This window comes from Haemaphysalis longicornis, unplaced genomic scaffold (assembly GCF_048455015.1).
Source record: "Haemaphysalis longicornis isolate Haplotype H1 unplaced genomic scaffold, Haemaphysalis longicornis Haplotype H1 scaffold_5, whole genome shotgun sequence".
NCBI lineage: Eukaryota > Metazoa > Arthropoda > Arachnida > Ixodida > Ixodidae > Haemaphysalis > Haemaphysalis longicornis.
This window is the reverse complement of record NW_027526385.1, coordinates 49,662,995-49,807,173: the sequence shown is the minus strand read 5'-3', so window position 1 is coordinate 49,807,173 and position 144,179 is coordinate 49,662,995. Positions and strand designations below refer to the sequence as shown.

The 144,179-nt window shown below is 47.7% G+C and overlaps 2 protein-coding genes across 2 annotated transcripts; both read right to left on the bottom strand.

Annotated features, from left to right (window-relative positions):
• Positions 1–43,484: 43,484 nt before the first annotated feature.
• On the bottom strand, positions 43,485–116,716 carry LOC144139219 (uncharacterized). Its single transcript, XM_077671639.1, has 9 exons — positions 116,625–116,716; positions 110,728–111,009; positions 100,663–100,891; positions 92,934–93,087; positions 76,603–76,706; positions 69,278–69,416; positions 58,224–58,397; positions 49,398–49,517; positions 43,485–43,736 (listed from the first exon to the last, which is right to left on the bottom strand). Exons 1-9 carry the CDS (start codon positions 116,659–116,661, stop codon positions 43,527–43,529), a joined length of 1,449 nt encoding a protein of 482 aa, XP_077527765.1. The 5' UTR covers positions 116,662–116,716; the 3' UTR covers positions 43,485–43,526.
• Positions 85,527–92,882, bottom strand: LOC144138206 (uncharacterized). The gene has a single exon (XM_077670388.1). It carries the CDS (start codon positions 91,688–91,690, stop codon positions 87,299–87,301), a length of 4,392 nt encoding a protein of 1,463 aa, XP_077526514.1. The 5' UTR covers positions 91,691–92,882; the 3' UTR covers positions 85,527–87,298.
• Positions 116,717–144,179: the final 27,463 nt, after the last annotated feature.

Genomic DNA, 144,179 nt, shown 5'->3' with positions numbered 1-144,179 from the left:
CTTTGTATAGAACTATAGGTGTTGAGGCAAACTTCAATGATACGAAAAGGCGTTCAAGACTATTGAAGGACACTCAAATCTACTCCAAGGTACCTTGCTGTAGAGTTTCTGCCCGGTGCGAGAAACCTGATGTAACCATTGTGCTACATGTTATATGATTTTAAGCATGAGCCCTTGCTCACCTCCGAGCCAGGAAACCCAGTTGAGTAACTATTTATCTGTCGCTCAAACACTAAAAATCGCCCCATCTACACCACGAGGATATGCGTGGATACTGCAAATCGCATATTTCAGGGAAGCTGTATGGTGCCGTTGTTCGTGTCAGTTAATGTCATAACCGCATTTAAATGGTGTGTGCGCCTACAGTGAAATGAACCATGCAGCTCCTGTCTAACCATTGCGTTTAGAATTGAAAGAGAAACTTAAACGGGCTTAACAAAAGTGTAAATGATCCTCCACAACAGCCCAGAATCAAAATTAAAGGCGTGTCTCCAATTTCTTTATAAGATATAGGAGTCAGTTGGGGTTGCTGGGTTGTAGCACTCGGAAAACACCAGCAATGAAGCAATTCTAAGGCCCCGGACTTGCCAACTTATGATTGAACGAGCATTCCAACAGTGAAGAGTAGCGAAATACAGTCTGTAGACACAGAACGCAGGCTACACCACAAAGAATCTCTAATGCATTGTCAGGAACCGTGTTGTTTGGGATACCAGAAAACTATTTTTTGTCCGCAAGGCTGATTTCGTTTAAGCAACCATGGGCTATTTCATCAATATTATTAAAAATACTCTGGTTTCTCCTTTGAAAAATGAAAGCTTTTTATACGGTGAAATGCGATGCAATTAGGTGCAATGTCCTCAATTTCAACATAGGGTTGTTTTTTTGTTTTGCAGACGACGCGGAAGACCTGCCCAACGCTGACGAGATGCGAAGAGACGGTGCGTGCTACACAATCAAGTGTTTCAACCTTTTTTTGTTGGTTTGTTGTACTTTGTACGAGCCGTCACGCGGTGTACTCTGTTTGAAACAGCGTTACTGAGTTTGAAGTTTTAATTTCACACTAAACACGCAGTTCCTCTAGTAGATCCGCTTTTCTGCCCTTTCGGTAAACATTCAAACATTCAAACTTTGTATCTTCTTGTATCTGAGTGGCACCTATTGTTTGATCTTTCTGGTAAGAAGAATATCTTAACTAGAAGAACGCAGCAACTATGATAGTATGGACGCACATAAAACAGCCTACAAAGGGCTTGGCGTAACAGCCATTTATAAATGTATGGGCACGCCTTTAAGACGATGCAAATGCCAAAGGCACCCTTTCGGTTTCACTTGCGCAAAATGGTCAGTGTACTTCAAATTAGTATCGAGAACAACACCCAGGAATGAACATTGATTAACCATAGGTATCGAAAAATTGTTCGTCAAGATGACTGGATTGCAGGTGAGTGCCTTTTGGTGTGAATGGAAAACCATAGATGTTTTCTTAGTTGCATTATTGTATAGACAGTTATTACGACACCAAAGCAAAATATTGTTGAAATCATTGCTGAGGTTAGACGTAACGGAGGTAACTGATGTACTAGATGATTATGGTAATGTCATCTGCATAAAGAAATGGTTCACAGCTGTAAAGCAGGTAGGAAGATCATTGATGTAGATTAAAAATAAAATTGGCCCGAGGAGTTATCCTTGTGGGACGCCTTTATTTGTAGTTATGAAACTCGCTGTTACGTTAGATATAAATACGGCCTGCTTCGTATTTGACAAATAACTACTAATAAAAGTTAGAGCTGGACCAACTACACCTATGGCTTTGAGTTTAGCTAACAAGATACTGTGAATAAAAGAATCAAACGCTTTGCTAAGGACTACAAATAACGCACCAGCATAGCATCCCGAGACTATTGCAGTTTTAATTTTATCTGTGAAAGAAAGCACGGCGCAGTCAGTCGAAAAACCAGCCCGAAAGCCATATTGATGAGGTGAGGGGATGTTAAATTTGGATAGATATTTCATCAACGATTTACAAAACACTTTTAAACAACTTTGCTGAAGAATGACAAGATGGAGATCGGACGGTAATTGCCAGCACATTCTCTGTTTCCTTTTTTAAAGGCTGGAATTACGTTTGCTTTTTTATGCTGTTGGGAAAATACTCCAGTTGAAAACATCAAGTTGATTACATGGCTCGAGGGGGTTCCTATGGCATACGGCATTAATTTAACACTACTGGGATAAATATAAATAACTGACAGATATGGTTTTCTTTTAATTAAAAATACACAAGGCGCGATTCATACCGTAGGAAATAAAAAACGCGTTCGGAACGACATTTTAACTACAAAATACAAAAATTAAAACCATTCCACTCAACGTGAGAGCTCACGCAGTGCATAGCAGTGATTCGCCAGAATGGGCTGTAGCACCGTTATCCGCTCACTGCTACCACCCTTTACAATTCAAACTTCCCTCATTAGCAGTGTTCGCATGCACCCTGCCTGAAACAGCGTCAGCCAGAGTTACTCTTTTTGTGCTTGCTTTTCCTCCCACACGTGCCCACTTTTTTTTCGCTTACTATGAAAAAAAACCAATCCAACCAGCGTTCCGAACTCGATGAACGTGGATGTTGGCTTTGCGGGTTAATTACCTATAGTTTGCGTCAAATGTACCTGCAGTTCTTTTTTTTGCGGCAAACAATGCGGAGATGTTTTACAAGCGCCAGCGTTTCCCGAGTTTTGTGCGATTATGACTATTGAAACCGCTCTGTTTTAGAAGCCATTGCGGTACGCCCTTCGACGGAACGCCGGGCTCTATCCGTTGTCTCGCTGCGCCGCCTGATTCCGGCAGTCGCTTGACATCGAGCGTTACAGCGAGATACGACAACAAGGCGAGCCCCTAAAGTGCGCTGCACTTAAAAGGGCCCGTGGCTCGAGCGTCATGCGTTACATTCGCCAAATGTCCCAAAAAAAAGAGCGCCAGCTGTGCGAAAGCTGGGAAATTGAACTGAACTCAGCCAAGTTATATTGCGGTAATTACGGGAGGACGAAGGCAAGATATAAACAGCGTGAGAGGTGGGTGGGGGAGAGAGGAGAGGCAGTAGCGTGGCAGGGGTGGCCTAAGTCTATTGTCTTTCGACGACATTTGCAGCGACGCGAGCATAGACGCGTGAATTTTTTCCCTCTGCTTCAGAGTTCGGCACATTCCAAACCGAAGAAACGCGGTCCCCACCAACGGCTCGCAAACCACGGAAACGCACCATTGTCACTGGACGCTCGCCAAAAATATGGCGAGACAAGCCCCAGGTCATCCCGACAGCCTTTACAAGTCCTGCGGAGGCAGCGCCAACAGAACCGTTCGGAAACTCGCCTACGACTTCCCGTCAAAGTGCGTACAGTGAAATGCAGAAAAAGACACTTTCTGACATCTCACAGACAATGCTCGTTTCCTGCTTTACGTGTGCTATACTCTCCCGCAAACTGGAGTTAAAAGGATGAGACCGTAATTTGGTGCGTAATGATTCTATGAATTCGTCAAAATCACCACACCAACTTGCCCCTGAATCCGTATTCTGCTAACAGGTTTTGTCTCTCTGGCAGGACAAATAGAAAATCGGAGACACAGCAGAAGTCATTGCAAGCCTTGCAGTTCAGGCGACTTTGTAACTTGCGAAGCCCTCAGACTTCACAGATTTCTTAAAGCAGTCCTGACATTTATTCGGTATAAACACATTGTTTATTTCTTGCTGTTATCGAAAGAGGCATCATGCAAACGAGTCGAATTATGGGAAGGAAACATGACACACCTGTTCGAAGAGGGAAAGGACTGGTGACACTAATCTGTTGTTTGAACATCTGCCATTGTTACGCCGAAGGAGTTTGTATACGCGCATCAGGTCACTTGTGCGCTTGGTGCATTGGTAGGGGCCATTTCATATCGTAAAGCGAATATTATGCTTACTAATGTAGAAGTTCAGAAACGCAAACCTGAATATAGGTACGCACGACTGCCTGGGTCAACCTTCTACCTGAAATTTCAGTCTACGGGCAAGGTGCTTCCGCAATCGGTCGTCAAAGTAATTATGCCAATGTTTATGACCTTCAGGATGGTGATGGGAGAACGTACGTGCTCTGTTAAAAAAAAACATTTTAAATAGACACTGGCGCGACCTTACACTTGACGACGCTTTGGGGGAAATATATGTTCTTTAGGGTTGCCACCCCCTTACATCTCAATACCGTGTATATGCTGTGTTTAAAACCGGAATCTGCCCAATGCAGTACTACATAGAGGTGATAATGAAGATTATGACAATGATGCCGTGACCGCGATATGACCTGCATGATGGTGGTCACTGTGGTGACATGATTGGAACGTTTGCACATGCAAACATATATGTTATAAGTTTGATGTCTGGGCTAGTTGGTTCAACATGGTAAATTTACAGCGCTATCAGGACACACACAAGGGCAAGTAAGGGACATACGCAGCGCCTGCTTCCAAATGATACTTTATTGATACGAGAAACATTTATACATGCAAGATATAGTGACACTACGGCATAAAAGCAGATAAACAAGATAAACAAGATATTAAATGCACTGCACTTTAATCTGCCCGCCGTTGCCGTCCAGTGCCAACACATGCTTCGTGTAAGTAAGCCATTTCATTTGCAGTTAGTGAGATTGAAGGAACACCGATGGAGTCGTTCCCCAACCATACAATCTTTTCTGCTTGGATTATCTCCCTTGTGGTGTGATTGCCACTTCTGCTCAACACCGTACACTCTTCAAACTTCGGTACGCTCTTGTGATTCCGACAATGCGCTGCCAAGTGCCCTGTCAGCCCTCCTTTCTCATTGAAATCGTGTTTCCGCAAGCGGTCATTTAGGCACCGGCCGCTCTTGCCTACGTGGCACTATCCACATGAAAGAGAAACACGGTACACGATACCTTCAACACAAGGTAAGCAGCCGACAGACAAACAAAAAACGACAGTGGTGCCGTACATTCATGGGGTTTCCCATGGCCTAAACGGATAGGGAAGCGGGTTGACGCCCGCGTGGCACTGTCCGCGCCGCATAAATTCTTAGGCTTGTGCCGAGTAAATAGTTAAGCCACCAAGCAAACTCGAGGATGTCAGACTAAGCACCAGAATCGTTATGTGAAGTGTATAGAAAGTTTCGTGTACCGTGTTCCTCTTCCATGTGGAAAGTGCTAAGTAGGCCAGAGCGGCTGATGCCTAAATGACCGCTTGCGGGAACACGATTGCATTGTGAAAGCGGGGCTGACAGGGCACTTGTCAGCGCATTGTCGGAATCACAAAAGCGTACCTAAGTTTGAAAAGTGTACGGTGTTGAGCAGAAGTGGCAATCAAACCCCGAGGGAGATAATCGAAGCAGAAGAGATTGTATGGTTTGCCGACGACTGCATCTGTGTTCCTTCAATCTCACTAACTGAAAGGAAATGGCTCACTTACACGAAGCACGGGTTGCCACTGGACGGCAACGGCGAGCAGATAAAGTGCAGTGCATTTATTATCTTGTTTATCTGTGTTTATGCTGTAGTGTCACTATATCTTGCATGTTTAAATGTTTCCCGTGTCAATAAAGGATCGGTTGGAAGTCAGCGCTGCGTATGACCCTTGCTTGTCCTTGTGCGTGTCTTTAATGCGCTGTAAATTTAACATTTAAACATGTATGTGCTTGGAGTGCGACATATAGACCGTGTTAGGGAGAACTGCATGGCAAGCGATGTGAAGGAGTTTTTGGTGCACCCTCTTTTAGGCACTACATCGCTCCCTCCGGGCGATGAAGCAGTGAGTAGGCGAACTGCAACCAGAAGCAAGGTGGTGACGTCCACAAGGTCGCGAAGGAGCACGACTGACGGCGTCAAGAGCATGGAATCAGGCGCTGTACACAGAAACGCCGTCGGCGCTCCAGGCAAACGGCCCCCTGGTCTCCTGGCCTTGCCATTTGATAACAAGGTGTATGGTCCAGGTGCGTGCATCAATGTGCATGCTGGTCGGCAGGGTTACACAAGAAATGCACCAAATCAAATGTCTGGGCAGGTGCGATGCACGGCACTCGCTTTATTAACTGATGTCTCTTCCTTGTGTCAGTGGCTTTGGTTTTGTTGCTTCTGACGAGCCACAGCACACCTACATGCAAACGGCCGTTCCTCATTCTTGCACAAAGGCGGATTGGTAAGCGTAGAAAGATATCGAGCACTTTCCCTACAGAGTAATCTCAAGTTTTTATTTGTTACCACTTTAACGCCCCAACGATCTTCAGCGACCCATATATATCGCCGTGAGTCGCATTACCTCTTGTATGCTACCTGCTACCAATGAAGAGCTCTTGGAGCAGCTGTTCCTCGATAGGCTGCAGCCGTTCCAAGATGTCAATATTAAACTCCTAAAACTCTCACAGGTCACAAAGGCACCCCCCCCCCTCTGTCCTTGAAGTGGGGAGTATGGATCATCGCTTTATTTCTGCGTATTCAGGCCGTATAAGCATACTTACTCTGATTCGTCAACACTTTTCAAGTAGGTAATGCCAATAAACCATGCGCATTGGAAACAACTCTGAGCAGAAATCTACAAATTCGTGCCGTTATCGCCGAAATTGCGTCTAACTGTTCCAGGGCAGACGCTCTCAGCGGGGTTAGCATAATACCTGCGATTCTCCTGGGCTTTTATTTTTCTGGTGCAGGCTTTCGAAATCTCCTGTGTCTGGTTGAAGGTGGCAGTGTTCCAGAGGGTTCGCCGTTGTACGAGTGCTCCCACCTGATCCTCGGCGACCACGTGCTAGATCTCCGTCAGAGAGTCATTCGGCCAGTGGTTACAGGTGCGTTGCCACTGGTACAGCTCCGTGGTGGTTCTTGGCCTATCTCTACCTGACGCTCAGTGCAAACCCTTTTGCAGTTTCTCTTACGTACCACTGAAACGTTACGAGCGTGTGCATTACACGTGTTTCCGAATTCAAATATTGCCTTGTAATTTATTGTAATGTTCCACTCCAACCTAATTTTCTCACGGGAATAAACGTGGTGTCAGAAATGCGCCACACCAAGAAATTTACCCAAGCGAGTGCTACCGTGCTCTATCATTTTGATGCTTGTCAAGACATCGAAAGTCCTCGCTTATGGAATTCAATGAAACCTGTGAATGCAAGTTATACTCCATGAACAGGCCCAGTGTTTTTGCGCCTCGACCACCAAAATGGTGCGATTATTTATGAACGAATTCGAAGCAGTCCAGATATTATTTGCAGATATATTTGCAGTGAAATATTTACTTGTGGGTCATTCCATGGCAAACGTCCCAGCCGTAAAATCAACCATCACGGATTAGCTCAGTAAAAATTGTGGGTCATCCTCGCATGGCCCGCAATGCTCCCTGAAAGTGTTTTTGTGCAAAAAATGTTTGTTCGTCTCGGAGGAAATTGACCTGCCGACTCTACATGAACTCCTAGCCCCCAATGAACCCTACCTGGTCCACGCCCGCTTTATGGGACAGACGAGGTCGGTTCTACTAACATTTGACGGCTATCGTGTCCCATACTACGTCAAACTCGGATGTGAGCTCGTCAGGTGCCATCCTTATCGCCGGATGACGCAAGTCTGTACCAACTGTGGAGACACTGGACACCGAAGAGATGTGTGCCCCTCACCCCCTCAGACCATCTGTGGACAATGTGCAACTGTGGACCCCTCTGCTACTCACCATTGTGTACCGAAATGCAAACTATGCAACGGTCCCCATCCAACTGCTAACAAGGACTGTCCACAACGTTCACGCCCCCCCATCAGACCCCCGACTAGCACTTCTGATCAGACTTACGCAAAAAACTCGCCCACTTCGACTCTGCCACTGGACAAGGACAACTTCCCGGCTCTACCCAAGACCAACCAGCCAGCGCCCCGCCACCAGGTGAGCTGGTCAGCTGTTCTTGCCTCCTCTTCCACTGCTCCACCCTTTCCCCCCCATGACAACCCCTCCCCTCCCACCAACCACCAATCACAGCCGACGACATCACGTTGTGGACAACTCAAGGGTCAGTCGGAGCCCAACAAGACACCCTACAGCAAGCCATAAACACCATCAATACGTATCTCATACCACGAGGGCTTCGCTGTCAAGCCGAGAAGTCTGCAGTGCTGATGCTTCGCTCGCGCACACGAGGTAGACCTCCTGAACCCCCAATGAATCCTAATCTAAAAATCCAAAACACTTCTATCCCCCAAGTGCCTACTCTACGTATTCTCGGCGTTCCTTTCCATCACGATGGCTCTGGTGCCGCCCTTATCCCTCAACTGAACAAAACATGCGCCCAGCTTACCCATCTGATAAAACGTGTAAGCCACCAACATGCAGGGCTAAGGGAGAATGAATCCTGCAAGCTCATACAAGCTTTGCTGCTTAGCCGCATCACCTATGGGACGCCGTATGTTGCACTCAAACCCGCCGAATTGAGAAAACTTGATATATTAGTACGAAAAGCCTACAAAACGGCCCTTCATCTGCCCACCTTTACGCCCACACAAAAACTCCTCGAATTGGGTTCTCACAATACTATTTCGGAGCTTCTTGAAGCACAACGCACGACCCAAATCCATCGCCTTCAACTTACTTCAACAGGACGACACCTGCTCGGTCTTCTGGGACATGACACCCCAAGAGCTCAGGATACGCCCAATCCGATCCCAATTTCTTTGCGTCAACGTATTCATATCGCTCCTATCCCGAGGCACATGCACCCAAGTCATAACAGGGGTAGAAGAATAGCTCGTGTCCGAATGCTACAAAGAAGACTGGACAAGGATCCACACGTCCGATATACAGATATTGCGTCTACTCACCACGACCGGCGTACCACAATTGTGGCTCTCGACTCTACGGGTACCACCATGACTGCTGCCACCTATCGTGGAATCTCCTCCACTACCGCTGAATCGATCGCAATAGCTCACGCCGCTACCACGCACCGCAGTGAACACCCCCTCACGATTGTTACGGACTCTCTACAGGCATGCCTACGCTACCGTCGTGGACAAGCTCCTGTAGCAGCTATTCTGCTTCTGCAAAAGCTTCCCCCTCAACTATTCATCACAATAATATGGACCCCTGCTCACACCGGCCTGCTGGGGAATGAAGCAGCCCATGCTGCAGCCCGCGAGATCCACAACCGGGTATCCTCAGCATCCGAATCGGCAGCCACGGAAGACATCACCACCGAACCTCTGACCACCACTGAAGCAATTCTCACCCACTACAGGCACCTCCGCTACAAATATCCTCCGCCGCACCCCTCTCTCACGCACGCCCAAGCATACACCTGGCGACGCCTACAAACAGATACCTATTACAACTGTACACGACTTCACAACATTGCTCCTACGCTCTACCCGAAAACCTGTCAACCATGTAATACCCCACTAGACACTTTCCATCTTGTCATTGAATGCCCGCACTCTCCACCCCTCCCTCCCCGCCTGACCCCCACCCCTTCCCGTGAGCAGTGGGAGAGGTTGCTGACCAGCTCCGACCGTGAAGATCAAGCTATGCTGGTCGACCGGGCGGTGACGGCGGCGTCCTCTCGCGGCCTCCTGGACATAGGAGGCTGACCACACCCCCTTCCCCCAACCCTTTGCTTTATAATAAACGTTTGTTCATCATCATCTTTTTCTAGCCGCCCTTTTACCTACAGGGTTTAAGGCAAACTTAGGTCTGTGAAAAAAATTCATGAAAAAGGAACTTCTCTTACAATGGCCACCATTTTTTGTGAACGTCATGTCGAGATCCTGGGCTGCTTTTTGCCGCATTTTTAAAATATTTTTGCTTTTCGTTGCTCGGATTACGCCATTCAGAAAATACACGATGTCGAACGTTTTCAAATATTTTTAGCAAATACGAGCACATTATCTCACCCAACGAAGCACTTGTTCCTGTATCTCAGCATTGTGTAAAATTGGTAAAAACTATATTTGCAGTGAAAAAAGGTGAAATGTGCGATAAAACGTTTGTCAAACTTGGAAAAATCTCCTTGCTGGGCCATATTCACCTTAAAATTGCGCATTGTTGTGCTCGTAGTAGAAATATCAAATACAAGCCATTCACTAGTACAAATGATCGCAGTTTATTTCAGAAAGTTTAATCAGAACAGTGTTTGTTTGAGCAGAGAAAAAAAATTTTCAATTTGTACAGCGACACTACTTCACCCCGTTGTTCCACAGAGCGTCTTCTCTGCACGGCATGCGCCTGCCTGCATGAAAGACACGCGAGATAGCAGGTTCGCGCTACAAGAATACTTTTCCCCGCAATGGTATTTCGTAGCGTATACAGGAAAGAGGAATATTTCGCGTGTTAGTGTGGAAAGTACAACGTGGAGCTAGCGGTGGTGCGCCCATTCCACGAGTACATGTAACTCAACGGCTGGACATCAGATGTGCATTTAAAGAAGCAGGGTATGTTATACATGGTATCTTTTAAGTATGCCGAAAATTGCGGAATAAACAGCGGCGGAGTAATCGAGCTAAACGGATTTATTTGTGTGCGTTAGAGGGAATTGCATAACCCGATGCTTTAAATGCACATCTGATGTCTAGCCGTTTAGTTACATTTACTCGTGGAATGGGCGCACCACCGCTAGCTCCACGTTGTACTTTCCACACTGACACGCGAATTATTCCTCTTTCGTGTACTGACGCTACGAAATACCATTGCGGGGAAAAGTATTCTTGTAGCGCGAACCCGCTATCTCGCGTGTCTTTCATGCAGGCAGGCTCATACCGTGCAGAGAAGACGCTCTGTGGAACAACGGGGTCAAGTAGTGTCGCTGTACAAATTGAATTTTTTTTTCTCTGCTCAAACAAACACCGTTCAGATTAAACTTTCTGAAATAAACTGCGATCATTTGTACTAGTGAATGGCTTGTATTTGATATTTTTACTACGAGTACAACAATGCGCAATTTCAAGGTGAATATGGCCCAGCAAGGAGATTTTTCCGTTTGGCAAACGTTTTATCGCACATTTCACCTTTTTTCACTGTAAATATAGTTTTTACCAATTTTACACAATGCTGAGATACAGGAACAAGTGCTTCGTTGGCTGAGAGAATGTGCTCGTATTTGCTAAAAATGTTTGAAAACGTTCGACATTGTGTATTTTCTGAATGGCGTAATCCCAGCAACGAAAAGCAAAAATATTTTAAAAATGCGGCAAAAAGCAGCTCAAGATCTCGACATGACGTTCACAAAAAATGATGGCCATTGTAAGAGAAGTTCCTTTTTCATGAAATTTTTTCACACACCTAAGTTTGCCTTAAACCCTGGAGGTAAAAGGGCCGCTAGAAAAAGAACAAAATTTTTTTACACAAAAACACTTTCAGGGAGCATTGCGGGCCATGCGAGGATGACGCACAATTTTTACTTAGCTAATCTGTGATGGTTGATTTTATGGCTGGACGTTTGGCATGGAATGACCCTTGTTTTTAAATTTACGTATGCACGTTTCTTTCACCCCAAGTTTGGATAGCGGTCTAAATCAGTGAGATTTTATTTACATACACAAATGTAAGCATAAAATTGCCGCTCAACATGTTTAAATGTACGTAACTGGTGAACTCAACCATGTTCAGTTTATTCTGAGCCGAAATGCCCCTTGATCTTCATATTCTTCTGAAAACTATTAGCTATCGATCGACACGTCTTGTGAGTTTTACTACACAAACTATTTTCGTGGATTTTTGGCTTGCCTCCGATGCGGGGCAGCTTGGAACTGCTTTAATTTATTTTTGACCCCAATAATATCCACCTACATGTGCATTCCCACAAGCATAGCACAAGACCAGTACTAAATTGAGGGGTTGAGTTCCAGATGAAGTAGCTTTTATTTTCATAGACTAGAGCCTAGGCTGTCCCACAACGGGTCATACCTGTTGACAGATCCTCTCATATTTCTTGATGTTCCTTTCCTGCATTTTAGCGGTGTCGGTGTTGCGGGAAAAGGTTTTTTATTCCATCGTCACGCTGACCCTTATTGAGATAGGTTAATTGAAATCTTGAATTAGAGTGGGCTTCTTACCCATTGAAAAGTTGCCACAGAATCCATTTCCCTTCAAATCTTCAAAAAAACAACGTTACGTTTTCCGCCAGGGGTCCCTTCCATGGTCACTTTGAGAACCACATCTTGATTGCAGCGGCTAACCTCTTAGCCTTCCTCTGGCCTCTTTATGCTACTGACAGCTCTACGTGGCACCTTACGAGCAGTACTTCTACAGGACTAACAGCTTCCTTGCATTCTACTAAGACATTCGCAGCGTACATTTTAAAGGAGAGCATTGTACGGCTAAGCGAAAGAAAAATCCAGCAGTCCTGTAAACGCAGAAAACTCTATCGGCCAAAACCAATGCGCACGCGCAAAAAAACAGTTTGGTGAGGAGCTGGAGGTAAGGGGATGAAGATTGGCTGGGTAGCTTCTCTCTCACATCTACCCCCAATAGGAAGTGGGAACCACGCACCGGGGGCAGCGGAAAGCGTCTACCTCACAGCAGAGTGCGCACACTCAGATACTACTTGCCGCAGAGCTCCAGCAAACACGGCGGGCAAGGCCGGCGGAGGTGGTTCGCGTGGAGTAGTGCCAACGTGGCACTGGCGAACACCGGTGGCACGTTGGAGCTTCGCTGCTTAACTACCCGTACGGAATGCATTGGCGCATTTTGTACTAACTGTTGCCGCTATTGCATTCATTTCCCTGAATTACACCAGCTGCGGCAGTCCGCGAGCCCTGGGCCATAACCACGGCCGCCGTCGCCGAGCAGGTGCGCGCTCTGCGCTCAATTGCGGCGCCTGGAATCCGTCTCCTACTGGGCCTCCGGTCTCAGGACGTGGAGAATTCCTACCTGCGGCTCTGGGCAAACCGTTCGGCCATGGCCGCGTCCGCCAACCTCGCCTATGAGTGGGTGCGCCGCACAGGGTTCGACGGCATCGCGCTCACCAGCTTGGTCGTGGGACGACACACCGTCGACATCTACGCCGAGTTCCTTAAGGTGGGATTTTATAGGGACGTTTTCGGGATTTATTTGTTGTACGCCAGCACCTCGTCAGAGGGTAATGTAATGTTAAAAGAACATGGCGCAGTGGAGTGCTCCGGAATTTCACTGCTTGCTGTAGGAGTGCAACAGAAATCTTATCTGGAGCTCCCATTGTGTTTTCAGTTCTATGGAGGGCGATCTAGATGGAAGCAAAAGTGGGTTCTCCACAGAAACTGTTCAAGTGCGGTAGTCCCTTCTACACATGAGTGCACTGGAGCCATTGCTTCTCCATAATGTACGCGGAGAATATATTGGGGATATTCCCCAGTTTTTTGGTGTCACATCCCTGCCTTTTTTTCTTCAAGCCTACTTCACTCAGGGCAAGCTTTGATTTATAGAACCCAATACTGCCGTGACAGGGTGCTATGAAAACAGCTGTATATGGAGAGAAAACTTTCAGAGCTTCTGCGACTGGTGGCTAGGCTCATACATGTCCACATTGCTAGCGCCAAGGAAATATAGAGCATTTAGAAGGCAAACACAAGCACACATCTTATCGCAGCATAAATAAAAACACGCATCAGGTTCCGCCTTACACAAAACAAACAAAACTGCCGCATTCAAGTTGAGCTAATTTGTTAGGGGAAACCCATACTTCGGTATTAATCATCTACCATCATGCGCTTAGCGTTATGTTGGCCATGGTAGACATGTTATTGGTGAGGTCACACTGGAGTGGCGAAATTGCCGGCAGCTTCAAGCAAGGCTGAATCCTCCTCCACAACACTTACTAATTCTACTACTTGACCGCGTGAGATTGCTCTACTATAACTCCTGCGTTGCCTAGTTGGCTAGTAGCGTTGACTGACAACTGCTTGGGCGCGCTCATCCCATTGTGCCATCGTGACTCATGGTTGCTTTGGGGCAGCCAATGCTGAGTGTGGGGTGGAGTCGGCGCTAGTTGGTTGATTCCAATTCATTTTGACAGAATTGTTCTTCCTAAAAGAATTTGCTCCCCCTGAACTGCCTCCTCCCACCACATCTCCCCGTCATCCACCATCTTCACAACCGTGTCCGAACTCCTCACTGCCCTTCCTTCTTCCACCCACTCACCCTCCCTGATGCCTCACTTACCCTGATGCCTCACACACAGGCTGCTCGGCGGGAAAGCTTTATTAAGGCCGAAGGCATGTTGCTTTAAATTCCCTTAGAATGCTAATCGATTCAAAAAGATGCCCAAAATCGGTTTGATAATTTTGCCCCCTAGCTAACATCATCCATTTCTTCTGCTGTGAACCCCCATATCACTATGGGCTGAACAAAAACTTTGTTGACAGTTGTGACACCAATGATAATTTTATAAGTACAATAATCCCTCGTTAACTCGAAGTAGCAAAAACCGGGAAAAATTTCGAGATAAGCGGTATTTCGAGTGAAGCAAAACGCCCAAAATGTTTTCCCAGGTCACTGTAAAAAAAGCCAGTGCTGCCAGAAAAAGCTCCACTGCACGAGAGAGCTACCGTAGTAAAGGCACAAGAATTCGCAGGGAAAAAATTTTTTTGATTAACGCGACTTTTCTCTCCAACGTCACAGATTTGCACTGCTTTGGGCGGGAAATCCTGTTCGATATTCGGAAGCGTCCGTTGCACAGACCCCTCACTACTCAGCAAAACTGAACTCAAGATGCGCCGCGCATAGATCGCGGGGAAAACAAAGAATACCAGCTCGCACATGCAAGGGCTAGGTTGCATACTGACGGGCGCACGCTGCACACGCCGCCCCACCGCGCATAAGTCGCGCGCAGGTGCGCACACGTGATCACTCCCACAGTTGCTTGACAAGGCGGATAGGAAACGGCTGCGTCCGCGGGAATTTCAAATTCACCCTTCACGACCACGTTTGGCATTATAGTAAGAGCTAAGCGTTCGCAAGGAGCCCTCATTTCCTGCTGGGAGTGGACTTTGCCTTCTGCCCTCCCGGTCATGATTTCGAGATATCCGTTGTCCCCTCCGAAAAACGTTTTGATATAACAGGGAGCAAATACATAGCACCTATGGGAGGGTAATGCACGGCAAAAAAAGTTTCGAGTTAACCAAAATTTCGAGATATGCGAGTTCGAGTTAACGAGGGTTTACAGTATACTTTTTAGGCCCCGAATATCCTTATCAGCAGCTTCCCCCTCTGATTCATTTCAGCGGCTGCGAGCGCTCTTCCGCGAAGACTACCTGATCGTGTTCGGCTTCTTCCACCGGGAGGACCACGAGCACGAGGCCGCCTACACGGAGAACGTCCTCCAATCCATTATCAGGTGCACTGTGGTACATGAGACGGATTCACTGTAGTCACTACAAACCGTACTCCCCTAAGTGTTACCTCTATTCGTGCTGCGTGCCTTAAGAAAAGAAGTGTTGATTTGTATGTCTCTAGGCCTATGACCACAAAACGTATAGCGGAAAGCGATAGAAAGGGGAGAAAGTGTACGTAGCGAGAGAAATGAGCGGGATGACAGAGGGGGAAACGACAAGGAACAATGTGGCAGTTGCAAACTGTTTACAGCTTATTTAAAGCTTTACTAGAAACAAGTTCTCTACTGCGACACCACACTTCCATCTCATTCATAGGCTTTAATGAGTGAACGACTTTATTTGGAAATGGTCCCGAGGCCCTGGGGGCTTATTGGGAGATGAGGGAAGGGTCAGCGAAAGCCTCAATGAAAGTCTCATGTACTCTGTTACACCCAACGTGTTGTCCATTTGCAGGCCCTACTAGGGCTGTCAGACCGCTCTACACTGCTTTGTAAAGACCACTGGCAAGTGAATAAATTCCTACGCGTTCCCGAAGCGTAGCATCGGAGCGCAGGTGCTCCAGGTGCTCCATATTCGTAAGTGGTGATGGGCAATAGGCTACCAACTGTTCTCGGCCACTTTCGAATATCGGACATGACCATAATAAGTGAAACAAGTTCGGGAGGGTATTAGCGGCACTGCAGATATTGCATGTAGGCGCTGATGAAGGGGACGTGGTGCCGTGGTACAATTTTGAGAACAATGTCCGGAGTGTAGGCGGTGTCCGCGCATGCCTTGTTAACAAAGATTTCGCCCTGCGAGAGAGGGATATCGAAGCAAGGGGAAAGCGGGGAGAGAGGGTAACTTCTTGGAGCCGCCGTTGACTTTGCTACCGCAGTTGTCGTCTTTTTCGATACCAGGCTAAATGTGTAGGTGAGGTTTCGTCAGCTGGCGCGGTAGCCAAAGAAGGTGTCGAAAAAAGGCCCTCCCTACCAGCGTTGTGGGATTTCTGGTTTCCAGAAGCTCCAGCTGTGTGACAAGATATCCAAGCCAGACGAATATGAATGCCTTGTCCGCGCAAGACTTGAACTGTGCTTATAATGTGGGTGGTGGTTACTTTATGGGTATGAGCCTGGTTGAGTTCCTGGAGGGGAATGAGCTGAATCCTTAATGATGCGGTAATGGTAATATTCGGGTTGCTGGTAGGTCTGAATTTCTTGAAGTGCTCCAAGAATGGCAGCTGTCATTCATAGCTGTCATGTTTTTTCTTTATGCGCGAATTACATAACCAGCGTCTTTTCTGCTAGACCGTTTACGCACCTCTTCGACTGGCCCACCCGGAAGCTACCCAGTCATCAGTGTTCTGCGCAGTTGGTGTGCGCCTTTTCTGTTCACAAGCCCTCACGTTCAGGTGTTATGCGGCACGAAGTAGTCTACAACTTTGAAGTTTGTGATATTGGCACATTGCTCCTCAACGCTGTCGATACCTGGCCAACGCCCCAGTGCAGCACAACTTTTTGGCTACAACAACAACAACGCCGACGACGCAGATAACGAAGCTTTTTTTGCAGAAATGGGGCACTTGATTGAGTGATAAATTCACTGTGGATTTCAATGTCCCGTAGCTACAACTGTGCTATGAGGCATGCCGGAGGGAAAGGCTCCGGGTTTATTGTGACTATCTGGGGGTATTTAACGTTCGCCGAAATATTAGATAGCTTTAGCAGTCCGTCTGTTCCGTTGTTTACGTAGTTACCGTGTTGACCAGGACACGTTTTGGCCCTTGTGCATTCGTCGCGGTGGGAGGATTAGTTCCGCGGGCCGGCCTTCACTATGTCCGCGCGTTCGCAACGTTTGGGGCACATCCTCACCCTTCCTCCTCGCCCTTCCGCGTGCGCAGGCGCAGTCTGGTCCCGGTCAACACGGTAACTACGTTCGCGACAGAATAGACGGACTGCTACAACTCTCCATTAACACATGAACGTTCTCGCGTTTATCATTCACCAGGGAAGTATCGAACCCGCGTCCCTGGGCTAAGCATCACAGAGCCTTATCCACTGACCAAGAGCAACTTGTAAATGAGACAGTGAGGGCTTTCGCCTTAAAAGATAATTTTATGCTTTACAGGCCAAGCACAACGCTCGGGAACGCCGCCTTTTCGTTTTACTCCAGTTCTAAGGTTGTGTTAAAACTTTTTTATTACCGCCACAAAGTTAAAGTTTTATTTTAGTCTCACTTGAGTAGAAATCGTGCAGGGGCAGCTTGTACAAAAGAATACGACGTGCTCCTAAAACCTCTCCTCGGGTTAAAGAAGACGTAAGTACAAGTTGTACGCCATTCAAAGGCGAGAGTTGTCGAATGGTGGACGACATCGAGGACACACAATAAATTTTTTGTAGTGGATGCAGGCGCGACAGGACGGAGTGAGAAAGAGACTGAGGAAGAGATAGTGGAAAGAGACACTTTATTGCTTAGACAGCCCTTGTCCCGGCTGTCATGCAGCCGTCTCTTCACTGGGGGGTGGCCGTCTCCAGTTCTCTCGGAGCTCGTTTATAACCAGAAGGCATTGGGCAGCGAGTTTTCGCGTCGACATGCCATATAAGTTCTAGGTTTACTTTCTTTGTCGGGCAGATGAATGTACGGACGAGATGCGCCTTGACTTGACGGTGAGCGTACGCCGAAGAACATCCATTTGGGTATTGACTTTACAAGGAGCACTTTGACAGCGCGGTTTGCGATAAAAGCAAGCAACGGGGACAATATTTGTCTTTACGAGAATAATGCAGCGGTGCTCACCAGAATGGCAGAGTTCTGGGTGTGATGAACGAGTATGGCAATCGGATGTGAACAGGGGGTCAATTCCTGCGGCCGCTCTGCACTGTACAGACCGCACAAACCACCCTTCGAAGAAAAAGAGAGGGTACCACACACATATCTGTTTTAAAGGAAGTATTTTAACTGTGCTGCAGATTTGTTTACCGCTTTTATGTACTCGAGCAGTTCGACCTGAAATATGTTGAAGAGTTTCGTAGAGGAAAAATACCACATCACAATTTGCTTTGCATGCATAAAATCGGCGATCCCTAAGAAATACAAAAAATATGTGCCCTATTCTGTGACACAAGCGCTGTCGATTTTGGATGCGCTGCGTTGTCAATAAAATCTCAATTCACCCGGCGTCAATTTTTACTATCGCCACCTCCTTGAGGCAACCTGTCCTCTTATTTAGCTGTGAAGTACTTGAACATGAGACCAATTTGCCGATTTTTATCTATTGGGCGGTATATATACCTTCAATACACTTACGCAGGCTCTGCACCTTCACGATCTTCGAGGCGCACGACGTGCGTCCACGTCCATGCCGTTCATTTGTCGTGAACGCGCTACACGGCTACCGGAACGCCATCTCCAACGAGACTATCGTGAGCGGCAACCAATTTCCCCTATTGTAGGAACCAATGAACTTTAACCAAGCATAGAAGTTTAAACGTACAGAACTGTATAAAACGGACGGAAGGAACGTCTAATGCGCTAGAAGCAAAGACAAGAATCTGTGCGGAAAACGACGCGTTTGTTCTCTCCCGGAACCGGTCTGGAAGTGTTCAGGACTGGTTTTGTAGACAGTAAGAATGCATGCGGAAGCGTGTCGTTCTCCGCACAGGTGTTTAGCCCTTCAATAGATTCAAAGTACAGTACATATTTTGAATGGCGCAGCCACATTCTGACAAGCAGGCACAGTAGATGCGGAGTGCGGATAGGATTTTAAAGTTTTTTTTACTGCTAACTTATTGCCAAAAAACTGTTGAAAGGAGTTTACTTTGAACACTGAAGCACTAAGCCGCATTTAACATTCCCCCAAAGTGTCCACGCTTCACGGAAAAGCTAGCATGCCTATGAAGAAACGTCTGGTATCTACGCACAAAAGCTAATATGAATTGGAACAATAACAAAGGAATCAATGTGTACCGTAAGCCGCACAGAACTAGGACATTCCGTTAGAAAAAAAAACGCACTCTCTTTTCGCAGTCTTGGCTTCCTCACATTTAGAAAATCTTGTGAGTCCGTGTGATGAAATTTATCACTCCACGGGCAATTTTCCCCGCCGTAAAGTGTACGCACAGGTGGCATGAATCATAAAAAGTCAACCCTACGTTTCACAGATACTGCACTGCTAATCACATTGGTGCCATCGTGGAAGTTTGGGAAATATATCATTAAAAAACATCGTTGTGGCCGGTGCTAACGAGTGTAATAGAAAGTTACACGAGGTGAACTGCACAACGCAGCCACCAATACGATGGAAAATATGAACCCGTCCAAAATTTCACTAGGGCACTGGTTTTCATAGCCTTATACTACGTCAGTCAATTCCAAGTACACATAAGCTAGTACGCATTATCGACATAACCTCCTGACATATTAATCATAGTATTCGCGGCTAACAGTTCGTGGCATACTCCGTTGTGATTGGTTCGACGACATCATCAGTTTAACACTGCCGAAAATGGCAGAACATCCAGCGCCCTTTCAACAGAGGCATATCTACCCAGGCTTCTTCCCTGGCCAAGATTTGGCGCCTCGCTTATCCCAGAGACCAGACATGCATTTCTCTGAGCCTGGGAGTGATGCGGTTCCTGCTCTACGATAGGCCTGGGCGCTTGGGGCAGGTCTGCCACAACTACTTCACGGAGGCCTATTCATTGGTGCGTTGTTTTTGAGCTCTGCAATGCAATAATGGTTATCTCAAGATCTGTGGCTGTTTCGAGATAAGTTACCTTTGCAAAATATAAGTGTTGTGTTATGGTATCAATCATATTTGCGACATTTTGGTGAAAACGCGAAGCGCTTGTCTAGATATATTTAGCACCTAACGTCATCATTAACGGGATTTACCCTGGCCATCTACTCTCTGGCGCCACCACTTCCATCCCACAATAAACGCGCTCACCATCGTTCCGTGGTTATGTAGGACTCATACCACGGGTTGAAATCCATCTAGCCCGGCGGCGCACAATCATTCCGTACAAAGAAATTTTGAAGTACTTTTAAAAATTTATTTTTTTGCATTGCACACTTTAGTATGGTCAGTGCTCATCTTCCAGCACTGTCGTGAGTGGACGTCGGTTCGGTTCGAGCGAAGCGCTCTGGCAAATACGGCGCTTGTCCACCGACGCACCATGGCCGCTGCGGAAATCATGGACAGCTTCGACAACGAGGCCACGATCGCGGCCAAGGTATGGGTTACTCTTTTAATTGCTGAGACTAAGAGGTGAGGCAACATCGTAGAATGTGCGGAATTCCTGCTGCGTGTACTGATATCATCATCATCAACATCACGTTTATTTCATATTTTTTGCATGACAAGGCAAATCGGCGGAAAGCAAGGCAAAAGGTGTTGGGACCCCCAAGAGAGGCCAACCGTGCCATGATACAACGTACACGTCTTTACAAAATTAGAGTTAAAAATACAAAGTGTCAAGACCTTTCCAGAATTAACACCATTGAGCGATTAATAACATCTGTATAGTATTCCAGCAAGTGTGATCCTTACACAAGCCGACATCTAAGTTGGAGAATCATAGCACAAGCCGAGGAGAAAATACACAACGCAGAGAAAGTGCAAGGGTGGCAAAAAAGCAGGAACTGCTCTAAAATAATGAATGTGAAACAATCGTTTCTACATAAAAAGTTAGATGGTTTCCTAAATGTTAAGATGTCCCTCGGAGCCGACAAAATACCAATTGATTTAATTCGGTATTTCGGCAAACGAGCCAAGATTAAGGTTGACTCGTTTGAAGAAAATTTGAAAGCGTTTCATGCGTGAACTTGTGTTTCGTATTCCTACCCTGTAATTGCCCGAAAGGGCCCACATTATCGAATTTAAATCAACCCTGGAAGCAAAACTAAAAGTATTAGGTCAAATGCATCCTTGATAAACACAAAAGAAGTGGTAGAAATAAGAGGTAGTGCGAAATTGTAATCCTAAAGGTTTGTCTTCGCAAGCCAGCATTTCTAAATACACGTTTCTATAGTTTATGCCACAAGCTACGTGCAGCACTGTGGAGGCTACGTTGTTGTCATCAGTCCCCCCACTCAGTGCGCCTAAGTTGCCGCGAAGGAAGCGACAAAAGGCGCTGGGGCCCTGCGGTTCCAGCTTCCGAGAGGGGAAAGGGAAATGTCCTTTCAGGGTCCCCTTCATGGAAAGTTAGGCGCCCTCAGTGGCGGACTGTTTGCAACAATGCGGCCGCTACAGCGCTGCACCCCTAGCTTGTGGTATGAGCTATAGATGCTACTTCAATGGTGTTGCAGGTCTCAGCTTTGCTTCACCCCTCGGGAGTTGCATGCGTGGCCGTGTACAACGTCGAGATGGACGATGCTGAAGGCGTCTGCGAGTCCCAGACGCCCTACTCTAGGCTTAGCGCCGTGGCGACCGCCATGCGTGGCATCACGATCACTAGACAGCCCCGCGCCACCAAGGACACTAGCGCCCCCTCGCCGTCCACTACGGTGTCACCAACGCGCCTTAGTGTGCGCATGCGTGGTAAAGCGCGTGTGCGGAGGCAGAGCCATTGAGCACAAGCTGGAACGCTGTGCCGCCGGGCTCATGCAGACGAACTTTCAATCACTTACATTCCTTTTTTTATTGGTTTGTATGGTTTTGCGACAGTTACATTTGATGTCGCCTACTTTTTCGTGTGGACATCATCGTCTATGCTTGTCTTCTGCAATAGGTTGTAAAGTGTTGCAGCGGTACATCTCGAACGCCCTGTAATTGTTGGCACTATATATTATTATCTTATGTCAATGCCGACATGAAAGCCTGGGCCTCCGAGTCGATTTACTGATGAAAAAATATGAACTATTCATTTTGGTGCCCTTTATGTGGAACGCTTGTTTCCGCTGTTACTCGTATGTATGCGACCTCAACTGAAACTTGTGATGGTACGGAACTGCCCCAACAGATAGCCTGCAAGCAGTGCGAAATGTGAGTGTGTGTTGGTGTGGCGTTAAACCAAACGTTATGCTTTAGTCTAGCGCCGTTGAATGGTACGCGGAGATTGACGTACTATGAGTTTAACGTTGCTTTGCACGTCGCAAAAGCAGCGTTAATCGAGCATAACTTTAAGGGTAACAAGGGTGATTTTTGAAATATCCCATGGTAAGAACAAAAAAAAACATTCGCAGAGAAACGCAAGATGCTGATAATGAGAAGATACGTTCGACAATTGAAGATTTGTGCTTGTGCATTGATTACATTACACAGAGTCGCGGTTTTTGATGCAATTCTACCTAATTTGGCACTCGGCATCTATTCACTTACTGTAGTCATTCTTTGATATACGTGCTTGTTCAACCCTATTCTAGTGCGTGAGCAGTCGACGGGGCATTTCGGAAAAAATGGCGTCGTCGTTCCGTCCACACAAGGTGAAGAAACAACTGAGAACGATAGCCTGCGGAGCGAGGATTTCCCTCTAACAAATTCCTCGCAGGCTGCGGTGGCGTAGCGCTGAGACCACTGTCCCTGCATGTCGCGATATTGCGTTCCCATATCCCAAACGCCTTGTCGAGAGTGTCGCCCGACGGCGCTACAGCTCCATTCTGCCGCCACGGTTTAAGAACAGGCTTAACAGTACACAGCGTCAGCCTCTGCTGTTGGGGCGTTCTTTCCGATTTGCTTTTACCAAGAGCAGGGCTTCGACTGGGGCTCTACCATCCTTTATTGTTTCACATCTTTAATTTCAATTGTAATTTTAGCAGCGACGCTGTTTTAGCTGGTGGTCAGGTCTGCGAACGTGCGCAAGGAAACCTCTCCGAGCGGTGATGTCATTGCGCGCGCCAGCACCGTTTTGCCGTAGCTTAGCCTCGCCGCACTCGTGCGGGACTGGTGTCGTCACCTGTGGGAGGCGCTGTACAACGGGTGCATTCCCGGCTTTGTAAACCATCGCCTCCTGTATTGAGGCGACGGTAAAACCGTCATGGGGAGACCCGATACAACTTCAGCAGACGCTTTCCCCGCTGCGCTTTCCGTTACTCTTGGAGCTCCACTGCAAAGCCGGTGGCCCCGCATATACATTGTACATATTGAGAGTCGATAAAAAGCGCGACGATGATGATTATGTAGAGAGGATGATGATGCCGAGGCCATGGGAGCTAGCACTTATGATAGTGTGCTGATTATTAGTAAGTGTCCGTAGCGAACTGAAGAGCACAGGGAGCGTGGTAAAAGTGTCTCACAATACTTTAATGACCGAGTGTTCGTTGCTTTTGGGGAGTAGCGACGACAGCAGGCCGAAAACTTCACCGAGTCTTAACTACGCTGAACCGAGTCTTAACCACGAGTCTTAACCACGCTGAAAACTTGGCCTGATCTCCTAACCATAACCACGCATAAACTTACCCGAGGCAAGTGGTGCCGCAAGTTTCTCTGTTTGCCCAGACTCGCGCCACTAGTGCGGTGCAACCCTAATGTTTTCTGGTTTAGGTTAGTTCTTGGAGTTTTGAAAAGTTGCTTTCTGTGCATCAGGTTATCTTAGGTTACCTTACGTCAGGGAGGGTAGAGTAGTGCCAGATGCAGAATTATTTTTTCAAGGACCGGTCGACGCTGCTTTAGTTCAGTGCGTATCGTCTGATGGCACTCCACGCACAGAATTTCCCTAATACACAGGCCAGGCACTGCCTGTGCGCACCGACTACCACCCACTGGTTCGCTTGAAACTCTACTTCTGTTCTTTTGAGTAACGGCAGAGAGAGCACCGCTGTTAGCCTCTGTAGCCTAGGAGTAGAATATAGTGGTTTGCAAAGTGAACAGCCTCAGGAAGCTTGAGCGTCAGAAAGGGTTATAATTTCTCGAAGTCGGCGATTTTTAAAGACGATAGTCTTCCTTTGGCTACTTAAACGCAGAAATTTAGGTCTGTCTGTCTGTCTGTCTGTCTGTCTGTCTGTCTGTCTGTCTGTCTGTCTGTCTGTCTGTCTGTCTGTCTGTCTGTCTGTCTGTCTGTCTGTCTGTCTGTGACTCGAATCAGACACTCAGCCAAAGTGAAATGAAATGTGCGCAATACTATTATATACCCACACTCAAATCTAAACGTCTAACTCCGGCATCAGTGTTCATACTTGTCAACATTGCTCAACAAGAACATTACACAAATATACGGCGGAAAATCAATAGATGAGTGATATTTGTAGTGTTTCTTTATTAAAAATTCACAGACGCTTGGTTTTTGCGAAAGCAAATAAAATACTACATAAACGGCAGAAAACTGTCGCCTGCTGTTACCAGCGCTACCTCCTTGCGGCATTTAAGAAATCGAACGGCAATTGCAACGAAAGCCTCCACTAGATGTGATCTCCGTTCCGCTTGGAACGCTCGTGCAGTAGGGCATTGTGGTTCTATAAATGTTGTAGTAGGGTGCCCCAATTCACGCGCGTCTCTGCCGTACGGCAGCGCTGGCATCGAGGCACCCGACTTGTAGCAGTAAAACGCGGTAAATTCAAATTCACTTGAGCAAAGCTCTAGCCTGTTATCTTTGGAGGACGGAGACGGGAGAGGACAGCATGAGAGATGGGCGGGAAAGAGAAGGGAGGCCTTTACTTTGCAAGGGCGCCAGTGGACTATCGTCTTTCATCGACACTTGCAAAGAAAGGAGCAGATATGCGGCCATTTTTTACTAGAATTTGTCTCCTTGCCTTAGTTTCACGCATTGTTTTAGTAAATAATCTTGGTCTTGTCTAGTACAGTGCTTTACGGGCTGGACGAGGCATAATAACTCGTTTCGTTAACGTTCTGCACGGCCCCGGAACGTATACCTGGTTTGTGTGCTGTCTCGGATGAAAGATCGATTTAAAACCTCGCCATCCTTCAAACAAAATTGCAGCACATTTAAGGGAGGGGTGAAGACCGGCCGTAAATGCTTTGCCCCCCCCCCCCCAAAAAAAAAAGGACTGCGAGTCTTTGTACGGCATACTCATGACTGCCCCTACACAAAACAGAAAGCGGCGTCTGCAGAAAAAAAAAAAAACGTGCGAGTGCGCAACAGAACTTGGGTTGTTATCTGTAAAAAATCGCACCTTCGCAAGGCATTTCAAAAAAACTTGATGTTTCCGCCAAATGTCTTTATTGCCTCTCAAAGAATTGTTGGGTGTCAGGTTCGTTTTATATAAGTCTGATCATTACTATGGGGTTTGACGCGCCGCAGCTACACCTGTTTTATGAGGCGCGCAGTATATAATGGTGAGCTAAAGAATAATTTTGTCCATCTGGGGATCTTTAACATTCGCCGAAATCTTGAAACACGGGAGCGTTGTCATTTCGTCTCCATCTGAAAAGCAGCCACCACTGACGGGGTCGAACCCGCGCCCTTCGGCTCAGCAGCACAACGCCTGAAGTAGTGCAGCCTACCGAAAATGAATTTAGGCAACGGCCTTGTCAAAGCAGCATTACGGAGAACATTCGACTGCGAACAGTAGCTTTGGCCAAGCACCCCGAAAAGAACATAAAGGAAGGAACTCGAACAAAAACCATAGTCAAGGGCACACGAGCGCCAACAGTCATCTTACGCGCGGTTGCTGTCGTGAAACGTCGGTAAAAAAAGGAACTCGAACGAAAACCATAGTCAAGGGTACGCGAGCGCCAACAGTCATCTTACGCATGGTTGCTGTCGTAAAACGTCGGTAATGGTAGCGGCTGGACCTGCTGGGTGTTACTCCTCGGGCTGACGACTGCCCGGCTGATGATCGCTCCGGTGACAACCACGCGCAGCCGTACCCCTTGTCGCGTTTAATGCCCCTTCTACAATCAGACTGTTTCTGATGACCGCTGATAAATGATGGTGGTTGGCAAAACACGGCCAGGGTTTTTTTTGTCAGTGCAGTTCACGTGTGCAGTTGTGCTTTTAGTGCACTGACAACGGCGTGTACGCTGTACTGCTGTGAAGGACAGCGGAACGACGGAGACGGTGGAGGACAGCCGAAACTGAGTATTTGCCTGCACGATTATTTATCAATGTGTCGGATTTACAGCCGAGATGACGAACACGCGTTGAGAGCTGGTACAGTGTGGCAGCTGTCCGCGGCAAGCAGATGCATAGGAGTTTCAGCGGGATGGCGGCGAAGCAGACGAAGGGGCAGGTACAGTCATGGACAATTCAAATGCGAACTGCGGAACGCACGGCCGAAGATACTGGTTCCGCCACCCTGCAGCGGCCGTGGAAAACACACGGACATGCGCAGTTGAGATGTCGGGAGCTGGGGTTCGTGCCCCACTGCGATATGTTGCCCTCTCCTTGCTCGCATGCTTGCCTTGTCGCCATGCCGCAAGAGCGCTGAATTAGGATAGGGGCCCCAATGCTGTGGGTTCACCAAGTGGCTTGGTCGGCTTGGGGCGCCGCACTGCGCATGCGCATAATCCAAGTTGCCCTTGGGGTTTGGGTTTGCGTATAGCGCGCACACTATTTTGTCTAAATAGCAGGCGCCCCTAACGTCGCCCCAAGAGGAGTTTTCGTTCTTTGCGTCGTCCTCGCAGCCAACGAGACGGCGCGTGACCATGGCTGAAGCTAAACCTGCGGCTCGTTCCTGCAACTGCGATGATTGCTGAGCTAAATTTGTAGACTCCGTGCGTCGTTCGCGAAAAAGAGAAATAAACGTTTAATGCAAACAAGCACATTTGGTGCTAGATCGCAGGGGCACCAGCCCTGTGGGGGGCGTCCTTAGTCCAGGATGCCCTGGTCCTGGCTGGCTGCCCGGGCTATAGCGAGGACTTCTTGTTGCACCGCAAGGTCCGAGCTGGTCAGCCGGTCCACCCACTGCTCAAGAAATGAATAAACCACAAAATTGTGAAGCATTTTTTGCCACGGAAACGGTCCGCACACACGCCGGCGGCGCCTGCTCCCACGGCTCACGAAGCGGCTTGAACCGGCGCGGGCCACGGTAGGAACAGCTTGACGCCGCTCTTCCGAATCCCTCCGACAGCCGAAAATAAGTTCCACATGCGATAAAGGAGATGTTAGTGTGGTGAAGAATTGTGCCTGGGATTGTTATCAGCGCTGATTTTAAAAGTGGCGATTAGAATACTGCCGCGATGTTAAGCCTACGCTGAACTACCGGGGAGGTTCGAAGGACCGTCTGGGAAGCGTGAGGAGCGGACGAAGAATGGCGGTACCTGCGTGGAACAATTAAAACAGGTTACGGCAGATGTCTTCATCACCGATCGCTCAAATGGCAATTATAGCGAAAATAAAGTGCCACATCCGAAAAAGGCCATCAGAATGTGGTGAAAAGTTGTGTTAGGGATTGTCATTCGCAGTTTCACAGATAGCGGCGATCAAATATCTGCCATGATACTGAGCCTAAAGTTCCCATTACCCAAGCAGACCCGAGCAACATAAGCTGGTTGTGAGGTGTTGGGAACGCCCCTCATTTTAAAATTCGCCATGTGCGAGCGCGTTGCGTTTGGGTTCTCTTGCCTTTCTGGGGGCCCCCAAAACGTGTTCCCCTAATAGAGAGTTTTAGCATGCAGCTATCGGAGGCTCACGTTGTGACAGCAGGTTACCGAGACCAGACTGCGCATGCATGTGCGTGGGGGCGGGGACGTCGCCTCTTAACGGAACGAACGCGGGGTCATGGTGAGGGCCGGGCCGCGGAACCAATCCACCTAACTGGAACGAATCCGCAAGTTCCCAGTCGAGTCCCGGTACCCGCCGGCGTAGTGTTAGCGGCCGCTACCCGCTTTGCTAAAACTCCCTTCAGTGCCGGCAAGAAAAAAAGGTACGGGCAGGGGCATACGAAATTATAACATGTATACATATGTAGAGTTGTCATCATTATCATCGTCATCACCAGCCTATCTACGCCCACTGCAGGGCAAAGGCCTCTCCCATTATTCTCCAATTACCTCGGTCCTGTGCCAACTGTGACCAATTTATCCCCGCAAACTTCTTAATCTCATCTGCCCATCTAACTTTCTGCCGCCCCCTGCAACGCTTGCCTTCTCTAGGGATCCAGTCTGTTACCCTTAATGACCAGCGGTTATCTTGCCTTCGCATTACGTGCCCTGCCCACGTCCATTTCTTCTTCTTAATTTCTACTAATATGACTTTAACACCAGTTTGCTCCCTGACCCACTCCGCTCTCTTCTTGTCCCTTAATGTTACACCTATCATTTTCCGCTCCATTGCCCGCTGAGTCGTTCTCAATTTAAGTTGAACCCTCTTAGTGAGCCTCCAAGTTTCTGCCCCGTAGGTGAGTACCGGAAAGATGCAGCTGTCATACACTTTCTTCTTCAGCGACAATGGTAGGCTGCCATTCATTATCTCAGAATGCCTGCCATATGAACCCCATCCCATTCTGATCCTTCTAATTATCTCTGCCTCATGGTTGGGATCTGGGGTCACAACTTGGCCTAAGTAGATATATTCGCTTACCACTTCCACTGCCTCGCCACCTATCTCAAACTGCTGTACTGTCCCGATGTTATTGATCATTACTTTAGTTTTCTGCATATTAATTTTCAGGCCCACGGTTCTATTCTGTTCGCCCAGTGCGGAAAGCATGATTTGCAATTCGTCCCCCGAGTTACTTAGCAAGGCAACGTCATCAGCAAATCTGAGGTTACTGAGGTATTCTCCATTAACCCTTACTCCCACCTGTTCCCAATCAAACCTTCTGAATACTTCTTGTAAGCATGCTGTGAATAACATTGGAGAGATTGTGTCTCCTTGTCTGACACCCTTCCTTATAGGTATTTTACTGCTCTCCCTATGGAGGATGATGGTAGCTGTAGACCCATTGTAGATATCCTCTAGTATTCTTGCATAATGCTCATCTACCCCCTGGTTCCGTAATGCCTGAATGACTGCTAGGGTTTCGACCGAGTCAAATGCTTTCTCACAATCTATGAAGGCTACATATAGGGGTTCAATATACTCAGCGCACTTCTCTATCACCTGATTGATCGTGTGAATATGGTCCATTGTTGAATAACCTTTACGGAACCCTGCTTGTTCTTTAGGTTGACTGAAATCTAAGATTACAGAGATTGGGTTAGCGATTACCTTGGTAAATACCTTGTAGACGACTGACAGTAAGCTGATCGGCCTGTAATTTTTCAAGTCCTTCATGTCGCCTTTCTTATGGATTAGGATGATGTTCGCGTTCTTCCAAGATTCCGGTACCATTGCATTCATTAGGCATTGCGTATACAGGTTTGCCAGTTTTTCAAGTACAATTTCTCCGCCATCCTTCAAGAGGTCTGCTGTTATCTGATCCTCACCAGGTGCTTTTCCCCCTTTCATTTTTTTTAAAGCCTTCCTTACTTCTTCGGTCGTTACTGGTGGGACGTCTATCTCCTCTGAACTACTGTCTCGTTCGGCAGTATCCTGTATGTCCCGGCTACTGTACAGATCCCTATAGAACTCCTCGGCCACTGTGACTATTTTATCCCTATTTGTGATGACATTGCCTTGCTTATCCTTAAGTGCATACATCTGATTTTTCCCCACGCCAAGACGTCCCTTCACTGCTTTCAGGCTACCTCCGTTCTTTACAGCGTATTCGATCCTCTCCATATTATACTTCCGTATGTCAGCTGTGTTACGCTTATTGATTAACTTCGAGAGCTCGGCTAGTTCTATTCTGTCAGCTGCGGTGGAGATTCTCATGGTTTGCCGTCTGTATAGTTGTAGTTTAACATGAAGATATGTACCAGATGTGTTCAGGCTTGACGGAAGGAAATGATCGCTTTCGACTGGTGAGAGGCCTGTTCTAAGGATACTGCCCATACATGGAAATCTATTCAGCTGCTTACGATACTTTCCTCTTAGTAATCATATTGTCAATTCCTCGGATAAAACGGTCAACCTCACTTTTGCTCGGATTGCATAACAATTTGAGGTTCACTCAGCGTGTGTGAGGAAGAGATTCAATTGAATAGGTTGTAATAAATTTTGAATGTACAACTACTTGAAACTCTTGCCAGTCGAGTTTGTCTTGCTTGAAAGGCAACTGTCCCATTATAAAATTTCAGTTTACCTCAAGACTGTTCAGAACAAAGCCAAGAGGGCCTTGTCTGGTATTTAGCTTGCTGCAGAGATGGAGATGAACAATTTACAGCAGGCTTGTAGCTCATAGTGTCTCTGTTCTCCTAAATATGCTGCCCTTTATTTTCAGATTAGGGAGAGTAAGTAAAAGTTTAGCCCATTTAGAAGACGGTGCTGTCAGTAAAAGCGACTCCAATTTTATTACGAAGTTTCAAAACCTGAGCTAGGCCATGGGAAGAACAAAGTCACCAGCGACGCCCCTACAGCTGCTTTCTGGCCATCGATACTTGTAGTGTCACGTGCGCCATTGCAGATATTAGTTGATTCAAACTGCTTTCTCCGGAATCAAGCAGGATTTTTTTAATGCGATAGATTGCCCTACGGCATAACAGGGAGGTTTATAGGTACAACATCGCACCAGTTGCACGCAGAAAGCCAAGAAGAGACCGGTACTGGGGTCCACATATCCAGTGCTTAAGATCGGGGGATCTCTCAGGATGGAGCCCTGTGCCTCGGAGGTGTTGTATTCTGGCGTTTCTAAGACCTGAACAAGTCAACAACAGGTGTTCAACGTCAGCTTCTGGCGCAGGAGTCCCACAGAAGGGGCAGGTGTCCGCAAACGGGGCGTGGTATCGGTCAGGCCAAGCGTGAGTATCTGCTGGGGATAACGCCACCCCAACTCGAAGCCTCTGCAGCAAGCGGGATTGCGAGTTTGCTAATAAATGGACACATGATAACGATGATTGATTGCTGCCAAGGCCACATTTATTTACCAATTGTGTTTTTGTTCTTTCATAGTTGTCTCATTGCTGATGTTGTCATTTATTTTCCTCAGTATGTAGCAAGCTGTTCACATTTCACAGTACAATTGGTTGCATTGTTATTGTTCCAATTCAAGTTAATTAAATATTTACTTTACATTCAACACCTCTTTAAATGACCAGCTCTAAGAGCAAACATGAAAACAAAAAGAAGGCCGAGATGCGGATGTAGCTCAAAAATAAGTTAATTTGCACTGCAGAGATATCACCGTGTTACTGTTAGAATAATTTTGAGAAAGGCTATTTCAGCCACAGAAATCACACAAAAAGTTTTTTACATAAACAATAGGAATAGCGCTTGCTGCAACAGTGCACAGCTGCAGCCACAACTGTGTATACTGCACAACTAAAACAGGAAACGGCAGTAAAAAGACCGATTACTTCCAACAATACTCAGTTTGGCTTCTTTTCGAAGTTCACCTCCCTTATAAATCTAACAAACCAAGAATAATTGTCACACAGGCCGGTAAAAAGGAAGAAGTGAAAGGGTGAGGATGGCCTTCACACTGGCTCCACTTTGCAGTGCCTTGACAAGGCTGCTACACACTGCTCCTAAAGTGTTTTGATCCTATTCGTGAACACCTGTGTATTATTTTGTAGCGAGAGCTACAATGGCCATGTCCTCGCCGCTTCGCTGTGGCCGGTGGCCGCACCGTGAGCCTAGCAGTTGCCTAGCAACTGCCACAGCTGGTAGCGCCGCTTGCCGCGCCATCTTGCATGACATCAGAGGAGGATCGGGGGAATCCGCGTTGCAACAACACAGGAGGAGCCGGCGTTGCATCGTATTATATAAGGCGCGGCTCGGTGGGTTTCGTCGTCAGATATGGAAAGTGAGTCGGAGAGACTGAAAGAATCCAAGCTTCGTCGTCGGAACAAAACCGAGGGGAGGCAGCGAGCCGAGGAGACGGAGGAAGAACGAGCCCCACTCCTCGAGAAGCGTCGTAACCGTACAGAGAACCAAGCTAAACAATAACATTAACTGTACTTCTCGCTACGTACACCCAGCCATAACTGGGTTAAGCCACAGCCATTTTTTCCGCAACCACCCCAGACCTTTTCAGTGAGCTGAGCCCACGGAGCAAGAATAAGATAGGAGGTGAAACGAGGCTTCGTGGCACGGCCAGATGTCCCAAGCGCTCGTGGCTAAGCTAGCAGCATCTGCCGCGGGGGTAGCAACTATGTGACCACCGCGATCGTCATGTCACTGCGCAGCCCCGCAATGAATTGTGGCCGCTGTCATTCTGTCCATCAGGTGCTGCTAACCCCTTCTTCACTGTCCCAGGAACGAAGCTTTTCAGCTAGCCTTGGTTTTCACGGTGACATTAACTGGTTCCTTGCCCGCGCTAGCCGCAATGGGTTGTTTTGCCTCCTATATATTTTTGGTTCATAGCTCAACCTAACCATACTAATCAACTTCGGTGCGGCTGTTGATGTTCTGGCCCACCACCAGCGACGTTCAATGTGTCAAAACCTCCTGCAACGGTTCAGCGCATTGGGGAGTCTCATCTTGGACACGCTGCCTCTGCCAGCCCCCGACGGAAAAATATAGGGCTGTCTGCTTCTCTCCTTCGTCGTAGGCGTAATACTATCTGGAAAACACCATCCGAAACCGCTAAATCACGGAGGACAACCGTCAGGTCGCCTCAGTCCATGAGACGTCTCTGGTGAAAACTCGCATGAGCATAGCGGGCACGCCATCACTGAGCGCGTGAATCCTGGCAGCACGTGTACGACGCATTCCTCCACTACGTTCACCGACGTGACTATGCTTTCACAAAAGCACCGAGCAGAGCGTCACTCCAGGACGCCTTCAAGGCCACAAACAGCCCCAGCTCCGGAAACGGAAAATTTGTGCAGCTTGCGCTAGCGGTGCAGGGCTGGAAATACAGCAGAATTGGTGGCCCCTCTCCCTTCATGGAAGATTCAGCTGATTGCACCTCATACAGGTTTCCCAACTTGTCGCTGAAAATTTCTCCATGACTGTCAGGCCCGAATCGCTTTGTCCGCATGCTTTCACATCTCTCCCAAAGTGTACCGCGTTAGCATGCTCTAGAAGCGCGTCAACGGCTTCCTGAACTTGGCGTCTGTTGCGCGAGCTGTTCCGTGGTCCCCACTGCAGACGCGAATGCACGCGTACTGGCGAAGACAATAGAACGTGTGAGATCACGCCTTGAACGGTGGTCACAGTGTTGTTGAATGTCGAGCTGGACGACGCCCGGCGCTTCTCACGAGGCGGACGCTCGCGTGCACTGGGTATAATTTCTTGGTATTTTCGCGAGCTCACCACGTGGCGCAAAACCACGCGTAAGTCTCGACATTCGCGAGCGCTACTGTCGAGGCGCACACGCACTTGCGCTCAGTATTTCTTGTTGGAATTTTTTTTTGCAATCGCCACCGCACCAAGCTCAAGCTTAAACAGCTCTGCCGTTAAAATTTTGTGCCGTTCAATTCTTCGATGAAGAATGGCTGGCGGAGCTGGGCGCTCTCAAGGCATGAAGGAAACAAGAGACGTTTTTTTGTAGCTATTTACGTTAATGAAAATTTGAATAACTGGAATTTTATTTTAGTCGGTAAAAAAATGGCAGTCCGTTTCTCTCCCGCATTGTACACATCTTGCTGTTTGTGTAACATTTCAACTGAAACGGCACGTCCACGGAGGGCATCAGTTAGGTCGCATTGGGGAGTAAGACGTCAACGTTGCAATCTCCCTCCAGCGCAACGGGCATGTCATCATTGAGGGCATGGAGCCTGGCTACGCGTGCACGTCTCCCTTTGCGCAATTTTAGATGAAGGCATCTCTTACACTCGGCCTGTCCTTCCATCCGGCGTGCATGCGTCCGCAACCCTCCTCCTTTACCCTCGCCTGCCAGCTGCGTTAGCGCGTTCTCCTCGCCATGCCAGCTGTGCGTCAGCGCGCCGTTAGCGCGCGTATGCTACACCCTCTCTCATTCTCCTCGCCATGCCAGAAGTGCGTTAGCGCGCATGCGTGTCTCTCTCTCATCACTCTCTCTCGCGGAGCGGCTATACAACCGCGGTATCTCCGGCACGCTCCTCTGTCGCTCCGTCAGTCGCTCTCGCTGCTACTGCCCCGACTGCTGCTCCACCTGCTGCTCCGATGAGTTGAAATGGACACTAACATGCCTGCTACCGCGTTGGCTGACGCAACCGTAACCAGCTCCAGCGAATTGAACCCCGTGAGATGCCTTGCATCACCCCAGGGTTCCCCTCGCGGGAAGATGGAGAGAATTTTTTTTAATGCGAAAGGCTCACGGGAATGGAAATTCGGTAATCTGTCTTTAAAACCTGACCACATCCGCCATTTTCACTGACTAAATTGGTACCTGTGGATCGTTCGTAAGTCTAGGGGTTCTAGCCGAATGGCAGTCGGTGGATCGCTCATCAGCTTGAGAAGGCAGCTGTAAACGCCACTGGCGAATCTCCTTCAGCGGGCATAGGACCAGTCGAAGGCCATTGAAAAACGTGTGCTTAAAGGCTACAAAACTGTTTTATTGTGACTTCACGGAACCAGTACGATTCGGACGCGACGCAGCAGAAGAGATTCTCCCGAGAAAACCGTAATCGTTTCGAGTTCAAATTACGTAAGCAAACTTCGGTGCACCTCGAAACTTGTGCTGTTGTAATGGACCAACACTTCTCTGTGGGTCTGTAACCAATCGGAGTACCATTAGGAAATCCATACTGATAAGCTATGCGTCTGCATTCTGAATGTTTTATGGAAAAACGATGACACACACTGATGCAGCCGCTTAATATCGCCAGGGCAAGCCCCAGTCTTCCCCGTTTCAAAGTCCACAAGTACATTTATGTGTTCCTCAAACCAGCGTTCCTTTCGTGCGGCCTAGGTGTAAAGTTGTCACGGTCTAGGTGGCCTAAGTGTGGAGCAGTCCCTGTGACCGCAATAGATCGATTGATTACCTCTTCCTGATGTGGTTTTCCAATTTAATTGGGGGATGGAGGGATTTATGGGTGATTCCTGGTGCATAAAACTGGTTTAGTATGCCCTACGGGGTACGTGATGCTTTCGCTAACAGATATTCTTGCGAAAATGGCGTAATTGCCTTTCTCTGAAAGGTTTAAAATGGTCTAATTGTCCACAGGAGTACGAGGAATGGGCCAAACTGTATCGCAAACTATTGTACTAGTGGAGACAGTGGCTTCGGAAATTCAACTTCATTGTGGAAGGCATAGTGAACGGCAACGTCGACCGAACTTATTTCCAAGGGTGCTAATCCAGACGGCCTGAGGTTGAGGGGAACTCGGGAAACACAAGCTCTAGCGACGCCAACGTAAGATAATGATAACACTTTGAGGCGGAGTTCAAGCGCTTCAAAAATATAATTCGTGCTATGCGCTGATTATGCGGTGAAGTAAACTCTCCAGGGCAACGCGTTCCACAGAAGCTCGACTATGGCGTGGCGCATTTTTTACTGCGTTTTTTTCGCTCCACTGCTGCACTGGTGGATACTGGGGGCAAGCAAATCCGACTACATTACTTCATCGCGCTTTCATTTTGTTATTCTGCATTTCACTACAAAGTCCATTTATTCTATTTCATTTTGGGAGTGCTGATGAGCTTTTTGTTTGAAATTTGCCATCCTAAGAAGCATTTTCTGGCCAGATCTCCTGTCGACGTCAGAGAATGCAATCACGTGACTAAGGCCGACTAGCAAAAAAGAAAGTGGGTGGTGGAAACGTGTTATATTCAAAGTAATTGCTTCTCGGTGTTATCGAAACCCTCCGTCCGCTTTCAGATACAAAATTTCCTAGGGGCACTTAAGTCTGCTTACAAGGTTTGAAGGAGAAAGCTTGGAAATACTTATTAATTGATACATTGTACTTGCGATACATAGTAATAACTGATAATTGTACTTATGATAATTCTGATATATTGCTCTTGCGTATTTTGCCTCGCTTTTATTTCGTTGCCTTTCGGCATAAATTTTGGCAATAATTCGACCGGGTTCTTTTCTGCAATACCGTCTTTGAGTTTTCTGCTCTTTCATTTCGTACTGATCTCGTCAGTAGAAGACTGGCACACACCAGAGCTTCCCCATAATCGGGGTTCTGCGCGGCTCGTGGGAACCTGTCTTTCTCATGTGCCATCACGTTCACGTGTCACGCGGGACGCATTATTCTGCAACTTTTAATTTTCGAATTCACAGTCCTGTGGATTTTGAGAAAACGTGCCCATTCGCTCCTCAAAGCTCTCAATTGCGGCCAAGTCACACTATCGGGCATGTGCTACGAAGAAAGGAACAGCAACAACCACAGCTTTTCGAATGTTCCTTTACTTCACTTCGCTCTTCGCAGCTGTTGTTCGACGAAGCTGTCTACAGTCGTAGTGTTTTTATGGACTCTGTACCTTCACCCTGATTCTGGCGTAACGCTGTATGTTTCGGTCTCAACTCTTCCCTTCACAAGCATTGCGTGCTGCGCTTCGTGCCAGACGACAAAGACGCTGGACAAAACCCGTTGAAATGCGTTACGATCGCCTCTAAAAATAGACACACGTTGTTGATTCGATACTATCCAACGATTAAAGTCTTCGCAAGAATGGTGAGGCACGCAACGCCTCAAGAAAAACTGTCTTCCGCGCTCATGATAGATAGCGCAAGGTCATGCAACGCCACATTGGAAAGTTTTGCTAGCAAACGATACCTGAAGTACGGCGACTCGATGTTAACCTTCTTTCCATCGAGCGGTCGCGATTCAAGCGTACACTCCAGCTGCTGACGGATAAACGCATCATGAAACCTATGGAAGCCATGTCCTACGAACCACTTAAAAAAGGCGAAAAACATGTATGCAGTAATCCTATTGCGCACACACCGGCTGACTGTCGACTGGGGATGGTCGCTTGTGCGGTCGCTACCAACGCTCCCATGGAAGGTGTCCGTCGCGTAAAACCGCAGCGCACACAACACTTGCTCTTCGGCTGCCATGGAGCGAAAGCCACTACAAAGTCTTCGCAAAGAGGGTCGGCCCCAGATGGCTGCACAGCCAATGCAAAGTACTTTCGGGAGACGAAACAGGGCTTGAAACTCGTTCTCCGCTAAAGAAAAAACTTTCGCGGGATAGATATATGCCTGCACGGTGACCGTGAACAATTAACCGCGCCGCAGCAGCTGCCACCACGAACGTAACGTGTTCAACTCGGCCGTGCAATATCTTTCCCGAGTTTCCTCCGAGTTCTCGTGTCAATCACATACCCCATTCCATTCGTGGGCGCGGTGCAGCGACCGAAGCCCCACCCAACCACGGCTGCCATGGCGTCCACTTCGCTGGTGGGTAGCGCCACAACGACGAAGTTACTTGCATTTGGTATTCTGGTAACAAAGCTCAGCAGCAAACAATGAACCAACGAAGTCCCCAGGCCACTTGTTATGTTCGGGCTCCTCATTTAATTAAGGAAAGCCGCCGGTGGCTCATGTTCGGCGTCGCGTACGCTGGTTGCGGCTATTCCGTGTCCCTTTCATGTAGCCGCACGGACGCCAAGTTCGGAGCCGCGGAGAGCGTGTTTTGTGCCCGTCCTTTTGTGTGTCAAAGGATGGGGGCGATTAGCCTGAGTACCTCTGTCGCGTCGAAGGTGGCAGGGTCATTCGGCGTAACAAGCTGACGAGAGGCCAGATGATCGTATCTCTTAGTGTTGAAAGCGTGCGCGGTGTAAGTTTGGAAAATCTTCGACTCCGGCGGCGGGCGCTCTTCGTCGACGGGTCGTTCGCCTCGACGATGGTCGCCTCGGCTGGCAGCGTCTCTCCCCGTGGTCTGTTCAGGTGGCCGGCGGCGCCCCTTCGTCTGGGAGGGAATTAGCAACGCGGAGGGAGGTCAGCCGCGCGAGGACCGCTCCGGGCCCTCGGCTTGGCTGTTGTTTGTGCAGATGCCGCCCGCTGAACGTAATGGATGGTTCACTTTAGGCCGCAGATGGCCTGTATTTTCTGGCCGGGTGCAACAGCGTGCGTAGGAAACGCACTATGAGTGTGTAAGAGAGAGTGTTAGGTCACGTGACCGCAGGTGGGGACATGTGTGTGATTGGCTGGTTCCTGTGGCCAATCAATGGTTTCTGTTAATTGTTTGAAAGGTTTTTTCTCTCTTTCTTGTACGCCCCCTTCTTGGAGGCGGGGTTTTTCGTATCAAAACCGGAGTGTTGGGTTTTGTCGAGGGTCGGTCGAGAGGGGATCTAGTTCAGGATAGATCTCGGCCGAACAGGCTGCTGCTGTCAGAGTGACAATGTAGCCGTCACTCTGACGTGATGTAAACGTGGAGTCATGTAAATAATGTAAATAAACCTAATATCCAGCAAGGAAGGCAGTCCTCATCCCTTACCCGCTCCAAGCATCGGTCGTCGGTCATCGGAGCGAGTCGAGATCGTCCTCTCGGCTCGCACATCAAAAGAACATCACTATTTCGCCTCCATCAGTTCGCCAAGAAGATGGAGAGGCGAAATTTAACTGGCGCAGTCGACAGGATGACAACGACCATGGGCTGGAGCTGGTGGGGCATTGCGGAGAGACACCTTCAACGCAAGGTTCGGCTCCGACCAACGACGAGCCAGACTCCAAGCATCGACGGGGCGACACCTCAGCGGGAGGCCTCGTGAGTTCCGGCTCAGTGCGGCAGCAGTCGCGATTGAACGGCAACGGGGCGACACCTCAGTGGGAGGCCTCGTGGGCTCCGGCCCAGGGCGGCGTAAGCCGCGGTTCAACGGGGCGACACCTCAGCGGGAGGCCTCGTGGGCTTCGGCCCAGGGCGGCGTAAGCCGCGGTTCAACGGGGCGACACCTCAGCGGGAGGCCTCGTGGGCTCTGGCCCAGGGCGGCGTAAGCCGCGGTTCAACGGGGCGACACCTCAGCGGGAGGCCTCGGGGGCTTCGGCCCAGGGCGCCGTAAGCCGCGGTTCAACGGGGCGACACCTCAGCGGGAGGCCTCGTGGGCTCTGGCCCAGGGAGCACGGCCCCATCCCAGCGGCGAGAGCGGCGCATCGGGTCCACGAGCTGCTGCACCAGCGACACTGCGACCCGGCCGAACCCGGAGCGGGCACAGGTGGGCCCTGACTTGCTTTCTCCGGGTTTACCATGGCCACTATGCTAACGGGATGTCGCGGCACCGACCGAAAGGTTAGTGCCATTGTGCTCGAGATTGAGGAGTTGAGAGCGGAGTTAGCTCTCAAAAATGCCCAGCACGCTTTGGAAAAAGCAAGGCTAGCGGGTAGCAGGGGCGCGGGTAGCCCGTCCGTATGGACGGCTGAGGAGCTCAGTGCTCAATTAGCCCAAGGGCGAGCGGAGATCGCTTATGAAAAAGCGAAGCTTCGCAAGATTGGTGGCCTCGAAGAGGACGCCAATGTTTTTACAGTGTTTGTTCCCTCGTGGGCGCTTCGAGCGCCACGGGATGAGGAGAGTGGGAATGTAGTGGAGGTGGCCGAAGCCACCCCAGTTGTTGAGCGACACCGTAGCGTTCCCACTGCTACCGATGAGATCGTGGAATCTCGCGAGGCAGAGGTCTTAGCTGCCGAACTTCTTTCTGTGGAGGCGGACAATGAGCAGCCGTCTCTCGCCGAGGCAGCACAAGGGGCATGCAAGGGCAGCGGAACAGCGCGCCTAATTGTTGAGCTTCCGTGCGCGAAGCATGAGTGTGCAGGCGGCCCGCGGCGTCTTGCGCGTAGCTCGATTCCGACGGGCCCAAGAACGCGGAACGCGGGGGCAGGGGTGGCGGCGCAGGTGCGACATCGGCGTACGCGCTACCGCCGAGTAGGGTGTTCCTTCTCTCCCGGGAGCAGAGGACACCGCGAGGCAAACCAGGGTTCGTGTAGAATCAGCTGGTGGCGCACAAAACGGAATCAGCTTCCGTGCGACGGTCGGTGTGTGCCACCGTGGAAAGAGGTGTGCGCGCTGAATAGTATGCAGTGCGAGACCGGGACGGTTCAGCGTTGTTGGCCGCACACTTAGTTGTTTGCGTTTTGCGTTTTTTTTTCTGTTGTTTTTTAGGTTTAGGGTTCGCCCAGACGAGCGTTATTGTTAGTTTTACCTGTATTGTAGTTCTTCCCCTTGTTGTTAGTTTTTTTTGTTTGTGCATGTGTTGGTTGCGTTCAGCTGTCGTAAGGTGTGTGATTAGCGAGTAGCGCAGCTTGGCGGTTTTAACTCTGTCTTCTTGGGAAGTAGAGCCGCGGTTACAGCAGTGTGGGGAGTTTACCTTTGGGGTACAATGGCGAGTGCCTTCCTTTATTTGCGCTCGTTGGCATATGGTCATGGTGGGCCATGGAATGTGCAGGTAGGGCCCACTTGTGGCGCTTGTGTGCGAACTAGTGTTTGAAGTACTGAAAAATGAACTTTCAGTACATCGAATGTGGACAGCAAGTGAACCGCAACAGGGACGAACAATCTGTGTCGCATCCCAAAAGAACCGGCGTCCGCGAGTGCGTGAACAGAACTTTCTTTTAACGTTTTGTTATCGCTACAGGAGTAGCCTCGTTTGGTACGTTTGGGTTTGTTCGGGTGTTTTTTTTTTCTTTCCTTAGAGTGAAAGAATGTTCCTGCATGCGCTTAACGTTTAAGAATGGATGGTGTCATTCATTCAGTTGTCAAGTTCGAACATTTATACCCTTCGGGGGGTTTGTTGCCTTTAATGGTAGAGGGTGCCGCGAGTTTGTTCTAACGGGCCTTGTAGCTGAGCGCTTTCGTTTATTGTTTGATGTTGCGCAAGCCATGGCTAGGCCAAGGCACTGAGTATGCCGTGTTGTATCCGTTTTTGGTGCAGTTGGCCGGCGCTTTGTGCTGGTTGGGTTGGTGCGTACCGGGTTAATTTTGTATTGTTGTACTGTATTGTAATTTGTATTGTACTCGCGTAACGGCTTGAGTGTTTTTTTTAGTTCTGGCTCTGCAGTAAGACATAACGTGCAGTGAGAGTTAATGTTGTACGTACAGCTAGTGTACGGACAACATTCTTAGTGCGGAGGTGTTATGTTCGGGCTCCTCATTTAATTAAGGAAAGCCGCCGGTGGCTCATGTTCGGCGTCGCGTACGCTGGTTGCGGCTATTCCGTGTCCCTTTCATGTAGCCGCACGGACGCCAAGTTCGGAGCCGCGGAGAGCGTGTTTTGTGCCCGTCCTTTTGTGTGTCAAAGGATGGGGGCGATTAGCCTGAGTACCTCTGTCGCGTCGAAGGTGGCAGGGTCATTCGGCGTAACAAGCTGACGAGAGGCCAGATGATCGTATCTCTTAGTGTTGAAAGCGTGCGCGGTGTAAGTTTGGAAAATCTTCGACTCCGGCGGCGGGCGCTCTTCGTCGACGGGTCGTTCGCCTCGACGATGGTCGCCTCGGCTGGCAGCGTCTCTCCCCGTGGTCTGTTCAGGTGGCCGGCGGCGCCCCTTCGTCTGGGAGGGAATTAGCAACGCGGAGGGAGGTCAGCCGCGCGAGGACCGCTCCGGGCCCTCGGCTTGGCTGTTGTTTGTGCAGATGCCGCCCGCTGAACGTAATGGATGGTTCACTTTAGGCCGCAGATGGCCTGTATTTTCTGGCCGGGTGCAACAGCGTGCGTAGGAAACGCACTATGAGTGTGTAAGAGAGAGTGTTAGGTCACGTGACCGCAGGTGGGGACATGTGTGTGATTGGCTGGTTCCTGTGGCCAATCAATGGTTTCTGTTAATTGTTTGAAAGGTTTTTTCTCTCTTTCTTGTACGCCCCCTTCTTGGAGGCGGGGTTTTTCGTATCAAAACCGGAGTGTTGGGTTTTGTCGAGGGTCGGTCGAGAGGGGATCTAGTTCAGGATAGATCTCGGCCGAACAGGCTGCTGCTGTCAGAGTGACAATGTAGCCGTCACTCTGACGTGATGTAAACGTGGAGTCATGTAAATAATGTAAATAAACCTAATATCCAGCAAGGAAGGCAGTCCTCATCCCTTACCCGCTCCAAGCATCGGTCGTCGGTCATCGGAGCGAGTCGAGATCGTCCTCTCGGCTCGCACATCAAAAGAACATCACTATTTCGCCTCCATCAGTTCGCCAAGAAGATGGAGAGGCGAAATTTAACTCCACTATCTGTCAAATCTGCCACAGTCGCAAAAGGGTTCCGTCCGATCGAAGAGTTCATTCTATTCTGAATGATAGCAGCCTTATTTATACACTGCAAAAACAATCGACGGCCGATGAGACACCTTCAACGTCTATGAAGCACTCGTAAAATGTTGGAACACGCTCATGACGCGCTAAATTTGGGCAATGTCTGATACTACGCCCGCCGTCCGCGCGTAAACAAAGCCGGTCACATTTGACAGTCGGGGTAAAAGCGCGTTCCTTTCGCTGCAGTTAACTGTTTCGCTCACTTGGACTGGGCTTGCGCTGAGCTGCTCTGAAGCCACCCCCAAACCACGTAGCAAACACATTTCAGTGGAAGAACAGAACACTGAGGAAATCAAAGCCGCTCCGCGCCGCTTTTAGAGGGTGGAGCTTTAAGAGAAGTCTGGGGCCAGGCCGGAGTTTTAAAATGAATAGCTCGGTTATCTACTTTACACAACGGAGTGCATATTGCAACTCGATTCTAGATGGCGCTGCACGCGGATGTTCGCAGGGATCGGGAAACTATACACCATATTGTCAGGAACTGCACAGAGATACGACCGCCGCGGGGTGAGGGGGAAACGACGCTTTGCATGGCTTTGGGATTTGGGGCGAGGGTGAACCTCAACTTCAAGGCCATAGAGGTGACGAAGAGGCGACTGGAGTGGTGGTGGAGGAAAAGTAGGGAAGGGATGAGTACGCAGGCGGAGTAATCATACGGATGAGAATTTAGAACAGCGAGGGGAGTAAAAAAACGGGGGTGGGGGCAATGAGTTTTAAAAGAGGGAAGAGAGGGAGATGGGAGGGAGGAAGCAAATATATTAGGTCAGCTGGGAGTAGGGCGAGTAAGCGTAATAAAACTGGTAAGTCGGTTGCTGACAACCGACGCCCCGATTCAAAGGGAAAGCCACTAATCATCATCATCATCAGCACAAGCCGTGCTTTTTCAACGTGAGCAGCCTCAACTGGGCGAGCTTATAAGGTCAGTCGTGATCCGCGCGATTGCGCCGGTGTCTGTTGAGGTTTACCTGAGGTTGTACTATCTCTACTTTGTTAACTCGAGCAGCTGGAAACTCGGGAGCGAGCTATCTCGGGCCTTCTTGAATAGCGTTCCAAGTGCCTAGCTTTAATTCTACCAGCAAAGAACACTGCTGAGTAAAAAAACACATTGGTGAAAGGATATGTATACCAAACAGGAGACGTAGGTGGCGTTTTTCTAGCCGCAAGTTCTTTTTAATAAAGAAGGGCTTTCCGTCACTAGCACCCTACCGCCATTAGCGGTGGCGTCATTAGGGGAAAAGTTGGAGGCATCCGCTTCGCATGTCTTCGCTTGTGAACGTCTTGAAGTAGTCGACAATGCGTCGCAGCGCTCTCAGGCGACTGAATCCTTCGTTGTACACGTTTTGCAGCACGCAGTTGCCGTAAGAGTCGTCGTACTCCAAGTCGTACGCAGCTATGCCGAACCTGAGTTCAGCGTTTTCAGCCTTAACGGAGCACAGCTGCGCAGATTTCGAACACAATGCATTAAGGAGAATATTTTATGCAATGTTTCAAACATGCAGAATTAACAATAATGCTGTTTATTCATCGAGATTATCGGTTGGAGAATTCCACTTCAGCGCGTATTCAGCAGGACAAAAATTTAGATCACTCTGCCTATGTCGGCGTGGAGTTTCGTATTACAGTTTTTTTGTAATCTAAAAACTACAACAACTATGAGTAAATCTCAAAATTATTCACTGTGACACAAAGGGCACTGGTTACTCTATAGCACGACAATTCATGCGATCTGTTGTATAATGCTTGGTATTTACACCTCTAAACTACATGCAATAGGTTTTTAAAACACGCGAGTCTTTTCTAAACGTAGCCGACACCCAAACTTTAAATAAGGCAGCTCCCTCCTCTCCGCCTCCACCAATATCACCGCAGAACACTTTGTTAGGGCAAAAATTGCAGATTCTAAATCGAATAATTGTACTGTTTAACGCGCAGACGCACCACAGGCGTTCAGGCGCGCCGTAGTGGAGGACTCCGGAATAATTTTGACCAACCGGTGGTCTTTAACGTGCGCCGAAATGTTGTACACACGGGTGTTTTACTTTTCGCCATCATCAGGAAAGCGGCCGCTGCGGCAGGGAATCGAGCCCGCGTCCTCGTGCTCAGGAGTGCAACGCCTTTACCACTGAGCCACCACGGCGGGTTGGAGTGTCAATTGAGCTTAGGGTGAAGCAATAGGAGAAGGGTACTTTTACGGAAAGAACAGGGACGGATATACCGCAGCTGGAGCCTTTTAATATTGCAAATTTTACTGAAATGTGCTTTAAAAGTCTCGGAGTAAAGATTTGCGACATTATCAAACACCGTGTAACAAACCCATACGGTACTTCTTGTTTCGGTGTCTACCTCAGTCTAAGGTTTATCTGTAAGTCGATATGATTTTTTGGAATAACGAGAGCTGCTATAGCTGTTTTTTCTGGCTTGCAGACATCTGTAGGTGAATTTAGTCGACGCTGAGACTTTTGCCTTCAAGCGTCGCTGTTTGTTGTAAGACAGCGCAATTGCAGATTTACTATTTTTGCCTCTGATGCCAAATTCAAGAGGTTCTCAAGCAGTTACACGGATGATAAAGCGCTAAGACCACAATAGTGTCGCTGCTGCGACCGGGGTGACGCAGTTTTAGTTCTTGGGCAAACATTCCCATAGCCTGCCCACATGATGATGATGATGATGATTGATGATTTCTATTGGTTTCCCCTTTGTATCGGGGTGATGACATGTCATCTTACCAAAAAGGACTAATATACATATGTTTTACACTTTTGGTTTAATACTAGCGCTGCTTAGGGCAGGCACAAAAAGCTTATTAGGCACAAAAAATTTTTTTTTTCCTGTTACAGGTGGTAACTGTCCTAGGCAATATTCCCCTCTCTGCTTTTCGTCCACCAGCATTCTAATCTTCTTTTCGCCCCCTCGACAGCCTTCAAGGTAACTTCCTCTGTGATACCCTTAAATCCTAGGGCTTCTGAAAGCCCAATATTCCCTTCATGTAGATTTGGATGGATACCCTCACATTCTAACACGATGTGCCGCATAGTTTCTGTTTCTTTTCCGCAGACCACGCATACCCCATCATTTTGTGAATACTTCCCCACAAAACTCTTAGTTCGCAGGCAACCTGCTCTAGCCTCAAAAAGCAAAGCACTGCCCTGAGAATTATCGTAGAAATTTTCCTTTCTGATGTTCATCTTCTCAGCCCTGTACATCTCTAACGACGTTTTAGCTTCCATTTTTTCCCTCCATTTATTCGTTTCAATCTGCCTTGCCTCTTTTTTGGTTACCTTGGCTGTTTTGGATTCCCCACTGTTCTTTCCGTATTTCATCGTTAGCCTTCTAGTCTTTCTTAACCACTGCGTGTCCACGCTTTTCAAGTATAGGTACCTAAAAACCTTAGTTGCCCACCTTCGTTGATCCATTGCCCTCAACCTCATCTCAAAGCATATTGTACTCTGAGCTTCTCTAACTTCAAACGACGCCCAGCCCATATCTCCCTGAACTGCTTCGTTAGTTGTTTTTCCACGCGCGCCTAAGGCCAAACGTCCTACCGTTCTCTGGTTTACTTCAAGGCCTGATAGAACGTCTGATTTTAAGCAGAGTACAGCATTCGCAAACGTGAGACCCGGAACCATTACTCCTTTCCACATTCCTCTTACTACTTCATATTTGTTATACCCCCACAGAGCTCTATGCTTCATTATAGCTGCGTTTCGCTTTCCCTTAACCTTAAGTTGCTCCTCGTGAGTACTTAAGTAGTTATCCCCTTCGTTTATCCACACTCCCAAATATTTATATTCCTTCACTCTAGGTAAAGTTGACGGCAGGTAAAGTTGACTTTTCCACAAAGCATTTTAATATACTCGGCATACAGCGTCCCCACCCGGCAGCTCTTATCAAAACGTCCTTGATAGTTTTTAGTTGGATTAGTTAGCGACGAAACTCTTCCTTCCTCGGTACCTGACTGTGGTGACGTGCGAATCAGGACACAGACGACGATTATGAAAATTGAGGTAAAGAAGAAGCAATAAGGAACCTAAGCACTTTACAATAGCTCCATTGTAAGCTTAGCGCACCTTCCTTCGCGCGCGTGTTGACGTCTTATCAAAATGAATCGTTGAATCCACCGCGCACCCATGGCGTCACTTGTCACCGTGAGTGGACGATCCCGGGAGGGAATCAGTGTGTATTTAATGGGCTATGTTGACGCCTTAGACCAATGGGAACTAAGCAGTCGACAGGTAGCTTGTAACGACGGCTGTCATCGTCACAGGCTAATCTCTTTGAGTGGGAATATTAGATTTGGGGAGGGGCTACGTCAAGTGGCACTTGGTAATAGGACTGTAATACGAATAATAGGACTGGGTATATGTTGTAATACAAGTGGGTAATAAAAGTGTAACAAGTATGTAATAGCTGTGATGGGAGTGTGTGTATATCTATATTACACGTGGTTATCTGAGCTTAGCTACGCGCTGTGCAACTTAAACCGCACTCATATGTCGATTTTGAGGTACCAGTTGCGGACGTTTTTTTAAAGTGAGAGGCCACAACACCAGGTCCACTTTTTGCAACCAGGCGCTATAGATCGGGGGAAAGGTTGGAATACGACTGGCATTTCCAATATGCTGGCTTCGATTCCGTACTGGTTCACAAGTTCCCTAAACACCAAATGTAATTTTATGCTCTGTCCACAGCCGGCTGTTTTGTGCGCGTGTCGGACAGCTACGATTGCGCCCAATGAAACAATGTTTTTTTTTGCATTAAAACTCTTATTGCAGAATTCAGTGTAGGTACCAAAATATTCACGGCTTAATTTTCGGTACATCCCGCCTTGCCTTTACGGCCTACTCTTCTAAGTCTGTATATGCACTGCTCGGGGTCCATACGTATTTCCACTGGTTTGGGTCCAATCTCGGGTTAAAAAGCTACAGCCCGGTGTCCGAGATGCCCGCCCTGCATCCAATTTAGTAAATCTGTCACACGTATTGTGCAGCACTGCCTACGGTATTTCTCCAGAAGGCATAGATTATTCCCTCGTCATCAAGGAAGCGCATCTAGGCACCCTACAATGACGAGTTTCATCTTGCACCATGATGAATCTGCGGGTTACGCGCTGTCACAGCTCTTACAGCGCCCAAATTTCGGCATTACAGTAGGGGAAGGGGGAAAGACATAAAACTTGATTCAGGGTATGAATACCGATAACAAACGAGTAAGCATGCTCAGCTTGTGACAGAAGAGATGAGAGTTTGGTCATTGCGAGAAAATTCAGTCAAGCACATTATTGCAGGTGGGCCGTAGCCTGGTAGGACGACATGCAAATTGAAATAGCGAATCGGCAGTAATAATTTCACAAAAAGCAGCCTACAGAAGCGACGAAGTGTTAGATTTAGGCTCAAGATTGAACCATTTAGTTTTTGGCAAACTATAATCTCCCGCCAAAATAACACGCGTTGCATCAAGGGCTAGTAAAATATTGCTAAGCTGAAACAATGACTCGGAGCCTTTCTGTGTAGGTGGCCTGAAAAAGGACCCGATAGCCAATCCGGGACCATTAGCTAGGATAATCTTGCACCAGACCATTTCGCCTAATGGGGTATCTAGTTTTATTCGCACGCTAATGATAGCACTGTGGACAAGGACGAAAACGCCCCCACAATGCACATTGCGATTTTTCCTATATGACATATAGCTCGACGAAAACATTTTTTTACTTACGGTGTCATCAACCATAATTCAGGGCCCACAACGACATGTGGCTTTACCAGTTCAACAATCGCACCGAACTCCTCCTTTTTTGTTCTCAAGCCCACGGCAATTTACAACAATAATTTTAAGTTCAGTTATAGGGTCTAACTTTTGGCCCGATAGGGCATGAATTGGTGGCTATCGGCCATTGCACATCACGCTGTCACTAGCCACGTCATACCGAGAAACTTTACCTAAATAATACCGAAAACTTTATTCCTTCTCCGAAACCCAATGGTCCAACGAAGCGAAAGAGCTGAAAGGCGAATCCGTTTTCGTTTGTCCAGGGCTCGTATTAGCCGCTCGTGTGAATTTCCCCGCAATGTATATTGTCGCGTCGCCAAGGACGGCGCACGCTTTCGTCAAGGAAGAAACGTTTATTGGACCGAAATTGGGCTCCAAAAAAATACTAAGGAAACGCAAGCGACGTAGCAGCAGTGAACGAGCTGACGTGCGCCGACTGGCGTCGGCGAATCGAATGCCCCGGCGTCTCCACTGAGATAATTTATCTTTCGGCGCGATTGTTTCTCGAACCGTCGAATTACGATGAGAACGCTGCGGATCAAGGAAGATTACTCTAGTCTAGTGACGTCAGTGTAAAACACTTCCTGTCAACAAAGATAGCCAATGCGGCATTAAAAGAAAGGATGCAACACGCGGTTCACTTGGGGCACAGATAACTCAGGCGGGGGCAGCCGTACGCCAGAGCGAAACACATAAGTAAACAAACCCTATGCACGGTTCGCCGAAATATTGAATGCGCCAGCAGAGAAGGCAGTGACAGGTACCCGCAGAATTTAAACGCTTTTGCCTTGTATATCAATTACATTCATGCTGAAGTGGTTGAAGAAAGAGTTACTGAGTTAATATTAAGAAAATTAACGGATGTCCGTGCCCACGGTACTCTTAATGGCTCCTGGCACTGCGGAAACGCTATTTGGAAACTCAGTGATCAGTGGTGAAAAAGCTGCCGCTGCTTCTTTGCGTGCATTTCAGTTTCAACAAGGGACAACTCTATAGCTGCGGACAAATGCTTGGGACGTGCGAGCGGTTGACATACCCGCCACGACGGCTCAATGGCTAAGGCGTGCGCTGCTGATCCCAAAGACGCGGGTTTGATCCCGGCCACGGTGGCTGCTTTTCCGATAGAGGTGAAAAGCGAAAACGACCATGTGTCGAGATTGCGGCGCTCAATGTGAATCCCCAGATGGCCAACTTTATTCCGGAGTCCTCCACTACAACGCGCCTAATCGCCCAGGAAGAGGTTAGGCCCCGCATTCAAAAGCAAACGTCGACAACCAGTCACGTCTGATTCTGGAAGCTCTATACATTTGGCACGTGGTCTAAGCACTTACCTTTCTGCCGAAGGAAACTTCGTTGTCGTACGAAAAGATTCTGCTCCCGGTGACCACGTACATGGCATCATATTTGTAGTCATATTGTAAATTGGATGAGAAGACGTCGTGGGTACAGACCTACAGCAACGAAGCATGAAAACAAAAATGGCTGACAATTGCAGGACTACCTTATGCAAAATTTGAGCGCAACGCGAACTGCAGTACTCCGGGGGGCGGCTCATAGCTGCTACTGCTCAGGAAGTGATCCAGTCCTCAGTGAATCCAAGACAGCGCGCACTCTGGCGTTGTGTCGAAGCCCGTCGCCCCCGGGGAGCATATCTCGCGAGGCCGCGGCATACTGGCCTCCTCCTTATATTTCGTCATACTTTCATCCTCCGCTGTTCTGCTCCCTATATCTTCAGTGGTCTCTCGCTCCCTCGGTTACAACGTGGCCGACGCCAAGGAACGATGCGAAACCACCGGAGAGGAAGCTTAAGATCTGCGCTTTAAAACATGACAAACACAGGTGGCTGAAACCATATCCCCCCACACTAAAATGACCCATGTTGGTGAATCATACATCTCGTTTGTTTTGTCCCATCCAAAATAGTCCTTGTTTGTTTTTAAAGACGATAGTTTTTCTAGGGCTACTTGTAGGCGGAAATTTTGGCCTGTCTGTTTTTCTGACGTCGGCCCCTCGATTCAGACGCCCCGAGAAGCGTAATGCAGATATTGAAGGTAATGTTTATATACCCGCAGTCATTTTAAACGCCTAGGTCCAGTTACCATGTTCATACTTGGCAGTGTTCTTACTTTTCAATATTCTTCAGCCAAAATAAACATTGGGGATATTAGCGCCAAAAAATCAATACATTGATGATATTTGCAGCAGTTTTTTATGAAAATTGACATGAAGGGTCTGTTGTTACGAGGGCAAATTAAATTCTAGCCACTGCTGAAATACAGAACATGGGGCATTCCGATGGATAGATAGACACCCGGCAGTCGTTTCTTGTGAAATACTAGCCTCTGCAGAAATACAGAACGTGGGGCATTCCGGTGGACGGACACCCGGCAGTCGTTTCCTGCCGAGCGGGCGGGCACTTGAGAGTACGAGGATATGGTGGCGCCGTCTGACAGTTGCCCTGGGTGCTCAGCTACGTGGGGTTCCTTATGCCAATGTCAGGTGGCGTGACCAGTCACACCAAGACTATCTTAAGCAGTAACCACATGGAGAGATTTTTGCGAGCCACGGGTCAAGCGAAGCGATGGGATCGGAAATCGCTCGTCTCAATCGCTTGACGAGGCATCCGCATCAGCGCGATCGCGTGAGCGACGTCGAAACGTTTTCCGCACGGTCCGCACAGCTCCCCAATAGGATTATTTAATTTTGCTCATCAACAAGCTCGAGACCTCACTCACCGAGCCGCTGAGACCGGGGCTGTTTCCGCACCTCTCCTAACCTACCAAGAAATAACCCAATACTACCGAACCACAAGACAGACCTTCCCCAGTCCTCACACATCTTTGAACAAAAGCCTCGTTCTCTCCCTAAACCGGTAGTGGCGCCCCTTAAAGCTCTCCTATTGGCTAGTCGCTGAAGCCTTTTCCGGGAGGTGAGCGACTTTATCTGCCGACCCAGAACCGAGCGATTCAGTGAGCGGTTTGGTCCGCGGCAAGAAGTAGTTCGTCGCTACTTCTCGCCGCTCCATATGGTTAGCGATTTAGAATGTTTGGCTGCACGGTTCGTATCTGCAATTAGGTGTCGAGAAACTCTCGGCCACGTCTTTCTAGGCGGTCTAAAGAACGTCGAAGTACCCAAGTACGCCGCGTACTCCAGTTAATCAGATCTATGCTCTGAACAGTTGGCAATGCGTCGGATGACGAGGAATGTGATGGTGACACTACCGGTGCAACTGGTGCCAGTGCGACTGTGCCCCATCATCGTGCCTTATACGCCTCGAGCGCGGCCTGTAGGGGCGCCACTGAAATCCCCCTAGCGGCCCGTTTCGAAAGCAGCCGTGGGAGTCCGCGCCCCGCTCCCCAATGCCGCCGCTGCTTTTGCGGCCCGTTCGCGACTGAGATTTACCGTTTGCGGGCGTTTGAAATCCATGTTTATGTGGAACAGTCACTCTGTTCGCAAATGGGGTGTGTTTACGAGAGTGTAAATGTTTCTGACCCTTTCTTAGTGTGGTATATTCGGTCTGTATATGCGCCGGGTGTGTGTCACAGGCCAGCGTGGCGGAACTGGCGTATGATGGAGCCGATTGTAGTGTAGTTACACTGACCTGAATTTACTAGCCGTGTCTCCGTAACCACCGGTTCCTCAGATGTTCATGCTATGGCTATAGATTACTTTATAAATCGGTTTTGTGCGCTTACATGATCAGCGAAGCATTCATACCTGACAGCACGCCAGTTACGTTTGCTAATATTATATATACCTCAGATATTGATCACCACCATTTACAAGCCAGTCTGTGTTAATTTCGGAAATACTCAACAAAGGTACCATGGGCAATTCATAATGATACTCGGGTACAGCACACGACCGAGTCGTCTTGTCGGGAGGTGAGCGCACGCAAACATTCATCTGCTACATATATCCTCTGCGAGCAGCGCGGAGACGGGCTTGCAATATAATCCGCGTCCGCGACTATAAATGCTTCTTCGAAATATCTTCATATGGCACAGGGAGCCTGCAGAATAAAGCAGAAACTGAAATTAGAGGGCCTTATCACATACCACACTTTTCCAACGACACCTTTCATCGCTTGTTGAAAAATGCGTCCGCCATACGATCAGCTATTCGTTGAAGTAGAAAAAATTGGGCCCATCTCCCCGCGAGGGGGACTCGAGTAAATGCGTCTCATAGGGGGTGGGTGTATTGCGTTAACGTTTAGTGTTTGGGGAGTTGGTGGTAGTGAATGCGTTGTATCAGCAGCTTCTTGGCGTAGTTTGAATGGGTCAAGGATATAAGGCGCGTTCGTAGCCTCCCATTCTGTGTCGGCTTTGTGGTGCAGTGGGTAGAGCACCATGTACATTGCGTTCCGCCCACAGGGTCGAGGGATCGAAACCAGGCGCTGGCCGGATAGTATTTTTTCTATATAGTGTAGGGGGAGGGGTGCGGACAACGACGGTGCGGACTACGACTGCGGACGTCAACGCGGGTGACATCGTGAGTTACTGAAATGCTCTGCATTTAAAACAAAAGGAAAGTGAACGCGAGATTTGTATGTGGAATTACTAAAACGTTCATTGCTTGATTCCGCTCCGCATTTGTGCACGGCGTCGCGAAATAGCAGTGCATTTCGCGTATAGGTGGTCTAGTGAACCCTACCTGGCTTAAGTTTCGACGAACGTCTTTAGTATGTCAGAAGCTGCACTGTTTTTTTTTTTCATTTCCGTTATAGCTATTATGTATCTTAATTCCGCACTTGCACAGGATTTATTTTTCCGTGGTTTTATTAACTTGCCTTGGTTCTTGCTATATGGTGTATGTGTGGGCACATATTTAACGACGCACAGGCGTAGAATATACGTAACATTTTCGCATGGTTTATATTCTTATAAAAGGCATAAGTTATTCTCAGGGATTAATGGGTAATCACATCCCCGAAACATATTTTTCTGTAACGTGTGTATTCGAAACGGAGCCGCATTAGTTGTCCACGCTGCAAAATGAAGCCAACCTGTCATTGTGCCAGTATAAGGTCTAAACGAGGCGACAGTAGAATTCATTTGTGCCTGAAGTTTTGGAGGAGACATGGGTGATATGTTCCTGCCGTCGCCGACGCCCGAAAAGCGGCGACGAAGTGCGCAGAACCGCGTCACCGGGTAACTATTGCAGGCGATCGCGTACTCTACGAAGACGCCGCTGCTTTATAAGTGACCTAAACGTACTCTTTGCCTATAGACGTCACCATAACAAGTTTTTTCAGGGCGAGGAAAGGCGAAAAGAAGCGAAACAGAACCAAAACACTGCACGAGCCCCTTTCAGCCACGCAGCGCGAATCCCGTCAACGCCGCGGAGAAGCGGCGGCAGGCGGCGCAGCGATCGCGAAGCCTCGAGCTCTGCCTGTAGGGGCGAGTCTGAAATCCCCCTGGCGGCCTGTTACGAAAGTAGTTGCGGGATGTTCCGTCCCGCTCACCACTGTCGCCGCTGCTTTTCCGACGCCTTCACGACCAAGATTTACCGTTTGTAAGCGTTGGAAATACATATTGCTGAGGACCACTTCCTCCGTTCGCAACTGTGATGTGTTTACGAGAATGTAAATGTTTCTGACGCAATCTTAGTGTGGTACATTCGGTCCGTATAAGCGCCAGGTGTGTGTTACAGCCCGGCGTCGCGGAACCGGCATATGCTCAGAGCTGATTCTAATTCACGGCCCTGAAATTTACTAGCAGTATCTCCGTAAGCAGCGTTTCTTCAGATGGTCATGCTATGGTTATCTGCTGCAATGTAAACCGGTTTTGTGAGCTTGCATATGTAGCGAAATACCCATACCTGGCCACGCCAGTTGCGCTTCATACCTCGGATATTGATCACTACCATATGGACAAGCCAATATGGCATAAATTTCACGAATGCTTTACGAAAAAAGAAGGATGCTTAATGCAATATTCTACGCGGGAATTAGCACACCACAAAAAAATTAATGCTGGGTCGTCTTGTCGCAAAGTTAGCGCTTGCAATCGATCATCTGCTAGATGTATCTCTCCCGAGCAGCACGGAGCTAGGCGTTTAGAGTAATCCGCATTCGCGATTAAATGCTTCTTCGAAGCTTCGTCGTATGACGCAGGCAGCCTGCAGAATCTAGCCTAAAGTGAAATCACAGGGCCTTATGAGATACCTAACTCCTCTAACGAGACTGTTTATCGCTTGTGAAATTGTTTACTGTACTCTTCAATAAATGCGTCCGCGGAGTGATCAGCTGGTCGTTGAAGTCGAAAACCAGAACTACAGTGAAGGTGCAGCTTGTGTGTGTGATTTTGTGTGTAAGTGAAGCGTTCCCCCTCTCCTGCACCGCCTCCCCTATCCCCCTGTCTTGCGATAAATAAGTTCATTTCGGGTCTAGTTGCCTTATTAGCACTAGCTTGCTTAAGTTTCGACAAACGTTGTTAGGATTTCCGAAGCTGCACTGGGTTTTAATTCCCATACGAGCTGTTCTGTTCCTTCCGATCTTGACAGACCGTTTATTTTTTCGTGGTTTTATTACCTTTCCTTGGTCGTTGCCATAAGGACTGAGTGGGCACATATTTAACGAACCACAGTCTTGGAATATACTTTACATTTTAGCGTGGCTTACATTTCCATGAAAGGCACAAGTTCTTGTCAGGGAATGGGTAATCATATCCCCGAAGCCTATTTTCCTTCGACGTATATATTCCAAACAAAGAGGCAGTCGTTGTTTGCGCTGCCAACCGAAACCAACCTCTCACAGGGCCAGTATCAGGTCTAAACGAGGCGACATAGAATTCCCTTCTACCAGACGTATTCGGAGGTGACAGTGTTGAATGCTGCTGCCGTCGCCGACGCCCGTAAGAGGGGTCTAGAAGCACGCACAACCGCGTCCCCAAATAGCTCTTGTTGGCTTTCGGGCACTCTACCAAGACGCAGCTGTTTTTTTTTTTGAAGTTCCCTAAACGTACCATTTGCTTACAGACATCATTTTTTTAGGGCGCCGAAAGGCAAAAAAGCAAAAGAGAACCAAAACACTGCATGAGCCCCAATGAGCCATGCAGCGCTGCTCCCGTAAAGGCCGCGGAGAAGTGGCGGCAGGGGGCGCCGCGATCGCGAAGCTCGAGGCCCCCTCGTGACCGGAGACGGCAGAACGTCTACTTCGGCGCATAATTAGTTATGCGCGCCACCATAGACCCTTCCAGGCAATAAATACATTGCACAATTTTGCACTTGTTTTATCACTTCACTCTTGGTCAGTGAAATGGTCCCTTTCAGCCGTGATTTTTTTTATTTCAAGCAAAACAATGTTTTTTGTGTGGTTTCTTAAATTTCAGGTCCCATAAGCCCCCAAACAAAAACAAAAAAAATAGAACTACAACTGCAAGTATTAAAAGATTTGTTAATGAAGTAATTAGGAAATCTAGAAATTAAACATTTTATCTCAAGCAGAGACATCAGTTTTGCTTATTTTCCTGAACTACATGACTACATGAACCTACATGAACCTACTTCGCAATGCGCGTATTTCTAGATTTACAAGCTTGGAAATAAAACTGAGAAACCATTTTTTTTCAGCCTCGTTGTCGCAATTTCGCCTTCACCGAAGCTGCCTCTTTTTTGTGCGTGTAGCTTAATAAAAATTAGACAACACTGATATCTATCGCAACAGGCATCAATGATGAGCAATTCACTCGAAAACTAGGAGTTTTGGTTTCGTTCTCGATGTGCTAGAGAAACTTTTATGTGATGGCATCAGCTGACCCCACCAGGGCCGAAAGGGTTAAGGGAGGATGATTGCGATCATTGCGTGCCGTACTGGGATTCCTATCAGTCAACGTCATTGCGGTGGCACTGAGGCGTCGTGCTCTCGTCTCGCTGGAACCGAGGAGAGTGAACAAAGGAAGACCGCATGGAGGGCCCAAGTGTACGGGAAGAAAGTCACCTTCCGGGAACAGGTTTAAGGAATCCTATAGATACGAAATAAAAACAGTGCGAACTATAAACACGAAAAACGAAAACATTTCTACGAAATTACGAAAAGATCTATTTCGCTGTTTGCATCAACATCACCACGGTACTTTACCAGAAATCCAATCAAGAGCAGCAGCTGTTTCTTTTCGGTTTTTTTCTCCCTCTACAATTGAGCCCCCTTACAGCGACAGCCAAATGTCCGAAATAATTTATCGCATGCGGAATCAATCTACACTTTGACGGAACTTTCGAAAGCCGTAACAACCATATTACGAAATTTCGAATGACATTTACACTGTGTAGTACTCCCGTGGGTTTTCATGTGCGATGGTCATAGCTTTAGGTGGCCTGTTCCACCAGCTCTGTGACTTCAAATTTCGCAGTTCTTCTATAGCAAGTGTGTACGGCAATAAAAGCTCGCAAGAGGCATGAAGTGCACGTGACTGTGGGACCGAACGTGCTCCAGCGCTCCGGTGCTTGCCGCCTCAGGGCTTCGCTTGCACAGGGGGAGGCACTGGCACCGAACGTGTTCAGGCGCAAGCCGTTTTAAGTGCAGAGCCCCTAAGGGGCTCGCCTTGTCGTCGTAGCTCGCTTGCTGGACCCAAGTAGAGCCACACGGCGTCCCGTCGTAGTGGCTGTAGTCGCGGCGTCCCACAGAGGCTTCGAAAGCCACGTGGTTTATGTAGTCATAAGCGTTCGAAACCGCGGCGTTTGTCATACATATGCCCGTTGTTTTGTGCAAAGAAAACTGCAGGTGCATTTGAGGCAAAGAATGCGTAATTAACCGCCAGCGCCCGCGTTCATTTAGTTAGGAACGCTCGCAGCGTTGGTTTTTACAATAGTAAGCGAAAAAAAGTGGCGGTGCAACGCCGGAACGTGCTGGAGGAACAGCGAGCACAATAAGAACACAACTCCCGCTGGCGCAGTTTCAGGCAGGTGAGCACTGCGAAGGCGGGAAATTTGAATCGCATTAGGTAGTAGCAGTGAGTTGAAAACGGCGCTACAGCCCATTATGGCGAATCCGTGCTCTGCACTTCCGACAGATTTCAAGTTCAGTGGAACAGGTTTAATTTTTAGTAAAGCCTGGTCACGGGGGGATGAGCGGAATTATGCAGAGTGAGCCCAAATGAGCTGGACGCTCATTCAAGTGCCCGCCCACTAATTTGAATTCGACCTCATTAGAACTAATTGATGGCCCCCTTCAAATTAAAATTAACGCGCTTTCACTACGTAAGCAGGAGCCATGACGGCAGATTGCATGTGCTGTAAAATGAACGCTGTAATGTGGGCCAAAGCGGGGTAACTACAGACGAGAATATGCAAGAAACCTGCGTCACAATTTTAGATGTAGCCGAATTTTCGGTTTCCTAAAACAAAACAAAATCGCCATACGCAATCACGCTACGCAGAACTGCACCACGAACTGACAATTTTTAAGGGTTTATATTAGAACAGCTAATTTTTCGTTTCTGTTAATCATTTTCTTAAAGCCATATGTCCCGATGGGAAATCTGTCTAACCCAAATCAACCCCATATGTCCATTGCACAGTGAGACATACTTAGCTTATTTTGTATACGAATTTTAAATCAAAGCTTTACTGCTTTCGTCCAGCGGTTTCGCGGAGGATGAGCGAGCTAACCTTTTGACCGAAGACGCACCGCCGGCGACATATTCCTCGAAGCACGTCGCGTGGTTCGCCGGTCCCGCTGTCGGCGATGCGTTAAAACCCCGTTTTCAGTCGTTCTGTTCACGAAGCGGCGGCGGTCGCGACGGGAGAGATCGCTCAGCTGATTGGCAGCTTACCAAACCCGCAGCCTCCCGCGCATGCGCCGCTATGCCGACTCGGGCTATGTGACTCGTGTTGCGCGGCGTTCGCCGTGAAAGAGGAACGTCGTGTTCGCCGAGAATGAAAGCGAGGCCGGGCCTCCTCCAGTGAGCGTTGCACGGGACCCAACGACTTTGACCCGGGGTCAGCAATAGAGCTACATCGAAGGTCAACCAAGCGGAACACAAAGACTCAATCGGACTAAGCCAAGTCTTTGCTTTGCATATCCAAGGTAAGCTGAGCTAAACGGCAACCATTTTTCGCTTACAGCAATGGCAAGAAAAAACCCCGGCTGCAGATGTCAGAGTAGGGAAGTTTCATTGTCACGGAAATTTCAGTGACCCAAAAGGCGTTGTGCTTACCTCTCTGTAGCTGCCGAATCTACCCGAGTGATCATTGTAGAGGCAGGGATCTCCAAGTTTCGGTGTGCCCGCTTCCGCTGCTGTCGCCCAGCGCCCTTTCATCGTCACCGAGATCATCCAGAAGGCCTTCGCTTCCCATTTTTTCATCGTATGTATGTCCCGTACTACTGTACCCTGTTTGTGAGGGATCCAAACAAAAATGTGGTTGATCCTAATTGCATAGGAATGGGTAAAAAACGAAAGTGAAATGTGCCTTCACAGGAGCATTTATTGTGCATCCATATGAACTTGCACACCGCTATTTTTATTACGTCGGCATGGCACTGTTAGACGCATCAATGCTAGACACTGGATTGCACGCGCCGGAACATTGCGTAAATCCGACTGAAACCACAGCCCCTTGAAAACCATGCAAACGAAACGGAAGCGAAACCGAAAGGGTGCCTCAATTCACCCGCGTCCCGCGTCCACGAAGACGCTGGCATCGAGGCGCCAACTGTCGGCGCTCATTGGTGTCATGATCAAAAACTTCGCTTCACTACTACTAGACGGCAGCATCTCCTAGTCGGAAACTGAATGAAGAAATTAGTGGAAAAGGTGTAAGGCGCGTTCGTAGATGTACTTGCACTTGAATTCGTAGTGCTGTGGGCAGAGTGCTGTGTACCTCCCGTTGCGGCGAGAGTTCATGGCTCGAATCTGGGCGCAGACGCGTCAGTGGAACTTTTTCTGGCGACGTCATTTCCGTAACAGTTATGACGCCGGTAAGATCTCGGTGTACCCGGGCATAAAACACTGCCGTATTAAAATGCGCGGAACGTTTCCTCTGCTGCTGAGACAAGAAGATTTTTGTGTCTGTGTACCTAATATCAGCGTGTCGAACCGAAAAAAATACCCGTTCGGTTACGGTTCTGGTTCAAGCGAAATCATTTCGTTCCGGTTCAGTACCGGTTCGACAAAATCACGCACCGAACCGGTTCGCGAACCGGTTCGGCAGCTTGAACCGGTTCGCGAACCGGTTCTATTAGTTGAATTATCACTGAAATTAGAAAAAAAAACATTTAGATGTTTAAAATGAGCCAAATGAAAACACAGACAAGAATCCAAAATGCTGCTGTTCCTCAAGGGCAGTCGCGCAATTGCAAAGCAGGCTTTAAATAATTACGAGATATTAGAAAAACAGATGAAGTGGCGACGATTTACCACCTACTTTCTCGCCCAGACTTTATGTTGTCCTAGCGACTATTCATAAAGCCATCGCCAAGAGATATGACGGTGCGATATATTTTCTGTCCTTTCCTTTTTTGTTGAAATCACAATCGTTGCTCAGGAATCGCCCATCGCGCTAACCTTGAAGCCTTAAATTTAGGCCTGCGTACTGGCGCTTTCAAATACCAGCGCTTAATACCAATGGCGCACATTTTTTTATATTTGTAACAAAACAGAAGAATCCCACAACAGGCACATAAATACTACCAATGAATTAGATTATTTGGTCAACCTGAATAATTTGTTAGCTGTCACCTTATCGAATGTGTTAGCCACACTTTTGTTAAAAGTAAGCTTTAGTTAACGCTCAGTCACTGCATTATTGCTCTGACCACTGCAATTCTTTTTGCGATAGCTATACCGGATGTGTGCATTACAATCAGTATGTCATAGTACCGCCTGACTCCCGGCCATTGTTCCGTGTGCTACATTGCGGAATCTTATAGCAGGTTACGCTGTTACAAAATTAAAGGGAAATTTGACGCGCGGAGCATGAGACTGGACTTTTTTGGGTTGACGCTCTTTAATTCGTCCACAGCGGTACTCCCCTCCGGAAGGAGTAGCAGTAAAAGTAATGTAGCGAGTTGGGCAGTCAGTACAAGTGCACCTTCGAAAAAAAGCACATATTAAAGAGACAAAACTGCAGAACAGGCAGCAGATATGATTGCTTGGCGAATGGGAGAGTGTGAGGTACCGGCCTGCCTTTCTGCACGTGTCATCTGCTTTATTGTATCTGCTTCCAAGACAACGTCAAGGGCTGCAGTTTCTTGCCTAGGGATTAAATGCGCACCTTAAAGGGACACTGAAGTGAATTTGTCAAGCTCCCGTTTTTGCTTGCACTGCGTAGACTGGCTCAAATTAGCACACTTTTCATCGTTTATCCGGTTGACAAATCGGTAATTATTTTACACAGCGCGAAAGAAGAAAAACTACTATGCGCGGTTTGCGGCGGCCGCACCAACTAACGCTGTGACGTTGGGAGGAGGGAGCACCGTGGTTGGACGATGCCCAAGGTTAGCAATCAAACAAGTTTCGGTTTCGGTTTCGTTTTCGGTTCTGTAAAACACAACCGATGGCGTTGTTGGATGGGCATTCTAAATATCTAAGTAATCATCGTACCGTGCCTCTGCCGTGTTGTCGGCTGTGAAATGCGTAAGATAAGCCTCCCAGGACGGCTTGGAATCGTAGCATTCACTAGCCAAGGCCTACGCAGTGCATGAACGCCCTCCGCGTCCCCGCAGACGCTCAAATGCCATGAGCTTTTCCCCCATATTTGTAGCTTGCCTCACTCATGCCTGTATCGTAAAAAGCGTGTCCGCATCAGGCCAGGGGTCTGTTGATTCTGGCCTGTGCCCACTGCCCGCAATCAGTCGGTGCTTATGGCAACAGCACGCCAACGAGAACTCGCTAGCGCGCCAGTGCCAGCCTGCGCGCGTTCTGTGAACTAGTTCGTGGAGCAATGAACGTTGCGGCCCAAAAAAAGGTGAACTGAGTATAGAAAACATCAGCGGAAAACGAAAAAGTTAACTTATAAAAAAAGAAAGCACGTACCCGCGGGGATTCGAACTCGCGACTTGCAAAACCCTTGCGATGACATACCTAGCACTTCAAACAAGTCGGCCTCGGGGCCAGCTCTGCTGGCTTCGGTAATATATGGTATATATTGTATAACCAGTTTACACTTTTATTTAGTTTCGGCATTTCAAGCAGCTTACGTGACTATTTGTTGTATTGCGCTCGGGCAGTAAGCATCCCCCAAGTTTCCACAATATATCACGTCTTGCAATTGCATTTCTTAGACGGAAAAGCGTTCGCAGATGCGTAGTCGTGCTGCTGACCGCTGTGCTTGTTACGCTGTACGATAAAAATATCAGTTGATTTTATTTCCTTAGTACCTATATTGACTTCGCTGACTCTTCTCCCGCCTTCAAGAGGCCTTATATTTTCCTACTGGCGTACCAGTCAGCGAAGCGTCGCATGTGCGCTTGTGCAGCGCTTGCGTGAAGCGACCTTGACTTGGAGCTAGGTACAGTGTACAAACTAACCAAGTAAAGAAAGGCACATTCTTCCATTCACAAACGTGCCCTGGCTTCGTTTCAACTGAGCGAACGAATTGCGACGACCCGTCGGCGGCCGGCGGACAAAACGCTGGGCCGACTGACTCTGTCTGAAAGCCGGGGAGCCGTGCAGTAGCGCAACCAATTGCGAGCTCGGCTCCTCCCGACGTCTCATGAAAACGCCACAGAAAATGGGCGAGCGTAAAGAGAGGAGGACAGCATTTTCGAATTAATTTTTCTACTGAATAAAATCGCGTAAACGCGCCCAGAGCGGTCGAAACATGGCCTGGGGACTCCGGACTACAATTTGTGCTAGTAATCCCGAAATGTTTACATATCACTTTAGTGTCCCTTTAACAGTTTTCCCTGACATATCTGTTGTTATATGTATCTGTAAAAAACGGAACCTGTCCACTGTACTGTCTTCAAAAACAGACCACGGAACTCACCTCCTTCGCATTGATGACACGTGTGGTTGTGAAGGGCAGGGCAAAGAAAAGTATAGAGCAATATCCACGGTTTGGTGCTTGTCTTTTTACTTAGTCCGTTTTACGTTATTTCTGCGTAATATTTTAAAACAACGTGATTTGCCTTTTCTTTTTTGTTGTTTTCCGTGTAAACACACTTAAAAAAAACTGGCGCATTTGATGCCCCGTGCTATATCTCTTGCTCCGAGGCGCAGCTTATGTTGCAAGCCGGCACTTATTTTAACCAGGTGGTGATATTAAACGTGGATCAAAATCTACATAAACGGGCGCTCTCGATTTCCATCTAATTCATAAAAACGTTCGTGGGGAAGAGAGATCGAGGCCACTTGTGGTCAGCAGCAAACGGCTTAGCCACTGAGCCGCTCCTGTGGTCACACCTGTCAAGTATTAACAATTTGTAGGTGTGGGACCTTTTAAACAAATTATGAAATGCAAAAAGTGCGCACACATCGGGTGTGGGCTTTCGCTGTTGCGCAGTGGAGCACTCCTGCAGCTTGATTGCTCCAATAAAATCGCAGCTAGGGAAGGGCAAAGTCGTTTTATATCCCTTGCAAGCTGCCGAGAATGACATTTCGTGTGGTCAGCTTGCACTACGCTCACGCTTCCAGCGGCAACAGACCATTGCTATATTGGCGCTCATTCGTTTCCCCTGTTGTTACATAGAGCGTCATAGTGTTCAATTGTGTGGAGGAGAAAGTGCGCGAGCGGGTACGAAGTTGATGGTACGTGAAATAAAAAAAAAACGCGTGAATTGCATTGACTGTGCAATATCAACAACGGAGGGTAGAACCGTTTCGGCATGCACCGGTAACCATTATTTCTTTTTTCGGTTCAGTTCCGGTTCGGGTTCAGCGTGCTCAAAAATTAACGGTTCGGGTTCGGGTTCAGTTCCGGCAAAAATACTGGTTCAGTTCCGGTTTTCGGTTCGGTTCGGTTCCCGTTCGACACCCTGCCTAATATGAGAACACAGGTTCTTCATTTTCTGCGCCCTTCGAGGCAACCAGAAGCCGAGTCTGGTAAAAGAATACTGTGCAGGAAGCAGTGCCCATAGGAGCTCCGAAAATAGTTGTAGGCAAAAAAAAAAAAAAAAACGAGTAGCAAAACAAGCATTATTAAAGTCATAACTGTGATGAGTAAACCTTAAATAAAACTCACCGTCATTTACAAAAGCGGTTCGGAGCCTTCACACCTCTCTCAGACGTTGTCAAGTGGTACACGTTACTTGCTGAACAATAGCTATGACGTTGCCTGGCACGTCTTTGGCTGAACTTCTTACCCAATGTTAAGTCTAAGACCGCGCTTTGTGGTTTAATTTCGTCAAACGGTGCGCAGTAAAAGGTTTTAATGTACGCTGAGCTGTGAGCGCTGGTTGGGGTGAATAGTCCTCTAAGCCAAACTTTAGGTGTAAGCTGCATCGCATGTGACCGTTGTGCTGGCATAGGGACCGGGCGGCTGTTGTATGGCCCCACCGTCGCTGCAGTGAACAGCGCCGGCCGTAGCGAACCACTCGTCAGCGCAGCGTTGTTGTGCATGGCTTTCCGTCGTTCTCCGGCCGTGCGGCTAACAAAGTGTGCGTAACCACAAGGACTTTTTTCAGATCGGTAAATCTTGATTGTGGAGGCGACCTTTACGAGGCATGCCACGTGTATGATCTCCGCCCATACTCAGTAATTACAAATATCAGACGACGCTCAATGCGAAAAACTGGAAGTCAAGCTCGAAGTGCAAGTCCGTTCCTTTGTGCAAGTTTTTCTTGCGTCCAGCAAGTTTGGCGTATCGATGAATATCTTCCAGGTAAATGGTCCTACAAAGCCTGTGTGTGCAGCCGATCCAAGAATGCTGCGGCGCCGGCCTTTAGATTTGATGACGAAACGGCGTCGTGCACGAGCGGAAGACAAAGTTGGGGGGTGCTTTCTAAGGTTTAGCCCGAAACAAAAGTTATGATAGATGACGCTCCGTAACTTCATTAACTAAGGTAGAAATGTGTTTAATTTCACAGAAATACGCTTACTACAGTCACGGGGAATAGTTTACAGAATAAATACCGCATAATAGTAGAACGTTATTGCTTGTCGTGGAAAATCATTGCTTTAAGCGAATTGTAATGGTTACTGGCTTGTCGGTTAATATTATTTCACAAAACAATTCGTGCGCGGCTGAAGGACGAGAGACAGGAGGGTGCCAAAAACATTCCCTAAGTTTCACAACTTAATGGTTCGGTCGAGTTTTACAATCTGCCACCTATATACAGTCCAGTTCACTTATAACGATACCGTTTATAACAATATATCGGATATAACGATGAACAGCTAAGGCACCGTCAACTTTTGTATTCTTTCTATGGTAAAATAAACCGCTTATTACAATGCTCCAGTGCCACGATATAGGATATAACGATTGAATCCGGTTATAGTATTGTGCACAAAAAATGCAAACAGTGATGACTCTAATGACGCGGTGGCCTAGCCTACTCAGGTAGTGTCTACGTAGGAGGCCCAATGCGTGACACAGTCCCTCGAGGACTTTCTTTCCGCCAAGGACATTTAGCTCAGCTAGGTGAAGCACCCATAGATGCTCTTGGAAAAGATTTGCGCTAGCTTCGCATGCGGCAAACAAAGGTGACCGACTGTGGCTTTTTTTCCGCAAATTAGTTGTAGTACGACCTTGCTGGCATGCGAATAAAAGGTTTTGAGCTATGTTCTGTCTTTTTATTTCGGAACCCGCTTATAACAATTATTCGTTATAACGATGGAATTTCCTTGGCACTTGGACTGTATATGTACACGCTTGAAAAGTCATGCACTTTTCAGTCTAACGACGATGATGCTTTATTGCAAACCTTTCTCGTGTGGGTTTCCTTGGTTGCCTTCTAGATTTAAAGCTTGACTGGTTGAGCTTTGAATTTGACCAGCACGCAGTTCGGTGTTTTGATAGCAACGTCTTCGACCCTTTCCCATTCTATTTCGCATGAATAAAGCTTCGCGTTCAACCGTCGTCGTCGTTAACCGGAGGGCTGGATAATATTGCTGTTTATTTTCGCACTTCCACGCACCCCTCTCCAAATCTTAACTGCTTCCAGCGTGCCGGAAATGCGCCTGTGCTGGAATACTCATGATGATGCACCTCTATTTGAAGCAACTAGTCGCGCGTTTTTGGTTTTCTCACAAGGCAGTACACGACTTTTCCTGCTGCTCGGCCAAGAATAGATAGGCAATAAAAAACAAAGGCTGTCGTTAACAGTGCGACTTTTTTTAACTACCGGGGTGAACCTTTCTTCCACGCAAATCGTACTGTACTGTGCATGCCGTACAGTACGATTTGCGTGGAAGAAGCGGTACTGTACATGCGCGAGGAGCAGTGACGCCTCACAGCGCACAGCTCGAGCGCCGGAGCCGCCACCGGCGCGACTGGTTTGGGTTGAATTGGATTGGATGGGGTTGGATTGAATTGGATTGGGTTGGATTGGATTGGAAATCGTTTTAGCAGCAGTAAGCATGATAGTCAGCTAATCCTAGAGAAGCAGAAAACCTAAGAATACCCAGCTGAACCTTAGCTCACGCTGCGTATATCCTGGAAGGAGCTTACCCACTGCTAATTTTTGGATTTACGTCTACGATACATTACGGCAGTGATGTTTTCGTTAATATATTAAAAGCTTGGAGCACGCTGGCTCATGTATCGGGCATTCACGAAGTAAATAAATCAATTAGAGCGCAAGAAATCAGAGGGTTGACCATAAGAAATCGGTTCCCGTTCTTTTAGTTCTCTGTGCGCAATCTAAAGCATACCAAGATGTTATACCCGCTGCGCTGGCTCAGTGACCCTGGCGGTTTTTTTCTGAGCCCAAAGACGTGGTTTTGCGTTGCATCTGTATAACACTTCTAGCGCGCCAGTTGTTGCACCCGCAAGTTCCTTATTTAGCTTCGTTAGGTTTAGATCAACACCAATACGCAGGACTTATATTCTTACCTTCACAGGATTGGCTAGCATAATCACAGAATTATTCCTTAGCACACTCACCGCCTTTTCCATGAACCGGTTTCTTCCATGAACGGTGTTTCGTTGTTGTTTACCGAACTGAAGTTGTACCATGTGTTTCGACTTTTCTTCATTTACTCCTCTTTGATGCTCTGTAAGTTTTTTTTCTGCTTGGTCCTAAAAGCTTGCCACGTGCATCTGCTACACTACCTCCCAAGTTATTAAGTCAATTAGAAAAACACTGGGAACATGAAATTTAAATTCAGGAATGCCCGGCGAATCCTATAGCTCAACTTCACCAAGAACAAGCGTGTTCTGCGCGCGCTGGTTAGGTTTGAAGATAAACACTTCGAAAATAAAAACCTCAGAAGAATGAAATTTGGAATGGGGCACAATATGGCATTAAGCACCACTTGAAGGATTATTGCATTGACGTTCTACGTAGGCTTCCGACAGCTCTTGGGGGTGCCAATTTATTCGCTGGCACCATCATCTGACTTCGCTGAATTATCAATTCAACCCAGGTTCACCCAGTATGAAATTTCTCGAAACTGGCGGTGAGATGTTTGCGTGGCGCCCCCTGGCTCTGACGTTGGCTTAGGGACTCCAGCCGCTGTCGTCTGCTACGCTCCGCTCGTAAGCGGCAGCAGTGCCTGTGCTAGAAATCGCCCGCTTTGATACTTGAATGCATTAACACGCGTATTTCTAGTAATTCAGTTATTTTTGCAAGCTTACGACACCTCTGAATAATTTCAAGCTGTATCTCTCACAAGTTTGCAACACACGAGGAGAGAGAGAATAACTTTCGCAAGATCATCGGTCACAAGATCGTGTGTAACTCGTCCTTTCTAGCTTATTCTCCCCGTTCAGAGCTCCTCGATAAGTATGCAAAATGCGTGGGCTTCCTTACAGTATTTGAGATGCTCTCATGAAGATTCAACAGTCTAATGCTTCAAACCAATCAGCGGGCTCCTGCACGCGCATCGCACAGCACGAAATAAAGCAGCTGTCTTCTATTTCTTAGCTGTCTTTTATTTCTTTTGTTTTCGTTTACTTGTATCAGATGAATCTTTTTGTCCCTAACGAATTATTATTTATGCACCGCCACAAACGTCTTATTAGTAGGTTTGGGGGTGTTACGGAGGCTCACAACGGTCGTGTGGATATTTTCTGCAGTCTATGTGGCATACATTCCCTTCTTCACAAATTGGCTTTCGTTGTGGCTGCGTGCAAGAAGGTGCATATGTGCAGCGTGCGTTGTTTATTCACCTGCAAATACAATGAGAAGGTTTGTGCTACGTCACCGCGATGGCGCCACAGACAACGTTGTCCAGAGTACTCGAAGGCGCCTTCTGTGCTCCGAATTTCTATCGGAACCATCGTTATCATAACAAACTGACTTTAAGCCCGAACAATTGTGAAAGGATTATGGTGTTGAAGGCTTGATGTACTCGCTAACGAAAGCAACAAATCTTATATATGCATATATTACCAGAATCCAAACAGATGAATATTTCCAAGCAGCTCTTTATTGTTTTACAACCTTTCAGGCGTAAAGAACAAATTCTGGTCCACTCGGGAGGGCGTTTTATGAATTGAAGAAAACTACCCTCACTCTGTGGTTATGGACTGGGGACCCGACACACTAATCAGCTAGATTTTCCGTTTAAATATAGCTTTCTCCTCTTCCTGCTTCTTCTATTCTTCGGTGCAGAATTCGGATGAAGCATATCTGAACATTGGGAAGATGGAAAATGCGGCGAAATATTCCTCCAGGTCTGAACAAACAGCGTTACTGTATCTTTACCGTACACGTGACTCATTTTGCTCAATAAACCTCCATACTGGTTAGAAGCCTGGTATAAAACCAGAACGTGACTCTACACTCAGTGGGTTATTTGGCACTCAGCCTACAGTTCTTGCAGCTCACAGTGCATGTCGGCATACTTTCATGCCACGAAAATGTAAAGAGATGTTATACAATACCTTCGGGAGTTCGGCAAGGTTTGAAAAACTGCTTTACCTCATACTGGGAATAGTAATGCATTCTGCCAAAGCCGACAGTCCCGAAGTCCTGGAATTTGTTTTCGTCTTGTATTTTCGCTGTTGTTATGTTTTCTTTGTTCCAAAGGTTTCTCGATACAGAAGTTGATGCTTAGCTCCGACTCTTCTCGCTCCGCACAGGACCGGTTTCGCAAGGAATGGGGCGACGCCGGCAATGTTTCTTCCGTAGCGGTATCCAAAACTGTACTTTAACTCACGCCTTGAGCTAGTGTATGCGAGTTTGTGTCTAATATTAGGATGAAAAGTTACGCACACGCAAAACCTGGTGCGGGCAAGCATCAGATGTCAACCGAGTGCAAAGAAACCGCAGGGAGAGCGAGCCCGAGTGAAGTACACGACAAATGCGAGGATCTCTAAGCCGACGTCACCGAGACGCGCTTCGCAGCGCCGCCCATGGTCGGGCTCAGGGTTAATAGCGGAGCGTGTGGCTGTGTAAGCCCTCGTGTCTGCTCGAACCATAGAGTTTCATACTAATATATACTAGAAAAAACTCTGGCGCAGCAATCGCGGGCAACCGTGGGCGGCGCCATTGCCGCTAGCGGCGTTCCTCGCCTACTTGGCTTAGCTAGCCATATGGCTTCTTTTTTGTCTCGAATATAAATCAACAAAAAAGGCTAACATTTTTTTCTTATTCGTATGGCATGAAGCTGACATATAATCACTGACATATAAATATTTTCGAACGTTCAAGTGTAAAATAACACAACAAATTCAATAAATCTTCTGCAGTAGTATTGTTGCTTTTTTTTTGCAGCCAGAGCCAACTTTTAAGCCTGTTCTGGAACCATGCCAAGAACAAGTGGAACGTGTCTGCCCGATACATGACGGAACGCTCGCTGAAGCGCGGCTCCCCTAGACAGTGGCGCCAGATTTCCTTCTAGCATACATTAGTATGAAGCTCCACGGCTCAAACGCCAACGTGCGCTCACCCCAGAACGGCAGCGCCGTTGCCGCGCAAATTGTACGGTTAGCGCAAAGGAAAAGCAGCTAAACAGCGTAGATCATGAAGCTTTTTCCCCCTCCCTTGCGTGGTATAAGAGAGTGGAACCCGCCCCTGCGAGACTACTGTGTTTAATGTCGGTGTGTCTTGGAACCGGTTTCTGCGAGGGCGCTGGCGGGTTAGGGATACTGCGTGACCTTCGACAGACGTATCAAATGGCTTGACCATCAACAGATCCTGTTAAAAGCACAACTTTCTCACCAGGTCGTAAGGGTATTCCCAGGTTTGCGAAAAGTTCCGGACTGTCGTTGTTGGTGGCACCATACGGCAGAAAAGACGGGTTTTATCTACGAATGTGTAGTGACCGTGTCCGATGAACAGGTCCGGCTGGTAGACTTCCCTGCATAGACGACAGATGGACATTAGCTGGCAGAATGGGTATGCCATCCAGTCAATTTGTTACGGATGTTTCATGTTTATGGCGTACGAACTCAGACTTGGTACGATATAGCTTGAGGCACTGGTTGCCTCCTAGTGATTGGTATGACTTAAATGGCAAAAGCAATTAGCTTTCACTTCGGTACCAGTATGATAAAACTGTGGACGTTATAAACTCTTAGATGAAGGAGTAATTCGGAACGAAATAAATGTGCAGCAATTATTGTCGTTAGCAGCGAAAGTTAATAGCAGTATAGCAAAATCAGGTGTTGTAGCGACATTTGCAGAAGACACTGCTTGATCCTGCATTAGCGAAATTTCTACGCCAGGCGAAATTTTTCTGTTTCACTTGAACAGGAAACACTTCATTATCGCCCTTGTTACCGCCATTTCTTCACCGGGGGTCACAATTTTCCCGGTCCAAGGGGTTTTTAGCTAAAGGTCCTTGAATTGTTTCTTTAAGTATGTGTCTCGTCATAAATAGAAAATAATTGTTTCGCACGAATACTCTTGCGGAATAACAACAGTTGATAAAAATTGATCTCTCACCGGTTTTTCTGCCGCTGATATATGCCTAAGCATACTGTAAAACAGACACAAATCTTGCACCGAAACATTAAAAATAATGAATCGTGTTTTGAGTTTATGGAAGGGATACAAATAAAAATACCTGCCTTGATAGCCCTCGCTAGGAGTACGGTAAGTATTGTACATATTTTTTCTTGCTTAAAGGGGCCCTAAATATGCTTCCGAAGGTCGCCATTTCAATCGCGCAATCGCTAGAGTACCCCTTCACGACAACGTGTACCAAATATTAGACCTCTGCGTAAAGCAGGGGCCACACAAACACGAAAAAAAGATTTCACTTTCTCTCCTGGCTCACCAACCATACCTTGCCGCCACACTAGCGCGCTCTGACGCAGTTCTTTCCGGCTCTGACGCGCCTCTATGACGCACGAGACACTGCCCAGTGCGGCGCCGCGAACGCGAACCACAGCGACAGCGCTCACTGTGCAACCGGAATCTGGTGGGCGGAGCATGCGCGTCGAGTGCTCAAAAAAAAGCGCGCGCAGGGCTTGGCGCAGCCAATGACTGCACGTACATCAAGGAGGGTGATGGATTGCCCTGTTTCTCTCGGTGGTCTTGCGCCGGGTCGATGACGTCGCGGCTTCCACAGTGCTTCGGAGGAGCTACTAGAGGAGGAGAGCCCCAGGCCTTATGGGCGGCCCCTTTTAATGAGCGATAACTCGGCTAATACTTAACTGATTTTCGGATTTAGCGGCTGGGCGTGTGAATAATAAGCGACTGGTCTGGTCATCAAAAATGGTTATCGCACATTTTCCTCTTGATGGATCCTCTAAGAAGGTGGGAGAGGGTTGTGGGAAAACACACGGCGGCGCTTTCTTGCTGGTTGTTAACCTGCCTCTGTTAATGGTTTGATTTGCTAGAGTCCAAAACGAAGAGGTGAGCACCGGGCGGAAGGGGTGGCGGCTGTCCCCTCCGCTGTTTGTAATGAGTTGTCAACTGAACTGACTGGGCGACGCCCGTTCAGATAGAATAACGACCGCATTATGAGATAGATTGTGTAAACATTCACACAGATGCCGCTAACGCGTGTAAGGTATTACGGTAAAGGTCCCGAATAACGGAATAACGCGATGTAAATTTAAAAAATGCTTTCTGTGTATAGTCACCACACAGTCACTTTAAGTCATAGATTGCGTTAAAATTCAAATTCATGGCGCTAGGGCATGTGTCGTATGAAATTAAAGGTCTCGATGAGGGGAATCAAGTTGGACAAATGCAAAAATTTTCCTGATTATTATCATGACATAGCCATAATAGTTCGTAAATGGGTAATGGGTAAAAATTCAAAATGATGCCACTAGGGTGTGCGGGGCATCAAACTGAAGGTTCCGATGAGGGAAATCACATTTGACAAAAACTGCGGTATGGCTATACTGATGGGATAGTCATGGTTAGTCATTGTTTGGGTTAACATTCAAATTGATCCCACTAGGATATGTTGGATTAATGGTCTTGATGAGGGGAATCACGCAGGAAAATACAATACAAAAATGCTACCTGGTTATACTCATGAGATAGTCATGGCGAGCCTTATATTGGGTTAAAATTCGAAGTGACCCCCGCTCGGGCGTGTAGGGTATGAAATTTGCGAACTCCATGAGGGGAATCACGTGGGAGAAATAAATAAAGGCTTCGGGGTTCTAATCATGATATAGTCATGGTGAGGCATAAATTTGGTTAAAATTCAAGGTGAGGCCGGTAAAGCAATTGGGGTATCAAATTCAATGTTTGAATTAGCGGAATCACGTGTGGCATATAAATAATGCATACTGATTACAGTCATTAAGGTCATGGTTAATCAGATTTGATTAAAATTTTTAATGATCCTGATAGGAAGTGTGGGGTATCAAAATAAATGTCTCGTTGAAGGGAATCACGTGGGACAAATACAAAAAACACTTTCTGGTTATAGTTATGAGGTAGTCGTGGTAAGTAGTAGATTAAGCGAAAATTTAGAGTGACGCGAATAGGGCTTGTTGGGTATCAAGCTAAATGTCTCGATGAGGGGAATCGCGTTGAATAAACAAAAAAATGAGTCCTCCTTATCATGATATAGACATGGCTAGTCAATGATTAGGTTAAAATTCAAAGTGATGTCGATAGGGCGTGTAGGGTATCAAGATATTGTCTTGGTGAAGGAAGGTGATCGGATGCAACCATCGAAAACCATGGAACTGAATATTGACTAGTTAAGTAATAAAGTCTTATATAATTGTACTCGTTAATTGTTGGCAAGCCATCTTGAAAGAGTGGTTGGTTCGACACATAGCAGCACTGAACATCCGTCAACAAGCCTGCGTTAGGAACTCTTGGGCTGATATGCCTCCTACGTATACGGTAAGTGGGTTGGCGCAATCAGTGAATGCCTTCGATCGCGCGCAATAGTGCAAATTTTCAAGCATGGCTTGCTGCTGTCGGTGCGAGAAGGTGTTATAATACGCGCTCCAATACCTCATATTCAGTTGGTTGTTAAACAATGCCATCAAATACTCCTTTAACTGTGCAGGTCGTAGACGTACGTGCTCATAAAAGTAAAATATTTGCCACCTCATAACACTATTTTCTGCTGCCAAAAAGGAGCAACTTATTTGATACACCCATATTTCACGGCCGTTTGTTTGCTTAGAAGACCTTTATAACTTTAGCGTTTCAGCGGCGGGTGGGAACCGCGAACGGCTATTTCTTGACACGACCGGTCGTTCTCCGCCACCACGATGCTTTTATTTCGCTTTCGACTCAATCTTTTCGCATACCCGAGCTGCAGCATAGGTGTCCGGCTGATTTTTGTCGGTTTCCCGTCGATGAGATAAACCGAACATACCTCCAGGGAACAAAAACGTGCGATAGGGATTGAACATGAGGGTCTGGAAGCAGCGTATGACCGTACGTATTCTGGCAAATTTGCTTGGTTCGAAGCCTTTCCGATTCGGCACGGCGACCAATTCGCGGCGGCACTCAAGAGGCGCCGGAAATTTGTGCAGCGAACAGGTTCCGCACAGGCAGACACTTCTTTTGTCGTGGCGCCCTTCACACGTTCGTTGCAAGAGCCCTTTGCCCTAACGCTGATTGTTGGCGCAGCTAACAATGGCGTAATTACGCCCCGACGAGTAGCTTCTGTACATCGCCAAGTTAAGGCAACGACGGCAACCTGCCCCCAATTAAAAGAAAATAAACATCATTTGGGGATGAAAAGTCGGGCGTCCTGCTTGCAGGGTTAAACGTAGCCTCACAGGCAACCCCCGTCAGGACAAAGCGCTTGTGGGGTTGCCCGCCGCCTTAGCGGGTTGGGGACAGAATTTATGGGCAAATCTGACAGCTCTCGGACGCCTTGAACGTCCTCTTTAGAGCCCTGGTGAACTTGGCGCTGCTGACGTACCGAATAAATGACACTCACCGATTTTCGATGCCGCCTGGACGTCTGATATCCACGTGCGACACGGAGCGACAGCGTGGGACTGCGACGTCGTCTGTTCGCGCCGCAGTCCCCAAGAAATGCCCCCCAGGGGGTGCCTTGATCGTTAGAAAATGGCCGACCCGGCAAAATTCTATTCTATACAAGTTATAGAAGCGGGGTAGAGTGAGCAGTTGGTGGCTGGGGATGCTGACCCTTCCCGACATTAAAAAAAGTGTTTCCTCGATTTCCATTTCCATTTTGCCCCTGTGGCTTTTCACCAGCGTTGTTTTGGTGGCTACGCGGGCTTTTTTCCAGAAACTGGGAACCGCAGGGTGTCGACCAAGCCACGCTTTAAAGATGGCCTGGTCAAATGCCGCTAGCACGATTGATCCCTCTGAAGCACCAGATGAGGGTTATTGAATTGTAAGGGCCTTGAGTACTTTGTGAAGTAGGACGTTTATTCTACGACACGGCCATCTCCAAACACCAGTCCAGGAACCAGCGATTGTGATGGTCAGTTCAGAAAAAGACGAAATGTTCCTCGAAGTGTTTGATGATAGGGATTATGTGAAAGTGAAATAAATGAATTTTCACGCTTCGGAGCTTCGCGCTTGCAGTATTGCCGTCCTTCAAAACTGAACCTGCCATTACTAAGTAGCATGTGTTAGCTTTAGCTACACGTGAATCCCGACACGGAAAGCAATAATTGTAGAGCCCCGATGAGCTTACGACACAACTCCGAATTTTTACTTATGAAGCGAGTGCACATAATGATCTTACGATGCGGTCATTTCCCGGTTTAAATTTTCTCCCTCAAACCCTTTCCTTTGACACCACAATTCCTTTTGTGCTACCGTGCTAGCATCTGCGATGAATTTGCGCAGTTTACTGCTAACTAGTAGTGATCAGCGGGATGCCCTTTTTATCTCCCCCCACATAATTGTATTCATCGAAACCTATAATTTGATACCCCACACACTCAGCCAGAATTTCTTTGAATTTTAAACTAAATAATGACTTACCATGACTATCGCATGAGGATAATGAGGAAGCATCTCTTATTTGTCCCCAGTGATTCCCCTCATCGATACTTTCAATTTGATCCCCCATACACCCAATCGATGACTCACCATGACTTTGTCATGACTATCACCAGGAGGAATTTTTATTTGTCTTACGTGATTTCCCAATTTGACAACCCACACGCCATAGCGCACATCACTTTGAATGTTAACCATATCTATGACTCACCATGACTGTGTTACGATTATAACCTAGGAGCATTTTTTTGTCCCACGTGAATCCCCGCCCAAAGATCTTCGCAATGAATTTTAAATCATTGTATGATTTACCGTCACTGCGTCATTGTTGCTACCACGATGTATTTCTTATGTGTCCAACGTTATTTCCCTAATCGAAACACTTAATTTGAGACCCTATACGCCTACGGGTCAACATTAAGTCCAACCTTTATTATTATAACTCACGATAACTAAATCATGATAATCACCACGAAGCACTTCGTTTGTCCCACTCGACATCCCTACTCCAGACCTTCAATTTGATACCCCACATGCCCTAGCGCACATCACTTTGAATTTTAATCCAATCTGTGGCTATCATAACTCCCGTGTTACGCGGTTCACCATTTTCGATATTTTTTTCTTATTATATCTTTTTTTTTAATTTGGTTTGATGAGTTATCTACATTTACGCTTTCATAAAATTACAAGTTGAACTTCCATGATATCTACATTTTTGTGAAAATGCAGGGCGTTACACAATCCTGGCTGGGGGAGATGCAGGGGGGTACTCGACAAAGAATCCTACGCATTAAAGAAGCAAAGGCATATTCATGAATGCCTCGCGTTTCAGAGATTCGCGGGGACAGTTCGCTTTGACACAAGGCGTTTTTTCATGGTGCAGAGCAAGAATGCATGGAACCGTAACCCTAAACAGCTTCGACCTAAATGAACTGAGCAGTGAGCACGCGGCCCCTCGCCTACTTATGTTTCTTTCGCCCCAGGGCTGCAGCACACCGTCTAGTCTGGACCGCCTCTATAATGAACACGAACAAGGGCCTACATCAAGAGTTTGGTATCCAATATATACATACAATTGCTCGCAACCAGCGCTAATCATCATGGCCAGCAGGTATAGCTGTATTGAATCTGCAACGAAAATTGTTTCCGACCTCACAGGAGTTACGGTGTCACATCGTACCGAATGCAAGAGTTTAAGCTCACAAATTTGCACCCGTAATATTTTTACCATGCGTGAATTTTAAAACTTTGGATGCTAATGAAATAAGAGTCCATCTGAGCCCTAGCACGAGAGAGTTGCGAGTCCATTTTAGTTCTGAATTTATTTTGAGTTTTCAGTCCATTTTGAGTTCTGAGTTCATTTTGAGTTTTGAGTACATTTTCGGTTTTGATTACAATTGGAGAGTTGGCGTACATTTTGAGTTATGAATTCATTTTGAGTTTTCAGTCCATTTTGAGTTTCTGAGTTTATTTTGAGTTTTGAGTACCTTTTCAGTTTTGATTACATTTTGAGTTTGAGTACATTTTGAATTTAGTACATTTTAAGTTTTGAGTACATTTTGGGTACTGGGTACATTTTGATTTTGAGTACATTTTGAGTACTGAGTACACTTTGAGTTTGAGTACATTTTGAGTTTGAGTACATTTTGCTACTGAGTACATTTCGAGTTTGAGTACATGTTGAGTACTGAGCGCATTTTGAGTTTGAGTACACTTTGAGTTGAAGTACATTTTGAGTTCTGAGTACATTATGAGTTTCGAGTCCGAGTGTGTGAGTTTTGCGCTCAGTGTGAGTTTGAGTTTGAGTGAGCGCAAATGGGCTGCTCACCATTGAGTCTGAGTTTGAGTGAGGGGTGATTCGAAAAAAAATTGTTTGATGAGTGAGTTTGATGAGCCAACTTTGCCGAGGTATGGTAGTAGGCTAAGGTTGCAATGAGAAGAATTATAGTAGGTCTACATATACAAGGGATTGCGCGTCATGACAACGTTGGATATCAGAAGTGGGCACTACGAATGATTAAGCGGAGCAAGTCAAATGAAAAGCATACACTACTTTCAGGGCTGTTAATTTGCGTATAGGCGAGGGCTTCACGTTGAGCCTAAGGGAATTATGGATGATGTACCTCATTTTTTCCCTTATCTTCGGGACATCCAATACGACGGCGCCCATAACGACGTAAGAACGTCTGCCAAGACTTTTCTGTTTTTCCGCCAATTTTCCCAGGGCCTGCAAAAAACGAAAACCACCTCCTAAGGAGAGCAATCTTACTCGTGACTGATGCCATTCTTGGAACCACAGTAATGACTAGGAATAACAAGCACATAAAACGCACGCATTAAGACAAGAGCCGGGTATTTACAGTCACTGACAAAGAAAAAATATCCTGCGCTGTGAATAAACATGCACAAGCAAATAAATATTCAGACGCTTGAAATGACACCGCGCAAGTCTGTTCGCTTTATCTACTCAAAGTATCGGTTGACAGACTCGCCTACTAATCCGATGAAATAGCATGGAATCCAAACATTGCAGGAACGTCGTAAAATAAAAATGCTTACTTGGCATTAACCCTGACCAGTGTGTTCATGAATTAATAGTGGTCAGCCTAACTTTAACTGGGTACGCAGACAAGGACAAGAAACAAAGCACAGGCGCCGACTTGTCATTGACTTGTTTGTTGTCATTGTCTGCGTACCCAGTTAAAGTTAGACTGACCAGTATTAATTCAAGTATGCTCCAACTAGATCAGATTCTCCCTATTCCAGTATATTCAGCCATTGACAGCTCGGCATACACGACATCGACACAGTGCATCTCTGAACCTCTACAGCGCCAGAACAAACGCCTGCAAATTTTCCTTCTTCCCACGCACCATATGCGACTGGAATGATCGGCCCATATTTGTTGTCTGCAGCATTTATGGGATTGGACATGTAGAAAACTGAGACAGTATGTTTTTACTAGTTACTGTAGTTTACCCTGTGTCGTCGGTTTGTTTCTAAGTGATTATGCCCCTCCTGCTTGAGCCCCATGTAAGGATGGCAGTATGTAATAAATAAATAAATAAATAAATAAATAAATAAATAAATGGCCGACTTTATTTAGTAATTCAACTGAGGCCTCGAGGAAAGAAAAGGCGCAAGAAGCTCCAGGTGTGCCGTAATAGTAAGAGGTGGGAGGCAGCTGTAGGCTGTTAGCAAAACGTACAAGCAATTTACAGGGTGGTATAGAAGAAAGTGTATGACAGCTGCATCTAATCGGTACTCACATACGAGGCAGAAACTTGGAGGCACACTAAGAGGACTCAACTTAAATTGAGAACGACTCAGCGGGCAATGGAGCGGAAGATGATAGGTGTAGCATTAGGGGACAAGAAGAGAGCGGAGTGGAGCAGGGAACAAACACGTGTTAGGGACATATTAGTAGAAATTAAGAAGAAGAATTGGACGTCGGCTGGGCATGCACTGCGAAGGCAAGATAACCGTTGGTCATTAAGAATAACAGTGAATCACTACAGAAGGCAATCGTTGCAGGGGCCGGCAGAAAGTTAGATGGGCAGATGAGATCAAGAAGTTTACGGGGATAAATTGGTCGCAGCTAGCACAGGACCGGGGTAATTGGAGATTAATTGAGAGGCCTTTGGAGATTATTTGGAGAGGCCTTTTGGAGAGGCTGCTGGTGGGGATGATGATGACGGCGATGACGACGACGATGATGATGATGATTATGATGATGTTTCAAATTGATTGTCCAGTGGATGGCACTGTGTCTCCCGAGCTCCTTCAGTTGCTTTTGCAAGAGCCTGCGTTTAATCGGCTAGTTTTCCACGGTATAATTCTTCCGTAACTTCGCACCCTGATTGATCAGCGGGAAGTCATTAGCGTTGTGGTGCGATCTTTGCTTTTTCCCCAACAGAAACACATCCTGGGTTCTCTGGTCAGTTCAGTGCTGTTGATTTACCGGTGTTGAGAATGCTCACAGCGTATAATATCAGTGTACGACTGTGCGGAATATTCAGGCAAAGCTTTAGCTCCTTGAGACTTTTCTAGAGGCCGGGTGAAGGCAGAACAACCGTTGCTATGAGAGTTCTTGGCGTACAAGGCAGGGTGCTGAACCAAAAAAAAAAATACTGGTTCAGTTTCGATTTCACTAAATCACGCTCTGAACAAGTTCGCGAACCGCTTTGGGAGCTTTGAGCCCGCAGTTTGCGAACCGGTTCACTAAGTTGAAATATTAGCGAAGTGCAAAAACATGTTTTGTAGTTTAAACCCATAAAAAAACGAATGCGCTTGTTGCTCATTCAAAATACCCCTTTTTGCAAGTAAAAGGGGCGCCTTTTAAAGCCGACTTTAAACAATTAGTCAGGATATTAGAGAAACTTTTCCTTCCATTCCTACTGTCGTCTTTAGGCCTACTCAAAGCTACTGCCAAGAGAAATGTCTGTGAGGTGTATTGCACCTCTTATGCGTTTTTATTTTACCACTTTATGCAAACAAGCAGGTAGAACATTGCTAGCTCTGTTTTATGTTTCCCCTGTTACGTGGCTGCTTACGTTGATTAGCAGAAAATTTGATAATTGTTGTTGTTGTTATTGTAATGTGTATTTATTAAATCTAATTACGCCCCGTGCCTTGACCTTTGTTATCACCCGATGGGGAGTTTGGTGATGGGAGTTAGAGGAAGGGGGGAAGTGAGTGTCCCGACTAAATGTGGTCCTGTATGGCATCTTCCTTTGTTCTGTGAACCCTTCGGGATGGGTCCACTCCCGAAGCGTTTGTGCCCTGACTTGCGGAGGAATGGGAGCATGTGCGCGGTTTCTCTGGTCCTTCAAGGCAGGGCATCTCCATAGCAGATGTTCAAGGTCAGCGACTTGTTGGCTGTCAGGTGATCCGCACTTCTTGCAGGTACCGTCGCCGGGGTGAAGACGAAAGCGTGCAATAATGTGCGGCGGTACGGCAGTGTTCGTCCAAATGCGTCGGAGTGGGACCGTTGCCCACCGGTTATAACTGGATGGGATAGGGATAATGTCATTTTCTTCAGGTAGACGAAGTCGAAGCGCTGCACGTCCCTCAGCACGTGCTTTGGCAATAGCTTCCTCGTAGTCATACTGTAGGTCATTTCCTACCTCTTCCAACTCGTCGGCCAGCAACTCCATAGATGGAGGTGTCGACGCTTGAAGAGCGGGGAAGACGTTCGTCGGTTGCGACGGAGGTTTATGTCAAACATCGGGGTCGTAAAGCATCTCCCGTGCTGCCTTGTGTGCCTCCTCGTTGCCCTGTATCCCGTTATGACCAGGGACCCAGCGAATTGCAATTGTGCGGCCGACTTGTCGAAGGTCTCTTGCGACTGCACGAATTCTTGCGACCGTCTGAATGCGCATGTTATTTTTTCCGCATTCTCTCACAGCTTCCTTGGAGTCCGTATAGAGCAGGAAAGTGGTTGGTGCCTCAGTCGGGCTTGTGGCGGCAATTCTGTGCGCTTCTTCGGTCGCTATTAGTAAGGCCCTCGGTTCCGTTTCCTTCACAGATGGGCTACCACGGAGAGCCTTGGCCCCTTTAGTTTTGGTCTTGTCGCAGTACCACAGTATGGCGACCTGATCATCTTGAAGAGCTGCGTAAGTGTAAATCCTGCCCACCCTTTCGTCGTCATCGATACGCTGGAGCTCTTTCAGGTGTGTCGTTGCTGCTGGTTGGCGGAGGGTCGGATGTGCTGTGTTTGTGTTTATCGGAATGGGCCGGTGATCATCGATCGCTATTTGTTTCCATGGTTCAGGCGGTTGGTAGATCGGAGGCTTCGTGTCCAGCGAGGGATCAAGTTCACGAATTGCCCTGCCGCCTTCCGTGCTTTCAAGGCGTAGTAGTTGTGAGACTTCTAAGTTTTCAGCTCTGTCTTCAATGGTGTTCATCCCTCAGTCAAGGTGGAGATTATAAACCATTGCGAAGCGAGGAGGACCAGAGACAACTCGCATGGCTTCGCGGTTAAGGTATTCTAAAGACTCTCGTTGTTTTTTTTTTTTGTGAGTCTATAGAAGTTGTGCCCGTACGTCGCCTTTGGATCCAACAATCCGTTTACAAAAGCGAAGAACGCGTTCATCGAAGAACGCGTTTTTCCACGTAGCGGTCAAATCCTTGAGCCACGTGGTGGCTCCCCCGTCCTCGTCTATGTCAAGACCGAGAATGCGGGCAGTAGGTCGCTCTTGGATTTGCACCCCATTCATGGTGAGATTAAACTGGCTCTTTATGTTTTGTTGGTGTAGCTGCTTGTTTGCCACCCCTACAAAAACAGTCTTCTCTGGAGATGGAGCGAGTCCTACCTCTGTTAAGAAAAAAGAAATTGTATTCAAACCTTGCTGCATTGCTTGTTCGGGAGGTTCGTCTATTGAACCTCCCTTCGTCCAAAGCGTGATGTCTTTGCTGTTTCTTATCGTTCCTGTGAAAAGCAATGTTAATTGATGCCATAATAGACCTGAGCGATTTGCCAGAGTGGTACGTATTATTAAAAAAACTGTGGTTGCTTCCTCTGTGATAGGAATCAGTAAAACGTGAAAGGGAAATGTGCCGCTGAAATCTGCAGCTGAGCATGATTTGCGGGTCGGCGGCTGTCTTGTGGGTTTTCTTGGCGAGCGACGTCCTGCTGGTGGGTCGCTTCGGCAAAGGTGTACTGGCGTCATTTCCGTGACGGATATGACGTCAGTAAAATCTTGGTGTATCCCGGCATAAAACACTGTCGTGTTAAAATATAAAACCCGTAAACGAACAATCCAAAGTATAACGTACTCTTTAGCACTAAGTGTTGCTTCTCCGCAAGAAGACCCTGTGTGCAGGGGTTCACCTTTAAATGCCGCTTGCTTCGCAGTACTGGAGTCATTTCCGTGAAGGATGTGACGTCATTTAAATCTTGCTGTATCCAGGTATAAAACACTTTCGTGCTAAAAATGCTAGGTCGCGTTTTGTATTCGTGGTTAATTAAGCAGCACAAGCCAACCATTCGTACGTACAGCACGCACGCGCGCACTACAGTGCGTTGCAGCCGCCTGTGAAGAGGCGCCTTTCCTGTACAAATACCTGTACTAGAAAAGACTCTATCGGGAATCGGAGTCCAAATATCGCATTGACACGTGTCTTCTCTTACACTTGGTTGTATGTTTTGGAACTTTATTTCTGCGGCCTCCCCTTCGTCCTTTTTGTCGCTTTCTGATTGTGTGGGATTTGGCTGGCTTGTGTAAAGTATATTCCCTAGAACAATAAAATCAATCGTTTGCTACTCAGCCCAAGTATGCCTCTTTTTCTTCCTGTATCTCGTCTGTCGCAGTGTTATTTTCATTGTAACGATTATGCTCCCAGTCGGTTTCAAAACTTGGGACGTCCTCTTGTATACCTAACTCTGTAACCCATTCCTTCGTGCTTTCAGTAATAGACTTTGAAACGGAAACTTTGAGACCTGCCAATATTTCAAACATTTTAGGGGCTACAAGTAGGGACATTTGGGGCTTCAGCCTTCACAAGTGAGCAGTGCATGCCGCAACTTTACCGCCTGACTGCCTCTGCACAGTCCCAGCAAAGGCAGGGTGAAGTAGGTCTTTCACATCTGCTGGAAGTTGCTCAGAGTGTAACATTTTTTTGCCAAGCCTTGCATCCTACTCGTGCGCTCATTGCAGCAACACACCATTTCGCACATTTCAGCACGATCCTTCCAGACTCGTGACCACAAGGAAAACTATTACAGCGAGGTGATTGATCTTAGGGGGAAATTGTGTCAAAGATCGCGAAGATCGGACTGCGTCAAAGAGAAAAGCCTAAATCCATCAACCGTGCGTTATGAATCATAGATGGTCGAATCGTTTTGTTGCGAAGGAGTAACCGTTATATATTTTTTTTTCGGTTCAGTTCCTGTTCGGGTTCAGCGTGCGCAAAAAGCAGTGGTTCGGCTTCAGGTTTAGTTGCGGCAAAGATACCGGTTCGGTTCAGGTTTAACGGTTTGGTTCTGTTCCGGTTCAACACCTTGCTACAAGGATATGCTTAGGACAAGGCGCCCTCTTTCAATTGACAACTAGTAAATGGTGAAAGCGCCGGCTTCACGATTCTGGGAATAGCGCTCAGCACCCTGGAATACCCTGATTACCGTCATTATTCAATGCGTAAATGCAAAACACACTTGCGGCAAACCACGCGCGTTTTCGCTCTCCGGGGAACCCGTTCGGCAGGGGCTGGAACACGCACTAATGCCACAGGAGCCGTTTTGAAGAGCGAAAAAACGCGCGCTGAAATGCGTCGCTCTCCGCACGTGTGTTTGAACATTTAGTATACGTTTTCTGCGTATTTCGATGGAGCGGGGGAAGTGACTTCATTGAATTTGAAAGTTTGAGTCCCTTGGCTCAGGCTCTTATTAACACTTTCACTAATTTCCAGCGCGGAGTTGATGCATTCTGACTGGTACACTCTTCTTCAGGACGACAACACTGAGTCGTCCATGCCTGACCAAGCAGGGTGCGGAGCATAGTTGGGAGAGAGGTGAAGTAAAAAAAATGGTAGGAGCCAAAACGCCGCAGAGAACACGAATGGGGGACGATCGGAAGCTTTCTGCTTGTGTTAACCAGCAGAGGTGGTCTCCCGGTGATGAAGTCGAAAGTAAAATTTTGAGGCTTTACATGCTGAAGGGGCACCTGGTCTATGAGCGCACTTCAGTTGAGGGCGCCGGGTTAAGTTTTACCACCTGAGTATCTATAACGTGGTCCGAAATCTCAAGGTATAAGTATGATTTCTCCACTACAAAAGAAAAAACAGCCACAGCGGCCGAGATGGAAGACAAGCGTTTAGGCTGAGCCGTGATCTTAGGTGGCACATCGACGTTCTCATTGACGTTATGGTAAATGTGCTCTCCAACTTGTGAGTGGCGCTGAGGTGTTTCCGGGTATGTAGCTCTACGTGCAAAAAAGCAAGTTCTCGCCTATTACAGCGACGCTGTTAGTCTCTCGTTGGTCGAAACATTTCGTGTCGTAGACAACAACCCAGGCAGCACCCAGCAGTCCAACACGCCGAGGGCATACGTCAGGCTAATCAGTTGTGCAGCATAGAGCTCAGTATTGGTGCAAAAAGAAAACATGCACAGAACAAGAATCGAAACCGCATCATGGATGATAAGGCGCCGGTGAATAATGGGACCCCCTCCCTCTCTCCCGTGTGTTCTGGCAAAATTTAGGTTAGCAGCTGGCCTCGAAAGGGGGCGGGGGTTGACGTCACTGCAGGGCTAGCGCATGCGTCAGTCTATGCAGGACCAAGCAGATCTCGCCCAAGACGCCGATTGCATGCGCCGGGACCCAGCATTTGCCGCCAGAGAAGCCGAGTACAAGCGACAGGCCCTCCTCCGTGACAACGATAAAAATTTCATGCCCTCCACCATCAGCAGTTGTATAGCAGCTGCGCTGGACATACACTTTCGCTGGGCGGGATGGCATCCATTTTCTTTGTTTAGAGCAAGCCCCTATGAAACAGCCGTTCTTTATCTGAGTCCAAGTGCAGTGTCTCTCAGCGGTCTCGGTTGTCTTATCTACCGTAAATTGTTGTGATAAAGCCATAACGGTACTGTTTGCTCTATTATTGACATTTGCTTGCGTCCGTTCGGTGACATTCTTTGCTTACCGGTCACGCGACGCGTGAGCATCTCACGCGGACCTATCTCACGTGCTAACAAGGTTGATTTATAAACCCGGGTTTGCGGCCCTCTCGTCTCGTGAAGTCTGACAGCGCACATCGTTCGTGGTGTAGCCTCAATATACATCCAAAGACGCACTTATGGAGCTATCCAGCCTAATGGCTGTTTATTGGTTCACTTCTACGATCTGGCTCAACTTGTTTCGTCCAAGCAGGTACAGCGAATATGGATTCACCAATGCTTGATTGGTTGTAGGGTTTAACGCGCCGACGCAACGCAGACGATGAGGCGCGCCGTAGTGGAGGGCTCCGGGTTAATTTTGACCACCTGGGGATCTTTAACGTGCGGCGAAATCTTGTCCACACGGGCATTTTTACTTTTCGCCTCCATCAGAAAAGCGGCCGCCGCGGCCGGGAATCGAACCCGCGACCTCGTGCTCAGCAGTGCAACGCCCTAGCCACTGAGCCACCGCGGCGGGTGATTCACCAATGCTGACACCTAATGTTCTGGACACCTGGGGCGGTATTCTCGTGTTTGCCCGTTTTGAAAACGTCAGTTTTGCGTCCGTTTTGTTGTGACATACTTTCGGTTGTAGGCGGGCTTTGGGTTGAATTTTGCGCAACAGCTCTTGTAAATACATTTCAAGCGACTAGACCTATTACAATTTATCTTTGATGTGTTTATTGCTCCGCCAGCGAACCAACAACAAGGCAAGGAAAAATCGTCTGCTCCAAATCGTCTGCTCCGAGAAGCAGCTGCTCACAGAGCTCTTCGATGTTTCAAATAACTCTGGCGGCTCATTGCTCCGCCGTGCTTGCCTGGCGCCACATGCCGGTGTTTACTTGTAGCCAATCAGGGCTTGCTGAAAACGGACACTTTTGAAACGGACACAAAATGAACAAAACACCAGAACACCGCCCCTGGTGACGGCGCATGAGGAACCTGTGTTGTACAGCCTTGACACTATAGAATGTCAGTGTCATTGCTCTTTCTGGAAAGCCTATCATCTCTCTCGCTTTTGATATAAGTGATACACAGCATGGTTGAGCAACTCTCGGCGCGCTGCAAGTTGGTGCGTTCACTTTCACAAGCTGTCTGGTTTTATGTTTAAGGAAAGGTTAGAGAAATCGCGCTGTATTTGTTATAGCGTCACAAATAGAGTGCTTCCTCACATTTTACACTGTTTTGTGACGGACACCAAACGTTCTCAAGGATAGCCATATGTGCACGGCAGTGAATGTGAACGAAAGGGCACACTGCATGCATGGTATTTTTCGGTGATTTTCCCAAACATAGAAAGTACACGTAGTCTTAGTGCATCAAAATTCAATTGATCCAATGTAGCTCCGATGTTTACAGGCCAAGATAAATTGAAACACACAGTGAAGATCGTTTCCCCGAAGTCCGGTGTCGATCAGGAACCCAATCGCCCGGGCTCCGGTTGATTTGGCAGGAGGCTGGCTGGGTGATGGTGTTGAAGTTCTTGGAGATGGCGGTCGAATTGACGAACTCGAGGCGTTGAAGTCGATTAAGTAAAACGGGAGTTTATGTACAGCTATTTACAGTATGAAAACTGGGTACATGAGAAATGAAAAGAAAAACTTCAAACTTCAGCTAGAAGCTAGCTCCGAGTGCGCACAAATCACTCGAGCTCCTCAACTTCGTCTAACTCTTCCTATTCTCGGAGCGTACACAAACCGCTCGAGAAACGACGGCCGAGACTCTGTCTCGCTGCAAGATCCGTCTAGTTGCCCGGTGCGGCGCTGCACCCTGAACCTCCGACGCGATCTTAACTTCGACTAGGGGGCTCCTAAATCCCAACCTAGCGTTAACGGTCGAGACTCCTTGTCTCGCCGGGAACTGCCAGCTCAGCGCTCAGACGAGAACCCTCTCCAACGGCCAAGTTCGGCCTTTTAAAACCTCGAGATCGCCCTCTCTCGGGAACGCCCCTGTAGCGTTCGTACACGCGTATGGGAGTGCCCGAATTCACGTAGACAGCTGTCACTCAGCACGTCACGGAATATCCAATGAGGCGCCGCTATCTCAGGTCAACGGCACGCTCGTAGACGAGCAAGTTCGGGTGACACCGCGGGGTGAAAACGAAAGGCGGCGACAGTGCGTCATGCTGACCAGGACGCGACAACAATAGAGACACGCCGGTAATCCCAGCGGGTCCGGCAGGCGTTCCTGGAATCCGGCGCCGCAGTCTGCCTTCTCAATGGGGGATTACCCTTTAGGAATGCGGAGGGCCAGACAATCCGTCTCCCGCGCACGCCGCGACGAATTAGCGGTGGTTGCAGCGCAGTGTCGGCAGTGCTACGTCGCCAGACAGAGCGACGCGTTCTCACGCGCAGCACAGGCACCTGGCCGCTAATCTCATAAGTGGACCTTACAACTCCCCCCTTTAAGAGGGTTACTGGACCTCTTGGTTCAGTCAATCCGAAAAGAATTTAAAAGGGCCACTCGTTTCATCTCTCCTTCCGCAATAACAGCGGCATAAAAAAAAACACGTGGAAGGAGCTGGGTATAACCACAAATGAGCCCCCTGCTATTTCTGCAGTTCAGCTGATCCGAACTCTGTCTCCCCTAATCTACAAACACAACCTATTCACTAGCCGTTCAACAGGACGGAATACTCTAGCAAACCGGAAACACACCAGAAAATTGCTAAAAACACTAAGTGCGGGTAAAAGAAATTGGGTCGTGTCCCCGGAGCGCGTAAACGCCACGAACAACGAGACAACTCAACCTAAAACACTGATGCACGCTATAACCGCAAACACGCACAATAATTCCGGCACTCGACAACAAGAACAAAAGAAATAAGAACTGGTTAAGAACACGGGCAACTTTGCAGTCAACAAAAATAAAACGTTAAGAAAGTTGCATTGCCACTATGCGCACGCGCGCAAATGTTCTCCGTGACGGCGTAGCATGATAACGTTCCTTCAAGAATGTTCAGCTGCGTTTTCGCTCACTTGCGGTGCACAGAAAGTTCAGTTCGGTGCGCGGGTCGATCAATTAATTCGGTGCACGGATCGAGCACTCAAGGCATCTCGTCGCGCACAACCGCGGCACACACACACACACACACACCACCAACGAAAAAGGACGGGTGAACGGGAACGTTCACGTCCGTCGTGGCGGTGTTAAGGCTGGGAGGCAATTCAATGGTGGCCCCCCCAAGCAACATTGTGAAGGCGCGACAGAGCGTCCGCGTTCGCGTTGTTGGCTCCCTTCCTGTGAGAAACCACAACGTTGTAGCGTTGCAAGGCTAATGCCCACCTTGACAATTTAGCCCCATGAGGCGTACAGGTCGTCAGGTAAGACAGAGGATTATGGTCAGACACGACATTGACTTCTGCCCCAAAAACCCAATAATCAAACTTTTTCAATGCCCAAATGATGGCAAACGCCTCGCGCTCGATGGTTGACCAGCGGGTTTGGGTTGGAGTGAAACGATGGCTGGCAAAAGCGATGGGCTTCTCGCGGCCCTCTTTCCCCATCTGCGCCAGACATGCCCCGGCTCCCACCTCAGACGCGTCAGTAAACAGCCAATAAGGCTGGTTCGGGTCAGGGGTGTTTAGCGCCGCGGCTGAGCAAAGGGACTCCTTTAGCTGCTCGAACGCCCGCTCGGCCTTGCTACTCCAAGGAATCGGGTTCGGTACACCCCGCTTTGTCAGGGACGTTAGCGGCTCAGCTACCTCCGCGTAGTTGTTGACGTACTCTCTGTAATATCCGCAAAGGCCAAGGAGGCTTCGAAGCTCCTTCTTAGTCTTTGGTTGTACGAGACCTCTGATTGCGGCCAGCTTTTCCGGATCAGGACCGTGCGTTCCGCTGCCCACTACGTGGCCGAGGTACTTAATGTGGCCCTGAGCTACCTGGCACTTCTCAACGCTCGCCTTTAACCTTGCGTCCGTCAACAAGCCGAGGATAGTGTCCACGTGCCTAAGGTGTTCCTGCCATGAAGAGGAGAAGACGGCAATGTCATCCAGATAGGCCGTGGCGTAGGACCGGTGTTTGGCGAGCAACGTGTTCATCATCCTCTGAAATGTTGCTGCCGCATTTCTGAGACCAAACGGCATGACGCGCCACGCGTACTGCCCGTCGTGCGTGACGAAGGCGGTTAGGTGCTGGCTCTCCGGCGCTACCGGCACCTGCCAGTAGCCCCTCCGCAAGTCTATGACTGTGATAAACCTCGAGTGACCCACTTTCAGGATCAGCTCCTGCGGTGGAGTCATAGGAAATGCATCGGCGCGAGTCACGGCATTTAGCCTGCGGTAGTCAATACACATTCTCCACGACCCATCTTTCTTTCCGACGCAAACGACCGGGTGAGCATGCTCACTTTCCACTGGGTAAACGAGGCCCAATTCTAACAGTTCGTCTACCTGGTGGGTGACTTCTTTCCTGAGCAGCTCCGGAACACGGTAAGGAAAAGCCCTCTTTGGCTCATAACTTCCCTGCAGCTCGATTCGGTGTTGCCCCACCGCGGCGAGTCCTGGCGTTCCATCGAACAGGTCGGCGTGTTTTGCAAATACGCTTGCAATTTCGGAGCCCTCTCGCTCGCTTAAGTGTGACAACTTCTCGATCGGTAAGGGGAGGGCACTTCGACACGGCGGCATAAAGCGCGGGGCGCACTCTACGTCCCCAAACTCGCTATCTTCATCGAACACTACCCCCACGTGACTGACGCGACAGTAGTAAGGCCGCAGGCGGTTCGCGTGCACCACCGAAGTTCTCTTTTCCCCCATGTCGAGACGGTATGAATGCTGCCTCTCCTGTGCAACAACCGTGAATGGGCCCAACCATCTCGGGGCCGTCTTACGTTTACCCTCCGTGTCGAACAAAAGGACCTGTTCGCCCACGCTGAACGTTTTGTTACGCGCGGTCCTATTGTACGCCTGCGCGTAGCTGCCCTGGCGCGCGCTCGCCGTGAGCCCCGCCACTTCCGCCGCTACTTCTAGCTGCTCGCGCAGCTGCCGTAGGTATTTCACTGGCTCCTCTTTTAATGTGCCCGGTACGGGCAGTTCCCCTGTCCAACTGTGTTGGAGGATCGCAAGCGGTCCTGTGGGGTTCCTGCCATATAGCATGCGAAACGGGGCGACTCCGGTTGTGTCGTGCGGGACCTCTCGGTAGGCCCACAACACGAACGGTACTAGTCTATCCCAGTTCCTTGGATCCTTCTCGATGACGTGGAACAGCATGTTCTTAAGTACCCTATTCCAACGCTCCACCGTGCCATTGCTCTCCGGGTGTTCCGGTGTCGAGAAGCGTGGCGCGCAGCCCAACCTTTCCAAGAAGCTTTGTGTCAGTTGGGACGTGAAGTTAGTACCCTGGTCAGAGCATATTAACTCAGGGATGCCAGTCCTGCTGAATATTGTCAGGAGAGCCTCGCACGTTGCTTTCGCCGTAAGTGACCGCAAGCACACGACTTCGGGCCAGCGTGTGCAGAGGTCAACCAGACAAAGCGCATACTTGTGGCCCCGACCCGACGGTACGTCCAGGGGACCGATGATGTCCACGTTTACTACCTGGAATGGGTGGTCGGGCCTTGTTAGGGGAACAATAGGGACCCGGTCGCTGAGCCGTCTATCTGCCCGGATTTGGCAGCCATGACATGTTTGGCAGTGATGGGATACGTCTGCCTCTAGGCCGGGCCAGAAAAAGCTATATTTTATCCTAGCCTTCGTCTTTTTGGGGCCTAAATGGCCTCCCCATAGTGACTCGTGGGCCAGCAAAAGTACCTCCGCGCGTCTCTCTGAGGGCAGCACAAGTTGCGTTACCTTCGCGCCGGCTATAGTGTCCCTATGAAACAGCAACCCGTCAGAGACAAACATGCCCGCTTTCCCTCTTTTCGCGTCGGCCCAAGCTTTCTTTAGGCTGTCATCAGTCAGCTGAGACGCCAGTAGCCTTGCCCGTGGGCCCTCAACTTCGCCTGCCTCATCAATCTCCTCGGCCGGAGCTTCGGGTGCCGTCTCTCCCGTAATCTCACACACGGCAGCCGCCGGTTCCGAGATCGCCCCGGTGCCGACCTCGCAGTCCCCTTTTGAGGAGGCGAAAGTTTCAGCCGTGCTGTTCGCCTCCCGGTTGGGGTGACATTTCGTCAGCAGCTCCCAATCCTCTCTCGAAAGCAAACAGTCTAGTCCCTCGGCGAGATTGTTGGTGACAGCACAGATTAGCTGCACCTTGGGGCTCCCGACCACCGACACGGCCTGCCTCAAACTCACAGGCAGGCCGACCACTCTCGCGCTAACCGACTCGCCAAATGCTGGAACTAGCCTGATGGTGCCCGATGGCTGCATAGCGTCCTGCGGGACTAGACTTTCTCGTACCACCGTAACTTCGCTTCCCGTGTCGATCGTCGCGGTAACTGTCTTGCCTGCACAGTCGAGTTCCACGTGCTGTAGTCTAGACTTTCTCAGCTCATCAATGCTTCCGAGCGCATTTACCTCGGCCACGAGAATTCGCTGCCCCCCGCTCGTGAAGCCGGCATCCTGAGCCTGCACTGCACTTGCGTCCTCTACTATCACCCTCTGCACGTGCGCGCTTCGCCCTGGGTTTCCTGGCTTCTCAGCAATTTTCGGGCACAGCCGGTAGTGTTGGCCCTCTCCCTTACAGACGCTACAAATCCACATTCGCTTGCCACTGTTGGTATTGCGCGGGGGCACTTGATCCCTGCGCCCAACAGCGGAGCCTCTCCCCTTGGCCTGCTCGAAGGTTTGCAGCACGTTAGCTATCTCTGGCGGCTTCAGCCACGTCTCTGCTTCGCGCAGGCGAACGTACTCCAGTCCCTCAGCGCTCAAACTGTTCTTCATTCTATCGGCCACCATGAGGGCCACTACCTCCTCTTTTGTTTCAACCTTCCTCGATTTCAGGTAGTAGTCAAACTGGGTGCCGACGCGGGAGGCAAATTGCGACCAGGTTTCGTCGTTACGTTTCGCTGCCTTTGCAAATCGGTCTAGGTATTCTGCGGGGCTTAGCCTAAGCTCCTGCAGCACGGCCTTTTTTACCGCTTCGTAGTCATTGCACTCACTGTCCCCGAGTCCACGTAACATGTACCTCACCCGTTCCGACAACGCCGGTACCACTAAATGGACCCGACTCGACTCCGGCACCCCGTACGTCACGAACAACCTTTCAACTTCGTCGAACCACAACGGAATGTCCGCATCGCACGGCAGCTTAAGCCCTTTCAGGACCTTTGCGCACTGAGTGACCGGGTCTAAGCCCGGCCGTCTACCCTCGTCTGAGACCGAGCCCGTAGGAGTTTGCGTGCCAGCCCTCGTCTCCAGCTCCAACCTTCGCAGCCGCTCATCGGATTCGAGCTTCAGTTTTTGCATGCGTTCTTCCGATTCTCGCGCCTCTCTTCTCTCTCGCTCCGCCGCCTCTCGCGCTCTTTCCTGAAACTCCAACTCCATTCGTTTAAGGATTATTGTTTCAGACTCCACTTGGACCACCCCTCCTGCCGCCGTTCCCCCTTGAGGTGGCGCCTCATGTGTTTGACGATTTCCGTCTCCTTCCGCCATGTTCGTCTGCATGCTCCGCGTGACTACCATGCAACCCCAGACTCAGCCTACACCGCCACAACGAAGCGCAAGAAATCCCACTCACCCGCACATTCGGTGGTCGGCTGCCGCGCCGCTGGCTCCGTGCGCTGGCTTGGCTCTGCCGCTCCACTCCGCGCGGAGCTCGGCTGCTGCCGATGAAGGCGGGCTTGCGTCCGCTTGCTGCCCCTGGTTGTGGCCGGGTGATTTCTTCTGCCAAATCCTGCCGACTGCGCCAGTGAAGATCGTTTCCCCGAAGTCCGGTGTCGATCAGGAACCCAATCGCCCGGGCTCCGGTTGATTTGGCAGGAGGCTGGCTGGGTGATGGTGTTGAAGTTCTTGGAGATGGCGGTCGAATTGACGAACTCGAGGCGTTGAAGTCGATTAAGTAAAACGGGAGTTTATGTACAGCTATTTACAGTATGAAAACTGGGTACATGAGAAATGAAAAGAAAAACTTCAAACTTCAGCTAGAAGCTAGCTCCGAGTGCGCACAAATCACTCGAGCTCCTCAACTTCGTCTAACTCTTCCTATTCTCGGAGCGTACACAAACCGCTCGAGAAACGACGGCCGAGACTCTGTCTCGCTGCAAGATCCGTCTAGTTGCCCGGTGCGGCGCTGCACCCTGAACCTCCGACGCGATCTTAACTTCGACTAGGGGGCTCCTAAATCCCAACCTAGCGTTAACGGTCGAGACTCCTTGTCTCGCCGGGAACTGCCAGCTCAGCGCTCAGACGAGAACCCTCTCCAACGGCCAAGTTCGGCCTTTTAAAACCTCGAGATCGCCCTCTCTCGGGAACGCCCCTGTAGCGTTCGTACACGCGTATGGGAGTGCCCGAATTCACGTAGACAGCTGTCACTCAGCACGTCACGGAATATCCAATGAGGCGCCGCTATCTCAGGTCAACGGCACGCTCGTAGACGAGCAAGTTCGGGTGACACCGCGGGGTGAAAACGAAAGGCGGCGACAGTGCGTCATGCTGACCAGGACGCGACAACAATAGAGACACGCCGGTAATCCCAGCGGGTCCGGCAGGCGTTCCTGGAATCCGGCGCCGCAGTCTGCCTTCTCAATGGGGGATTACCCTTTAGGAATGCGGAGGGCCAGACAATCCGTCTCCCGCGCACGCCGCGACGAATTAGCGGTGGTTGCAGCGCAGTGTCGGCAGTGCTACGTCGCCAGACAGAGCGACGCGTTCTCACGCGCAGCACAGGCACCTGGCCGCTAATCTCATAAGTGGACCTTACACACACCTTGAGAGCATTGAACGACGGTGGGAGAACACTTGCGTCTCTGTCGACGACTGGGATGTCAATCATCCCGAAGTGGTACACACCTTTTTGCCAGAAGTGTGATATCAAGACAGTGTCTCTTCGGGTCAGATCTCGTTCAACCTCGTCAACATACCTGGGAATACATTTTCGGGCGCAATGTAGGAGCAACATACATCAAGGTCAAACAACCAGCGCATTTTGTCAAATAGCTTCAATGACACCTGGAATACCTACGCAGAAATACACGCCGCGTTTCTTTGAGGTCGGCTTCGCCAATTTATCAGCTGCATTGTTGTAAATGTTTTACTAGGGGTAATATAAGAGGCCTTTGGGAAAAATTTGGAAGCCCCTCGCAATTCTTTTGCAAGCATTTTTGTGTGCGGCGAAAGCGTGACACATCAATAGTTGCAGAAGGCTTCCATCATCGAGCCCACCTAGCAATATTTCAGCTTTTAAAATGTGGCCGTGCCTACCTACGTCTGCAATCCCTCTTAGGACTTCACCACTCGATGAACAGACCTGGCAAAGCGCAGAGGTCAAGTATAAAATCTGCGTTCATACACTCCTTTAATCATGTTGGATTATACTCCTCTTGCTGGTCTAGAAATGCTTTCTTTGATATATTCTACTCGCAATCCTGAAACCTGGAAAGTGAAAAATGCCCAACAAATTACGCAGAACAAATGTTGCGATACAGATTGATGTCCTTACTAAATAATTTTCAAGAAATTTCTAGCATTTTTTAGCCATACACACAGCATCATATGCTCCAAACATGATGTTATACGGATAAATATTTTCCTCTTTCTCGCTACTGTATTTGTAAGTTCCCATTTTTCCAGACCCTTTTTAGTATGTATGTTGAGTAGTTTATAGTCAATGCTTATATTGCATATACGTTGCGTTTTTTTGTTTGTGCTGATTTTCGTTAATATTTGCCAATGCCCCTTGCCGCCTGTCACGCCGGGTGGGTGGACTTAGTCGAGCTGTTTTACGGCTTTTTTCCCGGCTCCCTATGCGTGAACGTGTTGTTTTTTCGTGAAAGAATCGAATAAAATCAAATCGAATGGCTAACAAATAAACCATACTAGAGTGTGAAGGCCAGCTAGTTGGTTCATACTGATGTCAAGAAATAGTTAACAAAGCTGTGACGTGGAGCTGGTGTTTACTGAGGTGCGAGCCCCTATTGTTCATCGAAGTCCTTTTCATTACGCGCTGCATGTGTGCCATGTTTTTCTTCATTTCCGTGCAGGCTAGAATCACTGCGGATACGCAAGCTGCCTATTCCTTGGAAGTATGTACACGACCTGTTGCCTACCGTTTTCGACGTACCGTGCAGCGTGCGCTTGCCATTGCGGCGTTGACGCTGCTCCGCCAGCCGCGCCGCTGTCCCTTCCTGCAGTTATCGCTTGATCTCTGCTTCACGCAGAAGATCGCTGCATGCCTGCCCTTCTGAGAGGGAGATCACAGAGCCACACTATCTCCATTTACTTTTAAGTCCTTTCCAACATGATTTTTAAATGCAGAGCATTTCTTAGCCTCGCCTGTTCCTGCGTCGGACGGTGTCAACAGTTTCGCGTCCGCAGCAGGTGCGCCTCTCCTTCCCTCCTCTCTCTCAACAGCAGCTGACGCGCGCATGCGTCGTAGTCAGCCCGTTCGCTCCTTCGTGGTCTCGGCCTAACAGGTGCGTGATAGCAGCGCGGTGGGTCGTGGAAGGGAGCGCGCTGCTTGCGCATGCGCGCTCTCCCCCCCCGTACTGCTCTCCCTCTACTGCGCGCGCTGCAAATATAGCGGCTAGCGGTCGCTCGTGTTTCAGTCACTGCGTTGCTCCTTCCTTCCTTGGTTGACGCTCGTGCCCACGTTTACTCGTGTCTGCTACTCCAGCATCACGGAAGAAGCGATGGAAGCAACACTGCCTTCAATCAGTACTGAGGCCCCAATGCTCTGCATTTACTCATGCTCCCCTCGCGGGAAGGCGCGGGAATTTTTTTCAACTACCGGGTAGCGAAAGGCGAGGTTTCCAATTACACAGGACCACTTTCACGTAGACGTCCTCTCCAACGTGATTTTTCACCTACGGGTTTGAGAAAGGCGAGGTTTCCGATTACAGAGGAATACATTCGCCTAGACGTACTCTCCAACGTGACTTTCTCACCTACCGGCTTGCGAAAGGCGAGGTTTCCGATTACACAGGACCACTTTCGCCTAGACGTCCTCTCCAACGTGAATATTTCACCTACCGGGTTGCGAAAGGCGAGGTTTCTGATTACACAGGAACAGTTTGGCCTAGAGGTATAAAGCTTCGCTTTGAAACGCTTGGAACAGCTTCAGGAAATTACGCTTCTGCACAGGTTTCCCCTGTATCAGTTCTCTCACGCTTCCCGTATATACGGTTTTTGGGAGGAACATTTGGTTGCGATTTTTTGAATAAAATTAGCGCGCTTCCCATTCTGTGAAGATGGATGACCTGCGAAGCTGGACACACCTGACAGAGTGCACGAGGCAAACCATGTTTGTTTGTAAGCTGCGATTGAGCATGCTTTCTAGACATTAGCTAAATGAAACTTGGACGCCCTCCCCCGTCTAAAATCACAACAGGAATACAGCCAAAACAACACAAAAATTCATGTCATACGATAAAAACTTTGTCGTGACAACAGAAATCCTGTTGTTACGACAAAGCTTTTTGTTCTTACGACTCACATTTCTGTCGTAACGACAAAGTGAATTTGCTTAACGACAAACCTTCCTGTAGTCACAACAGGACTGCCATTTGCGCTAGCCTTCACAATGAGCAATGACATTCAAACCATGTCAACATGTGATGCAACATCAGGATCACGACGAGACAGGAATTAGGCTCGACGGAACACCAAAATCAGTACAAGAATACGACATCCGAGAGAACATCAGAATCACGAACCCGAAAATAATACAAGACTACAGCACGACACGCGAAAATAAGACAAACTACAGAAATTTTTCTTGTCCTCTTTTTTGACTGGGTCGAGTTTTATTCCAGCGAACAAACATGGGACTGTTCGTCTGCCTACCGCGTCGTAGGCGTCTACCACATGGCAGGGAATTGAGTTGTCCTGATTGGGTTGTGTGTCTGTGGCTGCGTTCCAATTACCCCTTTAGACGGCTTCGTTACCATCTTCGCGGACAGTCCGCCATGTTAAGCCCCGTTCCAATTCCAACAAAAAAGTCAACGGAGACTGCTTCGAAGAGACAGAATCGAAGTCAGTAACGATGCAGGCTACCTTCCTACCTAAACTGAAAAGCGATGCCAGCGCCACCTTTTCGCGTATTTATGTTGTTACAAACTAACTTGTTCTTTTAGTGAAATATTTAGTATAAGTTACTAGTAGTAACGATGTTTTTTTATATCACGTAATGTTTGTAATAATAACAGTAATATTATTCACGAAACCTGTTGCTCGCGTGTCTCAGCATGTCTGCTACGAGGTTGTCGTCTGCGTTGCTACGAGGTTGTCGTCTCTTTACCGCTGCTTTAGACGTATAGTTTGACTGCTTGTTAAGCTGCCTACCAAGCTGTCCGCGAATTGGAACGCAGCTTGTGTAACCCGGAGTGCAGTACGCTCTACCAGCGCAAACACCAGGCAGGGCGCATTCGCTTTTTTGAAGTCCACGTGCTCAGCGCGCCCGCCAGCTTAGTTCTTTACGTGAATGCGACCGAAGGCGACAGTTGCGCGTCGCATTTCCTAGCGCATCATGAATAATGCGATGCGCTAGCGTTTAAACGTAGCGCATTACCCCAGGTGCAATGGTGGCACCTTCCGGTGGTGCACATCGCAGGCTCAGCAGCGTTTCTGGCGCTTTCGGTGCTTCCGGCGCGACTGGCTCGCGTTTTAAAGCGAAGCTTTTTACCTCTACCCACCACGCGTTCTTTCGCGACCGTTGGTGTCAACACAAAAATCCCGCGAACAAATAAAAAAATTTACTGGTGCCGCCAGGAATCAAACCTGGAACTACTAGAGTACCAAATCGAGAGCCCGTTGTCTCACCGATTTAGCTACGAGCCCACGCGGAGACAGAGAAGGCAGGTGGTGCACTCACGAAGCGCATGTACGGGTTTACCCCCTGCATTTTCGCTGAAAGCAACGTGATAGAGTCACGCGACCTCTCGTGCCGCTGTGCGCTCCACCACGGCACGTCTAACGGCCCTGCGCGTGCCTTGCGGGTGCTCTAGAAATTACAAAAATAAAAGGACGCTCACATCAGCGCATGGCATCTCACTTCTAGTACGTCAATGTGCTAAAGCCTGTGGCCTCCAGTGGTCACGTAAAAAATCACCGCTCCTTGTCGTCCGCCCTCACACCAAGCGACACTTCAAGGAACACATTCAAATACTCCTTGATGACCAGCACAGAATTTAACTCCGCTTGATGTACTCCCGGACTCTTGGCGACAAGAACTAATGTATCTCCTTTGCTTAAAATTTGAACCCCTCACAAGACGGGGTCGCCGACAAGAACGGGCTCAAGCGCTGGACCCCATCCTCGGTGGTGATCATCAAGTTGTCTACACAGACGCCTCCCAACAACGACAGCAGCAGTACGCCATCATCGTGTCTACCTCCAGAACCAACCTCCTTGCGTGCGCCTCACTTAAGACCCAAGACCTGACGGCAGCAGAAGAGGCAGCCATTGCCTTGTCTCTCACTAAACCAGAGGTTGGGAAGGTAGTCACCGCTACCCAACAAGCCTGCCGGAAAAACCAGTCGGTATTGTTGCCCCACCTCCATTTCTTGTGCTATAAAACACTCTCCAAACGGTTCCATTCAGCTCAGCACCGGCTCACGCTTCAATGGAGGGTACTGAATACGCCGAACAACAAGCCTGCGCTTTTGCCCCCCCCCCTTTCCCCGTGCTATGGAGCTGAAACGATGACAGTCACCCGCTTGTCTCGTTCAGGGACATAACACAGCATTATCGCCTTCAGTGACGACCCTGCCTTAGCCTTACCCTGACCTTTCCAGAGAGCAACAAACTACCCTGCGGCTCATACAATCTGGCCCTTCCCACACCCGAACCCGACATGTCTTCACTTAATGCAACCGAATCGCTACGACGCTGAATAAATTTTTCTCAGAAGTAGGAACACCCTCCTACATAAACGAGGTGTGCGAATTTAGCCCTGAGTACCCTCCTCTCTTTCCGTCGGTGTGCGACTTTAGCCCTGAGTACCCTCCTCTCTTTCGGTCAACTACCCAACAAGAGCAATGGGAGATGCGGCTGTCCAGCCCCTGTCTGCCTACCCAGCTTCAGTTGGTGAACAGAGCGCAGGCGGCGCGAACGGCATATGAGCTCCAGTGAAGAAAGAACCACTCTCCCGTGTCGCAGTCGCGGTTGCTGATCAATCGGAATAGAAGTACTTCCTCCTTCTCTTTCTTCTTCTTCTTCTTCTTGTTCTTCTCGTCCTCCTCCACCGTCTCGGCCGCCGATCTCGCCGCCTCCGCCCGCGGCGGCAGAGACGGAAAAGTGAGATCGTCTAACACTGGGTTTGAGCTTCCTTTAATTTTATAAGAAAAAGAGTTTCCACTGATGTGCTACACTAATACAACTCAACCAACCACCATTCATACATGATGCATTGATTTAACCCTTACCAAGAATATCTCTTTGAAGTAACAACGGGTGTGGTTAAGTGCGTTTCACTTCTCTCTGGTTTCACTATTTGTAGAGCGACGTGAAGGAATTTAAGGGATGGCGCACGGGTAATCGTTGGAGGTGCCGTTTACAGCTTTCCTTTTCAACCACATTCACGTGTTGGATTGGCCTGAATTTTTTTAGAGAGATAGTCTTTCTTGGGCTACTTAAACCATGAAGAAATTTTGGTCTGTCTGTATGTCTGCTTGTCTGTCTGTGACTCGATTCAGCCACCCGGCCAAAGTAAAACGAAGTCTGCTCAATAGTTATATACTAACAGCCAAATCTAAACGTCTAAGCCCGGTTTATATGTTCAAACTTGCCAACTTTGATGAACAAGGAGGAGAAATTACGCAAATATAAGGCAGAAAATTATTACACAAGGGATATTTGCCGTGTTTTGTTTTAATTATAGCTGCTTGATTTCTTAAAAATGAGATTTTAAATCCACTGCAAAAAAAAAAAAAGCTAAACAGTGTCGCCTGGTGTCGCCCGGGCCACGATAGCTTCCAGACGAAGTTTGAGAAATCAAACGGCAACAGTTACGAAATGTTCCACTAGATAGGTTCCACGTCCTGCTTGGAACACGCGTAGACTAGGGCAGCGCAGTTCTATAAGCGTTGAAGTAGGGCGCCTCGATTCACACGCGTCTCCGCCGTATGGCAGCGCTGGCATTGAGGCACCCGGATTGGAGCAGTGGAACGCCGTAAATTTAAATTGACTTGAGCAAAACTTTACCATGTTTACATTGAGAAGAGCGCGGCGGTAGAGCAAGAGCATGAGAGATGAGCGGGAAAGCGAACGGAGACTTTTACTTGGCAAATGTCGACAAAGACCATCGTCTTTTGTCCCCATTTGCAACGAAAGGAGCAGATATGCGGCCAATTTTTTGTAGGGAAAACTAGAGTACGCTACCTCGGGCAGACTTCGCGGGTCACCAGTTTTGACCTTGAAAGCTAGAGGTCAAGCCACACCCACTTCCGCAAGCGCCCAGACTGGAGCAGCGCCCGATGGCGGGAGGAAGAGGCGAGCCATCGCCTAATACAGGAGGCGATGGGCGAGCAGGGAACGGAGGTGCCCGCGGGACCCGTGCCGCCACCTCGCGGAGAAAGGCGAGAAGCCGCCGCCGCAGCCAAAAGTGTACGCGACAAAGGCAACAAAGGTAGGCAACGTGCGCGCAGAGCTGTGTGCGGATTAGTAGGACGAACATCTAGCTGTGGTCGCTTATAGAACGCCTATAGGTCGCTTATAGACCCTTATAGAACGCCGTGAGGCGAAAATAGTAAACACGCTAATGTTGCGTCAAACTTCGCTACCTTCAAGTCTTTCGCGTTAGTGTGAGCGTCGTTCATTTTTTTTCCTCGAGTCGCGTGGTTTGCCGTCTCACACCCGATTAAGATGTTTTTAAATGCAAAGGTGCATTCGAATGCCTTACTGTGGTTGTAGAAATTATTCCTAATGCAATGCGCTCGCTTGCACTTGCACTTCAAAAGTCGACTTACGCGTCTAAACCCACCCCTGTCTAGCGCATTATTCTGACGCGCTCTTCTAGCGTATTAGCGCCGTTTACACAGATGCGATGCGCTGGAAAGTTGATGTGACGCAATGCAATGCGCCACTTGTCGCATTCATGTAAACTGGGCCAGTAAGGGCATGAAACCTTTAGCTTCGCGTGCACCCCCCTTCCCCTCCTTCGCCCCTCCACTCCCTGCGCGTGCACGTGTAAACAGGCCAAGGCTTATGCGCGCGTGCTTAACCGTGAAAGACACCGGAAAATAACCATTGTGAAAGAGGGGTCCGCGGTGGCGAAAAGGAACGCTGGAGGGGCGCCAAGTAAAGCGGCTTCACCGGAACAAAAACTGCGGGTTTGGCGTATACTGATTCGCAGTAAAACACGCTTCTAAGTTGCCACAATTTCTCCAGTGTGTCAACGAAAGTGTTTGACAAGATAAGTGCACTAAGCTAATCGAAAACGTGCTGTAGCCTCGTGGAGAATTGAATGAGCGCCTTTGTTTCGCTTTTCTACGTAAACTTACTCAGAACTGAAGGCCACGCCAAACTCTGTTATCTTGTACAGCGTCACCAAAGACAAAAATGTTATCAGGTTTTCTTGGAAGCTGTCCAGGTTGCTCAGTTTGTTGGCGCCTCCGCGGTAGGCGGAGTCGAAGAAGAAGAAGTCGCAGAGACCGTCAACTGGAAACACGGTGCTGTAGTTCGTTGCCAGACCGAAAGTGCAAAGCAATGGCCATGGGCTCAGTGGCCTTCCTGCGCAATCCAAGATAGTCGGTGTCACTCGTAAGCGCAGAAAGTATCGGAAAGGTCAGCATTATTTTACAGCTCCTGTTCACTTTCTAGTTTGTTGTAGGGTTTTCAGTAGTGAATAAATCGTCCAGGCAGAAAAGGGTTTGCGACAAAGCCAACATCACAGGAAAGCCCTCAATGTCGGCCGGTGTAGAAGTCTCGGTGCGGCTGGAAATGTTTTCCCCATAAGCTCGGCGCACAAGCTGCCCAGAAGGCGTTCGTATGCGGCTGAGACACCAGCGCAGTTGGTGGGATCCGCTAACGTCAGCAATCTTAGAGCATCATGCGAGGCGTGAACTCACGTAAGTTTAACAGCCCCACCCCCCCCCCCCCCCCCCACCCCCCCTGCATCTTTAGTTGGCGTGGTCATAAAAAAGCACGATGCGGGCGAGCCATCGGGCCCCGCTGGCATGTGAAATGTGTCGGCGTTAAAGTCCGAGGACACCCAACCACTTTTAAGGATTGTTAATGCTGAAGTATTGACGTCCGAAAGAACGCCGCGTCGCATCCGCGCCGGGTTTTCAAGGGATTCCTTCACTCGCCGTCTGAAACAAACTGAAATTCAGTTTCGTTTTACTCTTTCGAATGGCTCCGATCTGTTTCCTACACGTTGCGGCGCTGATTGGTCCTGCAGACATGCATGAGGAGAGTTGGCGAAAATGGCGGATTTTGATGCTTCAACTGTCACCGCACAATCATACGTCCTTATGCAAACGTACTTCATCTGCTGCGTACTGGTGCGGACGATTACCTTTATCCACAGCCGAGTCAAGGCGCATGCTATGCAACCCCACGCGCTATGAAAACGCTTTACGAACCCGGGATCCAAGGACTGTTTATTTAGCTTTTACGAACGCCGACAACGCGCGAAAGGGAACGTTAACGAATTATTTATTTATTTATTTATTTATTTATTTATTTATTTATTTATTTATTTATTTATTTATTTATTTATTTATTTATTTATTTATTTATTTATTTATTTATTTATTTATTTATTTATTTATTTATTTATTTATTTATTTATTTATTTATTTATTTATTTATTTATTTATTTATTTATTTATTCAATACTGCACGCCATAGGTGGCCCAAGCAGGAGTGGGGGTGTACAAGAATTGTTACAGTGATGGTATAAATGGACATCAAAAATAAGTATACAGAAGTGCATTGCCCGAAAAGGAAAAGGTGACAGAAAGAAGAACACCAAAAGATGCAAGTGTGATTGAATAGGTCATAGAAAAAGAAAGAAAAAAGAAAAATGTGGGGTCGGGGTGAGGTATCATTGCACAAATCTAATAAACGCGTCAATCTGGTAACCGTTCAGTAAAGGAATGTACATTTCTTCACAAACATTTCGGAAGGCAACGCATTCCAGTCACTTATAGTACCAGAGAAAAAAAGAGGGAAGGTGTTTGTGCGAGCAAAAATCGGGGTAATTTAAGATCGGGATATATTGGTTGGCCGGGCTGAAAGAGGCTGCAAGTTCAATGAAGGGTCAATTAGAGATTCGAGGTTCCAGTGTTGCTAGAGAAACTTAAATCTACCTGTTTTCGGTGAGCTCGCAGTGTCATTATATTGTTTATTTCCATTAAATTTCTTGCGGCGTCATGACGGCGGTAACGGTTGCAAAATAAACGTACCGCAAGTCGCTGAATTCGCTCGAGTTTATTTTTGTCCTTTTTAGTGTGACGTCCTTAAAAATAGCTGCATGTTCTAGAAGGGGTCTTACAAGTATATCAAAAGCAAGCAATAATTACGCCAACTAGCAAGGACGCATGAACCCCTTTTAGAATAAGTAGGTGGCTTATACGAAGAAAATGAAGGGGGACCCATCAAACGTGCATTGCACAATGACAGGTCTCTGACGGCGTGTTCATGTTTTCCATGCCACCCGCCGCGGTGGCTCAGTGGCTGAGGCGTTGCGCCGCTGAGCACAAGGTCGCGGGTTCGATTCCCGGCCGTGGCGGCCGCTTTTCGCATGGAGGCGAAAAGCAAAAAACGCCCGTGTGTTCGAGATTTCGGCGCACGTTAAAGATCCCCAGGCGGTGAAAATTAATCCGGAGCCCGCCACTACGGCGCGCCTCATCGCCTGCGTTGCGTCGGCGCGTTAAAACCTCCAATCAATCAAATCATGTTTTGCATGCCAACCAAAATGTATTGTCAGCCCTCTCTATGGGGCTTCACAGGGACCTTCGCCTAGTGCGCGTGAGCCGAGTGCTCCATGTAAACGTCGGTTGGTACAAGGTAGCGCTATGTGCGCGTGCATTGGATGTAAAGGCGGCTGTTTATCAAAACGTAAACAATGCGATTGCCCGCCCGTCGGATGAACACTTTTAAGGGCCTGTCCCAAGCGTGAGTATATTTCCTGCGTGTGCATAGCGCGCTGAAGGATTTTTATAGACAGTAAACGATTATTTGGATTATTATGAGTAAATGATGATTGTTTGCATCAAATGTTTTAGCTGATTGAGCACGCGGGTGGGTCAAATCAACAAGCGGAGATATTTTTTGCTCCGTTTCCGGCTTCCTAATCAACCTTTAACTCGTCCGCAGAAAAGACCGCAAGCATTTGCCCTTATCATCAATGAACCACCTTCAAGTAGTGATGGTTCCAGCTCCAAAACGGTAGGAAAGATTTTCCAGCTGCCGAAGGTACTTTGCGCAAGTATTCAGCGATCTTGGTGTACTCCAAGTGCAGCAACACTTTACGAGCTGCCTCTGGTTCATTTGCCTCAAATAATTAAACACGACCAAGGTTTTATTTTTAGCCTAGCAAACCTGAAAACAAGTATTTTCAGCTATACCACCCGAAAGCCGGAAAATTGGCATGTTCCGTAGCCACACACAAATTACGCCATGCCCGTGCTTTCATGGAACCTACAGGAATTACTAAGCAGCTTTTTAAGTAATGGAATTGTTATGGCATTGGGTTCAGCCGATAGCGTAATAAACCACCTGCCCTTACACCACTAACCAGCTTTTTAACCGCAGAGCTGTTTCAACTTGAGCTTGTTCCCTTGGCGTTCACAAAAAAATGCCAAGAAAAAACTCCTGCGCAAGATGCACGGCCTTCTGCCTTGCCACGTAGGCGGAGACAGGCCTCGCCTAACTTTGACTCCATCACGCGTACCTAGGCCACTTGACCTTCGAGAGCACTCTCACCAGCGTTTGTGGTGTTATCTCTCGCATGCCCTTCTTGTCACCGGTTCACGTTCTTTCGTGCCTGAAGTAGGAAGCACAGATCATCTCGCGCGATAGCCGCCAAGTTCCGATTGCCGCCGGTTTCAGTGCAAGCTGCGCCAATTTTTTTGCCTAATACCTCAGTTTTCTGCCTGCACAGGTGTAAACTTGAAGTTTAATGCGGTAGCTTTATTAGCCTCATTTTTCGACTTTCCCGTGGCTGCTAGCCGTCCGCTATCAGCCGTGCTCATTGTCGGCGGAAATACGTCATCGCTGACATCCGGTGGCTACGACTCAGACAGCGAGATGCGAGTGTTCGCATGATCTAGAATGTCGCACGAAGGCAACTGAAGTGTGGAAAGGAGGACAATAACACTACGGCGAAGACCAAAGGACACGCGTTTTCAGCAGGTGCCGTGCCTTAAGTGTGGAAAGGAGGACAAAGATACTACTGCGAAGACCAAACAAAGGACACGCATTTTCAGCAAGTGCCCCGCCTGCGCAGTTAAGTTCGTTCCGCACCCTGTCGGCGGTAGCATGCTCGGCAGAAACGGTCAGCAGCCGATCCTCAACTGACGCCTTAGACCAAACCATCCTTTCCCCGGAAAAAGGAAAAAATAAATTTTTGGTAATTGACGTGCCGATGCCACAACCGGGCTAGGACACGCGCTGTAGTGCACGGCTCCGGATTAACTCGAACAACCTGAGGATCTTTACCGAGCGCTGAAATCTCGCCATAATGGCGTTTTCGTTTACTGCTACCGTGAGGAGAACTGTCGTAGCGGCTGGGAATCGAACCCGCGTCCGTGGACTCACTAGCTCAATGTCGTACCGACTGAGCCAGCGCGGCGTGTTTTCCACCGGAAATAATACCAGAACCACTACTGGGTCGCCTAACGAAAACAAGGAACAAAAAGATAACGCCATTATTTTTAAAAATAAGGAAGGAACACAATGGGAGTAGATGCGAACTAAAATAAAACCCAAGGTTTAGCGTTTATTGCGTGATTTTTTAAACTATTTTTTAAACTTCCTCAGTCCTTCTCCTCCGCAAGCTGTGGTTGGAAAATCACGTAAACCACCCCTTGGCAAATATAGAAGTCACCCTACACATAGGTGTAGATATCCTCCCAGAAATAAGTAGCGAAACAATGCTCAGCATGGCCCTGGAGCCAAGCGGCAGAGCCGATATAATATTTCCTAAAAAAATCTTTAACTATTGCCCACATTGTAAAATTCCTAAGCAAGAGAACAAAATATCAGAGAAGACAAGATAAGACTCATGCAGCCAGTGATCATGAGCCGGATTTTACTTGCCCAGCGTATCACTGACTTATCCGCGCCGAAGATCAAAGGAACACCATCCCCAGGGCGGCATATAAAGCAGCCCTCCACCTAGCAATTTTTACCCAGAGACAAACTGAGAATCCGTTGGCCACCAGTTGTAATAGAATCGACACCCAGGAAAGGGTCTAGAAGAAGGAGAAGGGTTCAAACACTGCAGGGATGAACTAAGAAAATTCGTTCGTTCTAAACGCATCTCTGGATTGTTTTAAGTTGAATAAAATGTATGCGTCAAATCCGCGCATTCGGCTCAGGGCGTTCTCTGCGACTGCACGAATGAAGTGCCACGGGTCTTCAACGCTTTCGTAATGGAAAGTACTAAGGTAAGAGAATATTCATGTCGTGTTATGGCCGTGCTGCATTCAATACTAACGGGAAAGCGTTTGTTTACACTTGTTGGGATAGTCGTAAAATGTCCAAGCACTCCGGCACTCCGTTGGCAGATCAGCCGGCGATTCATTTCGCAAACACTCGACTGATGGCGCCGTAAGCATCAGCGTGTCGCTATGCAAAACATGATACACTCTACTAAAACTCGTCTCGCAGTGTTTACGTAGCGTGATACAAAAATTTAGCGTTTACCGTACGCAAAGGCAACAAACGCTGTACTAAAACTCCCTAATGACGTACACACGGCATTCGATTGTTTGACACATGTATATTTATCAAGCAGCTGCGGCGTAGCGTCACCAATCGCCCCAGAGCTAAACTGGTTCTACAGGTGCACGACGGTGTTGCTGCCACGCACGAGCCACGGGTTCCACACCGGGCCACCCCTCGCATGATCATCAAGTGGACCAGGCCGCCACGTGCGGAACGGAGGTCGGCGGAGGCGCTAAGCGCGTGGGGTGTATGAGAGGCGCCGGGCAGCGAGCAATCCTCTGTGCGCCGTGTGACGTCACTACTCCTCGCGAATGCGTAGAACGGCTCTCCAGGAGCCACGCGAAACTGCTCAACCTCGGCCAGTATAGCTCCCGCTACAAAACTTCTGCTAGTCTCACGTTTCGCTGACCTACAGTGCTTGTGAAACGTAAATCGTAAATGTAGCAATTCCGTTAGAAGTCGTCCCTGGAAGTCGAAGTAACGCTTTCGCGTCGTGCATCTTACAGGGGCGCTGCAACACTTCTTTCAACTTTCTTTGAAATCTAAAATGCTTGCAGAACGTGGTCACCCGATACACCCAGTACTTAGATTAGAGGGTCGCAAAGTACCTCAGCCAAAAATAACTGTTCTAGGCCCATCAGATAACTTGCAAACTCGCTCAAAACATTTTTCCTTCTTTCATGGTCTTGGCGTTCTTCGACCGCTGGAATTATTTCATGAAAGCCATGCAGCGGTTGTTGGTCGGTTTGCCGTCAGTTGCAGCAATGAACACATTTGATAGCAACTTTGCAAATAAAGCCACAAGAACAAAGCAGAAACGGAAGTCGTATCTGCTGCGATGAGAAAATCACGCAGCGCAACGCCGCCTGTATAACCAATGCCTAACGCGTGAGCGAAAAATAGCGAAACAGCCACTCTCCTGTTCCTCTCACCTACCCTTTCCCGCTCCTTAGGCTTCCTACGTGCTTTCATGTCCGCCAGCCAGCGCCGATTCTCGGAAACTATGCAAAATATTTGGCAATTTGTTTAGCGTTCCCCAGGCGGCGTTCTTACGCCTTCTTGTTAGCACCATGCCTGTCTGTCTTGGTCTTTCACTGATAAAACCGTCTTTGTCACGGCGGACGCAAAACCACTTGCGCTGCATCAGGCTTATGCCGGCTTTGCGCGCTTACCTACTCGGATCACCTGCCACAAAGAGAGGCATCCCCCTCTGTTCTCTCCATATTTCGGCCTTGTTTTGTCCACGCTGTTCGCACTCCGCACCGGTACGCAGTTTTAAAATTGAGAACTGTACAGTAGACGCGACCAGACAGCGTCGCTGGACCTTTCGTTTTGCTTTCTATAATCCCGTAAAATTTTCGAGTGCGTGATATTTTTTTCGAAAGTTATGGTAGAAGTGAGCGCTTGTACAAAAGATGTGAACGCAATTTTTTCTTCACTAAATCCTCCTGAGAGTAAATATCAGTAAAATAATGACTGCGCAATCCGAAAATATAGTTTTGTTCGCTATTTGCCTAACCTATGTTCTGACACTATTTCACTTCCGCCTCCGTCAGTCTTCTTTCGAAAAATACAGCAGGCTTGAAGCGAGCGACGTGTTGAACGAGATCCCCAGTTCGCCCCCGAACTAGCGCACCGTCGCGGCTCGAATGTGAGTGAAACGGCTCTTGAAACCGTACAGGCAAGCTGACAGACACATGTTGTAGAAGTGGGTGCAGCGTTCGCGTGTCGCGAGCAGTGACGTAAGGCGGGACGTCCACCGGCGCGCGCCACATAGCGGATGAGTGCCTGAACTAAGAGTCCCTACCGCTCCCATTGAAAAGCAGGCCACGCTTTAGGCAATGTTTATAAAAGCGGCGTTAAGCAGTGCCGCTCCGTGCTGGTGATAACATAGCTTTCGCAGTGCTTCCAGACGTGAAGAAAAGTGTTAAAGCGTCTATCGAGAGTGTTCCAGGGCCCCTTTAAGGGCCAAACGTAGATCTCATCTGCAACTTTTGTCTCCCTGTTTTTTTTTTTATTTGAAGTCATTTTTGTTTCCATTGGATGCATATAGGTATAGTATTTCGCCCAACTGTACCCTAAACGAATGCATGCCAATGCAAATAAATAGTGCTATAACTTCTGTTCTACAACCTTGCCTACCCCTGCACCACAACCCGCAATATTTCTGCGTTTCATCTTTTGGTTGCCAGGGTACGAAACAAGATACTTTTTGTTATCCCGCATCTGCTGTTTGAGTAGAAGCTTATACGGCTTTCACTCCCTTCCTCCTTATTCTTTTTTTTTTGCTGTTTTGTTTGAGTTCTCTGCTATCCCGACCGGTATTGAGTTGTAGGGCCCGGCAGTACTCGCCCCTTTTCCTCTAGTGTGATCCACAAACTTGTTTGCGGAAGATAAAACAATATTTCAATACTTCGAGCAAGTGCCAAATGGGACCATGCGCATGCGCCCACACTAATCTTTGAAGGTGGGAAGGGTACTTCTGAACCAAGTTCATGTCGTTATTCTTCTATGAATTCTAGAACACACCTGTGGCATTGAGCACATTGAAATTGAAGCTTCATTCCTCTTAATTCTATTTCAACACCTTCCTCTGTGATATTAACATGCCATCCTTTGTTCCCGTCGACAAAGCAGCCGCTAGATTCGGTACCCAAGGCTGTGAGGCCGTGTTTGTAATTTTAAGGATTCTGTATTACCTCCAAAGGCTCCTCGATGATGTTTATATTTATTTATTTATTTATTTATTTATTTATTTATTTATTTATTTATTTATTTATTTATTTATTTATTTATTTATTTATTTATTTATTTATTTATTTATTTATTTATTTATTATTTATTTATTTGTTTATTTTGTAAAGGAGATGAATGGTACAGGCGCTAGTGAACGAAACGCGATAGTGCGCCAAACCACCGACGACGAAGACGACAGCCGCGCGTCTGTGAACCCGCTCCATCTTGGATAACGGTCATTAAAGGCCTTTCGTCAGCTACCTTGCGTTGAGCAATACATCCCCTTAGAATTGGTGGAGGTTGCTGTGGTCCTGACCTCTCTCTACACTGGAACTCCGCTCCCGGACGCTCCCCAGCGCCATGGCTCCTCCTCGCGAGACTGAGCCCCCGGCTGCACCTCCTTCGACGACTATCATCTGTTCCGGTTCCATTCGTCAGCGGGATCTCCCATTCTTCAATGGCCAAGACGAGCAGGACGTGGAAGACTGGCTCGCCACGTACGACAGAGTAAGCGCCCACAACAACTGGGGTGACAACGTGAAGCGGAACAACGTGGAATTTTACCTCACCGGTACGGCCGAGCTTTGGTATGGCAACCACGGAAAGCAATACCCCACGTGGTCCGAATTCAAATCGAGGTTTTCGGAACACTTCGGTCGCCCTTCAGTGCGGAAGCTTCATGCAGAGCAGCGTTTGCGAGAACGAGCGCAGCAGCCCGGTGAAAGCTTCCTCAGTTACATCGAGGAAGTTGTGGATTTGTGCAGGAGGGTGAGCGCCACGATGAGCGACGAGGACACAATTAAGCACATCCTCAAAGGCATTTCAGATGACGCCTTTCAAATGCTGCTGGCGAAGAATCCCCAAACGGTCACCGACGTCATCAACCTGTGCCAGAGCTATGACGAGCTCAGGAGACAGCGAGCTCTTACACGGCGATCTGTTGGCACGGATGTGTCGATCTTAACTGCTGGTAGCGACAACACTCTGTCTCCGCGCTTTCAGCAGTTCATCCGGGAAGAAGTTGCCCGTCAGCTTTCTCTAGTTCCCTTCACACCGACGTCTGACGCCACCCTTGCCCCTTCGTTTAGAAGTGCTATCCAGCTGCAGGTGGCCGATACCATTCATCTCCGTTACAATTTATTTATTTATTTATTTATTTATTTATTTATTTATTTATTTATTTATTTATTTATTTATTTATTTATTTATTTATTTATTTATTTATTTATTTATTTATTTATTTATTTATTTATTTATTTATTTATTTATTTATTTATTTATTTATTTATACTGTCAACCCTCACTTGAAGGTCATTACAGAGAGGGAATCATAAGATATGGAAAGCAAATACAGACATTGATACTTTCAGCAACTTCGAACAATAACACAATAGCATATTCATTGCTCGGCGAAGTAAACATCAAGAGCACATTCAAATTTCTTAACGTCAGAACTTTCAACAATATGTCGCGGCAATTTGTTCCAGGCTTCTATGACATCGGAAAAAAAAGATTTACGAAAGACGTCCGTGCGAGCACCGAAGGGGCGAACTGCCGCGTCATGGTTGATCCGGCTGCTGAGCTTATTCGGGGGGTGTACGTAAATTCTTCTATCTATTTTTATTTGACCTTGCATTATCTGAAAAATTACGTTTAAGCGCTGCTTTTGTCGCCTGGTTTCTAGAGATTCCAAACCGCTTAGTTTTAACATCTCGGTAACCGAATCCGTCCTTTTATATTTCGAACATATGCTTAGGAGGGGGAATGGCTTGTTTGGAAGTAACAAATAGAGTAATAGTTGTAGCCAAAATCATAAAGCAAATGCGGGAACAATGACAATAAGTGTGATGAGCATGCCTCGAAGCCAAATGCGACCGCGAAATGTATTTTAAATGAGCCGATCCTGTTTACGGCGTGCAACAAACATTCCGTACGTGTGCTCTTTGTTTGCGTGGTTGTAGTCGTAGTAGGAGTAGTCGTAGTCGTCGTCACCGTCGTCGTCGTTGTCACTGTCGTCGTCGTTGTCACCGTCGTCGTCGTCGTAGTCGTAGTCGAAAACGTGGTGGTGGCTGTACTGGTTTCGGGGGTCGTGCTAGTCGCCTCCTCCGTGGTGGACGGCTCTTCCGTGCTCACGTTTCCCACAGTGTAAGTGACCAGCTCTGGCAGCGAGACAGTCACGGAGTCGTCTTCATCCTCGTCAACCGAAGCACTTCCCCCTGCGGCAAAGTCATCACGCGTAGCTCTAATTGTCCGTGTCGCAGAAAAGCTTGTGTCGCCGACGGCATTGACCGTAAGCAAAAACGTGTTAGTGAACACAATCAAACATCTCAAGAAAAATGTGGTTACAACGCGAAGATTGCTCACATGTAGCTTGAGTGAAAGTAAAATCAAGAATTCTAACTGCGTTGACAGTGTCGGAAGAGCGGAATCCTATAGACGGCGGCTTCATAGCTCGAGCGATCCGCTTGGTAGTTCGACCACCACGGTAAGCGCTTTTTTCTTGGGACGCCTAATGTCCCTTCGCCTATTTTCATCATCTTCATAGTTGTGTGAAGCACAATGTGTAAAGTTCGCTGTCCTGCAGTGCGTTTTCTTCACTTTTTTACGCCACCAGTGAGACACGCAAATGTTGCGGTTCCTTAAATATCCCGTAAGGAAGTCCGACAGGGGACATTCTGTCCAAAGCATGCTTGGAAGGGGCATTCAGGAAGCGTGACTGGGAAAACACTGGATTACGGGTAAACAGAGAATACTTGAGCCATTCGCGGTTTGCAGGCGGCATAGTCTTGCTAAGCGAGTCTGCAGAACACGTGAAAATGCGTGAGGAACTAATGAGGAACTAAATACAAAAAATCGCAGCATCTCCACTCCGTGAATGATGGCGAGGGTGCGGAGTACGGTGACTCGAAATAACATCCATGTTGCGCCCCGAGTGACATCTGACTTGCGCCCTCGCCGTCTTTCAATTTGAGCCGCAAGTTGCACCTTGATTATTCCCTAAACGAAACTGCCACTCACGGCTGAAATCGAATGTCGCTTGATTTTCGCTTGATGGTGTTGTGCGCATGGATGGATGCGGACGGACGTCGGGTAATCTTAAGATACTCCGCACGGTTACAGGCGAAGAAGTAAACCGTTTGACTATCGAGTGCTAACTCTCGGTCGTAGGCCAATGCGTAAGACGACTGCCACTAACTCTGCCTGGTCTGCCAGACACAGGCTCGAATCCTGCCGGTGCCTGTGTGATTTTTTGCGATTGTAACGCTATGCGCACGGACACGGACGGACATTGTGTGGTCCTAAGGTACTCCCCATCTAAGAGCAAGGCGGTGGGATTTAAAAAAAACTACCGAACTCGCGGAAGGCTGGAACGATAGCAAAGAGTAAGGCCGGGTTCAGACTGGTGCCGCATTTGTCGAAATAACTTCGAAGAATGACGTAATTTCACGTCTCATCCAACCTAACGGTGTGACACGCTGTTGTTTTATGTCCATAGCTCACGGTATGAATGTTACGTCGGTAGTCTGAACATAGCCTAAGGCTTGCCGTCTCCGTAAGTACTGAAGTACACATCATGCATTTGTACAAATTTAAACTTGTTTATTTACGTGTTCCTTCGGTGCTTTGCACTGTTCTAGTAGTAGTCGTCGTAATACACATCGATATCTCTAGTGCGTACGTGCACGACGCATGCGCGCCGTTCCTGGAGTCGGGTCGAGGTTCCGTGAAACTGACGTTGTGCCAGTGTGGCGTTGTTCGTTGCTAGGCTACGCGAGTTGCTCCTCGGTGTTTTCGCCGGTAATTCCTTCCGGTTTTTTTTTTTTTTTTTGCAAAAGCCACTTCGAAAGCCGTGAACGGTCGTCGCGTGGCCCGCGCTCACGAGCAGTGAAACTTTTCTCGCTCATCGTCGTTTTCGCCATGTTTTTTGTGTTTAAATCTACTGCGCGTGCACAGGATGCTCGGCGGTCACCGCGATGCACGCGCTCGCATGGCATTTGCTTGGTATTTTAAGGCGGTACGTGTTACACCCCACATATAGCGGCCAGCTACATCATATCTGCTGTTAAAACAAACATGAATGAATCTAAAGTAGTGAAAAATAGTCATGCAAAAAGCTCCTTTTTCTGCATATGTACTTGAACGCTAGACCAAGTACAAGACTACAACTACCTCGTTCAAGTCATCTGTGTTGATCCCAAATACGAGAAAGAAATCCGGTGAAGAATTGGTATGGGCTGGGGTACATTTGGCAAACGCCCCCAGATAATGAAAAGAGAGCTACTGAAAATGATAATACACTGAAAAGGAGAATATTAAACCAATCCGTCCTGCTGGTAACGATATAATGACGAGAAACTTGGTGCCTTACTAAAACTTGAAACCAAACTTGGATTGCCTTAACGGGCCATGGAACAAATATTGATCGGAGTAGCACTTACAGATAGCAAACGAGTTACCTGGATCGAGTACAAGACATCATAGTTAAAATAAAGAAAACTAGATAGTCTTGGGCTGGCCACGCAGTTAGACGGAAGGACAATCTGTGGACTACCATGGTGACAAAGTGGCCACCGAGAGATGTGTCTAGAGAAAGGGGAAGACCTTTCGATAGATGAACAAAATAAGAAAAGTCGTAGCCAGCGAATGGACTCGAGCGGTGCGGGGCAAGGGTGGTTGAAGGTCGACGGGAGAGGCCGTCGTCCTGCAGTGAACCTAGTGAGCTGTTCATGATGATTATGATGAAGGTTTGTAACGTTTGGTTACAAATTTTTGGCTCAGCAGATGACGTAGTAAAATGTTCGTCCTACAATTACCTAACTAATTTCTCCTGCCGTGTGGAAGCGTGTGCAGGCGGACATCAATAACATACGGAAATATTGAGAAATTCGAACGTTGAGAAGACACGTAATAAATGTTTATCGCAGGTTGGATGCTTCCGTTGGTGATTTGTAAATCAGCATTCACGAACAGGCTGAAAACTTTATTGCATTAAAATAATGCCACGACTGCTTGTACGTGATCTACTAAAAAATACCTTATTTCACGTTGCTGACTATGACATCAGATTGGCTCTCGATCAAACGAAATCCGCACATGTACACCCGGCGGCAAAATAAGCCAGGGCGCGCCACCGCGTGGCAAAATGCATCGTCGTGACATCTGACGGTGCACTTCCGGTTTCGAGACACCGATGTGCGCGTGAAGTCCCACCCCTGTATACTCACCCCGTCTTTTCTTTCTCTTCAGGCAAGAAATCTGAAAGCACTGAGCACTTGCAGCTAGGTGGTAAGTTTCTATGCTCAACACGTTTCGCTGGCGCATGCCTCGGCGGCGAACGGCAGGGGTGAAGCCTGCCTTGATCTATCTGCCAGGCTCTGATAAAGGAGGCGCTGCAACGAGATTTCGATATGTTAGTTTCAAGGACGATAGCGTGTGATTCGCTCTCTCAACGCGAAGCTTTTGGTCTGTGTCTGTGTCAATCAATTCAAAGCGTTTTGCAACCTATTACTCTTTCTGTTCTTTTTTGCCAAACCCGAGACCACAACAACCTACGCTCGAGTTTTTCTTTTCGTCAATACCTGCTTTAGAACTTGCGCAATGTGTCTTCTTATCACAGCTTATTCAAATCATCTATTTCTCGCCTCAGTTTTTTTTTTCCGTGTTGGGTGTGCTCATTTTTATTACCAACAAAGTGCAAGTTTTAGGCAAAAAATATAAAGACGCGATGGGATATATGTGGCACAAGATCATCGCCGAGACGGGCAAGACATAATAGAGAGTTTTAGCTGATCGTTTTCGACGGTGCGCTCCGGTATCGGCAGCGCGCTCGGCGCAACCGGAGCCAATGCCGTTCGCGGACAAGCGCGCCACGCATGCACAGTGGCGCTCCCGCTTGCTATCCGAGCGGAGCGGACCGTTTTTCACGGTCCGCTCCGCTCCGATAGCACGTGGGAGCGCCATTGCGCATGCGTGGCGCGCTTGGCGGTGAACGGCATTGGCTCCAATTGCGCTGAGCGTGCCACCGATGCCGGAGCGGGCTGTCGACAGCGGTTAGGTAAAACTCTCTATTATCTGTTGGACTGGAGCAAAGCGAGCAACGCACACTTCATCGCCGAAGCTGGCCGAAGCGTGTGCGAGCGAGGCATGTTGACGAAGAAAGTGACCCCTGTGGCCAAACGCTGAACGTGATCTGCTTGGCTGCTTGAAGTGAAAGAAAGGGCAGGGAAGCGAGCGTGGTTGGACGCGCACGCGCACATGGATGCCTCGACACGAGAAGTGCAACGTCAGATGTCGCGGAGATGCATTTTCCGCGCGCTCTCGTGCCCCGGTTTATTTTGCCGCCGGGTGTACCTTTCTCTACAATCGTTTCTCTTCGCGATGTGAAATCCTAAAATACAACGCATACATTGCGCACATTTTGATTTGTCGAGGAAAACGTTTCAAGCTGTTGCAACCTGCCCACAGTTACAGCAATATGACATGAGGACGAATATGACATGAGGACGACATTGCTCCCCTGTTTTAATATTATTACGTCAGTTTTGTGAGGATACTACATTGCATTGAAGCACTACAGTGCATTGAAGCACAGGTGGTTGTATTTCCTTCACTGTTGTAGCGAGGAAGAAGGAAAAAATTCAATGCCCTTTATCTCTGAGAAGGGAGACGATCGGCGAAGCTATGGTTTGCAATGTTAGCGGATAATTGTCATGCAATTCCTTTCAAGATAGTTCCCGGTAAAACCACAGTAACAGCCATTTTTGCAACAATACCCCCGCTCCGTAGTTGGCCTTGTATTGACTCTAGACAGTTTTTCAGTAAGGTTTACAATTTCACTGTGAATTATTTTTCACAACTAAATGGAACTCTGCGTAATGGTAGCGTCGTCTTAGAGGCTGATTGGCATACTGTAAAAGCTCGTTAATTCGAACTCGGTTAATTCGAATTTACAGTTATTTCGAACTGACGCCCTGGTCCCGACACAGCCCTGTACATTTCAAGTTTGGGAACTCCCGATAATACGAACACGTCGGACCCGCCGCGCTGGCTTTGTGGCTAAGGCGTTGCGCTGCTGAGCACGAGGTCGTGGGTTCGATTCCCGGCTGCGGTGGCCGCTTTTCTGATGGAGGCGAAAGCAAAAACGTACGTGTCTACGAGATTTCGGCGCACGTTAAAATTAATCCGGAGGCCTCCACTACGGCGCGCCTCATCGCCTTTGATTCAAACACCGCTTTATGCGAGCAATTTTATGGTCCCATTGGAGTTCGAATTAGCGTATTTTTACTGTGTAATGTTTTTTTTTTTTCAGCAAACCGTCGATATCACAAGAGTCAGAGCTGTTTTCTGTAACCATATTCCTTTCCTATATGGCCATGCTTCAGTGTGCGACCTGCAATGTGCAAAATCTAGCTTACAAGCCCAAGGTTACACCGATCATTATAAAGTGAGCTAAACCGCTTTACAGAAATTAGTTGCTCAGAAACATTTTACCGAGGTTATATAAGCTGTGTTCTATAAAAATCTGGACGCCCCACGGCCTTTTTTTTCTTATGTTAAGAAATGCTTCTGTATTAGGAAATGGTTTTCGCGCAGCGGAGAAACCAGTTCCAGAAAAGCGTGACACCATACCAGCAGAGACTGTGGTCAGGGCTATCACAAGAAAAGCTCGGGTGGGAAAATAGCGGCATGTAAGCTCTGATTGGGAGCCATGGTATGCAACGGTTACGCTATTTCGTTTTTGAACACTGACTGCACAGTATATCTCTTACTGCGATTGGGAATGTCACGGAAGTTTTTAAAAAGACCCTGGCTCTAAAACGATACTACTTACTCATCTGGACCAAGACCAGCACCGCCACCATCAACATCAGGAAGGCGAGAAGGGCCGCCCTTATGTACGTGCGCTTCTTTTGGTTAGCGCCGTTTACGCTGCAAAAAAATCAAATCTGTATGTTACGGGCTTAGGCAAGCTGCTGGTCCTAACTACTGTCCGCAAGCTTGACCAGTCACTCACGAGTGAAAAGGGTTTTGAGGCGCAAAGAAACAACACGGACGCCAGCAGAAAGAAAAAGAACAGGTGAAGGGCATTATCCGTCTTGTTCACTTCATTCACAAAATTACCTAAAATACATTCGTTTGCACTGGATCTATACCCAAGGGCTTTTGCCGAGTCCATCATAACAAATAAATACAATTCAATTCTGGCGAATGCCGACGAACATGTATAGCGTCAATTACAAAACTTGCAAGAATGATATAAACGATTATAATCCATTCACGTTCCTAGCAATGTCATAATTGACATTCAGAAGCGCACAAGTGAAGTTCACAAATTCAAACTGAGAAATCAAACAACCTATGCAAAAATACATTTTCCTAAATTTTGGCTATACCACAAAATTGAACGCTTAGTCAGATCATTTTGACCTCCAATTAAACTAAGTTTATGAGCATCGCAAAGCCAGCAACTAGGTTTTCAGAGATTGCATAAAACTAGTTGTATTTATGACATCATCACGAAGGTTATTCTATATAACAGCACCACTAAAAATGACCAGCCTTTGATCGTAAGTTTTATAACTTTAACTGGAATTAAACCTTTGACCGCAAGTACTGTGACACACTGATCTTTAGGGTTGACTATTTTTTTCTCTTGTAAACTATTTTCACTCACGTCAACACAACATTCCAACATCAAGCTTTTGTCATCCCACAGGGTTCATGTGTCCGTCCCACTGTGTGCAGGTTAGTGTACCAATATTTTCTTTTTACGTACTGGGCATTTATTACGGGCTGCTATCTCAAAAAAATGCTGTCTCCCAACGATGAAACAGCGCGAACTTGACGGCTCAGAGAGAATCTACACATACGAAGCGAAAACAACCGTCCCTTTTCTCTATCCTTTTTCAGTTACACGTGAGAAGGTTAAACTCCTAGGGCAACGTTTGAAGTGCTTGATGCATTAGTGTGGTGATACTGTCACTGGTGAACAACCGGCAAACGGACAATGAAGACATAACCCAAGTTGGCTTATTTCGAAAGATTACCTCGTTATAATAACACTGACGCCACTTTCAACTCAAACTCCACTGAAATAAGCTATGCAGTTGGGAAATAAGGGAATTGCCACACGACAGACTAGCTCATTTTCCGTACTAGAACCGACGATGTATTAAGGGCAGCTGGGCCATTGGCTGACGCCGGCAAAAAAAAACAAGGTATGCAGATTTATAAACCTGCAGAACGACCTACTCGCGCTTATTTTTTTTAATATCCATTTTATAGCAGTAAAAGCAGTAAGAATGGTGGTTTAAACAGTTGAAGTTACGAACACACAAACATAGAATCACCAGCGCGTGCAGCACGCGCTAGTCATGTTATAGCAGCAAAGCTGTCCGGCGCGTTGAGCTTAGACTGGCCAACTGGAATAAACGACATTGTCTTCTGCCTCGGTTTGTCGAGCATGCCCGATGTTTCACAGACCGATTACTATCAACCCCAACAAAAGTTAACTCTAGGTAGAAATACGGTCAAAAGTACAGTGAGTGCGGACAGCGGGCCTGAACAATATCGTAGGCCACATAGGAAGACTGACGGTAAACGCGGCGTTTTGCCGTTCGCTGCAGCCCTGGTCAGCATACTAAGGTTCACATAGGTAGCTTTCCCGAATGAGTCTTCTCAGACGTCACGAAACACACGTTTCCGCTAGAGAACCAAAATTCTGACTTACAGTGTTTAATTTCTCAGTGAATGAGGAACCATTTGCTGCCGTACAAGTGCTCGGGGCACAATAAAACAAGAAATGTTTCTAATAAAACGAACCTGTATTTCCTTTTTAGCGCCACTATAGCACTGCTAGTTAAATGGTTCGCGTAACTTCGGTTGCATTAGCCAAATATTGACTGCACTACTGGGGCTGACCTACGTTGTTAGACAAAAGATATCGCTACGGTGAAATCGGTGGAATTTTTGGCGAGAAGGCGCGTTTATTTACAGAGAGGCGGCAAGCGAAGATAGCGGGTTGGAGCTACAAGCGGCTTACTCTTCTTCCTCCTGGTTCATCGAAAGGCAAGATCTTCGTCGCTGGTGTCGAAGACTAGGAGACCAATATCTCAAGGCTCTAGGGAACGTCACTCGTCTTCCAGTCGAAGACGCAGCCCTCTTGGCAAGTCACTGAGAGTCACGAGGGTGAATTCTCAAATTCTCCTTGCTGATCAAGAATTCTATTGATTTCGAGGTCCACCTATAAACTAACTAAGCGAGGAGCTTTCACGCAGGTAGCTGAAAGCAAATCACTCTAAACAAACAACCAATGGCGTAGCACAGGTTTTTTTATGTCATATATTCCTGTCTTTTTTAATAATGATTACCCTCTGTTCTTTACAAAGTTCAAGCTGTTTTATGCGCTGATGATACCACGCAGTAAACAGTTATCGTGTACTAAGGATAACTTGCTCGGCACAGCGTTAGAACTTTGGCCGTGGAGTCAGATTCTGGCTACCGATTTCAATGACAAAGTCCAGCATACGCAAACGAGCCCTCTGCCTATAGAGAATATACGTACGTTTCGCCTGACATCCATTTTCCTGTGAGGCCCCATCTGGAAACAGAAAAGCCGTCGCCAAACGTTTGCTAAGTTAGTTTCAAAACACTAGCCATTCTTGTCGTTTGTTTTTCAAATCACTCTTAAAAGCAGCGAGAGTCCGCAAATTAAAAAGCCAACAACATTTACCTCGGTGCATGTTTTCAATAAGTGGACTTTGAATATCTAGAACTTATTCGAAACGTTCCAAATGCGTTTCAATTCTGGAGGTGAAAAAAGGTCCTCAATTACAAATAAATTGTGAACCCGAGGCTACCTCCACCGATCTCCGAAAAAAAAAAATCCTGCGCCATCTCCACAAACATGAAACCTGGGGAGGGGCGAAGCATGCAGTGTATAAGCGTATTCTAGGCGCCTTGGCGTCTTTGCCAACGGAGATGAAACCGTTTGGGTAGAGGTATACATCCTTGCTGTGAAGCTTCTTCTCTTTGAAAGACGAAGCTCTCTAGCACGAGGCGTAAACGAGTCCGGTATTTCTTTAGTACGCATTACGTTCTAGCGCGAGGCGTAAACTAGTTTCCCGGTGTTAAGCACCGTGAGTACGTGAGACGGCGATTACGACGACGACGACAGGAGACGCCAACAGCCACAGCCCCTAAGTGTCTTCGCCGTACTTTACCTTAACGATGGCGAATGAGCATTCATAGCGTTGAGTAGAGTTAAGGAAACCAATGACGAGACGTGCAGTGTCCCATTATTGGTGGGGACATAGGCGTTGTATGAAGTCCATAATTTCTGTTTTAAGGCGAAAGCTTTCTTAATGGGACCAATGGTGTCTTGCCAAAAAACTAATGCATTTCGCGATAGACCGGTTGGGTGACCGAAAAGTGCTCTTAGCATCTCTGGATACAAGGCGTATGCTTGAAACCGAGTTTTCAGTGCATCGAAACGGCTACTTGAAAATCGCGAAAACGGAACGGTTGTAGTAAACATGAAGGAGTAATGATGGAGGAGTACAACAGTATACCTTTCTCTCATAAATCACGTATCGGTGTACGTTTAGATCTTTCTAAGATGCATTTACTTTGTGCGCGAAAAATCGTCGCATGGATTCTTGGTTTGTGATTTGGGTGTTTGAAATTAAAGCGATTACTTGAATACATTTTCAGCGAATGCTGTGCGTACTTTTACTGAAGTTTCTGACGGAATTTCGACGCAGTTTTGATGTGAGAAAGATTTCGGGCTTCCCATTTTTCTTTCGGAAGAGATGTTAAAGCTTTTTACAGGATAGCTGTATATGTCGAGGATCCCCGGGTCTCGCGCCGACAGCAAGAATTTATTCAACGGCGTATGTTTGGCGCATAAAAAAAAAAAGAGTCTTAGGGCAGCCATATTTCGATTTAGGACGGCTCATATTACGTCTGGAAAATTGTCCCCCTCGCAAAGGATTTATGTTTAGAAGTGAAGCCTACTTTAGGCGGGTTACTGTAAGCTTAGTCTTGACCTCCTCCATCTGTGCTTCACAGTGAAGCATAGCCATAGGCGGGTGGAGTATGGCTACAACCCCATTCTATAATCATCTCCACTACTTCCTCCTCCTTCCAGAACGGCGTGTGCTGCTGGCCACGCGCGGCGTTTCTCTCCCGCGTAAAGCTGTGTTCACACTAGCGTCAAACTTCCCGTGCTGCCCTGCCGACGGCCGCCAGCGGCGTCGCGCCACAGCCTGCATCCGCTGGCGGCTGAAGGCTGTGCCGCCGTGCCGCCGTGCCGCCATCGGCACTGCGGCACGGCAGTTCGACGCTAGTGTGCACGTGCCTTAACACTGCATACTTCCCCACGCTCTTAGGCGTCAGCCGTATGGAGCCCTAGAGCCTGTGCTTTGATTGGACTAGCCGCGCTATATTGAAACGTCAGTATCTCAACCCACCAATCGTATGTGTCCTTCGTCTGTCACGTAGAGTTCCTGCTACTCTCCTTTTACTTCAACATAGCAAACCTTCCATGTAGCTAAACCTCCAAGAGAGCAATAACCCCCCAACACAGCAATCCTAACTAGAGCGCCAGCGTCCCTGGACTTCCCTCTGCACGCAGTGGAAGAGGTCTAATTTTTACGTTACGTCCTATTCAGCCTCTCTTTGCAGCGATGCCACTTTCTTCGGAGGCGTTTTTTTCTTCCTCACACCACCGCGGCATTGCCAGAGGCGTCCACTTTGTAGTGCCACGGCCATTGACTTGCCGGCAATATAGCAAACCTCGTGCTTTTAGCCCGTGATCCTGTACTGTAAAGCGAACTTCTTCGGTAACCTCCCTCAAAAAGCATCCGATTTCAAAGAAATGCGACGTATCACAAGCATCCGATATTATCTTGCTGTTTGTTGACGTTCCTCTGCGGCTCTTATAACTTGAAGCAAAAGAGACATGCTCTTGAATCGCCCCTTTCTTTCCCTCGTACAGCACTGTTACATTCTCGCCAAATAGGCTGAAGCGACAGCTTGCTTCCTGGTAGAAGAAGAGGAAATAAACTGGCGGCCAGCGGTACGCAACCAAAATTTGCTCAATTTTTCGAATTTTGAACGTTTCAAATTGTCTCTAGCTTTTGGCTACCACTGTATTTTGATGAGCATGGCATGAAACGAATATTTTGCTGTTTTATTTTTTTTCCTTAGATTTCTATACTTCTCCCGCTTTCGCCACGTTAAAGGGGAGTGACTCATTTAGTTAGGCACGACACTGAAAAGTCTTAGCTGTTTTCGCGCTCTTGTTTTGTAGGTCGACTCCGATGAGACATTTTCTTTCAATATACATAGGAGTGATGCGGCTGTACGGTGCTGCAACAACCCTTAGTATTTCAGCGCTGTCATGATCTACACCCAAGGCGTCATATAAAATATAATGTGTTGCTTGCAGCTGACCGGTCTTCTCACGCTTAACTCTAGCTTGTTTCTCACTAACTATTTCTGTTATTTGTTTTCAGGCACAGTCCCGTACGATGTAGGTTTTCGGAATAATGAAATACGACGTGAAAAAGTGCCAGTTTGCGGAATAAAAGATGTGGTCACATGCTGTGACACTGCTCGTGCGAATGAGAGGAAAAAGATCTTATCAAAGCCCTTTGGTCGCGATAAGATGCGCTTGAACGGATTATATATAGTTGGAGTGCGCATACCAATAACACCTTCGGAGGTCTCCTCGAACTCGAACTTTGAAAACCGAAATTGAGGTACGTCCTTCAGCACTGTTTGATTCTTTTTGCCCCAGGACCCAGGCGTAACAACCCGCGTCTCTAAGCTAAGCCTAGCTCTCCACCATTTGTGCACTACTGCCCTGCTAACGGCTGCTCAAACTAGTGGCTTCTGCTTAACGAAATGAACCGTGTCACGTGTAAACTGCTCTGCAATAGCAAGCAACGCAAAAAGAAAGGCTTACGCCTGGGTTGTGGATTCTGAAAAAAAAAACAGAAAGCAGAATTCAATTCCATAACTTTGATGCCACGACAGAATCAACTGTTATGGGAGCACAATACTACGGAGCACAATAATCCAAGAAGACCGTGAGGCGGCCATCATTTTCCAAAATATGTATCCATAGCAGCATTTCCTTCTGCGAACCTACGTATACGATCATTACGCCCAACCGTTCAACGCACGCATGACCGACGCGACTGCCGGGTAAAACCTGCTTACCCTCTTAGAAGCATGCACACTTCCGATACGCCTAGTTTCTTTGACCAGACTGCTTATTGGCAGTATAGTCTTTCACTGACTACAATATATATTTGAGCTTAACTCGATTTAGTGCTCGTTCGCGAAAGCGCACACGCCCGGCCAAATCGGCTACAGAGCAACATTAATGAAGACTATACGGACAGTCGGTACCTAGCCGCGCGCGGGAGCCGCTTCGTGGGGAAAGCGGGGCTGCACCAGAAAACTGCTTTATGGTGTCGCCGGTGTCGGGCAAGTGTTTGTTTTGAACCACCGTCAGAGCAATTCAAGAAACACCGTATTGGAGCAAAACGTACCAATGTAGCTTTTCAGCGCACAACCGATTTTGCAGTGTCGACATATTTTTGGATCACTGCACTAAATTTTGTTCTTCCTGTTGGCATCCTTCACCTGGAGAGCGCTTTTACTTTTGGTATGCTTTTAGTACCCTTTCAAACAAATCGTTTAAAGTAACAGGTTAACATTTACACGTTCTGTTCTCCACAAATATTTTCTAGTCCCCACTCATCTCTGAGGCTTTTTCTTCAGCCCGATGGGTGCCTTAGAAGACATTGCAGCCTTGTGGAATGAACCTAGTCGGGAGCCAGTGCCGTGTTCTTCTATTTTCTCTTCGTGCTCCTTATTTATTAATTTTCTTTAAAAAAACAAGAGGTCATGTAAACAATATCGGCGATTATTGAAAGTCTCACCCATTTCCTTTGAGCTGCTCTGATGGGTCATTACGATGGTTCAGGTGTCGCTTGTTTCTTGCGGGACGGCTATCAGTAGTCTCTCTGCCCTCGAACGACTTGGACGCAAGGATGTGCGCCGGACCTGAGAACACACCTTTTATGTACAGAGACACGAAATCACACTCAATTCGTTAATGTACTCTAATCTCCCACAAACCTCCTTGATGTATATGCAAATACATGCAATCTAGCTGAATTATTACTTACGTTTGTTTTTATAGGCAAGACGGGTTTGGCGAAGCCGCCGTGTTTTTTTTTTTTTTTTTTTGCTCCTTTTGCTTGCTTGTCTCTTTTCTTCCTTCCACTTTTTCAAGCCCAGTTCATATCGTGTAGATCGAAACACGGTAAAAGAGTTACGCTGCAGCATTGCGTTCGAAGATGAAGCACATTTAGAGAAGCAACATTGCCAACTACTGGCATTGGTGTCAGGTACCTATATTGCACACGCTGCTTGATGGAAGTGGACGAAATAGAAGCAGGGGGTGGCAGGACGCCTTTACCAATGGTTTAAAGCCCATTTGCAATCGTGATCGGCGTGTTTTGCCCACGTTTAAGTTCGGCGCAAACTTGCTGAGCAAGTTTGCTCTTAATGTTTATTCTTGAATTTTTGTATAAAGAGGTTGGGGGGTGCTAACGTATAAAAGGCGGTACAAGAGGGGCTACAAGAGGAGGTATATGAAGGTATCAATCGGGGGGCAATAGAGGAGAAAGGGAAGGTAGAGAATGGGGAAGATGCGGAGACGAAATGTGGAGCAAAGAACCGTGTGGAGCTAAGATAGGGAAATATGGTGGGGATAAAGGTTAAAGCCAGAGGAAAGACACATTAGATGCAATATAGGAAAAAAAAGATGAGGAGAGAGCCCGGGGGCCACCGACGCATTAGAATAAGCATGGAGGAAATGGTGTGATTTTTCACGTTCTCGCGAGGTCACTGACAAACGTCATTGCGAGGCCATGCTAATAGCCAATGGTCGGCAGGCGGAGACGAGCACGGCGACAGTGGGGCTCGCGAAGGCGAAGGAAGTGCTGCGTGTGCGTAAGATACAAGCAAAAAAGCGAGAGCTCTGAAAATGTCAGTGCATAAATCTGGGTGAGTTGGTTCCTGGAGCAGTCAGGGGCGTGACGTCAAGTGGGAGAGGCCACTCGCAGTGAAAGGAAGCCTCACAGGTTCTCCCACCACTTATAAAAAAGTGGCTAGGAAGTGTAGAGCTGACGTTGTGTATGTCACCACGGAAAAAACAGTGTGAAGTTGCCCTGCGGCGAACGGCGAGAAAAAGAGCAACCACTGAGCTAAGAGGCGCGCCACACGTGGGTTTGGTTGCAAACTAGGCGTTGTGTAGGAACCGCCACTATCAGGTGGCCAATCGCACATCGTGCAGACAGGTAGGTTCATCAATGGCAGGCTTCGAAGCACCGTAAAGCTGGTAAGCGCTCGCTGCAGGTGCCATTTAGCTCACCATCGTCGCTGCTGCCTGGGCGCTACACTTTGCGTTCCATCTTTAGACAAGACAGACGTATTGCGCTGCTCGAAGGACCAGGCCAGCCGTGAAATGTTTGAAGCGTTAATTATCATGAATGCAGGTGTTAACTGTGTAAGCACGGCAACAAAAAGACCGAGTATCTGAATGCGCACTTGCCACATGAGTAAAACCGAAGCACCTGACTTCATCATGGAAATAGCCCTGACTATTTCCCACGTGTTCGCGGCTGCGCCGCTTCTGAATGTTTTCTGTGTGGGGTAAGAAAAAACCTGTTGATGTCCAGCGCTAGTCCTGCGTGTCCTTGTTTGTTTCGTCTCTACAGCCATGCTTTAATTTGTTTCACTGCTCCGAATATGGTGCAGCGACATCACAAAACGCGATCTCCTAAGCTTTTCTTTCCTCTGTTTTCGAGACAGAGGGTTGGTGAAGATAAAGAACAAATTAAGAGGGAGAAGTTGAGGGAAGCGATGAAGGATACGGGGAAGAAGACGCGTCGGAAAGGCGGAACTGGATTGATTGATTGATTGATTGATTGATTGATTGATTGATTGATTGATTGATTGATTGATTGATTGATTGACTGACTGATTGACTGATTGACTGATTGATTGATTGATTGATTGATTGATTGATTGATTGATTGATTGATTGATTGATTGATTGATTGATTGATTGATTGATTGATTGATTGATTGATTGATTGATTGATTGATTGATTGATTGAGTAAATTTTATTTAAAACAGCAAGCGCGACGTTAGGGTGCCCGCCCGGTGAGATGTGTCCTCAGTCTAGGATGCCTTGGAGGGGACCCGCTCGTCCTGCTCTTTCTACCAATATGCCCTCAGTTGAGCGGTGCAAGCTGGCCGGGAACTCCATTTAGTGCCTTGTGATAATTTTGGGGGCCGTTGGTTGGGTAGAGATGTGGCGGCGTCCTCCGTTGATGTGGTGCAGACTTCCCATGTTTTAACAAAACTTACGTGTGGCTGTATATTTACTACAGAACATGGCGTTGTAGAGTGTGTGGTGGGAAAAGGTTTGCTTCTGCAGCATGCGCAGTGTGACTGCTTCGGTAGACTGTCTATGTAGATGGGAGAGGAAAGTATAAGGAGTACAAAAACGGAGAGCGAGAAGCAGGTATTCTAACAAGGGTATCTGGAATTTCCGTAGCGACGTCCACCGTCATTGCCAGGCCGCAGTCATGACCCACGCAATTTCGTACGTTTCACTCCCGTAAAACTCCGTGTATGCTCTAGACAACATAATCGTGGTTCTTGCAACACGAAACGGTTCTAACGGTTCCCGCAACCCGAAACCTGGCGGAGTACGCTTGCAACACGAAACGGTTCTAACGGTTCCCGCAACCCGAAACCTGGCTGAGTACGCTGGTTATCATAACCACCTCAAGGTATCCCCAGCCGCCCATCTCCCTTCAAGTGACGATGAAAGAACTGTCCCACGGTGCGCAGTAAGCCCCGTGTCCTTGTAAGTGTCCCTTGGCAACAGGGGGCAAGAGAGGGGTCAAAAGAAGATAGTCCCATGCACGCATATGGCGGACATATCATATGGCCATACACATTGGTTCTAAGAACCAAAGTCACGTGATTGAAACATGTGAGATTACTATACTTGGCTTCTGGTGGTGGGAAAAAAGGGTAGCGCGCACAAAACCAGTCAGACACGGAGTTTCGACAGGAAATGAGCGTACGCTCCTATACAAAGAGCAGCAAAAATCAGGAAAAAAATTCCCCGCATTTCCCCGAGGGGAAGAATGTGAAAGTGCGAATGCACGAGTTGAATTTGCGCGGTTCGGTAATGTTCGCGAAAGAGAGATCACACACACACACACAACTACAAAGAAAGAAAGATGCATTTATTCACAGACACCTATTTGTGTTGTCGTTGTACTTGATTGCTAGAGCGGATCTCAGCTTTGAAATTTCGTGTCAGTACTCCTTTAAGCGGGTGCATTAGCCCTTCTCACGCCCGATTCCTGGCCAATCCCCCCCGTGGGTATGTGCCATGTCAGCGGCCAGGCAGCGCGCGCCCATCTCCCCCCGTTGCTAAGGAAGACGAGGAGCGCGCGCACCCGCAGCTGTTGCTATGCGGACTACGGCGGCGGACGATTCAGGCTCGCTTAAGAAGTGCATTCGCACTTAAAAATACCGGCTCAATTAGGTCATGAAAACGAAGATAACAGATGACAGGTGCACGCACATGACGGGTTATCTGGAGGTACATATCTGGTCGGCCCGTGGTGGCCCCAGGGAGCCCCGAGGCGGTGAGCAATGAATAATAGAAAACAATAATACAAAAAAAGAAAGAGGAGAGGAAAGAATTCACACACATTCGCGTGCTAAATAGACTACAAGGCGAGAGTATCAAAGCTAACAATGATACCGCAGCCTTCTACGCAGAACATAATATCCAGACTTGCTGGTCAGATTTGGTTTAATGAAGCCACTGTGCTAGTACGCAACTATAACCGTCCCCCGGGGTCGCAAACTGATGGGAGAATATTATCAAGGGAAATAAATGAACAGGCATACCAGAATCCTTGCGAATGTAGAATTCCAGCATATGAATATGAAGTAGGGAGGAGGAGGCGAAAGCCGAAATTTTCATTGGAGGAAAGACACGTCAGTTTCCCATAACTTTTATATGCCTAACAGCGCCGACTTAAACTTATAAAGTAGGACTCTCGAACCTCGCTATCGTGATGCGTTTTAAAAGTATATTCGAGAATTGTGGCTTTCAGCTGTTCAAAAGAATGATCAGAAGTATTCACGTGCCTCGATAGAGGTAAACAGGGGCAGGTTTTTGCATGAAAGCGTGATTGTTAACCTCAAACGGAAGGGTGTTTCAGTCTGGCCGATGTATTGTTTGCCGCCGAGGGTGCATTCCAGCAGGTATGCGACGTTGGCGTAGTCACAGTTAAAGTTCCCTTTTACATTAAAATAATTGTTTGAAGCTGTGCTGGTGGCGCGCTGTGCGGTGGTCATTAGTGGGCATACGTTACACCATGTTTGTGACAGGGCATGCAACCAGTACTCTGTGGTCTGCTGATGCTGTATTTGGTGAGAACGTCGCGCAAAGTATTGCTCTGTCTATAGACAACGCGTGGTGGCTCGGCAAATATTCTTTTTAGCCGTTCACTTTGAACAAGGATATCGTGATGTTTCCTTAGTATGAATGCAACTTTCGGGGCCTAGGTCGAATGCGTCAAAACGAGGTTTGTTTGTATATTGGGTTTCGGAGCTTTTTTTACGGGGAATTTCAGTGCGGTTCAGCTGGTTAGCTCATGTATTCGCGTCGTCGATCACCTGGTCTAGGTATTTTCCATTCAAAAGCACGCTTTTAAGTTCTCTGCCATTAGAATCTAAATCCGATTGGCTTGCGCAGGTTCGCCTAAAACAGTGAGATTGGCTATACGGTATTGCGGTCTTGCTTTTTCTGACATGGCTGCTGTGGGAGTGCAAATATTGGCGCGTGTCTGAAGGTTTTCTATAGAGATTAGTCTGAAGCCTGCCATGAGAAACTGACTATAACATTCAGAAACTTTATGCTGTGCGTAGAGTAGTAATGAGTAGTATGATGCGCAGTAAAAAGTTCAATTTCACCCTGCTGCCGTATCTTAAATATATCGTCTTTATACCTTTTGTAGTACAGTGTCTTCAAATTTTGGATTGCGGGGACGTTTTGACTCTAGACATCGCTGAAAATATTCGCGTAGTTGAGCCTGATTTTGGTTCCCATTGACGTTCCGCTGACTTGCACGTAATTGACACCATCAAACTCAAAATTGTTAAGCTCAGGGATAAGGTGAATGAAAGTTTAAAGGGTGAGAGAATAGATAGATTTGTCACCCGCCGACTGCTCATGCGCACATGGTACAGCGGTGATTCCATCCTCATGCGGAATGTTAGGGTATAGCGACACAACATTCAGGTCAACAATTAAGCAGTTGTTAGGTATTTGAATCCTCATGATATCCGACAGAAAACCATCTGTATCCTTAATAAAGGATCGAAAGCGTGGGGGAATATCGCGAATAGGAGAGTCAACGGAGCGCGAGAGGTTCTCGGTGACAGTACCAATGCCAGAAACAATGGGGCGACCTGGGTTGTTATATCCTTATGGTTCTTCGGGAGAAGGTAGAATCTACCAACTACTGGTCTTAAAGGGGTAAGATAACGCGCGGTTGTTTCGTTAATTTATTTATTTTGAACAAGCTGAGTGAGTTTATCTTCGACAATAAGCTTATAATCATTAGTGGGATCACTAGCGAGTACTATCTAGGACGTCGACTCTGATAGTTGCCTATGAGCTTCGTTGACACGGTCAGCTTTGTTGACTATGTCAACGCTGAATCTCATGAAGAGACATGCAAATACAATGAATATACCATCAAAAACAGCAATTAGAAACATGGGCATCAACAGGGGTGTGCAAAAAGGCAACTTCCCTCCCCCACCCCAAGCCACAGAGAAGCGTCTAAAGGTCCGACGAAACGAAAGTTACAGAGACGAAAGGTGCAACAGTGAATCTTTAGTCTCGGTGGATCTTTCATATCGTTAGTTATTCAGGCTCGATTGGACCTTCCGCCTCTATGGACCTTTCGTGTTGTTGGACATTCAGGCCACAAGCGAAAGCCCCACCATCACGATTGCTCCTTCCGCAACCCTCTCCTTCTCCCCCCCCCCCCCCCCCCCCCCCCCGCAGAATGTAACGGGTTTTCCTCCTCAAGACAAATCCTGCCGACGCTCATGGTTAGAAATAAGCAGCAACTTCCATAAATAACGCCTGAATAGCCCTGAATTCCCAATCTAGACCCGCGGATCTATATATTTTTGCGCGCAAAATCATCTAAGCCTGGGACGACAGCATGCCGTGCCCGCAAAAGTATGCACGGACCCCAAGCAGCAGCGAGGCGACAGTATAGCTACGCTTGCTGCGCTCACCTGAAACCTTGGCAATGCTCGTTGGCAGGGGAGCCCGCTTTGAAGCGAGTGCGAAGTGCGCCGGGAAACTCGACGTAGAACAGGTACAGTGGCGGCAAACCTGAAGCGAGGTCTGCGCAGAAGGACGGTTTAACGCTTCCTCTTCTTTCTCGTGGCACGCTCCTCACGCCTTTATCTCGCACTCACGCGTCACGCCGACGATTACCACACCAATAATAATGATGGCGGAGTTGAGGAGGATAAAAAATTCACGCATCTCCATGGTGTGAATCATGACGAGTGGGCGAAGCAATATGCGGAAGCAAAATGTCCTCCACCGTCAGTACCTCACTGCTACAGCACGTCTGAACAATGCTAGTTCCATGAAAATTTATCACACACAAAAGAAACCGGTCAATACCATTGACAGCTACCTCCAAAAAATGACATCCGATCCATTCGGCTGCGAACCATAAACAGACACACTCAAAATCTCCGGATGCCCGCGCAGAGGGATTTGTCAGTGAAGATGACTGCTGCCGTCTAAGGCTCGTGGCTCGTGGGGTGATGACTATTGACTTCAATAACTAAGGATGACATTTTTCTGTCCCCTTCTCCTGTATTCTTCTGTGACACTGATAGGGGCGTATCCGTGCATTCAACAAATGCTCGCTTCAACAGATCCACGCAATTGAACAGATGCCCAGTCGCGAGGCAGGTAGAATAGCTTTAAAAGCTGGCAAGGATACATGTCTCATTGCCAAACGTGCCCTGTAATCATCATCATCATTCTTTTCTGTCTTGAACATTTTATTTTCGCTCTTAGTACCAAATACACCCTCTATAATCAGCATCATATTTTTATCTGTTCAAATTTTCCTTTGCTATTACTATTACTGAGAGCCTTCGTGTATTGTGCTCGTTGCCCTTACGCCAAGGCCTAATATTATGCGGTTGCAACACAGCGCTTTACGAGAGCCCAATCTACGTCACCCTCATTGTATGTCAAGTTCCGCGTAAAGTTCAAAAGCGTTAGACTGAAGCACAACGGTGGGTCTGACGTCCCCGCAACACAAACCTACTTCAGCGGAGGCCTCATATATCCAACTACAACGTAAATTAGCTTTCCACCTACAATGCCTGAAATCCGTCTTTATTTCTTGCGTTAGAGTATTGAGTTCGCGCTCAGGTTCTCAGCTAGGCGTACGTGTTCATACTGCAGCGCGTTGGTAATACTAGAAAATTTTTTAGATGCGACTGCATCTCATTCACTCGCCTTGTCCCTGCATCCGGCGTCGTCGGCGTCCGCCCCTCCCCCATTCTCCTCGCCGCGCCAGGTGCGCTCTCCGCCGCTTACCCCCTCTCCTCTCCGATAGCGAACATTCTCTCGCGAGGGGAATTGGATTGGCTTGGCTTGGCTTGGCTTGGAGTGTATTGGATTGGATTTGGATTGGATTGGATTGGATTAAAGTGGATTGTGTTGGATTGTGTTGCGTCATAGCCGCGGCAGACGCACTGGCGCCGGCGCGTCCCCTCACCGTTATGCGCGCTATAAAACGCGATGCCTGCGCCTCTCCCCTCCATCGTTCCAGCGTCGTTCCTCCGCTGTCCAACGCTGCAACGTGAACCCCCTGTGCGTCGCATCTACACAGGGGTTCCCGCGAGGGGAGGTGCGATTTTTTTATCCCTTAGCTCCAGTGAGAACTTGCACCCTCAAAATAACGACGCAACTAGGGCAAAAACAACGGAACAAGGGCCTTCCTGTTTCTCTGCTACTCGTCCTGTCTCACTCTAAAGTTAGCGGGGTCGACCCCGTCGGTACAGTAATAAGACATCCGTGCTGCTCCAATGGTCCCGCTTTAGATGATTCTGTGACAATGCAGCTAATTATACTAATACCTGCTGCAAGCAAGAAAGTATACATGCTGCCAAAAATGTATCGAAAAAAAATAGCTGGAATCAAAAGCAGCCCTCCAGCAATTGAAAAGTCCATCCCTGAGGTAATGCAGCAAGTGGTCGCTCCGCTTACTGAGGCTCTTGTCACGCTGCTTCGTATCACAAGCCTTTTGGCGACAAAGTTACGATGCTCCCAACCAGTTGTTTCTATTGACCACCAGGTCAAATGTTCTGCCTCTCAACCTCAGATTGTAACTCATTCTGAAACACATTACACCTAGGCTATTGCAGGCAGCTGGAATTCAGCAGTATCAGATTCAGAGTGGGATAGGGAAGAGCCGGTCGCTCCGAGGGGAGTTCAGGTGGTTAGTTATGACGAGGTTGGAAAAGGTGCACCATCTGCTGACATCGATGACTCCTACGGCGTGGACGAGAATGACGTTTCTACAACCACGATTCTCCCCACAAAACAGAAGGGGCCCATCTACCCTATAGATGAAGCAAAGGCAGTACGTTGCGAACCAGCAAGCAAAAAGGTGCCCCCTACGACTCCAACTAGTGGTACTGATATACGGGAGGTCATAGTTGCGTCCACAGTATACGAATCAGTGTAGCATCTCTGAAGGCTGTCCAGTGGAACTGCCGCTCCGGGAATTCTTCTTTCGTTGATCTCAAGAGTCTAGTTGCAAATTATAGTCCTGTTGACCTCGTTCACGAATCATGGCTTACTACTGACATTTTTTTACATTGAGAAATTATCGGGTCCTTAGCTTAGACCACAATAGTGCAGGAGGTGGTTTACTAACTTTGGTTTCTTCAAAACCTTTTCACGGAGCATTTACCTCGTTGGAATTGATGTCATCCAGTGGCGAAGTACTCGTGGTAGACTCGGTTCTCCCTGGGAGTTCTCCGATCTCCCTCGTCGATGTGTATTTTCCGGTAGGCTTCCCTACAGTGGACAAACTAGACAGTTTCATTTCTAGTGAATCGATAATTCTCGCTGCCGGTGACTTCAATACTTACCACATTTCTTGGGGCTTCAGAACGACTTCTCATGGTTTATTGGCACTGGCTGGAGGAGCATGGCCTTTGCGGTCATAATCCCCAGGCAATTACTTTTTGCTTGCGGCATCTCGATTGGCCTTGGATTTAACCTTCTCCTCAGGCAATGTACAAGTGACGTCCTGGGGTACATACTCTGCGGTTCAAGCAGTGATGTCTTTCCTCTTGAGTTTACAGTAGGTATACCCCTAATTAGAATTGATGTTAGGAAGCAAATATTTTCTAATGCTACAGTTTATTAGGGGGCATTGCGGGATTGCGTTACATGAATTCCGACCAATGATTCTATTGTAGATTCTCAGCGAAATATGGAGTCCTTGCAAGCTGCAGCAAAAAGCGGCGAGTTCACAGTCAACCTTTCCCTACCCACAAAGGTCTTTAACTGGTTGAATAGGGATTGTATCCGAGGTTATCGCCGTAGAAAAGCAGCTCCGAGGTCTCTCCTGCACAATCAGTGTCCGGTAAATTGGATAAACTACAAGTACATAGCAGCAGTGTTCAAACATAAAGTTTCTAAAGCTAAAATGGATGACATTATTTAAACTCAATGACTTTTCTTCGAACCCTAAAAATAAAGCAGCGCTTTATAAGCTCATGGCAAGCAATCGGACGGTTTCTCTCAAGCTGTTACAGTCATAAGAGGTCTTGACTTCTGATGAAGAGGCCCAGTTTCTTGATCGTTCTTCATCTTGAGGACTTGCGGTTCGGTTTTCTTCTCGTTCGAGTAGCTATTGCCTTAGCAATCCTACAGAGACGGGTGCTTTTGTGCCAATCTCATATTTTGATCTGGCGGAGGCCTTGCCCATCACACGATCTGCGGTGCCGGGGCTTGACGGCGTGACTGTTGGGGCTATTAAACTTTTGGCTGAGGAAATCTCACTGGTTCTATTGAATGTAATAAAGTCATCCCTCAAGTTTTGTTGGATTCCACAAAACTGGAAAGTGCTTAAGGTAATTTTCGTCCAAAAAAGCCAGGTCAGGGCTTCATTTAGACAAATTAAGGCTGATTTCTCTTACCTCAAACATGATAAAATTAGTAGAACGAATAGTTTTTAAACGGATAGCTTCTTTCATGCCAGACAGGAAAGTACTTATTCCTGCTCATATTCGTTTTAGGCGGGGATGTTGAATTTGGAACGTTCACGTGCACTTGCAGGCGAGGATTCGCTTAGCAAAAAAAGGAAAAATGATGTCGGCATTAGTAACCTTAGATGCAGGTAAAGCTTATGGCAGTGTCGAGGATAGTATCTTTCTAAACAAAATGATCCGCATAAACCTCCCTGCATACCTTTTTGCTTGGATTAAGAAGTTTTTGCTCGACCGGGAATTCTTTTGTACAAAGGGAAGGCTATTTTCAAGATGTTTACAAACTATAGAGGTGTGCCTCAAGGATCGGTTTTATCGCCTATACTTTTCACCATCGTTATGGGTGACATTCATATACTCCCAGGTGTAACAACCTACGTTTATGCGGATGATATAGCGTTCTTTCCGGCCTCAGTCCTCGACATTAATTCGTTATATGAACGTTTGCACGACTATTTATGTCTATTGGATACATGGCTTGACAGCATTGAGTTAACGCTAAATGTGTCCAAGAGTGCTCTACTTCTCTTCCCGGTTGCAGGACCAGTTTCAATTTCTCTCGCTTACAAAAATCAAGTCATTCCGCAGGAAGATTCGCTGAAGTATCTTGGTATTACATACATTACTTTTATTGGCATACACATATCAATGCATCACTCACTAAAGCGGAGATAGCATTTAGTCGCATGAAAAGGCTATGAGGAAAACGAGAAGGAAGGCTTCGGCACGCGCTTTTGCTGTTGCACCGATTCTACGTCCGGCCAGTCATGGAGTGTGGCTGCGTCTTGTTTTGCTATTGCCCAATATTCAAATTGCAACCGTTATACCTGTTCGAGAATGGCATCCTTTGATTTTGCCTTGGCCTCCCCCGGTTCATCTCGAACCGGATTTTGTACTTAGAGGCACGTAGTCCTGAACTCAGGGTCTGATTTCTCCGGCTGATGGTTCAAACTTACCTTCGCATGTACGAAACCCCCTCTAGAGCTGCTAAGCCTGTATTTATTTGTGATCCGAGTTTATTTTTTGCTTCTCCGTGGCCGAAATGTAATTTCCCCCAAGTACAATCGTTCAAACATGTCTTGATTACATTTGGGTTAAGTTGTATGAAGTTATCCCAATATCCGCTATAAAGCGACATACAGTTTTTCTTTCAAAACCGCTTTCCTTCGGCTTCAAATCTTCCCCCACCCTCTCTATTAACCGCTATTTTAAATGAGCATTTATCCAAGTATCCGGGTACTTGAGTTATTTACACTCACGCATCTCAAAATGACGATAAATCTAGAATATGTATTTTTTCAGAGTCTCTAGATTGAAGGTATGTGCTACGAATCCCGCACTACACACCCATTATTATGGCAGAATTTTTAGAAATAGCTCTCGCTCTATATAAAATACGGCGGCAAGTATCAGAAATCGTCATATTATCCGATTCGATGTCAGCTATATCGGCATTAACTTCCTTTTCCGACTCTCCCATGTACCACAGATTATTATTTTTTGTTCCAATCCAGGTGAAGGAGGTATGCTTGGCTTGGGTCCCTGGCCATGCGGACATAAGGGGCAAAAAGATAGCGGATCATTAAGCTAATCTCGATGTCACAGCTCCTATTTGATTCGCCATACCTAATCTGGCTTTTTTTACATCTTCAAGATGACGACGATATTGGCATTTAGAAGCTACAGGTTGAGACGCACTCCTATCCTTTCAAGAGTATCAACATCTAAATTTCTGGTGGGGTGTTCATTTTTGAGGTTCTTGGCACTGCGAAGTGACCTTCACCGAGCTGCGATGGGGGACTCCAAGGCTAAATTTCTATCTGTTTAGAACAGGGCTTTCACCTACAAAACTATGTGTGCGTTGACAGGTCCTTTTAATAATCGAACTTTTTTTTCTAGCCTGTCGCCGCTTCTCGGCAGCTAGACAACTGCTTTTGAAGGCTCTTTTTTTCCTTGTCCCGTACGTAAGCGCAGATTTACGTATAAGTTTTAAGAACCAATCTGAGCGTTTGGGGTTGACTCTATCGGTTCCACTTATATTATCTATTGGAGCAATAAGTTTGATTTAAACAAGTATATCTATATATATATATATATATATATATATATATATATATATATATATATATATATATATATATATTGATTGCGAGAAGGGCTGTCTTTGGTTGCCGTAGCAAATAGTAAAAAATGGGTATAGCTTCTAACAAAACTGTTTATTGGTCGACGTTTCGATCGGATGCCGATCGGATGCCGATCTATATATATATATATATATATATATATATATATATATATATATATATATATATATATATATAGATATATATATATATAAATATATATAGCGAATCAGAAAATGGGAAATGAGGGGCTCCGTGAAATAAGACAGAAAATAAGGGTTGGCAGTCAAGAAAACCTCGGAAAGCAAAGGGGAGGTTGTGGTGGGTGATAGAAAGAGATGAAGATTTTTTTTAGTCGAAAAGAAAGTGCATTTGTTCACCACTTTCTTTTCGACTAAAAAAAATCTTCATCTCTTTCTATGACCCACCACAACCTCCCCTTTGCTTTCCGAGGTTTTCTTGACTGCCAACCCTTATTTTCTGTCCTATATATATATATATATATATATATATATATATATATATATATATATATATATATATATATATATATATATATATATATATATATATATATATAGCTGTAAGTGTGTGTGTGTATAATTGTATTCAAGCTTTCCTTTTCGGCTTCAAGTCGCTTGAATTGCTGAAGGGTACTAATTATTCGGTAATTCGGGTTTTAATCATAACCAACTTTCATTTTACGGCATCTGTCTTTAGGGTAATAAATTAGTATTTTGAGATCCCCACGAATTTCAAAAAGTGAGTTAACCCTGTCCAATCCCCTCGTGGGTACGTATGCCAAAAACTTTGAGGACATCATCATCATCAGAAGCAGCACCAGCAAGCACGCAGCAAAGGCAGAATGGTGATGATGAATTCTTTTATTAGGAAGAGGAGGACCGAAGGTCGCTGGAGGGCGAAGAGGGGGAATAGGGAGGGAGGTGGGCGCCCACTCAATCACGCCGCCAGGCTAAGGTCACCTGGTGTTGCTTATGTTCAAGTATGTCCCTATGCAATGCTTGCGTATCTGAATTTTGAAATATACTATGATTCAGTCTATGAAGATCAAAGGAGGCAGAATACCAAGAAGAATTGGAGACGATTAAAGGTCCTTGTAAATTAGTGCAATGGCACGGCGTTCATTCATACCGTCAACTGTGCCGCCTCCACAGACGTGCCGAACAACGCTTCACCAGTCTGAGTCGCGTATACATATACAGGGTGTTGCGACGATAACTGGAACACTTAAAAAAATTTTCCTGAGCGATCCGCCGCTCTGTTCGCGCTCAAACTTCACACAAAGGTCGCATTTTGTGGTCTATTTTGTTTGACACCGGGAACAACAACGGTACTTACCTGTTTATTCTGAAAATAAATAAAAACGATTTTCGCCTATGGGAAAATGGCCGCTGATTTGGACGTGCGAGCCAGCGCAAGTTGATGTTGGAACGACGGAACCACCTGCAGAGTGAAACGCATGTTTGGGATTCACGTACGGAGCCAAATGGTGCAGCAGACGATCAGAAAATGCACCTAGAAATGAGCTAACAGACGATCAGAAAACCCGGTTTTCGGGCTCGCACGTCCAAATCGCCGCCATTTTCCCATAGGCGAAAATCGTTTTTATTTATTTTCAGAATAAACAGGTAACTACCGTTGTTGTTCCCGATGTCAAACAAAATAGACCACACAATGCTACCTTTGTGTGAAGTTTGAGCGTGAACACAGCGGCGGATCGCTCAGGAAAAATTTTTAAAGTGTTCCAGTTATCGTCGCAACACACTGTATAGTCTACGCCGGAGTTTAGCAACATGGTGTCGCCAGATCCTGTGGCGGAGTGGGGCTGGGTAGTAATTGGGAGGCCGTGCATGGCGGTCGCCACAGCACTGAGCCCGGAATATGGCGTCTGGAAATAGCAGAAGCCAACGGCATCACCCTGCTCCCCGTTGTACACCGCAAAGCAAGCGGCTCCCGAGCTACGAAGCACAGCCTGCACCTGGCGCGCCATCAATGAGACATCTCTGTACACGCTGTAGGAATTTATCTCAATGACATTGACATTGTTTGAAGAAAAATTTTACATCCCCCTGAAATATAGCCGTACGTCTCCAAAGAAAATCTACACAGCTTCCTCAGAAACGTCGCAGCTGTTAATGGACCATATTTAGGGGAAATCCCCAAGGGAGTAAGTTTCTGTGAAGGAAAGTTTGACATCCGCCTAAATGCAGCCATACGGCTACAGAGGAAAGCTATACAGCTTCCCCAGAAACTTCGCAGTTGAAGTCCTGGTCCAGGATTCGAACCCGGGACCACCGCTAATTAACCGGAGCAATCGCCCTACCAACTCAGCTAACCAGGAGGCTAGTCGTTTGTAGAGCGAGAGCGAATTGATCCACAACTCGAAGAAAGGACAGGGGTTAATCGACCATATTTAGGGGAAATCCTCAAGATGGAGTAAGTTTCTGCGAAGAAAAGTTTGGCATCCACCGAAATGCAGCCATACGGCTTCAAAGGAAAGCTATACAGCTTTCTCAGAAACTTCTCAGCTGAAGAAAAATTTGCCCTGGTTCATGATTTCAACACGGGACCACCTCCTTTCTAGGTTAGTCGCTCTAAGTACTGATTTCCTAAAGAGGCTAGCTGTTTGTTGCGTGAGAGCGAAGAGATCGATACCCCGAAGCGATCGACAGGTGTCAATCGATCAGGCTTAGCGGAGACACCCAAGCTGGAGTACGTTTTTGAGAAGGAAAAGTTGATAACCACTTGAAATGCAGCCTTACGGCTATACCGCCATCCGGAAAACTTCGCAGTTGAAGAAAAAGTCCCCTCGGTCCAGTATTCCTGGTCCGTGCATTTTTCAACTGCAAAATTTCCGTGAAAGCTATGTAGCTTTCGTTTATAGCCGTACGGCTGCATTTCGAGTGGGTGGTAAATTTTCCTCCAAAGAAAATTTATGGCCCCTTGAGTATGCGGGCCATATGGTCAGTTGACATTGAGGTTCCGCGATGCCAGGAAAGTCGAACTGTAGAGCGATTGGTCGCAAGACACAAAATTTACTACATCCAGAACAGCTGAAAGACGAGACGTCATTGCTAACAGAAAACCCAAGAGGAAACCCTTAGCCTAATGGGCTGCGACACGCGTATACCTGAGGTAGCAGCACCCGAAAGAGTAGCAGCACCCGATTTAGCACAGAATCGAGCGCATCGTTGTGGAAATAATACATGTAAAAAGGTTGCACAGAGCCTGTTCATATTTAACATTTATGGCCCACCCGCTGACAACTTGGGTGGCAGGAACAGATTTTTTGGGATGGTCTTCAAAGCCATCGCGGATAACAAGATGCTCGAAGTGGATGACTTCAATGCACCCCAACATGGTATGGGCTGTAATAGGTCACTGAAGAAAGAAGGCGTATACAACGTGGTTCAACATAACCTTACCATGTGGAATGATCTCCAGTACCGTACCCGAACAGGCAACAGTGTGCCGATAAACACAACCCTCGGCCTCACTGTCACAAAAGGCTTCTCCCACGCTGAATGGCGGAGACTTGACGAGGCACTAGGTAATGACCAGTGCATTGTCCAAGTAGAAATTGACCATCGGCGAATACTTAAAAATTGGAAAGGCAAGAATCACAGACTCGCAATCATTTGGAGGTGAAAACAACCACCAATTACTAGACATGGACATTATCCTGTACGAATGTACAAGTCAACTGGTTGCAAGGGCTGACAGACTTACTAAATAAATGCAATGAGCTCAAAAAAGTGATAAATGCCACCTCATTTCTTATATATCTTGGAGGCCCGCCGCTGCCTTACACGGAGGTGGACGAAAGAAAAGAGCAACAAGAAACTGCATAAGCGCATTGCCCCCTTGACCAAGCATGCAGAGGAATACTCCGAACAACTAGGAAGGCAAAATTGTACCCAATAATGCTATCTATTAATGCTATCGATCGATGCTAACAGTTAGTACTTGAGGGATGTGGAACAACTTGAGGTCGCTCATCGGGGTCACTGAATTAAAAACTACGACCGGACGACACATTGAACGTCTCATACACAATTTCCTGGAGACTGAAGACGATCTCCTTAAGGCGGTGAAAGAGAAATTTGTCAGCGGTCAAGACCAAATGACACTCTTTTCGCTCCCCTTTAGCAGCGGACTCACAAACACCTCGCCGTCGACTACCCTTTTCAATGGCCGAACAGTGCTCCAAGAGGAAACTGGATTACGAAAAGTGATTCGAAACTTTTAAGAAAAGGACAAGGAGTATCTTCTTGACTGAATTAACAAAGTATGCGAAAGTTGTACGACACCGGGGTCATGGAAGCATGCTTATATCACCATGATCCCGAAGCCTAAGAAGCCTATTGACCTTCCTAAATTCAGGCCGATATCATTGACCTCATTCATTGGAAAATAATGAAGCACATGAATCTGGACCACTCAATCCCTCCCATGGAGGACAGCAACAAACAAATGAGGGTCTCAGACACAATCTATGGTTTCCGGCCATGGTTGTCGATCGAAGACATTACTGGTACAAATAAAAGACGTATGTACAAGCTCTCCACGTCACAAAAAAAGCCCCATCCTGGCGCTGGACGTCACAGGGGCATTGTACAATGTATCACCACAGGCCTTTCTCAACAGTTTGCAAGGCTCGCCATGTAGGGAGAGGGTTACAAGTATGTCCAGGACTTCCTTCCGTCTCGAACGGCCACAGTAGGTCTCGACAAGTTCCGGAGTAAAAATACACTGATGATTACAATACTCCCTAAGGCGAATTTTGTGCGCAGCGCGAACTGCAGTCTTCCTTGTCACGGCCCATATCTGCTGCGTCCCAGGAAGTGATCGCGAGATCAGCGAACCCACGTAGGCGCGCGCCACTCTGCTGTTATGCCCCAGCGCGTCGCCGCCGCCTGCCGGCGTGTAGTTCCAAATCGTGTTTGAACTTCTTGCGTGAATATCACGTAGTTCAGATAAGCCATTCACGGGGGAGCAGCGAGCATGTTGTTGGAAATCGTGTTTGAACCTCCCGCGCAAATGTCACGTGCTTCAGATTAGCGGCTAACGAAAGAGCGTCTGGGGAACGTGTCCGTGGGAGGGCGCTCCTTTGCGGCTACGCATAGGGTGCCTGGATGTTCCTCCTCGCCCGCCAGGAGCGGCGAGGAGGAACATCCAGGCACCCTAGCTACGCATGGATACATTCCAGCCACTGTAGCATGGAGCATGGAGAGAGGACGCCATAGCCGCGCTTGCCGCCCTCCTTCTCACGCTTCGCCAGGCGCTCCTCATCGTTTTCTTTCTGCATTCGCTACTTCGTTCGCTCACTTGGTTACGCGGCAATAGACTGACGCCGCACCCGCGAAACTCAGGTACCGGCCACCAAGGGGCTGTGTCCTGAAATTCAAAGTTTCTGCAAGAGATAGCCCACAGGGCTCGGTCATCTCGCCCTGACTTCTTACATTGCGGTGATCAAGCTACCGGATAAAGTTAGCGCCATCCCTGGCCTTAATCACGACGTCTACGCAGACGACATAACTTTCAGGACCACGAGAGTGTAAACAGGAAACAAGCACGATTGCCACAGGAAGCCGTACACTTCCCCGAAGCATACCTGAGGCTTTGTGGAATCTCTAGGCCTCAAAAAATTCTGAATTTTTTGTACTCAGAAAGAGGACGAGATGTAGGCTACCTCCTGAAACAACTGACCCAGAGGTTACACTCAATGTACGTGTGTATCGCAATAGCCGTGACACAGCATATTCGGGCCGACTCTGCAAAAAGACGGAGCAGGCGCGTCTACCCTATCAAGGCTCCAGTGCACCATCACCGAAGTAACCCACCTGATCGAGAGAGTAACGAGCCGAAATACCGGACTCAACGAAGCGGATACTAGATTGGCAGAAGCATTAATTATCCGCCGAGTTACCTACGGTATTCAATACTTAGGGCTCAGAATGCGGAAAGGGAGAAGCTGAACGTTCCAAATAGGCAAACGCACCAACGCACACTGGGTCTGCTAGCCAAGACATCGCCCGAGAAATTACTTCAACTAGAAGTGCATGACACTTCGCAGTAACTCGTGGAGGCGAACAAAGCAAGCCTAATCGAGCGACTAAGGCTCACGAAATTGGTCGCACTAACTTACACCGTCTTGAATACGGCGCAATCCAAGACACTTAAGATGAGGAGAAGCGCATAGCCCCGAGCCTGATGGAATGCATTATCATCGCCAACGTACGGCGCAACATGCATCCCGTATTCCACAAGGGATGGAGAGAGGGCAGGATAAGAGACTTTAAGAAAATCCTAGGCCATCTCCCCTAACGTGACACCTGGGAAGGGGCGAAGCATGCAGTGTATAAGTGTATTCTTGGCTCCTTAGCGTTTTTGACGACGGAGATGAAACCTTTGGGGATAAATGTATACAGCCTTGCTGTAAAAGTGTCTTCTATTCGAAGCACGAAGCTCTCTAGCGCGAGGCGTAAGCGAGTTTCTCGGTGTTTCAGTACCGTGACTACATGAGACAACGATTACGACGACGACGATTACGACGACGAGGATGGGAGTCACCGACAGCCCGAGCCTCTAAGGGGCGCCGCCCCTAAAAGCCTATGGCAGCGATAGGCAAACACATTACGTTGACGCTGCAAAGTACCCAAGCAGGGTAAACCGAGGACACGCGATATGCGTGATTTACAGTAAGGGAAAAGAGCTATGCTCGGCAACAGTGACAACGAACTACACCAACACCATCGAAGAGGAAGCGATTGCTTTCGCCCGTTCAATTACAGATACTCCAAATCGGAATATAACAATAACAGACTCGCAAGCGACCTGAAAAATTTTCAATAAGGACCTTACTTCCGCAGCGGCACTCAAAATACTCCTAAAGATGCAAAACAAATAATAGAAAAATCAACCGGACATCTATACCGCCGCCATTCGTACGGGACACGAACCACTACCCTTACCAGTGTCACGGAAGCACAAGCAGCTCCCAGTCACTGTTGCCACCTATCCCACGACTCAGCAGGGACATACGGGAACACTGCATTTCATCCCGAAGAAAATATCCACCTCGTCATCCGGAACTCACCAAAGACGATGCAGTTCAACTAGTAAGACTTCAAATGAACTATTTCCCCTCGTGGCACGCAAGCGCAACCCAGTCTCTACATTTACAACTGCATATTTTCGCGACACCCAACCCTCTCTACTATATTTTGTGGGAGCGCAGAGGGGCCATCGAACTCCCAGAAATCCTGGAGCTGCCGACATAGCACTGTGAGACCCTGCTGGGCAGCGAAGTTCTGGAGAACTAGCGCCGCCTTGTGATTCGGGTCAGACAAGGCATCCTGGACTACAGACGCTGCCCACACTGGATGATCAACGTTGGAGCACCAAAAAGAATCCCTCGCTTTTTTTGGCGGAAGAAGAAACGTTTATTTCTCTATCTTATCTTTTCTGAGGTGGTTATGCCGAAACAAGGACAATCCCCCCAATTGGGCACGCGTCCTTTCTGCACTGTGCATCAGCACATACCAATCGCCACCACGGAATCATGGAAACCACTAAGCCGATGACATTCGGGCCGAAAGAAATGCCGAGATTCCGAAGAAACCGGTGAGTAAAACAAGCTGGAGCTTTGTTTAGGCTCTCATAATGATCTTAGCGTTCGCGCCGGCACCGGCAAGTACTGAGGCAAATTTTACTTTAGCTTCCGTTGTGTAAGTAGCGTAAGTAGTTCTTTGCCCCATGACTACCCGTTGCGATCACGCCA

What these genes read in the sequence shown, in the direction of transcription:
- LOC144139219 (XM_077671639.1), bottom strand. Translation starts at nt 116,661, where the DNA reads ATGTTGATGGTGGCGGTGCTGGTCTTGGTCCAGATGA. An exon ending in GCTGGTCTTGGTCCAGATGA is followed by an intron (nt 111,010 to 116,624) that starts GTAAGTAGTATC and finishes ACTTTGCCGCAG; the next exon opens with GGGGAAGTGCTTCGGTTGAC. An exon ending in CACGCAAACAAAGAGCACAC is followed by an intron (nt 100,892 to 110,727) that starts GTACGGAATGTT and finishes TGGATTGCGCAG; the next exon opens with GAAGGCCACTGAGCCCATGG.
- LOC144138206 (XM_077670388.1), bottom strand. Translation starts at nt 91,690, where the DNA reads ATGGTAGTCACGCGGAGCATGCAGACGAACATGGCGGAAGGAGACGGA.